The sequence below is a fragment of the Magnolia sinica genome, chromosome 1 (genome assembly GCF_029962835.1).
Source record: "Magnolia sinica isolate HGM2019 chromosome 1, MsV1, whole genome shotgun sequence".
NCBI lineage: Eukaryota > Viridiplantae > Streptophyta > Magnoliopsida > Magnoliales > Magnoliaceae > Magnolia > Magnolia sinica.
Genome location: NC_080573.1, coordinates 2743697 through 2887875, shown reverse-complemented (window position 1 = coordinate 2887875; position 144179 = coordinate 2743697). Strand labels below are relative to the sequence as shown.

The 144179-nt window shown below is 39.2% G+C and overlaps 6 protein-coding genes and 6 non-coding genes across 23 annotated transcripts in view; 1 reads left to right on the top strand and 11 right to left on the bottom strand.

Annotated features, from left to right (window-relative positions):
• LOC131236708 (external alternative NAD(P)H-ubiquinone oxidoreductase B2, mitochondrial-like) overlaps positions 1-4176 on the bottom strand; it is a 13635-nt gene extending 9459 nt beyond the window's left edge. Inside the window, exon 1 of the mRNA XM_058234082.1 lies at positions 3908-4176. Coding sequence (XP_058090065.1) covers positions 3908-3996 — 89 coding nt within the window. The 5' untranslated portion in view covers positions 3997-4176. The remainder of the gene's footprint in view (positions 1-3907) is intronic.
• A 22214-nt stretch (positions 4177-26390) lies between these two features.
• On the top strand, positions 26391-42295 carry LOC131236702 (external alternative NAD(P)H-ubiquinone oxidoreductase B1, mitochondrial-like). The gene is made up of 10 exons (XM_058234069.1): positions 26391-26535; positions 32151-32427; positions 35406-35612; positions 36145-36395; positions 37492-37711; positions 37868-37972; positions 38736-39008; positions 39550-39671; positions 41262-41381; positions 41956-42295. Exons 1-10 carry the CDS (start codon positions 26447-26449, stop codon positions 42041-42043), a joined length of 1752 nt encoding a protein of 583 aa, XP_058090052.1. The 5' UTR covers positions 26391-26446; the 3' UTR covers positions 42044-42295.
• A 3557-nt stretch (positions 42296-45852) lies between these two features.
• Positions 45853-59374, bottom strand: LOC131236674 (external alternative NAD(P)H-ubiquinone oxidoreductase B1, mitochondrial-like). Of its 6 annotated transcripts, none has more exons than XM_058233997.1 (10): positions 59224-59374; positions 55958-56234; positions 53586-53792; positions 52176-52426; positions 51288-51507; positions 51025-51129; positions 47924-48196; positions 47279-47400; positions 46747-46866; positions 45853-46130 (listed from the first exon to the last, which is right to left on the bottom strand). In XM_058233997.1, the coding sequence occupies exons 1-10, from the start codon at positions 59298-59300 to the stop codon at positions 46043-46045; spliced, it is 1740 nt and encodes a 579-aa protein (XP_058089980.1). In that variant the 5' UTR covers positions 59301-59374; the 3' UTR covers positions 45853-46042. The 6 variants fall into 6 exon arrangements, with proteins under 6 accessions (XP_058089980.1, XP_058089996.1, XP_058090005.1 ...); XM_058234013.1 differs by having other exon boundaries at positions 53637-53792; XM_058234022.1 differs by having other exon boundaries at positions 56069-56234.
• A 5367-nt stretch (positions 59375-64741) lies between these two features.
• On the bottom strand, positions 64742-73853 carry LOC131220174 (external alternative NAD(P)H-ubiquinone oxidoreductase B1, mitochondrial-like). The gene is made up of 9 exons (XM_058215164.1): positions 73545-73853; positions 72380-72586; positions 71605-71855; positions 70519-70738; positions 70254-70358; positions 68117-68389; positions 67468-67589; positions 65503-65628; positions 64742-64870 (listed from the first exon to the last, which is right to left on the bottom strand). Exons 1-9 carry the CDS (start codon positions 73851-73853, stop codon positions 64783-64785), a joined length of 1701 nt encoding a protein of 566 aa, XP_058071147.1. The 3' UTR covers positions 64742-64782.
• Positions 64750-111410, bottom strand: LOC131236695 (external alternative NAD(P)H-ubiquinone oxidoreductase B1, mitochondrial-like). Of its 2 annotated transcripts, XR_009166841.1 has the most exons (11): positions 111278-111369; positions 103296-103569; positions 99909-100115; positions 99124-99374; positions 97898-98117; positions 97633-97737; positions 95445-95717; positions 94301-94422; positions 93164-93283; positions 92410-92554; positions 64750-64870 (listed from the first exon to the last, which is right to left on the bottom strand). XR_009166841.1 is itself a non-coding variant. In XM_058234054.1 (10 exons), exons 1-10 carry the CDS (start codon positions 111352-111354, stop codon positions 92467-92469), a joined length of 1737 nt encoding a protein of 578 aa, XP_058090037.1. In that variant the 5' UTR covers positions 111355-111410; the 3' UTR covers positions 92305-92466. The 2 variants fall into 2 exon arrangements, 1 of the variants encoding a protein (XP_058090037.1); XM_058234054.1 differs by lacking the exon at positions 64750-64870 and having other exon boundaries at positions 92305-92554; positions 111278-111410.
• Positions 111411-116566: 5156 nt separating this feature from the next.
• Positions 116567-116676, bottom strand: LOC131223641 (small nucleolar RNA snoR97). The gene has a single exon (XR_009160592.1). It is a non-coding gene; the product is annotated as a small nucleolar RNA snoR97 (small nucleolar RNA).
• An 867-nt stretch (positions 116677-117543) lies between these two features.
• Positions 117544-117659, bottom strand: LOC131223536 (small nucleolar RNA Z278). Its single transcript, XR_009160521.1, has one exon. It is a non-coding gene; the product is annotated as a small nucleolar RNA Z278 (small nucleolar RNA).
• Positions 117660-121892: 4233 nt separating this feature from the next.
• On the bottom strand, positions 121893-122009 carry LOC131223530 (small nucleolar RNA Z278). Its single transcript, XR_009160519.1, has one exon. It is a non-coding gene; the product is annotated as a small nucleolar RNA Z278 (small nucleolar RNA).
• Positions 122010-122444: 435 nt separating this feature from the next.
• LOC131223526 (small nucleolar RNA Z223) lies at positions 122445-122536 on the bottom strand. The gene has a single exon (XR_009160518.1). It is a non-coding gene; the product is annotated as a small nucleolar RNA Z223 (small nucleolar RNA).
• Positions 122537-122691: 155 nt separating this feature from the next.
• Positions 122692-122776, bottom strand: LOC131223771 (small nucleolar RNA U36a). The gene has a single exon (XR_009160681.1). It is a non-coding gene; the product is annotated as a small nucleolar RNA U36a (small nucleolar RNA).
• A 251-nt stretch (positions 122777-123027) lies between these two features.
• On the bottom strand, positions 123028-123175 carry LOC131223775 (small nucleolar RNA snoR134). The gene has a single exon (XR_009160683.1). It is a non-coding gene; the product is annotated as a small nucleolar RNA snoR134 (small nucleolar RNA).
• Positions 123176-131381: 8206 nt separating this feature from the next.
• On the bottom strand, positions 131382-137220 carry LOC131236619 (uncharacterized). Of its 6 annotated transcripts, none has more exons than XM_058233948.1 (7): positions 136880-137220; positions 135932-135996; positions 135395-135424; positions 135087-135284; positions 133967-134693; positions 133157-133384; positions 131382-131730 (listed from the first exon to the last, which is right to left on the bottom strand). In XM_058233948.1, the coding sequence occupies exons 1-7, from the start codon at positions 136973-136975 to the stop codon at positions 131662-131664; spliced, it is 1413 nt and encodes a 470-aa protein (XP_058089931.1). In that variant the 5' UTR covers positions 136976-137220; the 3' UTR covers positions 131382-131661. The 6 variants fall into 6 exon arrangements, with proteins under 6 accessions (XP_058089931.1, XP_058089940.1, XP_058089912.1 ...); XM_058233957.1 differs by having other exon boundaries at positions 133967-134651; XM_058233929.1 differs by having other exon boundaries at positions 133967-134744; positions 136880-137218.
• Between the last annotated feature and the right edge of the window lie 6959 nt (positions 137221-144179).

Below are 144179 nucleotides of genomic sequence, written 5' to 3'. Positions count from 1 at the left end.
GGGATCCAATTATAAGCATTGAGAGAGAGAGAGAGAGAGAGAGAGAATACACTATAACAGATACCAAAAAAAAAACCATTTCTCACCAGAAAACTATTTCTTAATATCATCATCATCATCATCATCTAAGCCTAATCCAACTAATCGGGTCGGCTACCTAAATCCTTTTCCAACATTCCACTCTACAAAGGGCTATGACTTTTTTCTTCTCTCGCACCTACACCACACTCACTCACCACACACCCACACCCACACCACATGGGCACTCGATCCCATGCTCTCATTGTTAATATACCCCTGAGCCTGTCTACCACTGAGCCATGGAGCCGGACCCAACTTTTAGACCACAGGTCATCAAATCGTTTCTTACTACCTCCAACCAAGTCCTCTTGAGCCTTCCCCTTGCCTTTTTAGAGCCTTCAACTGGTACCAACTGATTCCTAACTGGCGAAGTTCTTCGTCTCCATTGCACATGAACAGACCATCTAAGTCTACTTTCCCTCATTGTGTTACCTTTTGTAATCAACTTGTTGATTGTATGTAATAGCGCCCGATTGTAATCAACCTATGTAATAGTCTATTACATTGCGCCTGTGGGAGTTTTATGCTCTCATTGCTGGTCCCCACTCCCCAGCCCGGATAAAGGAGAGTTGTGTCAGGTTGCCAGCTGGTGTCAAACTTATGCTAAAACTTCCAACATGAATCCAAAAAATAAAACTATTTCTTAATATAGGAAAAAAACCAAAATCAAAACATAAAACTGAATGGAAAGGGAAAATGGTGTGAAAAGACATGAGAGCAACAAGTCTATGATAAGGTTTAGTTAAATGTGCCAAATCTCCAATGCAAGTAACTAGAAACTTTGAATTGAACTAATCAACCGGTCTATAACTTCATGGGCATGGCCAGTTCAGAACCACTTCGCTTGCAATTACAGGATGCCATCCCAGAAATTTACACTGTCCAGGTCTAAGCCCCACTCATCATGACATGATTGGATTGGGAAAAGCAGTGGGTCCGTGAAGTCAAGAAATCGGAGAAATGGGGACAGGTATATTATTCAAAGGTTGTAGCGTGGCACAAATTTGGTAAGTGTATCAGCGTGCTTTTCCTATGTCACCAGAACTCAGGATATTCGGCATCTCACAACAGCAAACATTCCAAAACAAGGCAGCCAGAAAAGAAATTGGATTCCCTTGACAATAGCTGGGGTTCTTTGGATAGACAAAACTGTGTATTCCGCCGTGGCAGCTTATCGGAACAAAATACAAGGTGACTGTTATCTAATGAAACTGGGATAGTCAGGATCTCATGATAGCAAATATTCCAGAATAAAGCAGCTAGAAAAGAAATTGGATTCCCTTGACAATAGCAAGGTAACTGTTATCTAATGAAACTGGGATAGTCAGAATCTCACAATAGCAAACATTCCAGCATAAAGCAGCTAGAAAAGAAATTGGATTCCCTTGACAATAGCTGGGGTTCCCTAGATTGACAGAAAACCATGGATTTCTCTAAATAATCATTACCCTCGTCCATAGTGGTAGTTCCTTGGCACACAAGACCCCTAATTTTGGAATCCTACTTTCTACAGTAAAAATCAAAACAATCATTGGGTAATCTCATTAAAATTTCCGTTTCCGCACCTTAGATTCCTTGTATCCAAGATTCCTTGTATCCAAACATGCCATTCAAAATCATAAATGCACAGAAACGGAATATCTGATGTTCAAGATGATGATGGAACATCTCTGTTCAAAGGTTGGCCTTGAAATAGACAGACCTCTACTCGGATATAGAGATATGTTGGAGTAAGTGATTATTACTATAAAGACATGCGCGCGCGCGCACACACACACACACACACACATATATATATATCAAATACAAGGATCATCTCTTACCCAAAACAAAGTCACTATTGGGAATTGAGAAGGCCCAGATTACTCACCTAGCATTCTTCAGTCTTCATCTCAACAAGAAACAGGATCAAATGAATGTTTAGTCTCATTATGTTGAACGGTGATCCATTTCTTCCTTACCACTCAGTCAATAGTGAGAACAGACAAAGTTCCAAAAATATCAGTCGAGTATTCAAGTTATGGCATCCATGGGAAAGCTCCTCAATTTGTATCACTGTTCACACCACATACTGTATTTTTCTATCCATTCCCTTCACCACTGCATGTGTCTCAATCAACCACTAATCACTAAATCAATCAGAAGGAAATCCAAATCAAAGGAAATATAGGTTATGCAAATCGTCCAAGACCATTGATCTGAGAGGCCCCACATGGACCATGCCCTGAAAATCTCCCGGATCAAAGGATCATAAACATCCAAATCTTGGGGCCTTTTCTCAATTGAATATGGGCCATCTCCACTTTCTTTTTTCCTTCTTAACCACGTATCTCCCATCAGGAAACCATTTGGCATGGTCCATCCAAGTGGTCCAAGTGGGGACCATCAGATCAACTGCCCAGACCACAAAACTAAGGGCCAAACTTGTACAGGTGGAGGGCCGGAGGATGCCATAATGTCCACTGGTTGAGAATCATATCAACCCTCACTGTAGGAACTCGCCTAAGCAAGAAACGATTCTATTGAAAATATGATTGGGAATCCAACAGATAAGACAAAGGAAACAAAATGTGAATTCAATTGTGAATTAGCAGCTCATCAAGCACCCAACTCTATACATGCCCGGTCCATGGTTCAAGGATCCAGACCGTTGATCCAATTGGCAACACTGTGCATCAGGTATGCCGCAAAATTCTCCAACACTGGAAGATCGTGGCTCCTCAATTGTATTCTTTTCTGGTGAAAGTGGACTGTATCTGCAATTATTTTCTCAAATATCTATTCGTAAGCCACCATTTGAACAATTAGGATATTCCGACCTGGGGACTGTCTCTGCAATTATTTTCTCAAATATCTATTTGTAAGCCACCATTGAATGACTAGGATCTTCCAATCTGGAGGATTTTTGCAGCATCCCCCATCCACCATGGATCCCATCTGATTACCAGTCTGAGTCATGAGACAGGGGCCTTACACGTACCAAATAGAAAGGGTATCTCAATAACTCCTCCTATTTTAAAACCCCATGAGCAATACAGCAGCAGGGCCCAACAGATCAATGGTCTAATGCCAAACCACAAGCTCGGCACGCCCAATTGGAATCGGCATCATATGCCAATACAAAATTACATGGAAGAAATGATGATCGGGCCCACCAGATCAACGGTCAAGATCACCGACCATGGGCCCCACATGCACCTGATCAGAAACAGAACCTGGTGGCTCCTCCCTACGCTCCTCCCTACGCAGATTCCCATGACTGACATCATGGTGGGGCCCAGAATATAAACAGGAAAGATCAGCAGCAGCAGCCACCAGATCCACGGTTCAGATACAGAACTAAGTGGCATCATATAATCCATCCGGATACAATGAGAAATGATGGCCAGGCCCACAAGATCAATGGCATGGATCACCGAGCCATAGGTCTCACATGTACGTGATCGGAAACAGAGCTAGGCGGGTCCTCCCCCACAAATTCCCATTGATAAGGTTGGGGCCCACAAGATAACCGGGATAGATCAGAGGCAACACCCATCAGATCACCGGAACTGATACAGAAAAGGTGGGCCCCACATTTCCTAAGAGACTCATCACCCCATAATTCCCTTCTAGCTACTCTTGGATCCAACAAGTTTCACATTTCAAAACAAAATCAACAGAAATAATAGATAATTCGACAAAGCAAAAAAGAAAAAAAATAATTAAATAAAATCTACGACTAAATTCTTCAAGAACAGACTGCTACCCAAAGTCATAGAATTCCAACAAATAGAACTTTTTAGAACATAAAATTTCTAAAAAATGGGGGGAGGAATTAAAATACCTGACGGTGAAGAGAACGATCAACTTAGAATACGTTGGAGAGTGATGGAAAGCGCGAGTAGATCGCTCAAAGAAAGAGAAAAACCTCATTTTCGAAGGATTTTGAGATCCAGAGAGCGAGCGAGAGAGAGAGTAGATCTGAATCTGAGAGAAATGAAACAGCAAGAGAAGTTGGTTTCCGTTTTTGGTATCGAGAGAGAAAGAGAGTCCGAGAAGGTTGGGGAAATGGAAGATTCGTTTCCCAGCTTTCACTTTTCGCTGACCTGTCAACGGGGGAAGTTAGACACGCCACCCGTTTGATGACGGTGCACGTGGTGAGAGTCAAAGAGTCCTTGGGCTTTTCAGGATCGCTACTGTGCATTGGCTGATGTATAGAATTTCTATACATTCCTCTTCCTCAATTGCACGTGGCAAGCATGTGGCGATCTAGACTGTTATTTCGTGGGGTACCGTGAAATTATACATTGTTTTTTTACTTTGAATTATAGTAGTTTCCTCTTTCAGGCACTAATCGGATGATTGCTACAGTCTGATCCAATTTAATCATTTTTATTGCAGTGGATAACTTGCAACATATTAAGTGTATTCCATATCCGACCGTTCCAATAGATTAGTCCCACCATGTAGATCATTTAATTCCAAAACTTTCCCCATATAATAATCAGATGGGACATATTTATAAATTAATATTTAACCATTGGTAATAGAAAAATATAAGTGTGGTTAACTCTATGAGTTTATATGGTTGAATTTTGTCAAATATGCTCATCACGATTGGGAAAAACTATTGGACGGTTTGGATTTCGTAAGAAAATGAAAAGTTGGAAGTTATCTCCTGGGTGCACTGCAACTTACAGGACAACCGGTTGGCCTTGAGACCTCATTTTTCTTAACGTGGAATATACGTGGATCCGGGATACCTGACTGTGGGGCCACCTTGATGCGTTTTCCTTACATCTACGCCGTCCATCCGTACTGAAAGATTATTTTAGGGCATGATCCAAAAATGAAGCAGATCCAACTCTCAGGTGGACCATAGTACAGGAAACAGTAGTAATTAACCCTTAAAAACTTTACCGTGAATGTATGTGGTTTATCCACGCTGTCCATCCGTTTTTCCAGCTCATTTTCGTTGTTGAGTTCAAAATTTAAGCATATGCAGAGCTGAAGTTGACCAAAACACAGGAAATAGTGGGAATAATGATTTCCACCCTTGAAACATTGATAGGGCCAAAGTGAAGTTTATTTATCATCCAACCTGTGCATAAGATAGAAAGACATGGATGAAGGGAAAACACAAATATCAGCTTGATCCAATACTTCTTTGGCTCCCAAGAATTTTTCAACGGTAGAAATTCACTTCACACTGTTTAATGTGGTGTGGTCCACTTGAGCCTTTTATATGCTTCATTTTCTTTTATTATGCTCCAAAATCATATGGTAAAATGGATGGATGGAGTGGATAAAGTACATAAATCAAGATGGACCCCACAGAGTTTACTCAGTACGCTTCCTCCCTCAACACGTGTTTGCCACGTGTACGGAAGACGGGAAGTGCACTGGAGTTTTGCGCAGCATGCAGCGCGCTTCACGGGAGCTTCCCTTGCTTAGAAAGAAAACGCGTGCGTACCTTGCTTAGGTGTCTACCGAAGTTAGTTTCTGTTCCGTGCGGAAGAAATTGACGTTAATAAAATCCAGACCGTCCATCAGCTAGATCATCACCGTTTGGGTATTCATTCCCAAAATCAGGCTGATTTAACACTCAGGTGAGCAACTCCACAAAACTATTACCTAAAAATCTCTAAATTCAAGTGGTATGGCCCACATTAGTTTTTCAATATTGTGATTTTTGGATAATTAATTCATCATATAAACCCACGGTGGGCCCTACACAAAACTATTGGTGCATCCCATCTTAGCTTTTTCCTGGGATGTGGCCTACCTTAGTTCTGGATCGTCAAGATTTTTTGGATTCCAATGCGAGCATGAGGAAGGATCTTTGATGGACGGAGTAGATCTCATAAAAATTAGACACCCCCACATGGCTCTCGGTGCGCGAAGTACCTGGTGATTTACACTTGCGCGTCTTCGAAGAACAGAAAAACATTTTTCACGGTACTCTTTGAAATCTTATTTTTCACTCTGTACCGTCCAAATAGTGATTCCGATCATGGATAGCTAGATTTTTCAAAATGATACGTGTCAAGCACAAAGGGCCATCCGATCTTTGTGTATCTTTAAATAACTTTTATATATACTAAGGCCCACTTGATGGAAGGTACTGATTGCTAGTTTGCTACATTGACCTTGCACATGAACCATGGAGAGATTGATCGACCATATTCCGGTTATTCCGGAACTCCAATATCATGTTCTGACCATGAATCTCATGTTACATGCATGTGCACGCGGAACCGTACGGTTGGAAGATTTGATACTCTGGCAGATTGTTTCTGCAGACCCTGCATTTGGAGCTGACATTAAGCTTGTGTATGTGGCATGCAAGTGATTAAAATATAGGGTGTGGATTAGGTACTACCCTCACCTGTTCGGAGCTCCGGACCGTGGAGGCCCTGTGCCCAGTAAGGGGTAGAGCTGGGCATCGGACCGTGTCAGATCAGATTGGGCCCAATCCAACTCAGTTCGGATTCTACATGGTGTGATCCGAACTCGATCCAATCCGGAACTGAGTCCGGGTCATCTGACTCAATCCGATCCGATATAATGCTAGCCTGATCCAAACCGAGTCCGACTCGGTTACAAAAACAGAATCGGATCAAGTTGGGTACCATTCGAATCGGAAGAGAGGTATGTGTTATATCCAAACCGTCCATCCATTTGCAGAGCTTGTCTTAAGGCTTGAGCCGAAAAATATGACAGATCTAAAGATCAGTTGTACTACACTGCAAAAAATAGTGGGAGATTGATAGTTTACCATTAAAACCCTCTTTCAGATTAATATGAAATTTGTTTTTCCACTTCATTCATATATTTTTTTATTAATAGATTAGATGGAAAATAAACGTTATGGTGGGGCCCTTATAACTTTGATCTCATTTGAATTGTTCATACAACTCAGAGCTCGAGACGTGTATGCGCTCATTTTCGCACGACACATACCTACAACAGCTGGCTTACGTGGGACGCCGATTAGCTACGGGTTGAGTAGCTATAATCTCGACTGAAGTGACCTGACCAGGTTCTATGGGACCCACCATGATATATGTGTTATATCTGCACCGTCCATTCATTTGGAAATATCAATTTAGGGTAGGAACTAAAGAATGAGTCAGATCTAAAGCTCAAATGGACCCCACCACAGAAAACAGTGGAGAGAGTGATGCCCACCATTAAAATTTTCTGAGGCCCAAGAAAGTTTTCGATCAAACTAAAATTTGTGTTTTCCCTTCTTTCATGTATGTATTAACCCATGAACACGTTTTATCTCAAATAAACATCATAGTGGACCTTAAGCAGGTTTCAACGGTAGGAATTACTCTTCCCACTATTTTCTGTGGTGGGGTCTACTCCAAATTTAGATTTAACTCATTTCCTTCTCTCATGGCTTAAAATGATCTCTACAAATTGATGGACGGTGTGGATACAACACACACATCATGGTGGATCCCACAGAACCTGCTGACGTCACTTCAACAAAGAGTCCTGCTGGCTACTCAACTTGTCATCACTGTCACTCTGTTAGTACTAGCTTGCATGTGATATAAGCAAAAATTTAAATTCTATCTAGTAGAGTTGGCTTTTGATATATGGTGAATACACGTGGGCCCACCGTGAATGCATGTGGTTGATTTACACCGTTCATTTGTTTTTCGAGATCATTTTAGGGGTTGAACCCAAAATTTATGCATATCCAAAGCTCAAGTGGACCATATCATCGGAAAAAGTAGTACTGATACTATATGACCGGATCGGATCAAATCTGATCAGATCGGATCATATCGGATCGGATTCCAGATCTGATTAGTTCGGATTAACAGTGATCCGAACTCGGTCCGATAAACGGTTGGATCAGACTGACCCTACTTGAACCGCACCGATGTAGGTTGTTGGTTCGGTTCGAATCAGGTCGGATCTTATCGGATTGGGTCGGAGGTAAGATATGCCCAGCTCTAGTAAGGGGCCACCTTGATGTATTACTTTTATCAACACTGTCCATCCAATTTTCCATAAGCGGATTGGCTGGTGTACCACACACCAGTTATATAGGAGTGCAGATTAGGTACTACGCCTGCATGTGCAAGCCTCAGGACACGCTAGACATGTAGCCTTATATTAGTGGAGATCAGTTTCATCAGGAGGTGGAGGTCATATCAGGTGTTAGCCCGCATTTGTACTCAAGTCTACGAAGAACCTCAAACGTCTTTTTTTATTTTCCCGCTTTCTACTTATATCCGAGGACGGATTTCCTACTAAAGCCTGCCTTTCACAAGGAGTTCCTACCCAAGGATGTTGGGTGGAGCCCACAACCATTTTTTAAAGAAATCTACTCCGTTCGTCTGTTTTGAGATATCATTTTAGGATGAAAGACCAACTATGAGGTGAATCCAAAACTCAAGTGGGCCACACGAGAGGAAAACTTGAGGAGAGACATACCTACCGTTGAAACCTTCCTGGGCTCCACCTTGATGTTTATATGCCATCCAAACCTTTTATTAGGTCATTAACACTAGAATAAAATAGAAATACGAAAAATTTAGCCTAAAACGAATCTTTTATGACCACAAGAAGATTTCAACGGTTCTCACTGAATCCCCATTGTTTTCTCTCGTATAGCCCACTTGAGTTATGAATCCACCTCATTTTTTGCATAATATAGTAAAATGAGATCTCAAAACAGATAAATGGAGTAGAATTCCCACTAACATGGTGGTGGGCTCCACCCATAATCCTTGCGAAGAAACTTCGTGCGAAAGGCTTCGGGAGGAAATCCACTTCCCTTTCCCCGTTCAAGTAGGAAACGTCTACGCACAGGTTGAGCAGCGAGACTGTCGCTGAAGTGACATCACCAAGTTCATTTGCCCCCATGTATGTTTTGTATCCATGCCGTCCATCCATGGGGAAAGATCATTTTAGGGTAGGATCCAAAGAATGAGTCACATCCAAAGCTCGATTGGACCCCACCACAGAAATCAGTGGGGAGAGTGATGCCATTGTTAAAAAGTTCTAAAGGCCACAAACGGTTTTTTATCAAAACAGATATTTGTGTTTTCCCTTCTTTAATGTATTTGTTAACTTTTGAACAGGTTGGATTTCGACAAAACATCATGGTGGGCTTTAGGAAGGTTTCGATGATGGATATCAATCTTTCTGCTGTTTTTTGGTAATGGGTCTACTAAAGCTTTGGATCTGCCTCATTCTTTGACTAATGCCTTAAAATAATATCTCCAAATGGATGGACGTTGTGGATACAACACATACATCGTAGTTGAGTCCACAGAAGTTGGTGACGTCACTTCAATAGGCAGTCTCGCTACTCAACCTTTCCATATCGAATCCACGTCCCAAATGGATTGGCTACTCCCTCTGCCACCAGCTTTTAGCTAGCATTCATTATGTGTTTCATCCATGCCATCCATCTATTTTTCTAGATCATTTTATTGTATGAGACCCAAAATGAGGTCTATCCGAATCTCACGTGGATCACATTACAGGAAACAATGTTGAATAAATGTTGACCGTTAAAATATTTTTAGGGCCATAAAAGTTTTGGATCAAGTTGATCTTTGTTTTTAGTTTTATCTGGTTCTTTATGACCTAATCAATGTATTGGATATCAAATAAACAGTTCAGTAGGCTTTAGGAGGATTTTAATGGTGGACATCCGGCTACTATTGTTTTCCTGTGGCATGGATGATCTAGAAAAATAATTTAGAAAAATATGAGGACAGCATGGATGAAACACGCACCGACCACTGGCTAGTCGCACAGGGAGTAGCCAATCAGTTTCCTACTTAATGGGGAAAAGGGGCGGACTTCCTGCCAAAGCTTTTCATATCAAGTTTCTGTGCAAGGATAATAGGTGGGGCCCACCATCATGTTAGTAGGAATTCTACTCTTTCATCCGTTTTGAGATCACATTTTATGACATTATATTTAAAAAAAAAAGAAAAAAGATGAGGTGAATTCAAAACTCAAATGGAACGTATGAGAAAAAACAGTGGGGATTCAATGAGAACGGTTGAAATATTCTTATGGCTATAAAAGATTTGTTTCACACTAAATTTTTTATATTTCCATTTCATTCTAGTGTTAATGATATTATAAAAGAGTTTAGATGTCATATAAACATCAAGGTGGAGACCAAAAAGGTTTCAATGGTAGGTATGTCTTTCACCAAATTTTCCTCTCATGTGGCCAACCTATGTTTTAGATTCACTTCATATTTAGTCTTTTGCCATATAATAAGATCTCAAAACAGATGAACGTAATAGATTTTCAAAAAAAAAAGCTGTGGGCCCCACCGAACTTCCTGCGAAGGGCTTTCGCAACAAATCTAGGTAGAAAGCGGAAAATAGGTAGAGAGCGGAAAAAAAGAGGCCGGATGCAGGGTGGGACACACCTAGATGTTTTTGCGAAATCCACCCTGTCCATCCGTTTTGAGAGCTCATTTCACTAAATGTGACAAAAAATGAGGTGGATCCACAACTCAAGTGGGTCACACGAGATGGAAAATTGGAAAGGAAATTCCTACCATTGAAACCTTCGTGGGCTCCCTTGATGTTTATATGCCATCCAAACTGTTTATAATGTCATTAATACTGAGATGAAGTGAAAATACAGAAAAAATTGCCTTAAAAATTATTTTTATGGCCCAAAGAATGTTTCAACGAGTCACACTGAATACCCACTGTTTCCTCTCGTGTGACCCATTTAAGTATTGGATACATATAAATTTTGGTTGTAAGTCCTTAAATGAGCTCTAAAAGCGGATGAACGGGGTGGATTTCTCACAAACATCTCGGTGAGCCCCACCCTGCATCCTTGGGCGGGAACTTCCTGCGAAAGTCCCTCGCAGGAAATCCGCGTCCGGAAAAAAACGATGAGACCTTTGAGGTTTGTCGGGACCCAACCTAACCACTCTCCACGTGCACAAGCGGTACTTAATCGGCGCCCCGCTATATAGACGGTGTATCGACTTCAGCAAGTTTTGTGGGTCAAATCATGAGTTATTTGTTATATCCAAACCGTCCATCTACTGGGCGAGCTCGTCTTAAGGCTTGAGGCAAAAAATAAGACAGATCTAAAGATCAATTCGACCACACTGCAAAAAAAAGTGGGGATTAAATGTTTACCATTGAAACCCTTTTGGGTAACAAAAGTTCCGGATCAATATGAAATTTGTTTTTCCTCTTTATCTATATATTTTTAATTTTATTAATAGATTAGATTGAAAATAAACATTATGATGGGCCCCAAGAATTTTTTAACAGTGAGAATTATTATCCTTGCCTGGTATTTAGGTGTGGTCCACTTGAGCTTTTGATTTGATTATTTTTATTTATTTTTACTAATGCTCTAAAATCATGTCGAAAAATGGATGAACGATATGAATATAATAAATACATCATCGCAGATCCATGTACGTTGATCTTATTTATGCCGCTCGTACAACTCAGAGCTCTAGGCGCGTCGGCATTCATCTCAGCAAAACACGTATCTACACAAGCTAATATAGCTGGTGTGTGATAACCAATTCGCTTCCCATTTTTCCATGTCATTTTAGAATACTGTAAACCACACCACAAGAAGTAGGGATAGCTACCATTGAAGCCTTTTTATGGCCCACGTGTCATTTATTTTCCATATAACCTGTTGATACAGCCATATACACATAAATGAAGTGAAAAAGTAAATATCATATTTATCCAAAACTTCTATGATCCATAATAATTTTTCAACGGTAAGAATTTAATCCCCATTCTGTGGTCCATTAAAGCCTTGGATGTGACTTATTTTTTTATCCAGTATTCTTAAATGATATGGAAAAATAGATGAACGGTGTGGATAGAAGTCATACATCACAGTGGCCCACCTGTCCCTCAACAAGGGGGGTAGTACCGGGTCCGCCCCTAAAATTAAACTGCTGAAATTACGCTAGTATCATCGACTAAAAATGGGGTGATTTGAATGGTAAGGATGGTGAACATTACCCGAGGATAAATTTCAAAAGTACTCACACTTTTAACACACGCCCTCACACCGCAACAACATTTCACTAGGGCCCTCACACTTTTAACACACGCCCTCGCACTGCTGAAAACTACTCACACTTTTAACACACGCCCTCACACCGCAACAACATTTGAAAACTACTCTAACTAATGACCTCGTGATGAAACCTTTGAAAGTTTGGGTTCGGTCCCTGCCCAAGAGGTAGAATCTGAGGAGTTTCAACAGAGGTCTTGGGTTCGAGGCCATAGGTGGTGAAATCCTACTAGAGCGTGGGTGGGTGTGTCGTGGGTGCATGTGAAAAAAAAAAGAAGCCTTTGATAGTCTAACTCCGTGGCATTAAGGACCCATCCTCACATGCTAAGATCATTCAGCCAATTTCATTTAAGAGTCTAAAAACATTGTGGTGTGTGTAGGTGTGAGTATGTGATTGGTTAAAAATATATATTCAGAGATTAAAAACATACACCCAATTTAATTTAAGAATGTAACTTAATTACAAGTTTAATTTGATTTTTTTTTTTTCCAAACATATAACAAATATTTTATTTTCTTCACAAGGGCACTAAACCTGAAAAATACACAAGGAGACCCGCACCCTGGCTCGGACAAATTTTTTTTTTATTTAAAGCAAGAAAAATATGTGCCTGCCCACCCAACAAGCCTATCCTAGCTTTCAGCCAGGCTTGGACCTGCTAGCATGGCCGCTAGGTCAACCTTGGGCCTCACACACATGATTTGTTTAATCTCTTAGTCAAGCTTCGGTTCAAATCATTTTAGCTTCACTGAATGTTATGTTTACACATTATATCCTCCAAATATATCAGTCTAATTTTTTATTAGATAAATCATTTATTATAAGTTTACATGGTTGGTTTTTGTTATTCTAATATATATATATATATATATATGTTAGTGAGAATTATTATCAAATTCTAATTTAATTAAGATATTTAGTCATTAAGCAAGTTTTACTTGAATCAAATTTATGAAGTAATTAAGAAATTTATTTCTTATAATTGTGATGATAATAAGATTAAGAGTTAAAGAGTATTTTTATACAGAATTTTAGTTAGTACATACATAACACCTATGTAGAGTATTTGGCATCCTTTCTCTCGTAGAAAGTGGTTTTTAGTTTTACAAACTTCAGTCCTGTGCTAGCTCTTTCTCCTGTATTTTTATTGCCTCTTTTGCATGAATGCTGATTGCCTCTTACCTTGTCGACTTCGGATTGGAATGGGCAAGGAGCTTTAGGGGCTGCCATAATGTATGAGTTTTATCCAGCTTTATCCACATCGTTCATCAACTTTGTTGTATTGTCTTAGTGTATAAGCTCAAACATGCATGAGGCAGATATAAGGCTCAAGTGAACTACACCACAGGAAGTAGCAGTGTGAGAAGTTTTCAACAGTAGGAATTTAATCCTCAGTCCACTTGAGCCTTGGATCTGAGATATTTTTGGACTTACATACTAAGATGATATGGAAAAGTTGATATATAGGTGTGGATGAAACCCATACATCATGATGACCCCTCGAGAGTTCCTGCCCGTTTCCATATGGAGATGCAAGGGGTTGGACGCAAGAACTGGTCCAACTATCATAGCCAATGTCTAATAAAAGCAATGCCTCAGCGATGGTCTTATGATGACCAACACCATTTATAGGCTGAATCATGTTATTTTTTCACAAATAAATAAATAATATTAATAATAATAGTAATAGTAATAGTAATAGTGATTCACCTCCTAGGTGTAGCAATGATGCACATTCATCCTGACCATTAAAAAACTATAGTCCCATTATGGATGGGGCATGTCTAAAATCACCCAAATCAAATGATCTTAACCATCCAATTAATGGACATCAGATGCATGATTAAACATAAAATGTGAATATAGCAACAAATGAAGCACCGCTTTCACTTGCGACGAAAATATGGCTGTGTTCATGCACATATAGCGAGTAATGATTAAAAGCTGATTGAACTTACGCATCCGACTCAGCATGAAAAATGAGGTGAATTCAAGCAGCTAGAAAGCATGTAGCCCACTTGATCAACATATTGCCTGATAAAATTCAAGTTCCAAATGGCAATTTTATTGAATTTCAGGCCTGCAAATCGGGTTGGCCCCGGGTTAGCCCCGGGTCCAACCCATTTTTTTTGGGGCCTAACCTGGCTTGGCATAACCCAGCCCCTTCCCACCCCTATCAGTATTCCGTTTCTAAGAGCTTGTGCATCAAGCCAACACGCAGCCAGAGTAGCAACTCCGCCAAATTAAACTACCTAAATCATGGGACCCAGTATAGATGTGTCGTGGTCACAAAACTTCTGATTGATGGACATCCAATGGACTGTAGAAATCCAAAGCATTCAACAGTCAAGATTGAACAATCAAATGGCCATTCCACGGTCAAAATTCAACAAACGAGTTAAGCGACGGGTAACTAGCGAGAGTAGATTTGCGAGCAGTGGTCCGCTAAACCCACACGCGTGAGGTACCCTGCCACACGTATGGACTATGGCAATGTAGAACACGGGGGAGATCTACAGGTGCGCCACATTATTTAGATCTTATGATCTAAAATCTGGCCCCTTTCCAATCTTGTAGTGGACAGAACGGAGAATACAAAAACACGGCTAGAAAAAATTCTTTTCTAGCAATCTAATTATTTCGTACGCTTGGCCCACAGGAGGAATTAAATGGCCTGATCTTGAGGCAAGGTCATACGAACAGTTTGTTCCACCTGATGGAAAATTCAGACCTGGCCTATGATCTTGCATATGAATGGGAAGGGCTCCAGACGAAAATGGGCTAACTTCCAGGATGAATGGTACTCTCTCTCATTACATGGATGCAAGATCAGGACCGTCCTTCAGGTGGGCCACACCATGATTTTTTTTTTTTTTTGGGTGCCGTTTAGCTTATTCATGATAACAAATTTCATACTCACCTCAAAGCAATTTCTCCTCTGAAAAATTCTCTCATGATTTTTAGTTTTTATGTGAGATATATGCAAAAATTATCTGAAAAAATATATTTTTATTATGGGGAATGCTAACACATCTCCAACTACATGGGGAGATGTTAGCATAGTCCCCAAGCTATTAAATAATTCATGGGACAACCAATCCTGATTTGGATTGTCTATTCATTCATATAGATAGCAGCAACCCATGATGTAAAATGCTGCCAATAGGATGATCTTAAACAACCTATGAATAGCATGGAAAATGGACCATCCATATTGCAGAGAAACAAAGTAGATCCAAGCATTATCTTAAAACATTTATTTGATAAGACCCAATTTGTATTACTTATGATTCCAAAGTAGTACTTTCCTACCATAATTCTGCCCGGAGTTTTAAACTTTGTGAAGTATGATTAAATACAATAGGGGTTGTTTGGCACCGTGGATTGGAGGGAGTTTCCAATCCCTGGTTGTTTGGCAGTATAAAGTAACTGGGAGTTTCAAATCTAGGGGGTTTTCAGTCCCCTCTTTGAGGGGGTTTGTAATCCACAGTGAGAGCTTGAATTGCACCTAAAATCATTTCAATAGTTGCAGGTGCAACATGTGTGTCATTATACACTATCATTTTATTGGACACATGACCCACTAATGATGATCAACACTGTCCAAACATTGTCCAACACTGTCCAAACATTGTCTATGTAAATCAACGATTAAAAATCGTTGGTTAGTCACTCAAACATGATCTTGTGCTTGTGGCCCATTCGAGACTTGAAATTTTATTATTCTCGGGCAAGGCATATATTTCAGCGGGCTTATCACAACCATTGTATCAAAAATTACATATCTCACTAATTAGAGATATTAAAGTTGATTTAGTAATTAAATTCAAATCCCTGTAAATATAATAGGGATAGGTACTTTTGGATTAAAGTTGATTCACCTTCCAGGGTGCCAAACACACAGGAGGATTGCAAATCCAGGGCGTTTCTAATCCTGGGGTTCCAAATCCTTGGGGGTTATAAATCCATGCTCCCAAACATGCCCTAAATCTTTCAAAATATTATAGTCTCATAAAGTAGCACAGGCAGTAAAGAGTGTACAACCCCTTCCCTTTTTGTAATTGAGACTATGCATGCAACCCACTGACAGTAAAGAGTGTACAACTTCTTTTTTATGTAACCAAGGCCATTCTAACCAATCATAAATTCTCAGGCCTTGTTTTGGTTAGTGAAATACATCATTTTTGTTGTGTCTTCGCGCATAGGGAGTTCACATTAATAAATTAACCTTGTACAAATGATTAGATCATTGGGTTGGATTGAATCCTGCACCATGACTTGCCCACTGTACCACTATTGAATAGACTATCCTGATTGGTGATTGGGTGTCCCATGTGTAATTGAAAAGCTTTAGGGTCATTGCAACCATCCCTTGGTGGGTTTTTCAGCATTTTCCTTTCATTGTTCACTTTAGCTTTTTTTTTAAAAATAATTTAAATATACATTTATGTAATGAAATATTAAAATTTTTAATTAACTATCCTTTAATATCATAATAATTCTTAACTAAATCACAAAAATTTTAAAATACAGAGATTTTTTAGAATCATGGGATATCAGCTGTTAATATCATAGTCACAAATATTGTTCTGAGCCTTTTCTCAGTTTGGAATTTTTTGGAGAAATTTTCAGGTTTTGGGGGATTTCTCAAGGATTATTGATAAAATCTCACTGAAAACAAAAACTTCTAAAATATTTCCTATTAATTAATAAATAAAATTTTAAGTTCTTAAATTCAAGAGCATAATCCAATAAAAAGAACTTTAATTAAAGGTGGTGATAATTATGTGATTTTTTTTTGTTATTTTGCAATTTATCATAAGAAATTGGGTTGTCTTTCTATGTATAGCTAAAATAGTTTTATGAAATTTTAGTTTTATACTTTTAAATGAAGTATATGTTACTTTTCATGTTCTTAGATTTTGCAATTTTACAGACTTCGGAATTTTGGTTCATCATATAACAGTTTTTAAAAATATGGCTTGAGAATTCCTTTTATAGATTGATGATTAGAACCATTTTTCTACAATAAATATAGACCATCCATTCTCCTAATAGATGATTGGATGGTATTGATAGTCTGATCAAAGCAATTTTTTTAGGAACTCAAGCAATTAAAAGATCATGTGAGCTTCACTCTTGATTGAATGTGCCTTGTAAATATCACTTTGATGTGGGTCCCATAATGGGACCTATGGTTATGAACTCTCAAGAATCACTGTGATTCTAACATCAATTTAGTCTTTGTAATCGATATCGTCAACTGGGCCTACATTGAAAATCAACAGCCTGATTGAAACGATCTCGAAACCAAATTGTTGAATCCACGTGAAACTAAAGATGAATGGTTTGATTGGATTAGTATCAAAGAAGACGGTCTGAGCAGTTAAAATTGAAGATCGATTAATTGTGATAAAATTGGAGATGAATAGTTAGATATTGGAATGATATAGAAAGTCAATAGCCTGGTTAGATTGATGTTGAAAAGGAATGGTCAGTCTTAAAAGAAACTAGGTCTGATTGGACTAATATCAAAGAAGAACAGTTTGGTCACTCCAACTTAAGATCAACAATCAGATTGGATTGATATTGTATATGAACAATTTAAGTATGTTGAGACTGAAGATGAATGGTTAGATTGAGCTGAAATTGAAAATCAACAGCTTTATTGGACTGATGTTGAAGTTGAATAGGCCACACCTGAAGGAAAAGTGGAAAAAGAAATGCCTAACGTTGAAACCTTCTTGGGTCCACCTTGATGCTTATATGCCATCCAAACCATTTATAAGGTTACGGGGAATAGCCCAAAATAAAACCTACGTGGCTCTATAAATGCTTCAAATTTGCTAATTCAATCCTCCACAATTTTCTTGTGTCACTTGAGTTTTGGATCAACCTCATTTTGGTCTCACGTCCTAAAATGAGCTGGCAAAACAGATGCACTGGTTGGATTTCTCATAAAAAATTGCGGTGGGCCCAATCAGCTTCTAAGCATAGGAACTTCCTGCGATGCATGCACCCTAAGGCAGGCAATCCGCTGTCCTATGTTATGTGTTAATGGGTTGGGTCACTTGTCAGAACTTCGGATGTTGAACTTGAGACGAAACATCTGGCCGATCCAACATTCAGGTGGGCCACACCATAGGGAACAACATAAAATCATGACTAACCTATAAATTCATGTGGTATAGCCCACTCGAGTTCTATAATGAGATGAAGTTTGGTGTGTCCCTTCTTCTTGGTGTGGGACATGATGAATGGATTAGAAGGCATATAAAAATCAAGGCGGGCTCCACAAACTGGTTGAAGGTTTTCATTAACGTTTGTTCCATTCCAACCGTTCATTGTTGTGTGGCCCACTTGAGTTTTTGGATCAAGCTGAATTTGGTCCTCAGGTCTAATATTTATGAGGCAGAATTCTCTGTTAATTCCTAATGTAAAATTTCTTAACTTTGCGTCAAGCTTGTTCATGAATGAAAATGGTTAGTAAATCTAAAACATTAGCTTAATGGGGCCATAGGTGGAACATGCCCCAAAAAACTCCAAAATTCATCACTCCTAACTTTTGGATGTTGACCTGCAAATACTTGGCTGAGAAGATTCATCAGTGGTCCACATCCAATTAAAGGGCCAAAAATTGGATGAATAAGATCTTTCAATTTGAGAGATATGTAAGGCACTCTACATCCATTGTGGGGCCTTAAATTAATGATATGGATGAATAAATCATGGGCCCTCGGCCTCTTGTATTATTGTACTTGACATCATTAACATGTAGAAATTTCATGATGTTGTGGACTTGGGTTTTCACAATCTATATGATGATGATGATGATGATGATTGCTTGGTTGGGATTGACCAATGCAGTGCTATCATCAAGCACTGGCCATCCACGTTACCAGGAATGTCAAGCGGCTAGCCCGAGTCAAGTCAAGGTCAGCCCACGTCCAAGTACTGAAACTGAAATCAGTTTTCTCGACCGGGCCTGAACAACCAATTCAAAGATTGTGAAAACCCAAGTCCACAACATCATGAAATTTCTACATGTTAATGATGTCAAGGAATGCTCACCTGCTCACCTCTTTACTTTTTTTCACGGGTGCTGCATCACATGGGCAGTTTAAATTTTGGGCCCACATCATGTGTGATGAGTTCCAAAAAAGTTATTAAGAGTTGGTTGGCCATGGCAAAAGGAGAAATGCTCACCAGCACACCTTTTTACTTGAACACCCGTGCGCACCTTTACACATGTATCATGGACACAGATTATGAATGGCCCACGTGATGCGGCACGCCATGAAACCCTGTGGGCCCAACGTTCAGCCTGATACAAAACTCTGATGGGATTTGAGAACTGAATATGAAATGTGTACCTAAATAGTAGATATTTCTCAACTTATGCTGATGGCAATGACCTTAACCTCCCACACCTTACACCCTGCAATGGGGATTTAGGATTTTTATAAGTGTACATTAGGGAATTAAGACATGTATTTATATGAACTTATCACAACTATAGTGAAGTCCATTAGTATTTTCAATCCAAATATCCAACGGTTAGATTATCCAATCTATTGACCACATGTGGCCCACTTAATATTTAAGTGAACAGATCAAAATGACCTTGATGTTGATGACTACCTTAATCTCTTGCACCTTACAACCTACAATAAAATCTGAGTTTTCTATATAGGTGCATTAGGGGGGCTAAGACTTATATTTTTCTGAACTAATTACAACTACTGTAAACTCCACTAATATGATCAGTCCAAATATCCAACAATCAGATCATCCATACTATCAATCATGTGGGGCCCACCTAATAAAAATCTTCCAACCACTACATATAAAAAAACCATGTCTATTAGATTATGTACGTGAACATGCAATGTTAAAAGGAATTTTCAATGGATCACATCCAAACTCTAAAAATCCAAGGGCCAGGATCACCTTCAATTTGGAGCCATGGCCCATTCAATTGTGACCGTCTAATTGAAGAATCACCATACACGTGAGAGAAAATATTATTGTCTTCTCCTTTTGTTCTCTTATGAATCACCAACGTTCTCAATTTCTTTTGAGAGTCCTTTTAACATGTGGAGGCGACCCTACCTATTTTGTTTGGAGTGCAAATGAAAGCAAATGAATATAAAAGAGCCCCGCATTGCCCATATGCTTTCTCTCAAAACATTACATTTTGGAGAATCCAAACGTCCTAACTTTATCAAATCCAATTTCATTCAAATAAAAATCCAAACAGGCCATGTTTCTCTATCGATACAAACTGCCTGAAAGGTAGAGAGTACATGTGCAACACGTGCTACGTGCTCCTCACATCATTCATGTTTTGCCTGCGTCGTGACTAACGATTAGCAGCATTTGTTGCACCATTAGGGACCACATGCTGAGATGGTCCGATGATCATAACTGTCCATGTTCTAGATGCTAAGAAAAGGAATGTTTGAATGATTGTGGCCATCATCACCATATGTGTATCTTGAACATCCAAAAGAAAATTTTCAGTGACTCATGTTGAACAAAAAATCAAAGGTAGGGATCATTATTGAAGTGTAGCTGAACTGTGATAATACGAGAGAATATGGACCGTTCAAATAATTGTACCATCTCAACACATGGGCCCCAACAAGGCAACGCATGCTAGCGATCTTTAGTCGCAATGCACCCAAAAATAAGCACACTCACACATACACCTGTTGCACGTGCTCATGTTCGGCACATCACACTTGCTAGCGTTCATGACCTGATGCAATAGCCACAATGACAGATACCCGTCTATATTATTTGTCAGAGCATGCTGCTTGCGCCATCCATCGAATGTGGTGCGCACGTATGATATGCTGTGTGTGGCCCACCTGATGAGTGGATCTGTGGAATTCTTTCATCAGGTGTTCTTGATGAGGAAGCCAACCTTTTGGAATAGTATTGCTGTTGAAGTAACAAATAACGGTTATAGTTGAAATTAAGCTGTAGTAACTCGGGCCAATCTGGATGGTTGGTCTGAAGTGGACAGCTACCATCCGGTCAGTCAGATTCGGTAACTAAGTCATTTTGGGAAAGAAATCACTTAAATCATTTGGTCAGGTTGCTTCTCCTGTCCAGATGTAGACCCATGATGTTGATGTTTTGGGTCAGACTGGTGGTTGAACTCGGGCCAAATTGGATGGTTGCTCTGGCCATTCTCTTATGGATCTGTGGTACATGGGTGCTACAAGGGCCACCGTTCATCATCAAACACCGTAAATGTGTCACATTCAACATTTAACTTTCTTCGTTTGTCGTGTGTGTATATATATATATATGGAAAAGGTACTATGCGCTCGACCTCACAAGACCGTCGCATGAGGTAGAGTTGTGTGGGCCCCACCGTAATGCGTTTCGAACATCTACCCCATCAGTCAGATGCACCATTCCATCATGGGCCTAGGTCTCAAAAATCAAGTCAATCCGTGACTTTTGTGGGCCACACCAGATATAGAAGTGGGGAGGGGCCGTGCACCATTAAAACATTCATAATCATTTTTTGGGCCCACCGAGATGTGGTTTGCAAATCCAGCCCATCCATTATGTGTGTCCCACTTGGATGAGGGTTCAGACCAAGTTTCAGCAGCATTCAAAACTCAGGTGGGCCCCACCAAGTGCTTTTATATGTTTTTGGCATGGCTTCACATGATTTTAGATGGTATGGCCCACCTTAGTTCTGTATATGGCTGATTTTTGGCATATCCCATAATTTAGAGGGGACCCATCAAATGCACGGTGTTGATCATCGACACGTATCACGTGGGGCCCACACATCTTGACCTCACGGGAGCTATCGTGAGGTCCAGCGCATAGTACCTTTTCCCACACACACACACACACACACACACACACATATATATATATATATATATATATATATATATATATATATATATATATATATATATATATATATATATATATATAGTTCTATATTTGCTTTTCAATATTGTTAAGCACCATACATGTGCCACATATGCCATCAAACATCTTAATTATGGCTATAGTTTGAATTTAGTTCAACTTGAAATATTGTCAAGGCCATCTGATTGGGTTAGGGTTGAAAATTTTCAAACCGATTTGAAATTGGTTTGGGTTCAGGTGAAGCAAATTCAACTAATGTTAGTTTGAGTTGAAAATAATTACATGTATTTTGGTTGGGTTGGGCTGGGTTGGGTTAGTTTTGAATTGAATATAAAGGAATTCAAGTTAGGCACCTTGGATTGGAATTTAGTTTGAGTTGGGTTGATGGTTCTTATTCTTGAAGTTGGGTGGCATTTTGATTGATCATCCACTAAACTCAACCCACCCAAGTTGCACCCATAAATCATAATCTTAAGAGACGTCCATGTGCTGACACCGTATAGCCACATGTGCCATATGTATCCAAGTTATCAATGTGAAATATAACCAAATGTGCCAAAAAATTATTGCTAGTTCTGAAGTACTCTGCAAATGATATGAGAATAATTAGTCAAGAAGAGCATAACCTGAACCGCTTAGACTATGGATGAGCTAGATCGTTTGTGCAGATTAAGGGGTTTGATAGAATGTTTCCAATCATGAGAGCTCCCACCTCGTGCCTGATTATCATTGTTGGATGGAACGTGTCAGAGATCAAGCAGGTAAAACTTGTACTTAGAAAAATGGACAATTAAAAAAAATCTAATAATTCAAATTCAACGTGCATGCGTAGCTCGTTAGATGAGTGCAGTACCATAATTTTTGAGATATTACTTGTCTAGATCAATGCACACTACCAAATGAATGGCGCACATGTCTTACAGATACATCATCTAATGCGGGCCAGAACCCTCATGAGCACTGCCACTATCAAAACTGTGTTAGAGGAGGATGATACCGTGGATCAAGTAGAACTAGCACCAATATAGTTCCCTCTCACACAGAATAGGTCACGCAACTGTCTATATAAGATTAGAACTGTACACAAGTTGAACCCAGTCGAGCTTGGTCCAGCTCAGCTCAGCTCAGCTTGGCTCAACTAGTAGGCAACTCCAGCTTGAATTCGGCTCGGCTTGACTCAACTCGGTCCTCAAGCTTAACAGGCCAACTCAGCTCGGATCGGTCAACACTTGAGCCAAGTTCGAACCAAGCTTGAGCTCGATCTTCCAAGTCGAGTTCGAGTTCGAGCACACACGCATGTGTGTGTGTGTGTATATACTTTATTTAAATTTATAAATATATACAAAATATTTATATTAAGTGAACTTGATCCAAGTCAAATTGATTCGAACCGAGTGTGTTAAGTTCAAGTCAAGTTTTGAGGCGAGTTGAGTCGAGTTTGCTATAGCTTGAATTTGACTGGAAATTTTTTCAAGCTTAAAAAATCAGCTCGAGCTGAGTCAAGTCAAAAGAAATCATGAAAAAGCTTGATAAGATTTTTTTAAAAAAACTTTATTTTAATCATATAAGAGTTATCTATGAGTTTCGATAGGATTAAATTTATTTTACTATTTTTAATAATTTTTTCTATTTTAGCAAAGCTATTTATTATGAGTTGGGTTAGAATTAGAAATCGAGGACCCCTTTGCTTATATAAGGCCACCAAGTATGTTGTAGAGATTACTTAATAAGGTTAAAATTTTATTTTCATCTTGATGATTTTTTTCCCAATAGATTCAAAAGTAATTCTTAAGAAAAAAGAATGTGATTTTCTTCTTTTATCTGTGCCCTTCATATGCTATTACCGTGGAAAGCAAATGGTTCAAAAGAAGTATAAAAAGGATATCCTATCATATGATTAGTGCTCCACAGAGTAAGTCATTAGTAGTCCACATTCAATCCCATAAAATGAATAAAATTACTTATTGGATTTTTTAGAAGTTGTAAATTTTACAACATGGGCCATGTATGATATTTTGAGAATCATTTTCAAGTCTTAATTTAATTTACTTATTAAGCATGTTTTAAATAAGTAATATTAGAAACATGTTCCAGAAGAAATAATTAATTAGGAAATTGCTTATATTAAGCTTATATATTAGTAGGATTAGATAACTTTGAGTTACATGCATACAACCCTTCTATCTTTCACTCTTTTAATAAATTAATTTTTGTCCTTTTCTTCTCTCTTCTCTCTTCTATTTTCTCTTTATTATTCTCATGTTGATGCCATGCTCTTCCTTCCTACATGATGGTGGGTAGGGGTGCACATCTAACCGTCGGAACCGTGGAACCGGACCGGAACCATTGGATCGGTCCGGTTTGGTCCAGTTCTAGACAACACCGGTTCCGGTTCTGATTCTAAAAATTCGAAAACCGTTGGATACAGATCGGTTTCGGTTTAAGGCCCTGTAGAACCGAACCGAACCGAACCGTCGATCGGAACCGTAGATCCAAACTGTGACCCGTCGATCCGAACGTTTACTTTAAATTTTTAAAAAAACCCTAAATATCTAATCTCTCTACTCTCTCGCCCGACCGTTGCCGCCCCTACCTGCCCTCTCTCTCGCCGACTTCGCCCTTGCCCCTGCCTCTCTCTCTCTCTCTCTCTCTCTCTCTCTCTCTCTCTCAATCTCTCTCTCTCACCATTAGAACATGTATGTGTTATTGTTTATATTTATCCCATCTCCCTATGAGTTTTTTTAAGGGAGGTAGTAGTTTTCTTTGAAATTACTGTGTGACTCTGGGATTTGGTATGGCCCCACATTGTATGCATCTGAGCTATGGATAATGTGGGTCTCACTTGCAAGGTGACCTGGCATCGAGAATGTTAGGTGGAGATGATTTACAAACAGGACAGAAGCCAGTGGATCACGTCCTCACGATCTGGTCTATACATCAGACAAGTGCGTCTCGATTTTTAATATATTTTTATTTTTTATTTTTTAAATCTGAGCATTCATTCTCTAAATCTGGGATTTGGTATGGCCCCACATTTTTTTTAAGAAAATCACAATCTCTCCCTTTTTCCACTCTGTAACTGGTTTTAGAAGAAAACCCCATTTGGGATTTGACATCTTTTGTAGCTCTCTCCCCATACATTTGCTATCTAGGATTTTGGATGAAATGAACTGCAATAGCTATAATCTGTTGTCTGTCACAGGGGTGATGAAGAAAGATTCACGAAGTATGCAGGTGTTACTTTTCTTACTCCTGCAAATCCTACTAGCTTAGGGCTTTTGAGCTCTTCCCCAGGTGAAGATTGCACTGATTTACCACTCTAGGACCGCGGAATCGATCCGGAACCGAACTGTTTTTCATGGTCCGGTTTCGGTTTGGTTCCAGGGTACCCACGGTTTGATTCTGGTTCCAAAAATGGTAGAACCGTTAGGAACGGTTCAGTTCCGGTTTTACCCTAGAACCGGACCGAACCGACCAGTGTGCACTGCTACAGTGGGTGTCCATTTCCGTGATGGGCACAATTTGAAACACATTTGGAAACAACGCGCACGTGCCATCCAACCCGTCCATTAGATGCGCCCTGTCAATGTTAGGAATAAAACCTAAAATCCAGCCTGATTCATAACTCAGATGGGCCACACCAAAGGGAACAATTTGGATATCACCTAAGTTGACCCCCACCATGGAAACTTCTAGATGGAATATGGGGTCTACCATTTTTTTAAAATATGTGATCCAAACCAGTCATCAGGTGATCCCATCGGAAAGATGAGAAACATTGAAATGCAAGCCATTCCAAAACTTAAGTGGGCCACAACAAGTGAACATATGTTTTAGCATTGTTCTCTGTGGTCCACCTGAATCTCTGATCGGAATGATTCCTAGCACGTATGGTGAGAATGAGGAGGCACACTCGATGCACGGTTTGGATTCGACATACCCAACATGGATGGACCCCACACAGCTCAACCAGCCTTATGTGATCATTCCTCTCATGGTACAATGGTCTATGTCTGTTTCTTCAGCTTGTACAAGTAGACCCATATTTCAGTCTAGCCTTTGACATCAGGGCCCATAAAAAAGACGGTTGAGATGAAAAGAAGATATCAAAAGTAAACATGCAACGAAGAAAACGCCAAACATAGAAGTGTTATAATCTAGTATAGATATTTCCCAAGGCATCTCCAACCATTGGTCAGAACCATCACATCAACGGTTCTGATCACAAACCATGGGCCCACAAATTAGAAAATCCTATTCGTCAGCAAACTATAATTCTCCTAACTGTTTTCTATATAAATTTCCATGCAAATGCAAAGCATGAAAAGCTGAATATCTCCAGCCACTGCTCTCTCTCTCTCTCTCTCTCTCTCTCTCTCTCTCTCTCTCTCTCTCTCTACTCTGAAAATGCATGTATTTTCCTTCTTCGATCGATCTACACGTGCTTTCCAACGCTCTCCATCATTTTCCAAGCTAATCCTTCTAGGCACTATCAGGTTTATTTACTTATTTTCTGTTCTAGTTATATAAAAATCTATCTTGGTTTTCACTTCTTCAATTCATTTGAATTTTGAATAGGTTCCATTTCTTAGAATTTGTTGGTATTTCTGAAATTGAATGCTTTTCATTTGTAATTGGGAAACTGTTTCCTGTTCTCTGCTTGCTTTAAATTTTTATTTTTATTCTCTCATTGGAATTCGTTTTTAACGGCTAATTAACTCTCACCAAATAAACGATACTCTGCCATAGCACGTACTGTACGTGTAAGTTTCTATGGGGCATAGAGATTTGTGGGCCCCTGCTGTGTGTTGGACAGTCCCAACAATCACTCTCACCAGATTATCCCATTGGGCCGTTTGGATGCAAGTATAAATTGTTGTGTTCGATACATAAAAAGCCGTATGTACATATAGCATATGTTTGACACATGTGACACGTGCACTGAAGATTATGTTTTCACATGCAATGATCGTATAAAAACTTTTCTTATTGTTTAATTATTCAACCTTTTCAAAGAGATGCTTTCTTTGATTATTTCAACCTTTTAGGATAGGCTTTTCTCATTTTTGTTTTCCATGAATAAGTGTGTACTTATACAAACGACGGCCAACCACGGCCACCCACATCTTTTCTTGCATCCAAATGGCCTTTATATTTCCAATTGTGGACATCCAACTATCTTATGGCCGTTCCTTCCACCGGACATGTATTGATATCCACGATTTTGATGGGATTTATCACCCCAAGGTCATGTGATGTAAATATGTACTTTATATATTATAAATAATTTATAAATTAGTTCAACGCATAATTTATTTACACATGGATAGATTATCAGTTAAAAACCAAATAAAATTCCACATAAACAGTTTATACTTGGATGGAGTTTTAATATGAGGTACTTGCTCATGTATGGTCGTTGACTCAGAAAAGTTTCAACATGAGGTCATGGGTTCCGTTACTCAATGTAGTGAAATCTCGCAATGGGGCACCATAACGATTTCATCCCTTGGTTTTTTTTTTTTGTTTAAATTTTTAAATTTTTTTAATTATTTAGATATAAAGATTAAATGGGCCACACTATAGAAAACAATGAAGATTAATGCTCATTGTTGAAAACTTCAAGGGGCATGGAAATTTTGGATTAAGCTTATATTTGTGTTTTCTCTTCATTTAGGTCTATGTTACCTTTGTGAACAGGTTTGATGGCAAATAAAACATTGTAGTGGGCTCCGAAAGTTTTCAACGGTGGCCATTCAATCCTTGTTATCTTGTGTGTTGTAGTCTACTTAAGCTTTGGAACTGCCTTGAATTGAGCTCGCAAAACAGATGCATGACATGACTAAAAGTAGGGTTGTACATTGAGCCGAGTCGAGTTGAGGTGGGCTAAGCTTGGCTTGACTCGTCCGTGCTCTCCTTGAGCTCAAGCTTACCTTCGAGCTACCATTCAAGCTTGGCTTGTTTGTCAAACCTTTCGAGCCGAGCTCGAAGCGAGCTAGTGGATTTAGTCAATGCGAGCTTACCTCTAATTAAGTCAAGCCTACTCCCAACCCGACCCAACCTAGCACTCAACATACACCCGACTCAACCCACACCTGATTTAATTCAGCCACTCAACCCAACCTAGCCACTCAACCCAACCGACTCAACCCGCACCCGACCCAACTTCCAAATCAAATATTCAATTAATAATCTATATATATATATATATATATATATATATATATATATATATATATATATATATATATATATATATATATATATATATATATATATATAAAATTATAATATTATATAAAACCATAGATGTACCTTGTTATTGGTGATGAGAGACAGAGAGATTGTGGATATGGTTTAGGCATGGTGAATTGAGTAAAGAAGGAAAATAATATATAAGAAAGGGATGAACAAATAAGATAGAATTTAAGTTTTATATATATATATATATAACTTGAGTCAAGTTTCGAGCCGAGTTCAAGTCGAGTCGAGTTAAAATTACTATGATCGGGCTCGGCTCGTTTCAAATAATGCTTGGCTCACCTTGAGTCATTGTTCAAGCCAAGCCAAGTTGAGCTACATCGAGCCAAGCCAAGCGAGCCTTTTTGAGCTAGCTTGCTCACATACAACCCTACCTAAAATACATACACATACAACCCTACCTAAAATACATACATCACAGTGGGCCCACAGAGCTTTGGCCAGGACGCGCCACAAGCATTCCGCATCATTGGAATCGGAAGCGGATTGTGCCGTACCCCCGCATGGATGGAATCGGTCTAGGTGAGCTCTGTGGGGCCCATATTAATATATTGATTTTATCTTAGGTCGTTCATCAATTTTCTCAAATCATTCGAGGGTATTATACAAAAAAATGAGGCAGATGCAAGACACGAGTAGACCATACAGTGGGATTGAATTACTAACCATGACAACTTTTTAGGGTCACAGAAATTTTCGCTCAAGCTGAAATTTGTGTTTTCCCTTCATACATTATGTTTATTTGACCCAATGAACAGGTTGGATGGCAAATAAACACCACGGTGGGCCCTAAAAAGGTTTGAACGGTGAACTTCATTATCACCGCTGCTTCCTGTGGTACGGTGCACTTGAGCCTTATATCTGCCTCAGTTTTGAGCTAAAACGATAAAATTATCTGGAAAAAAAAGAAAAGATGAATGGCGTGGATAAAACACGTACATCATGGTGGGTCCCACGAGCCCCTGCCTGGACCGATTTGTGTCAGGCGGGGGCAGGACGCAATCTGCTTCCATTCGAATCCTAATAGCGTCGAAACTCTGAATATTCAAACGCGCGATGAGTGTTCTCTCAATCCACTAAACATTAAGCCGTTCGATTCTCTCAATCCACTGAACATTTCAAGACGAAATTGTAGCCATTGATTCGAATTTTAGGGGTTAGAACCAAAACAGAGGAGATGTCGAGTTTTCCCCTTCTTCACATCCATGAGGCTGCTGTGGAACTCTATTTTTTCTTTCTTTGTATGATTGAATCTCTTTTAAACCTCAAGAGAGGTGTGTCCTTGTCCTTAACCCCCTCTTCAATGCTTTCTGTTTGATTTTTTTTTTTTAATGAAGATTTAGATTTTTTATTTTTATTCTTTTAGTATTTTCTCTTCGTTTTTGAATCTCTGCAACGTTGGAGGATAAATTTTTGTGGGGTCCGGTGTGGTATGCGTATCGCATCCAACCGGTTAAAGACGGTTGATACAACCGTCATGCGGGCCTTAACGTGAATTTGGAGGTTCTTGGTTGGTAATTCTTTGTTTTCTATGGTGTGGCCCACCTGTTGACTGGATAGGGCTGATTTGTATGGCATCCCATCATCATGGGGGAACCTCATAGGTTGGATGGCATACACAATTATGGATGCGGATTGCCTGCGATCCCCTCAAGGAAGTTCCTACGGTTGGAAGCTAGGTGGGGCCCACCGTGATGTTTGTGAGAAATCCACTCTGTCCATCCGTTTTTCCAGCTCATCTTAGGCCCTGTGCCGAAAAATGAGGTGGATTCAAAACTCAAGTGGGCTACACGACAGGAAAAAGTGGAGAGGGAAATGCCTACCACTGAAACCTTCACTTTTTCCAATTCCATGTTTATGCACCCTCCAAACCGTTCATAAGGTCATTCCCACTGGGATGAACTGAAAACACAAAACATTAGCCGGATACAAAACTTCAGTGACCCCATGAATGTTTCAATGATGGGTGTTCAATCTATACTGTTTTCTGTCGTGTGGCTAACTTGAATTTTGGATCTGCCTCATTTTTTGTCTCATGTCTTAACATGAGCTGGCAAAACAGATGGACAGAATGGATTTTTCATAAACATCATGGTGGGCCAAACCTAGCTTCTGACCGCAGGGGTTGCAAGCAATCCACATACCTCAATTACACACAACAGTTGCATAGCTTTTATATGTTTAATAATTCTTCCATGTCTTTAAAAAAATAATAATAATTTTACAATTTTATATTTATTCTTACTATTTATCATATTTTTCTATTATTTTTAATTAAATGTCTAGAAGTACATGTAGCTTACGCTACACACTCCAGAGGGTTGAATGCTATGCTCCACGCTATTCGCCATTTAAAACACTGGCTACAGATTTGACTTTTAGGATTGCCCCGAATTTTTTTATTTTCCCTTGTTGCCTGATCTGTAGATGGGCCGAGGAATTGGAATTGGATGGTACCATGGATTTTAGTGATGGTTTTTGAGTGCGACTCACCTGGGGACCGAAATGGTATCACTCGGTCCCATATCAGTGTGGTGGCTAATTTCGTTTTGGACCGAAACATATGCGCACTATTTTTAAAACCTTGATAGTGAGGTCTCTTCCAATTTCTATAACCAAGAAGCAGATCTGAACCTCTAATCTTAGGTAATGGAGTGATTGCTTTCTCTCCTCATAATAGCTGATAATGACTGCAAACAGATACCCATGGTCATTTTCTTGAGAGAACCACATCCAAGTCGTGTGTCTTTCTCTTTTACTCTTCCTAGCAGCATGACCAAATGGTTGTTTAAATTTAATTAAAAATGACTTTCGAATGTCATTAATCTCCTTAGATGTTGGAAAACCTGGCTGTGAAGGAACAACCAGAACAACGATTTGCATTAGGTAGGTGTCATTTTAGAACTGTAATTAGATACACAACATGAAAATCAGGTGAGTCAACAAAGAAATGAATGTGTGATTGTGAAAGAAATTCTTCTACTGCATTGGTAACTAACATATTTATGCTACATTTGGGCAAAAAACATTCGGTAATTTAGATTTCAAACAAACAGGATCTTGTCGGGCCCACGGCCATCACGCAATCATTAGCTTGTCGTTTTTCGGGGAAGCTTGTAAAAAATAACTACTTGATTTTGTTTGAGCTCCCTACAGGGCCCACTGAGGTTCTTTGGAAATCTGGATTTTCAGAAGTATGCGATCTAAATGTTTCCATAAGCTATTTGCTGTATTACTTCCACACTGTCTAGTTATTCACTATTTCACTGAGAGAAGAAATAAATCAATGTTGGTTTGACATAAAGAGACTGAACATTCATTTGAATTTGATTCTTCTCATGTATTAGATGTATTTTCTTTAGCAATCTGTCATATCCATCCTTCTTTCTAAGTTCTATTTGCCACTGTTATGGTCCCAAGGGTTCAAGAGCCTAACTTTACACGTTCCATCAGTCCTGGGGCTTTTGGTGCATTGGTTAGGTTCTTAACAATTGGTATCAGAGCCAACACCATGTCCTGTGTTCGAGTCACAGAAGGGGCGACCTGTGGAAAGGGCAACCTGGACCAGCGTGAAAGCCACCATGGCATGGAAAGGAGTACCTGGATAACCAGAGTGCAGCCGCCATGCCTTGGAAAAGGGCTACCTGGAATAGAGGCCAGACCGAGTGCTGCCACAGAGTGGGCTGCTGTGGACGTCGGCTGCGGAGCGTAGTGGAATGTTATGGTCCCAACGGTTTAAGAGCCTAACTTTACACATTCCACCAGTCTTGGGGCTTTTGGCGCATTGGTTAGGTTCTTAACAGCCACCCAATACTTTCTCTTTTTTTTTGTTCTTTTTTTTTGGTTGCAGTACTGGAGGTCTTGTGGCATATTCTGAGTCAAAACCAGACAGTGGTTCAAGTAGTGGTGATTCATCTCAAGTAGAAGCCAAGAAGAAGAGGGTGGTAGTGCTTGGAACTGGATGGGCTGGCACAAGCTTCTTGAAAAATGTGGACTGTTCATTGTATGATGTTCAGGTGGTGTCGCCCCGTAATTATTTTGCATTTACACCTCTTTTGCCGAGTGTTACATGTGGTAAAGTGGAAGCACGTAGCATTGTTGAGCCTGTCCGTAACATTATCAAAAAGGTAATGACTACTAGGTTAGTCAATAAGACATTCTTTAATATCATGTAGTGAAGGAATGCTAATTTCACACTTCCAATGGGGACACACATGATAAAGGTGTGCAATATCTGGATACCTCATCTGGTAGGCCCCAGATTGTGTATGAGCATTGGCCAAAAATTAGGCCAATCCCATGATCCTAGCTGCTCCATTGGAACAGGGTTCAAAAATATCCAGTAGTAGTTTTTTCTTCCCCTTAGATTGAGCATGCAAGATTGTCTAAGCAGCCTATGTTTGGGCCATGGCCAATGTATGGTGGTCCTGCTGAATAAGTGGTGGAGATCTTGCATGTCTGCCATGTGTCTGTCCAGAAATTGTGTGCAGTGGTGTGTACAAACACACTTACCATTTGTCCTGGCAAGGATATGCTATCCATTTTTAACTTCTGCAACGCTATGTTTGCAATTGCATCTCCCCGACCTAGTCTTAGTGGAGAGAGATGCTGGCATGCCTCATTTCTCTCAATGCAGCTTTTATTCCTGCTTCTCTTTCAATCCTCATGCTCCTCCTACCACCAAAAACAGCAAGGATTCCACTCAGATCTCCTTTAGTTTAATCAATTCTTACCATCTATTGTTTATGTCATTTCCTAATATTGATATTTTAAGTTTTACAGACATGATTTAATTTCTATGTTATTAAATATAGGAACTGCTACGTTAGCAATGTCTCAATCCTGTTGGATTTTTGTGAAAATGCAACGGAATTTGAACATTTTTTTTTTTTTTTTTTTTCAAAATCTAATTTTAATTTAATCCTAGGATTTCCCGTCTTTGATAATCTCAGATTTTCTGAAGTAAAAAACCCTTGATGAATGGTTAGGATTTTCCCTGCACGAAGTGCATGCAATATATAGATTTTCTCGAATTGTTGCCAATGTTGCTCCTCTGACGCAGGAGGTCTCTCTCTGATCTATCCCAGATGAGAGAGAGAGAGAGAGAGAGAGAGAGAGAGAGAGAGAGAGAGAGGTAGGAATGAGGTAATGAGGTGATGCCACGCATCCATGCCAGGTGAACTTCATGTGTACATGTGACGGATGCAAGGAGGAAGAGTTTCCTATATCCCCTACACACGAATGGGAACCTGTAGCCTGCCTTATTCATGCATATGCAGTAGGCTGATGATCTAATCCTTGCACTGTCATGGCCATCTACCAAAGACGTGTATCCCATGTTGATCAAATAGTGAACCATCAGATTATCATAAAATGTGGTTAAAACAAAACGTCAACGGTTGAAAACCTTTATAGAGCTTTTTAAAACCCTTTTAAGTACCAAGCCCAGTGCACTTGAGGAATCCCTGATCTATTAGATATTGCAATAAAGCACATTCCTAGAAAGCCAATGGATCCTTTATTAGCACATGCAAGAATCAACGGATCTTGATGGATGCACTCAACCACACCCAATTTTGTTGGCCATGCAGTAGCCTTTTAATGCATGTCAAAGCCATACAACCAAGATCTTGACTCTTACACGTCTTTTTATTTTTTATTTATTATTTATTTTTAAGTTAAATAATTTATATTAAAGAGAAAGAAAGAAGACAACAACAAGAAGAAGAAAAAAAAAACCCTTTAGACACTTACACATCCTCAAGACTAAGGATTAATCAACTTCCCATGCATCGTTAAGTCTGATCATGGTCCAGGAAGATGGGCCCCTAGACTAATGACTTGATCTTGATCCACCAATGTAAGCATCCAAAGATCCAACAAGATCCTGTATCCATGGCACACCCACACTCCTATGTGGGGAGGGTGAATGCACAAGGAAACCAAGTCGGCCCCCGATGGTGGAGACTTTCCATCCTAATCCAAGTCAGTCCCCCTTACAGGATCACCATTCCTTTCATTATGATTTACATTGAGATCATCCCTGTCACATCCACATGACCAGATTGGGCTCACATTGGTTTTCCAAGGCATAACTCCAACACATCCCACATCAAGCCTTTGGAAAATTGCTAACATCCACATGAAGGTGGGGACATTAGCATTCCCCTTTAATGTAAATACATAGTTTAAATGATCCTGCTAAAGTCCCAACCTTCATGGGGACATTGGCACGTCCCCAAAGCTTTTAAATGTTGCATGGGATGACGTATTGCCAATTTGAACCCTTCATTATTTCTTACAACTAGGAGCAAGCCATGGTGCGAAAATCATGCCAATCGGATGATCCTAAATATCCGATCAATTGCATGGAAAATGGGCAGCAAGATTGAGTGGAGAAACAAAATAGGTCCAAGCATCATCTTGAAACATCTATTTGATAGATCCCACTTTTATTGCTTATGATTGCAAAGTCTCACTTCGGTTTGATGATTATAACTATGAGATGTGTGGCTTGTAACAATGGATGGTTGGAACAAATTGGTACCATTCAAAGGGTTAGTATCATCTGATCGTCATGATTCTTGCACCATGGCTTGCTCCCAATGGCACCAGGAATGAGCTGTTCTGATTGATGGTCAGGTGTCCCATGTGTCATTCAAAACCTCTAGGGACATTACCGTCCCCATGAAGGTGGCGACATTAGCAAAACCCTAGTTTAAATTATCTAACTTCCATATTAGATGCTTAATAGGCCCTCCTACTTCCTGAGTTTTTGAGAATCAACCCTTCATCAGATTCATGTTGCAAGTTATGGCATAATTTTGATGTTGGCTGCCAACCTGAAGCAACCTCCTCCTTTATCCAGGCTGGGGACCAACAATGAGAACATAAAACTCCCACAGCTACAGGTGCAGTGTAATAGACTATTACATAGGTTGATTACAATCAAGTGTTATCTAATAGTCTCTTACATAGGTTGATTACAATCAATGAGTTAGGATAAGGCTTGGATGATGATGATGATGACCACTTCATCTAAGAGAAGCAAATTAATTGTCTAGTTACTGAAACAACATACTACTTGTCTTTCTGATCTTGGCAGAAAAATGGAGAAATTCAGTTTTGGCAAGCCGAATGTGTCAAGATTGATGCTGCAAACAAAAGGATTCATTGTCATTCGAATGATAGCAAGATGGTGGAAGGGAAAGAAGAATTACTTGTAGACTATGACTACTTGGTGATAGCAATAGGAGCTCCGTCAAATACATTCGACACTCCCGGTGTGATGGAGAACTGTCATTTTCTGAAGGTAAACTTCCATTCGCCACCATTTTAGATGATATACTGCTCAAGTACCACCTTCTCTCTTGTTTAGAGGACTGCCATTGATATTTCAAAAAAATTTCAGTTGATGCTGTTAGTGTCTTGGGCATGTGTCGTTTAGTAAATGGTGTCAACCCTATGATTAGTGCACTTTGGTGATAGATCCAGTCTGTCCAATTACTGCACTGCCCCTTGGATGAGACAGACCAGAAATTGTGCTGATTGCATGTTCATAGCTATCCATTCCATAACCCACCTATGGATGGTCAAGAAAAAATTGGAGCAATGATCCAGGAAAGAATTCTATAGATCAAACGGTTAGAAACAACCAATCCCTACTACATTTGACCAATGCTCATTGGTGTGCATTGATTGACACATAATAACGATTCTTATCAGTTGTAGGATTGGTACCATTTAGTAATTGGATCTGTCCTCTTGCAATAAGTTGCATCTTGCATGCTTGTACAGTGCATGAAGTTCATTATTTCTTCCTGAAAATTTGCATTTTCATGCAGGAAATAGAGGATGCTCAGGAGATCCGTAGGAGTGTTATCGATTGCTTTGAAAAAGCCAGCCTTCCAAACCTCAGTGACGATGAGAGGAAGGCAGCTCTCCATTTTGTAATCGTTGGCGGAGGTCCAACTGGAGTGGAATTTGCTGCGGAGTTGCATGATTTTATGAGTGAGGACGTAGTCGAGATATATCCTACAGTTCATGATTTAGTAAAAATAACAGTTATCCAGTCAGGGGATAATATTTTGAACATGTAATTACGATATTCTCATTTCCTTTTATTTTCTTCTCTACAGAGTATTATTGCATGAAGGCTAATTGCAAGTATTTCTTTTCACATGAGTTCCATGGGCACATGTGGCCTTGGTCCAAAAAATCAGGCCTAGTAGATGATCCTAACTGCTTGTTAAAAGCAGGGTGCAAAAATGGGTGGCTGTTGTTTCCTTTCCTCAAATCAGGCACTCTGGATCATCCAACCAACCTGATTTTCAGGGATGTCCTGTATATGGCACAGGCCACCAGATGAGGATTCTGGATCTTGTACGCTTCTGCCACTTCTCTCCATATGAACTCTTGTGAAATAATGCATGCAAAATGTTGTGTGCAACCAGCATTCCTCATTATTGCTAGCACGGAGCACTTGTTCACATGAAACCTTCAGTCTCTTCAGCCTTCAAAGCTCTCTTGAATATTTTTGTTTGGCTGGCGTTGGTGATGTGTTGTATGTGATGTTAGCATTTGTCTTCCAACCTACACTATTTAAATTTTTATTTGGATACATTGTTTTGGATTTGTTTGATATCCTCATCATGAGCTGCGAGATAGCTATGGTGCCTAACGGTTTCTTATCCAAGTAAGAGATAGCTATGGTGCCTAACTGTTTCTGATCCAAGCAAGAGATAGCTATGGTGCCTAACTGTTTCTTATCCAAGTAAGAGATAGCTATGGTGCCTAACTGTTTCTTATCCAAGTAATCGTAATCATTTCTACATTTCTTAATTATAATGTTATTTTACCAATAAAATTTTTTGAGGTGTTGCCTGGACAGGAAGCTTTTTAAAGCATCATTTAAAAATCTTGATTCTAGTGGGCCCTAGACCACCTCACTGGAGAATATTAACTTCCAGAATGGCTATTTGACATGATTTTATTGTTGGAAAATCTTGAGCTGAAATTTATCTCTAGTTTTCTCATGCTAACTCTGTCTTTTTAACATATAGATGAGTCCGTTGGCATCTTTTATGCTGGCTATGTTTTTCTTTTTAGATTCTACTTGTCTATGAGAACTTTCTGATTTATTTCTTTACCTTCCAAATGTCCTCATTCCTTTAGAAGTGTTGTTTTTGCAGGTATGATAAAAGAATCAGATCGTTTGCTAAAGGGAAGTTCCAAAGAAATGGTATTGAAGTGAAAACAGGACAGCGGGTTATCAGTGTGTCTGATAAGGCCATTACCACCAAGGAAAAGGGCAATGGACAAATTTCTTCTATACCATACGCAATGGTTGTTTGGTCTACCGGTATCGGGACCCACCCTGTTGTAAGGGATTTTATGCAGCAAATTGGTCAGGTTCATTTCTCCAAACCTATGATCCTGTCTGACTACCCTGTACTATGTGCTTGCACCTTTTCTACTGTTATTTTATCGGTCAGTTATAAATTAGATGGTTTTCATAGACTGTGATATTTGTTTTAAGTTATAGTTTGCATTGACTCACGTATTCAGAATGAAAGGCGTGCTTTAGCAACTGATGAATGGCTGCGAGTCAAAGGATGTGATGGTATATATGCACTTGGTGATTGTGCGACAATACATCAACGCAAAATCATGGTATGTGTAGCTTTTTGCTGTTTGACTTGTACATTTCATGGAGTAGTTGTATTTTGTGAGGCTGGATTATATGTAATTTTCTTCTGTGAAGCTTGTTCTATGCTTTCTTCTTCTTCCATCATCTGATATAGGCCTCTGTGAAGCTTCTTTTTTTTTTTTTTTTTTGACTATTTCATTAAAACACCAGAAAGCGAATGAGGAACCAGCCATGAAAAGCATTGAAGGGCCTTTAAGGAAAACTAGTACTTTTGTACAGTTTTTCCTTTTTGATTGAAAAGATGAGAGAGGACAGTCTTTCAAAAAAAAAAAGAAGATGAGAGAGAGCATAAATGCAAAGCTAGATTTATGAAGTGATGTTTTAGGACATTAGGTACATTAGGACATTTTTAGTGTGCTGATCTATCATGACCATGTAATCCCTCAGTCCAACTTGCCTCTCCTAAGATGTTAGGCCTTTGAGTGGCTTATTTGTCACCTCCCCACCTGTACCAAAGTAATCGTGGTAATTTTAGTTCTTTGACTCTTTTGTGGGAGGTTTATCATAGATGTTGAATTAATTATGCATTAAAAAAAGAGAGAGTTACTCTCCATGATTGCATTTGATGGTGAAGGGCAATTCTGTAGATTAGGTGGATGTGAAACTACCATACCAAAGTATGCTTGCTGAAATAATTCATTTCTCACATTTCTTACTAATCTAGTATATAATCAAATATTAATGTAATCTGTTAATGTGTTTTATCTCATGTCGACATGCTTTTAGGAAGATATTTTAATGATATTTAAAGCTGCGGACAAAGACAAATCTGGCACTCTAACTGTTAAAGAATTCCAAGATGTTTTCAAAGATATTCGTATGAGGTACCCTCAACTGGAGTTTTATTTGAAAAGTAAGGATATCCGCAATGTTGTAGATCTATTGAATGATTCCAAAGGGAATGAGAGAAAAGAATCTATCGAGCTAGATATTGAAGGGTTCAAGTCAGCTCTGTCGCGTGTGGATTCACAGATGAAGAATCTTCCCGCAACTGCTCAGGTGATTTTCTGATCTACTTCTTACTGAAGTTATGGGTATAGTGAAGTAGATTTTATTTTTTTTTTATTATTTTTTTTATAAATGTTGCTTCGGGATCCCACTTGCCAGCATGGCACATGCATTGCTACATGGGGGCCATTCGTCAGAGAGACCCACCAAGCATGTTGACCTCAGCACCTCCCTAAACTAGTTGGCATTCCTGTATGGAGAAGATGACCTGTTGGAAAACGTTGACAAGGGTTCACCTTGAAATTACGAGTTGGGTCCACCCTATTAGTGAATTGGCTTGATTTTTTGGCCTGAGCTTACATGGCGGGGTTTGATTTTCTCACATATTTTTCGTGTTGGCACATCTCCCTGTGAGTAGCCTTCACATTTTCTGTTGCATCTGATAAATGTGGATGGTTATTCATAAATGGCATCTTCTGAAGAATCATCCTGTGGTATTTTCTTTTTCTTGCTTTAATCATTGTTGATAGACAAAAGAGAATCGCCGAATATGAATCTACAAAATACACTCTTGACAATCATGAAATTCCAGGTTGCTGCTCAACAAGGGGCATACCTTGCTAAGTGCTTTAATGACATGAAGAAGTGTGAAAATAATCCTGAAGGACCTCTCAGAATCAGAGAATCAGGGCGCCATCAATTTCAGCCGTTTCGGTACAAATCAAAACTCCATAAGTTTTCTATTGATAGTGCCTTTTTTTCTTATTAGTGTTTTCTTTAACTGAATTGTGAATCAAATTCCAAAGACCTAAGTCTTAGTTTAACCTATTAAAAGATGTTAATGGAAATTAATGCATAGTTTAGTTTGTTTTGCATGGCTATTATTTCATTTGTTGATATGGTCCCTTCTTAAAACTTGTTGATTGTAATCAGTTTCTTGATTGCAATCAAACTATGTAATATACTTGATTGCAGTCAACCTATGTAATGTAATAGTCTATTACATTGAGCCCGTGGGGGTAGACCTGGCCTGACCAGTTCAAAATCTGGGCCTGAACCAACTCCAGGTCCGCCTGTTGTCAGGTCTATTCCCTTTATCTATCTTTAGTTCAACCAATACATGTGCAAATGAACCACATTAGAGAGGGAGAGAGATACCTACAAAACTAGAAAAACTGAAGGAAAAGTAGAGGCATAAATCGCATTGGATGCATCAATGGTGGAGAGCAAGATCGTCTTGGTGAAACACAATGAGATGAAGGAGAAATGGACATTAATTTTAGAGGCTGTTCAATGAAGATGTGGACATCTGGATAGAACTACGAGGGGCCTTCGACCTTGGGAAGTTAGCAGGGCATGTTTATTATCATAATATTCATGTAAGGAAAGTAAAGGTAGCCTTAGCAATGATGATGAAAGGAAACCCTGCGGGGACAAATGATACCTGTGGAACTATGGAGATATTAGGCAAAATCTTTTTTTTTTTTGGGTTAACTAGCCTTTTTAAATAAATTTGGCTAGCAAGGAAAATGCCAGATGAGTAATGTGAAATTGGCCCCTGGAGTCAAAGTCTTAAGTCCAAAATAACGCCCTAATGATCAAATTGGTTGGATTTGGAACCTCTCCATTTCGACCTGGCTTTAAAAAGGGTTGGATTTGGACCGCTTGAAAATAAAGCAGACCTAAACTTGATCGAGAGCCTACTCATAAATCCTTTCAATTAAGGAAATTGAGGCATTGAAGAAAATGTAAAAACCTACCTAAAGAAAACATGTAGTTGGTTTCCTAATAGGAAGTAGAGGCACAAATGGGTCGTCTACTTAACAGATATTGGGACCCAACTAACAATAAACAGGGTTTAAATTTGAAAATGGATCCATTTAGGACTGTCAATGGGCCGGGCTCAAGCCATGCAAAATAAAAAATTGGCCTGAACAGTTAAAAATCCTGACCAAAGCCAATCTTGGGCCTAGCCTGTTGACAGCCCCAGATGCATTGATCACTAATGCCTATGGGAGTTTTGTGCTCTCATTGCCAGTCCCAATCCTGGATAAAGTTGCATCAAGTTGGTAGCTGGCATGGAACTTTTGCCACAACTTCTATCATGAATATGAAATATTGGACCTATGCTTTAATTGAGGATATGATCCATGACAGTGGAATGGAAAAATAGGAATCATGTAGCTGACCCCAATTAGTTGGGATAAAGCTAAGATGATGATTGTGATGTACTCATTTTTTGCATTTTGATAAGCTAAATAACTTCACACACTCGTGTGAGTTCCTAATGACTTTTGGTCTCAGGTACAAGCATTTTGGGCAATTTGCTCCATTGGGAGGAGAGCAAGCAGCTGCAGAACTCCCCGGAGAATGGGTTTCTATAGGTCACAGCGCCCAATGGCTTTGGTATTCTGTTTATGCAAGGTATTGTCCGTTTCTCATATATACACGTGCGTCTTTGTGGAAAGCACACAGTATGCTTGGAAATGTACATGTGCTCTGCATTCTGTTTCCATGATTGCTCAATATGTATAAAGCATATGATATTTTCTGCTCCCCGTGCTCATGTGCATGCTCATGATGCTTGTTCATGATGTCAAGCACCTGTACATGTATGATGAAAACACAGTGATTGCTCAGTATTGCTAATGTTGTTTTGGGGAGCATTCCATACGTGTGGGGCCCACTTTCAGTGATCCATCCCATCCTTCTGCTGGGCTGCAATTGATGGGCTATGCTGCAAGAAGCACCCCTCCCCTTCAGAAAATCCCATCCATCTGATTTTTTGGTTTTTTAGTATATGATATAGCCAACCCTCCACATGGAAAAAAGAATGATTTCATGGCTCCCTCACCAAAAGAATGATTTCATCACTCAAGGGTGGGCCCCACCATTTTGAAATACTGATCTGCTGAGCACTGTTTAATGTCTCATAATTGTACAGGTATGTGCATTTGTGTCATTGATCCTAATTTTGCTTACTGTTTTTCCAAATCAGCAAACAAGTTAGTTGGCGCACAAGAGCATTGGTGGTATCAGACTGGACAAGGAGATTCGTATTTGGAAGGGATTCAAGCCGCATATGAGGCAATGATAGGTTCCAGAACACATGCCCCAGCAACCATTCCTAGCATCTTTCTGTTTTCTTCTCTCTTCGTTTCTCCTCAATTCCGTTCTGGAAAATGACAGTTGTATTTTATCAATGCAGCTTCTTTGTCACAGTGGTCCCAATTCACTGTCAAGATAATCTAGTTATTATCAATTTTCCACTCAGCCAATCAATGATTCATTTGTGTGGCCCCCAAGGCCAGATAATTTGGTAGATTGATGTTCATGCATATCAGGTGTGCTGTGTTTCAGATTCTGCAGCTTAGAAACATATGGAGGTGGTCTATCTCTGTAGCCTATAGTCCAAGAATTTATCCTTTGGTACTGCTCACCTGACGAGCCGAACCCATCCATAGACAGCAAATCTTAAAAGAACATCATGTTTGCTAGAATAGGTCCTGTTGTATTGCAATACGATAGCAACAGTATAGCTATTGGATCTGTCTTCTCTAATGACCGGCGAGGGAAAAAGAAATAAATAAAAGCTCTCAGATTGAAATATTTAACCCTTTGATTTTTCAAATGTCAAGGAGAACGTCTGTGTACAAGGGGAAAGAGTCAAACGATTAGAGGCTTATCTTCAAATGTAAATGTTTTTATTTTTAACACCCCATCATATCATGTCAGGATTTTAGCCTTTGAATATGGGTCATCTTGCAATGATGCAAACCATGTATATGACGAGTCTTACTTTGCATGGTGGAAAGATAACAAATAAAAAGCTCTCAGTGGGATTAATTCAACCCTTCGATAATCTGGCTCTTTTGTTTTGAACATTGAACGATCACCATAAATTTTGTACTATTAATATTCAATCTGAGAGTTCTTTTGGGCATCCTCCATTCAAGGGACAACTTATCAGATAAACGGTTTGTCACTAGAGAAGGTCCAAATCCAATGGCTATAAAGTCCCGACGTACACTTGGGGATGTATTGGAGCAAGCCTTTTTCCCGAATTGGAGTGTGTTAAGGTGAGGGTATACTATATTGGATGATCCTGCAGACTACCATATTTTTTAATAATAAAAATAGGAATTTTTAATGCAAAATTCCTTGAGGTATTGGATTTTACCAAATAGTGCCTCAAGTAATCGATAGTGCCCTCTTACAATAAATCGTGCCTCAAAGTAACCGATATTCCCTGCCGGTGACATTACCTACTGCCCTCTTTCCTTTTTCTATACAACAAAGTGGAAAATCAGAAGTTGTGGGGCCCACTTGCATATATCTCACATCCAATCTATTCAACATATACACACAGACATTATTAAAAATATAACAGATTTAATTATGAAATAAGTTAATCCATAAAAAATAATGTACACCATTCAAAATATTTCGATTCAAGCGCAGCCTATCTAATAATCTGATTGAACACTAATTCCCACACTTTCATGAAAATAAGGTTTATCAACCACATTTTTTTGGAGAAAATTATGTTCTATTTTCAAATCATATGTTAGCAATATATATATAATCGCAATGCCTAATATTAGAGACAATAGCAGTGGGAGAAATGAATTTGATATAGAGAACCTGGTAGGACTAGGGAAAGCTAGGCACTTTTATTTTTTTATTTAATTTCGGTGATAGCGGATTATGTACATCCATAGCTCAAGTGGTAGACTGAGTGAGAGATACCTAGTTTCAACGCTGAGGTCTTGGTATTGATACCTACTGGGGGTGGCTAACAGTGAAATGTGAACTGACAGTGGGGTGTACTAACAAGCCAACAAAAAAAAATGTGCAGCCCAGGTCTCATCAAGTGTCCCACTTTAATCTATGTATTCTATATCCATGCCATCCATCCGTTCGGCCATATCATTTTAGGGTATAGTGCAAAAATGAAAAAACTCTCAGGTGGACCATACCATAGGAAGCAGTGGTGAATAACAATTAAAAACTTTTTGTGAGACATAATAGTTTTGGATCAAGCTAATATTTGGATGGCAAATAAACACTACGGAAACATTACGGTGGGCCCTAACAAGTTTTTAATGATGGGGCATTCATTCACCGTTGCTTCCCATATGGTCCACTTGAGATTTGGATATGCTTCATTTTTGTAATCATACCCTAAAATGATATGGGAAAACGTATGGACGGCGTGGTTGTAGAATACATACATCAAAGTGGGCCCAAAGGTAAGAGCTGCACGATATTGGGCGAGGCTGGAGCCGCACCTAATTCGCTCACTATTTCGTTATTTCAGTTGCACAGGGCAGTGACCCTTCCAGTTCCAGGTTGTACTGGTCAGTGCTGGAAAAGATCTGTGGGTCCTACCATGATGTATATGTTTTATCCACACCCTCCATCCATTTTGCCTGCTCATTTGAGGGCATTAGTACAAAAACAAAGCCTATCCAAAACTCAGGTTGCCATCAAACTTGTTGATTAGATCACACAGACATCATCACGTTGTCCCAAAGATAAATATCAACAATTTCGAGTTGTTAGTTTTCTTTCAATCCTTTCAATCACTGTCTCAAAAGTGTTTTACCAGCTTTCCAATACATAAAGGAAGCCTGAGATACGTCATAGAGAATGACCCCAATTTGCACTAAAAAATGGATGCCAACTGGCGTAAATCATCCCTGTTCGCATGAATGCCCAACATTTCTGATTTGGAGACGTTGATTTTTAGATCCGATACTGCCTCAAAACATGATTTTCCGAAGATTGTCACAAAATAGCAATGTGTCATCCGCATACTAAAGGTGACTAATGAGGGGGCCACAAGCTGAGGGCTTGAAGCCCATAAAGAGACCATTGTCTATGCGTTTTTTAAGCATTGTGCTAAGGGCTTCACCAACAAGACAAACAGATATGGGGATAGAGGATCTCCATGCCAAAAACTCCTAGAGGCTGAAAACAAAGACTTTGGACCATAACCGAACTCTCGAAACTCTAAAAATAGAAAAACAAATTTTACTAAAAATAGCAAGTTATAACTTAAAACTCTAATTTATCCCCTAAAACGATTAAAATTTCCAACGCTATTTAGGGAACAACAAACAGCTCATTGATCACTTTTCTACAATATATTATACGTCTATAACAGATAACCAGTCGTAAAGTAAGCGCTGTCTGAAGCTATGGTGCACATTTAGGATGTTTTTACCCAATTGGGGCCCCTCTGGTCCAAATTTGTGTGATCCTGGCCAACAATTCAGTTGTCCTCTAGCAATCCAACATCAAATACTATATGCAATACAGTTTTATATATGACCTCATATTGCAGTTTATATATGAAATGACGAATGTTATTGTTATAGACCATGTGTGCTTAATGTTATACTAAATAAATAAAGATATAAATCTCTATATTATAAATATAAATTCTCATTAACTCAATCAATAGAGAGAACAGAGAACACTAACTCAGGTCGCCAAAAATAGCGATTTGGATCGCAAATGACCCATACTCCGGAATGCTCGATCCAAAATGTAAAATGTGAGGGGTTTCACGTTTTAGGTAACATTGGTCTAGATTGGCCTGGATATATGCCATGTGCACGATGGCTGGCACACCACAACTTAAAAGTGGTCATGAGTTTTTACCAGAGTCTTGTCCAATATTCCTTCCCAAACCTAATTTCAAAACTAAACCAAACACTTGCATGATGAGTTCCACTAGAGACCTTATCACTGGCCATTCTACATAAGAAGCAAGATCCAGCTGCTTTGACTTCCAAGGAGGTGACCTGATCAAATGGGGCCATCTTTCCATATCACCCTCTGATATAGGTGGGACACTGAAGAGGTTTAAGAATAGCAAGTTTGGCTGTTGGTTTCCAATCCAGGACCAGTGACAATTAAATTGATATGAACAATGAAGCTGCATGGTTAATATAGAACATCCATTTTCTACAATGGAATTAAGGAGAAACAAAGAGAGAAGAAAACAGAAACATACACACAAGACAAGGATGCTAGGAACGGTTGCTGAGGCATGTGTTCTGGAATCTATTACTGTGTCATATGCGGCTTGAATCCCTTCCAAATATGAATCTCCTCGTCCAGTCTGATACCACCAATGCTCTTGTGCGCCAACTAACTTGTTTGCTGAATTGGAAAAACAGTAACCAAAATTAGGATCAAATGATACCCAAATGCACATACCTTTACATGTATGAGACATTAAACAGTGCTCAGCAGGTCAGTATTACAAAATGGTGGGGGCCACCCTCGAGTGATGAAATCATTCTTTTGGCGAGGGAGCCATGGATGTGTGATCAACCAATAACAACCTCAATTGGACAATCCTAGTGGACTTTTTCCCATGTCGAGAGTTGGCTATATCATATATTTAACTATCCATTTCCAGGCCAAACAAATCAGATGAATGGGATTTTCTGAAGGGGAGGGGTGCTTCTTGCAGCATAACCCATCAAATGGGACCCGTCAAAGGATGGGATGGATCAATGGAAGTGGGCCCCACCTGTATGGAATGTTTTCGCCAAAATAATATTAGCAGTACTTGAGAGCAATCACCGTATTTTCCTCATATATGTGCAAGTGCTTGATATCATGAACAAGCATCACGAGTAAGCAAAGCAGACAAAACCATATGCTTATACACATTGAACAATCAGGGAAACAGAATGCAGAGCACGTGTATTTGTAAGCATACCGTGTGCATTCCACAAAGACACACGTAGCCATGAGAAACAGGCAATACCTGGCATAAACGGAATACCAAAGCCATTGGGTGCTGTGACCAATAGAAACCCAGTCTCCAGGGAGTTCTGCAGCTGCTTGCTCTCCTCCCAATGGAGCAAATTGCCCAAAATGCTTGTACCTGAGACCAAAAATCGTGAGGAACTCACATTAGTTTTTGAAGTTATTTAGCTTATGAAAATGCAAAAGACGAAGAAGAAGAAGAAGAAGAAGGCATAAGCACAATGTGATAGGCTATTGCATAGGTTGATTACAATCAAGCACGATTTAATAGTATATTACATGGGACCATAGATTAATAACAATAAACAAATTTATTACAATCAATGAGTTTTGAAAATGGGCCATATGAACAAATGAAATAATAGCCAAGCAACAATAAATTAAACCATGCATTAATTTCCATAAACATGTTTTAATAGGGAAAACTATGACCTAGATCTTCAGAATTTGATTCACAATTCTATTAAAGCAAACACCTTAATAAGGAAGAGGCATAATCAATAGAAAACTTATGGAAGTTTGATTTGTACCGAAACGGCTGAAATTGGTGGCGACCTGATTCTCTAAACCTGAGAGGACCTTCAGGATTATCTTCACAATCCTTCATGTGGTTAAAGCACCTAGCAAGGTACACACCTTGTTGAGAAGCAACCTGGAATTTCATGATTGTCAGAGAGTGTATTTTGTATATTCAAATTTGGTGATTCTCTCCTTGCTTCTTTTCTATCAACAATGATAGAGCAAGGAAAACAAAATGACATGAGATGGTTCTTTAGAATATGCCATTTAAGAAACTACCATTCCACATTTATCAGATGCAGCAGAAAAGGTGAAGGCTACTCGCAAGGACACATGCCAACATGGAACATATGTTATAGAATCAAACCCCACCATGCATGTTCTCTGGCCAAAAATCAAGACAATCCACTAATTGGGTAGACCTCACTTGTAATTTCAAGGTAAACCGTTGGTCAATATTTTCTAACTGTCCATTTTCCCCATACAGGAATGCCTACCAGTTTAGTGAGACCAAGAAACATGCTTGGTGAGTCTTATCTGACTAATGGCCCTCACATGGCAATACATGTGACATGCTGGCAAGTCTAATCCGGAAGCACATATTAAAAAAATAAAAATAAATCATAACTTCAATAAGAAGTTTATCAGAAAATCACCTGAGCAGTTGCAGGAAGATTCTTCATCTGTGAATCCACATGAGAAAGAGCTGACTTGAACCCTTCAATATCTAACTCAATAGATTCTTTTCTCTCATCCCCTTTGGAATCATTCAACAGATCCACAACATCATTCATATGCCTACTTTTCAAATAATGCTCCACTTGAGGGTACCTCACAATAATATCATCAATAACATCTTGGAATTCTTTAACAGTTAGAGTGCCAGATTTGTCCTCGTCCGCAACATTAAATATCGCTGAAATATCTTCCTAAAAGCATGTCGGCAAGAGATGAAACACATTAACAGTTTACATTAATATGTGATTATATGTTAGATTAGTAAGAAATGTGAGAAAATGAATTGATTCCAGCAAGTATAATTTGGCATGTTTCACATCCACCTATCTACAGAATTGCTCCTCACTGTCAAATGCAATCATGGAAAGTAATGCTTTTCTTTAAATGCATATTTAATTCAACGTCTATGAAAAACCCCCTATAAAAGAGTCAAAGAACTAGAATTACCACGATTACTTTGTATGGGAGGGGAAGTCACAGATAAGCCACTTCAAGGTCTACCTTCTTACGAGAGGCAAGTTGGACTGAGGAATTGTAGTGCCATGATGGATCAGGACACGTAGAGTGTCCTAATGTGTCCGATGCCCTAAAAATCCCTCTATAAATCTACATTATGCATTTATGCCCTCCCTCATCTTGTCAATCAAGAAGGAAAAACTGCACAAAGTTTGTAAGTGGAACAATGTTCCCTCTTTAGAGAAGGGCCAGCTCAACTCACCTGCTTAGATTTCTGAACAGTAGACAACAAAAGGGTAGTCTTCCTAAAAGGCCATTCACCCTGATTGGGATTGGCCCAGCATTTCAGCCAAAACAATCTGCTCACATTGTGGACAGAGAAGAAAATTGGAATCACATTAGGTGGGCTTCCAGTTTCCCTTCATTTCCAGCTCCAAATCTGCAATTTGGCCAGAACACTTTTTCCACTGCAAATTAGGAAGATTTGAGGTGGGTCCTAAAGCAAGTAAGCATGGACTGCTTAGTATCAGGAGGAAAGGACTAGCCCATATATATACTGCCTCACGTCCAGCACAACATGTGTGCAAGAATCAAGATCCAAGCCATCCATTAGGTAGACCAACAGTTATACATGCTCTGGTCCCACAAATGAGGCTAACCCACTCATCCAGTAGAGTACAGAGTAGAGCAAATGGCTGTATAAAAATAGATGACCATTTTGTCTCATACACTGTGCCCTACCTGATGAGTAGATTGGCCTGGGCATCCACAAGGTTTTGTTCACACGATGGGCATCTTGGACATTCACAGACTTGCCAGTTTTGCACATGTGATTGCATTAGAGGGGCTGGATCTACAGACATGGAATTAGCAGACCTTTACAATTTCATAAAATTTGGATGCCACAACTAAGGACTTAAATGTGATATCGCCTTCTATGTTCATGTACATTCTAGCTTGCCCATATGCGAGTATATGACAAGGTTTTGATGCAATTTTTGCATCAGATGATATTAATAGGCCTTTACTTTGTTTGATTGGCGGCTTGGCACTGTAACTTGATGATAGGGTCACATTTCATGGTGGTTCCTGTTTTACTTTCTGGTGTTTTTAATGAAATCATCATTGATGAGGACATCCGAGCACCATATCAGAGGAGGGCTGAGCCAATCTCCTTATGGTTAGATGGCCATTACATGGGGTCCACTGGGCCCAATTCACATTCCTAGCTACGTTGAAGACCCAAGGTGCATGTTCATGCATCTTTGAAGACCCTACACTGGGAACATGCACGTGGGTTGCATATAGGAGCTTGATAGACACATCAGACCATTGGATCATCATCATCAGACATCTTGATCGTGGACTCCCATGAGCCATGAAATAATTTAGTTGTTTAGATTGTTTACATGCTTCATTATTTTTGGTATACCTTATATTTTTGTTGAGATTAGGGAGTTAGGAACAACTTTTAATTTATTAAACGTCTTTATGTTGAGAATCTTATTTGAGAGCGTCTTTTTGTAAAAGGTCTTTTCTGAGACTATAAAAGAGAAAGATGGGTGTGTGAAGCCTTAATGCCATTATTTTGAAAAAAAAAATGCTGTGTTTTCTTTTCTTAATGTGATTTGAAGAATACTTCATGTGATTCAGAGCTTGGGTGTGGTGTGGTTCCATTCCTCATTCAATGGAGGTGCAAAGCCTCCATCTATCATCTTCCTTCTCACTTCCTTTCTATTCAAAAGAGGTATTTTTCCAAACAAATCATCTTTTTTCTTCCCTTTCTATCCAAGACCATCTAAATCATATTTTTCTTCAACTTCTCATCATCCAACTTCAACCCCAACCAAAATTAACCATTGAGGACCCAAAAAGCCTAGCCAACGACCTACACGTATCAGCCCCTAGGCTAACCGCATGGACAACCGCTCAATCATTTGATTTCCCTTACTGCCCCCATAAAAACCCCTTGATTTCCCATCCATAACCCTACCCTAAATCCTAGATCCACAATTTCCTATTTTCCCCAATTTCTAAAAACCTTATTTCTAAAATTCCCAATTCCCATGAACCTTAGTTTTCTAGTTTTCAGATTTTCCCATTCCTAACCCTAATCATAAAACCTACAAATCTGTCTCTTGAGTGTGGAACGTGCCTATGCTAAATTAGAAGTTCTATTCTTCCATTGGGCCTAGTTTTAATTGATTTATGCGATTCCTTAGCATGCGGGCATGTTGTGATTTAGGTTAAATCAGATTTTATTGTCTATCGTTTACTCTTAATTACTTGGTGGATTAGCATCTTTTGTTAATTGAATTACTTTATGGACTCTTTCATAATCTCCATGTTGCATGCTAGCATTAAATCATGTGTCCTGCATCAATCATATTTCCCAGAGAGAGAGAGATGTCATGATAGAACAACTTGAAAGAGAGAGATACACATATCATGATAGGACAACACGAAAGCACAGTATGAGCTTCACAGAAGAACACAGTTACATATAGTCCAGCCTCATGAAATGTACAAATCAAACAGGAAAAAAAAAAGAAGCTACATATACCATGACTTTGCGTTGATGTATTGTCCCACAATCACCGAGCGCATATATGCCATCACATCCTTCGACTCGCAGCCATTCATCAGTTGCTAAAGCACGCCTATTATTCTGCATATTTGAATCAATGAAAACTGTAACTTAAAACAAACATCAAAGCCTATGAAAGACACCTAATTTATATCTGACTGATAAATGACAGTAGAAAAGGTGCAAAAACATGGTAAAACAAGGTAGTCGGACAGGATCATAGGTCTAGAGCAATGAACCTGACCAATTTGCTGCATAAAATCCATTACAACAGGGCGGATCCTGATACCCGTAGACCAAATAACCATGCCATATGGTACAGAAGAAATCTGTCCATTTGCCTTTGCCTTGGTGGTAATAGCCTTATCAGACACACTGATAACCCGTTGTCCTATTTTCACATCAATACCATCCCTTTGGAACTTCTGTTCGGCAAATGAACTGATTCTTTCATCAAACCTGCAAAAACAACACTTCTAAAAGAATGAGGACATTTTGAAAGATAAAGAAATAAATCAAAAGTGCTAATAGACAAGTAGACTCAAAAAAGAAAAACATGGCCAGCATAAAAGATGCAAATGGACTCATCTTCAGGGGGGAAAAACAGATTTACGATGAGGAAACTCGAGATAAATTGCAACTAAAGATTTTCTGACTATAAATTATGTCAAATTGCCACTGCAGAAAAGTTATCAGCGAGGTGGTATGGGCCCCACTAGAATCAAGATTTTTAAATGATGCTATAAAAAGCTTCCTGTCCAGACAACACCTCAAAAAGTTTTATTGCTAAAATAACATTAAAATTAGGAAATTTAAGGAAGAAATGATTATGATTACTTGGAAAAGAAACAGTCAGGAATTATAGTTGTCTCTCAATTCATGATAAGGATGCCAAACAAATTTAAAACAAAGTGTCCACATAAAATTTAAATAGTGTAGGTTGGAAGACAAATGCTCGCATCACGAACAAAACATCACTACAGCAGCAGAAAAACACCAATATTCAAGAGAAACTTTGAAGGCTGATGAGGCTGAAGGTTGTGTGTGAAAGAAATACTTGCAATTAGCCTTTGTGCAATAATAATCTATAAAGAAGAACAGAAAAGGATATGAGAATATGTAATTACATGTTCAAAATATGATCCCCTGACTGAATGACTGTTATTTTTACTAAATCTTTAACTGTGGGATATATCTCGACCAAGTCCTCGCAGAAAAAATCATGCAACTCCGCAGCAAATTCCACTCCAGTCGGACCTCCGCCAACGATTACAAAATGGAGAGCAGTCTTCCTCTCATCCTCACTGAGGTTTGGAAGGCTGGCTCTTTCAAAGCAATCAATAACACTCCTACGGATCTTCTGAGCATCCTCTATTTCCTGCACGAAAATGCACATTTTTGGGAGAAATAATGAATATAAGGATGCAAGATGCAACTCATTGCTAGAGGCTAAATCCATTTACTAAATGGTACAAATCCTACAACTAATAGGAATGGTGAATGTGTCAATCAATGCACATCAATGGGCAATGGTCAAACGTAGTAGGGATTGGTCGTTTCTAAACATTCGATCTATAGATTTTATTTATTTATTTATTTTTATTTTTTTTGAGAGGTAACAAAAAAAAAAAAAATTAGATAGCAAACAACTGCAAGAACTGTACAGCTGGGGACCGAAACCAGCCCCCCAAAAATACATGCAAACAATTTCCAACCAAAACAGCCCCGAATTTACAAAATATATATATATATATATATATATAAATATATATATATATATATATATATATATATATATATATATATATATATATATATATATATATATATATATATATAAATACAAACAATATCCCCATCCAAGCATGAAGCCCAATCAATCGCTAAACCCCTTGCACGCATCTTGACCCAACCCACAGCATGACTCCCGTTCCTAAAACACCTTCCATTCCTTTCCTCCCAAATCACCCAAAGACCTGCCAATAAGCATAGCCTCCATATACATTTCCTCTTCTTTCCAACCTCCACCCCATGCCACTTATCAGATGGGAGCCAGTAGAGATCGGAGTGGTCCAAGAGACACTGAACTTGGAGATAAATAAAAAAAATAAAAATTCCAAACTCTAGAAGCAACAGGGCAGTGAAGAAAGAGGTCATTGACTGTCTCCAAATCAGCCATGCACATGACGCAGATATTTGGAAGCATCATTCCCCATTTATAGATTATTTTTTTTCCTTGAATCACTGCTCCAAATTTTTCTTCACCATCCATAGATGGGGTATGGAATGGATAATTATGAAACTTGCTATCAGCGCAATCTGTCTCATCCAGGGGGTAGTGCAGCAATTGGACAGACTGGATATATAACCAAAGTGCAATAATCATAGTGTTGACACCATTTACTAAATGATACATGTCCAAGATATTAATGACATCAATTGAAGAATTTTGGAATATCAATGGCAGTCCTATAAACAAGAGAGAAGATGGTACTTGAGCAATATATCATCTAAAAAGCCAGTGAATGGATGTTTACCTTCAGAAAATGGCAGTGCTCCATCACACCAGGAGTGTTGAATGTATTTACCTGAGCTCCTATTGCTATCACCAAGTAGTCGTAGTCTACAAGAAATTCTTCTTTCCCTTTCACAATCGTGCTATCATTAGAACGGCAATGAACCCGTTTGTTTGCAGCATCAATCTTGATACATTCTGCTTCCCAAAACTGAATTTCTCCATTTTTCTGCCAAGTTCAGAAAGACAAGTAGCATGTTGTTTCAGTAACTAGTTAATTTGCTTCTCTTAGTTGAGGGTCATCGTCGTCGTCATCATCATCATCTAAGCCATATCTCAACCTATGTAATAGACTAACTAGATAGCGATTGATTGTAAACTACCTATGGAACAGTTAATTACATTGTGACTGTGGGAGTTCTATGCTCTCATTTCCAGTCCCCAGCCTGGATATAGGAAAGGTTCTGTCAAGTCGGCAGCCAGCATCAAACCTATGCCACAACTTCCCAACATGAATCTGATGAAGCAGTTATTTAATTTAATTTATTTTTTTTATTTTAAAAAAAAAAACTCAGGAAGTAGGAGGGCCTATGAAGCATCTAATATGGAAATAAATTAGATAATTTAAACTTGGGTTTTGCTAATGTCCCCACCTTCATGGTGACATTAACGTCCCCAAAGGTTTTGAATGACACGTGGAATGCCCAATCATCAATCAGCATAGTCCATTCATAGTTCCATTGGGAGCAAACCATGGTGCAAGAATCATGCCAATCAGATGATCCTATCCCTTCGAATGGGACCAGTTTGCTAAACCGCCCATTGTTTACAAGACGTAGATCACATGGTTAGAATCATTAAACCGAAGTGCTACTTTGGAATCATAAGCAATGCAAAGTGGGACCTATCAAATAGATTTTTCAAGATGACGATTGGACCTATTTTGTTTCTCCGCTCAATCTTGGCTGTCCACTTTCCATGCAATTGATTAGATGTTTAGGACCCATCTGATTGACGTGATTTTTGCTCCATGGCTTACTCCTAGTTGCATGAATGAATGAAGGATTCAAATTGGTAATACGTCATCCCATGTCATGTGTCATTTAAAAGCTTTGGGAATGTTGCCAACATCCCCATGAAGGTTAGGTTGTTAGCAAAACCCTTTAAACTATGTATTTATATTTAAGGGGAATGCTAATGCCCCGACCTTCATGTGGATTTAGCAATTTTGCAAACGCTTTTAAGTGATGTGGGATGGCTAATCATCGCTGTAGACAGTCCATTCATTTCCTACCATATTGGCAATCCATAATGCAAAAAACACACTAACTGGATGATGCTACCCATCCAATCAATACTGTGGATAATGACATTCAAGATTGAGTAGAGGAACAAAATAGGTCCACTAATCATCTTGAAGTATCTACTCAATGGATCCCACCTTGATGTTGGAATGTTAGAGTCCCTTGACATATATTGATGCACCATCCTCTAACGGCTCGAGCTTTTAGAGAAAGAGGTTGCTTGACACTTGATCACTTACAATTCCTAAGAATCATATTCATTAGATGCTATTAACCATCTAATCTAATGTTCGTGAAAAAAACAGATAGTAATGACAAACTGGCCAGCAATCGAAAGGCTAGGATCATCCCATCAGCATGATTTTTGCACAGTGGCCAACCTTACTGGAATAGAATGAAAAGGCGGTCTAGATCAATGATTGACTGTGCCATGTCATTTAAAAGCTTTAGGGACATTGCCAATGCAAAAGTTCTTACATTTAATAATGTAGAAATTAAATTTAGTAATCGTGTTTGTAAAGCTTAGAATATCAAGATTAGGAAATGGCAAAGACAATAGATAGTAAGAATTGATTGAGCTAAAGGAGATCTCCTTGCTGTTATTGGCGGTGGTAGGCAATGTTTTAAATATCGATGATATTGGCCGATATATCTTGTATCCCACTTGTGCAATATGAAACTCACAAGTAATACTGATATATATCCCAAATGTTCGATTTGGTGAGCATTTTCAATTTTCGATCCCGTTTGTTGTTCAATTATGTCAAGTCAATGTCAAATAGCTATAAATCCGTTGGTTCTTCATGTTTTGCATGAAAAATCATGGAGTTGGAGCTTTGATTTCAATATTTATTGGTTCTTCATTTTCTCTTCTTCTTTTTTTTTCCTTAGAAAATTTCCTTCAATTAGCTGTCAATTGAGGTTGGCCTGATTTTTTGCCAATGCCCATACACAATCAGGAACCTGCCGGATGAGGTATCCAGATATTGCACACATCTATCATGTGTGTACCCATTGGAAGTGTGAAATTAGCATTCCTTCACTACAAGATATTAAAAAATGTCTTATTGACTAACCCAGCAGTCATTACCTTTCTAATAATGTTACGGATAGGCTCAACAACGCTACGTGCTTCCACAGTACCACATGTAACACTCGGCAAAAGTGGCGTAAATGCAAAATAATTAAGGGGTGACACCACCTGAACATCATACAAGGAACAGTCCAGATTTTTAAAGAAGCTTGTGCCAGCCCATCCGGTTCCAAGCACCACCACCCTCTTCTTCTTGGCTTCTACTTGAGAAGAATCAACACTACTTGAACCACCATATGGTTTTGACTCGGAATATGCCACAAGACCTCCAGTACTACAATAAATAAAAATGTTTTGGGAGACCATTAGAACTTAGAAGGATGAATATGATAGATTGCTAAAGAATATACATCGTATGCGTGATAAGAATCAAATTCAAAAGAATGTTCATCTCTTTACGTTAAACCAAGATCTACTTCTTTCTTCTCTCAGTGAAATAGTGAATGACTAGACAGTGTGGAAGTAGCACGGGAAATAGTGAATGACTAGACAGTGTGGAAGTAGCACGGGAAATAGCTTATGGCTACATTTGGACCACAAACTTCTGTAAATCCAGATTTTCAAAGAACCACTCTTTCTTCTCTCAGTGAAATAGAGAATGACTAGACAGTGTGGAAGTAGCAAGGCAAATAGCTTATGGCGACAATTGGACTGCAAGCTTCTGTAAATCCAGATCTTCAAAGAACCACAATTTTGTGGGCCATGCAGGGAACTCACACAAAATCTAGTTGCTTCTTGGTCTTGTGAAGAGTCCCAACTTCTTTATTTTTTAGGAGCTTCCCCACAATATGACAAACCTATGCTTTCCTGATGGGCGTGGACAAGATCCTATTTGTTTGAAATCTGAATTACTCAATGTTTTTTGTCCAAATGTAGCCTAAATATGTTAGTTATAAATGCAGTAGAAGAATTTCTTAGACAATCACACCTTATTTCTTTGTTGATTCACCTGATTTTGAGTTTATGTATCTAATTACAATATTCTAAGAAGACACGTATCTGACATAAATTGTTATGGTTGTTCCTTCACTGCTAGCCATTCTAAACTCCCAGGAACTTCAACATCTAATGAGATTAATTACATTCAAAAGCCTCTTTTTTTTTCAAGTTGTACCCGAAATGTAAACAACAATTTGGTTATGCCGATAGGAATAGTAAAAGAGAAAGGACGGCACATGACTTGGGTGTGGTTCGCACAAGAAAATGACCATCAGTATCTGTTTGTATCCCCAATCAGCTGTGATGGGGAGAGAAAAGTAATCACTCCATTTTCCAAAGATTGGAGGTTTAGATCTACTTCTTGGTTATAGAGATTGGACGAGACCTCACTATCATGGTTTAAAAAATAATACAAATATATATGTGTGTGTGTGTGACCACACAGGGTGTCCCCACCCCTTCTTGGGGTGAGACTATCCCCTGCGGATGCATGCAATCACCCGCAACCACGTGCATTGGGTGATGCCAAGGAGGGGAGTTGAACCCATGCCTGTAGGGAGCAAACCCATGGTGCTGGCCAAAATACTACGAATATCTGTTTCAGTCCAAAAACAAAATTAGCCACCAAACCGATATGGGAGCCAATCATATCGATTTTAGTCCATAAGCAAGTTGCACTCAGAAACCACTAAAATCCATAGTGTTATCCAATTTGAATTCCTCAGCCCCTCTATAAATCAAGCAGTAAGGAAAAAAAAAAAAAACAAAAACAAAAAACAAATTATTCGGGCAATCCTGATAGTCTGATCTGTAGGAGAGTAGAGTGCGTGCATGTGTTTTCCTTTATGGGTATGTGTATATGCTTTGGTGTTCCCTCCAGACACCATTTTTTTACGTCAATTAGGGTTATAAAATATCATTAAGGTGTGAGAGGAGAAGAATTCTCTACATCGCTTTTCCTCCAAGACTTCTCTTTTGCTGTCCTTCCCCTCTTCTTTTCTCTAACGATGTAATTGATTACATGGTATGGGAGCAAGGTTGATTGATCTCCAACCTTCATCTCCATTTACATGATCAATGGACATCAAATGGATGATTGAAAGAAGAATGGTAAACACTCCAAACTTATTACAGTGAACATCCATTAATTGAACAGTTGGACTGTTCAATCAGTATGATTTTGGCTTGTATGCCTAGTATGTCAAGACGGAGGAAAGTAGACTTAGATGGTTTGGTCATGTGCAACAAAGACCAAGAACTGCACCAGTTAGGAGTGAGTCCATACAAGTTGAAGGCTCTAAAAGGCAAGGGGAAGACCCAAATGGTTGTGGATGGAGGTAGTAAGTAAACACTTGATGGACTATGGCCTAACTGACGTTATGGTCCTTGATAGAGTGGAGTGGCGGAAAAGAACTCATGTACCTGACGCCAATTAGCTGGGATAAGGCTTAGATGATGATGATGATGATGATGCCAAATCCACAGTGGGGCCTGCAATTTGTATGGTGTGGATTAACATGCATGGATACTGCATTATGGTAAGGATGGTATTATAAATGGTGACACCATTACAACAGTACAGTGCAACCCCTAATGCAATACGGGCCCGTAAAACTTGTTCTGAAAAAAAAAAAAAAAAAGGCCTGTAAGGGCTGTAACAGGCCAATATAGGCCCAAGAGATTTTCTTCCTTTAATAAAAATTTTGACCATTACAGGGCTGTAATAGCCGTTGTGGCCCATATCATAACAACCATACACAATTGCCATTATTGAATACCTTGATGGTGGGTCTCCATGGATGTACGTTTTCATCAAACACTAAACATCAATCCAATATCCTTTCTTCAGACAGATTGTTTGATCAGTGTGATTCAAGGAAAACTTCCCCATCTGTCCTTGGATCGCAAACCTACAATCATCTAATCAGCGTGATTTTCAGTGGGGCCCACAATTGGTATGATCTGCATTGACTTCCACGTCCACCTTGTACAATGGCAGAGTACAATCCAATTCGTACAAATTAATAATGATGGCAGCATGAAAATTGAAACATGCAGAATTAGGCAGAAAAGATTCAGATACATTGAAACGCCAAACCAATCTGAGCTTTAGAGAGAGAGAGAGAGCACAATAGCACCGTAAAAGTAGCCCCAACAAATTATAAGAGTTTGATTTTGGAAATATCAGGATACTATGAGATGGAGCTTCAAGAAGAGATGGAAAGCTACTAAAATTTCAAATGAATCGAAACCGAAGACGGATTTTTATATATGTTAGAACAGAATTTTTAAAAAATAAAAATAAAATAAAATTAATTAATTACCTGACAGCGAAGACAAGGGTTATCTTAGAGAATCGGAAAGCGCGTGTAGAACGATCGAAGAAGGAAAAGATACGCATTTTCGTATACGAGAGAGAGTGTGCGAGTGAGAGAGAGTTACGTTGAGTGTCTGTGGGTTGCTACGGATATTTATGACAGCCCACAGGAAGCGGATTGGCTGGTGTACCTGACACGAGCTATATCGCTGCTGTATTGACGTCACAAGTGACGTGGGTCTGATCATGAGGCATGTGTTATATCCAAACCGTACATCCATTTGGCAAGCTCCTCTTAAAACTTGAGACGAAAAATAAGACAGATCTAATTTTCAAGTGCACTACACTGTAAAAGCAGTAAGGGATTGAACCTCTACCATCGAAATCCTTTTTCAGGTCAGAAATTTTGGATAAATATTATAGTGGGCCTTACAAATTTTTTTACCCTGAAAATCGATACCTGCGCGGCTATCTATGGTGTGGTGTGGTGTGGTCGATGATCTTTGAATATGATTATTTTTTTAATAATGCTCTAAAATGATCTCTAAAAAATAGGTGAACGGTGTAAATATAATAAATACGACCCATGTAACTTTGATCCCTTTAAACCGTTCGTACAACCTGGAGCTTGAGGAGCGTCGGTGGTCTTCTTCGCACGAGACGTACCTACAGCTGCTATGTAGCTGGTGTGTTTGGTACACCAGCCAATCCGCTTCCTTCATGACACGCTCGCTCATACGGAAGCCGATTTCCTGGTCTACCGCACACTACCGACTTAGCTGTTGGGTTGACATAAGTAAGTTATGTGGGTCCCATCATGAGGTATGTGTTATATCCAAACCATCCTTCTAATTTTTGAGCTCGTCGTAAGGCTTTTAACAGAAAAATAAGATAGATCCAAATATTGAGTGGACCACACTGAAAAAATCTGTGAGGGATTGAACGTGTACCATTGAAATTATTTTGGGGGTCACATAAGTTTTGGATCGATATGCTATTATTGTTTCCTCTTTATCATGGTCCATGTGAACTTATTAACAGATGGAAAATAAATGTTATGGTGGGCCCTATGAATGCTTTAACAGTAAGAATCATTATCCCACTTCTATTTGTGGTGTGGTACACTTAAGCCTTGGATATGAATCATTTTTTGAATCATGCCCTAAAATGATCTCAAAAAATTGATTAACGGAGTGGATATAATAAATACATCATTTTGGAGCCATGTAACTTTGATCTCCTTTTAACCGTTCGTACAACTCGGAGGTCGAGGAGCGGCGGCGCTCGTCTTCGACGGACACGTATACAAATTAAATAGATCTGTGGTGTGTGGTACACCAGCCAACCCGCTTCCTCCATTCATGCTGTAAATTCAAATTCGGTCGTCAGCTCATTTTAGGACAACAGCTGAGACATGAGTAAGATCCAAGACTCAACTGGGCCACACTAGAGATGGAAACGGACGCGGATTGTGTCCTACCCCCACCCGGATGGTAATCCGTCTGGGCAGGGCTACATGGAGCCCAAAGTGTTGTAAGTGTTTTATCCACCCCGTTAATCGTTTTTCTTGTATCATTTTAAGGTATGATGCAAAATATTAGACAGGTACAAGTCTTAAGTGGACCACAAAGTGGGGATTGAACGTCCACCGTTAAAAAGTTTGTGGAAGCAAGATCAGGCTCATATTTGTGTTTTCACTTCATCCACGTCTACATGACCTTATTAATTAGTTGGATGGTAAAAAATCATTACAGTGGCCCTCATAAAGGTTTCAGCAGTGGGTGTCATTATCACTGCAGGTTCCTTTGGTGTGGTCCACTGGAGCTAGGGACCTGCCTCGTTCTTTGGGTCATAAGCAATTAACGGCGTAGATAAAATACTTACATCACTTTGGGCGCCACAGAGCCCTGCCCGAATGGATTAGCGTCCAGGCGGGGTAGGACGCAATCCGCATCCAGATGGAAACAGCCATTGTTGATTCTCAAGAGAAACCTAATCCAATACTTTTGAAAGGTATGCCAATATTTATTGCGGTGTGGATTACTTGGGTCTTGGATCTCTCTCAAATTTCGTTTATGTTGTAAAATAATATGAAGAAACAGATGGACGGAGTGGATTGCGTAGTGAGTAACTCACTACGCTTAGCATACTGAGTAAACTCTGTGAGGTCCACCTTGATTTATTTATTTTATCCACTCTGTACATCCATTTTACCAGATAATTTTAGGGCTTGAGCCCAAAAATAAGGCATATCCAATGTTCACATGGACCACACTATGGGTACCGGACCTAGAAAGGTTGCGACTGTGGAAATCATTATCCCCACTGTTTCCCGTGGTATGAACCACTTGATCTTTGGATATACTTCAATTTTGGGATCGACCACTTAAATTAGATTGAAAAACGGGTAGACGGCGTGGATAGACTACATACATTCAAGGTGGGCCCAACTGAGTTTACTCAGTACATAAGAGTTTAACTCAGTACGCGATCCAATTTCTTCAAATCCAGGGGTTCCAAATCCTCGCTCTCACACACGCCCCTTGAATTTTGGGCGCATGCCTTAAAATGAGCCGGAAAAATGAATGGAAGGTGTGGGTGAGACACATGCATCACGGCGGCACCGCAGATTTTACTCAGTACGCTATGTCCTACCAAGTTACTCAGTACGCAATCTGCTTCCTTCAACGGTGGGAACTCAATCTCCACTGCTTCTATGGCCCCACAATGATTTCAATAGTCGTAGATGTCAGGTTTCAAAAGTCGGTAAGATGAGATCATCAGATGGGGTTACAAGTATACGTTCAATTTCAACCATTGGTCCATTTCTCTCAGCCGTTCATTTTGCCAAGTAGATGTATACTCCATCTAACGATCTTACGCGCGTATTTTCACTGCAGGAATGGTACCTATGGGAGCGGATTAGCTGTTACCCGGGTAACACCTCGGTGGGTGTTACCCTACCCGTGTGGGGCCCGCATTATGTATTTTTTGTATATCCATACAGTCCATTCGTTTTTCAGACGCGATCCCAAACCTTAGGAAGATCCAAATCTCAGGTGGACCATAACACTAAAAACTGTGATGAATGACCATTAAAAGCTTTTTGTGGGCCATAACAGTTTTGTATAAACCTTATATTTGTATTTCCCTTCATCCGATTTTCTTGACATTATCAAAAGGTTGGATTGCAAATAAACATTACCAAAATAACTCAATTATATTAAAAATGCCTTCGCATTCCCTTTTAATGTCCAAAAGCTAGTTACAATATATATCGTGGAGATGGTCTGGGAAGAACCGCCAAAGAAAACACGGGGCTTTTGATCGTGCCAACACGCAGCATGTTTAGAAAAAGAGAAATTAACTATTGTAGATGCCACCTTTTATCCAGCGTCTTTTATGAAGAGTCCAAAACTTAACTTCCCAACTTAGACGTTGCACACGTACGGACAGAGCATTTGCGGAGGAAAATACCCCTGCTTACGCTACCTATGGCTACGGTTATAATTCGTAGCCATAGGTCTACAGAAACGAAATTTCAGTTTGAAAGGCAGGGGGATTTTCGTCCTCAACTAGTCTGTCCGTACGTGAAAGGTATAAACTGGGAACGTAAGTTTGGGATGGCTCAGAAAAGCTGCTGGGCAAAAGGTGGCATCTACAGTGGTCAATTTCTCTTAGAAAATCAGTACCATGCATTCAGGTAATAGTTCCAGCCATTACTAAAGTATTTTACATTGTGGTATCTCATCCGGCATGCACGATGATATAGACCAGTTGTGATAAGGTTCACCAAATCAATTGCCTCATTATGAACCGAGCAATAACCAAAAATCACATTGATTGGGCAGTCTTAATCATCTAAGTTGAATCTGCACCATTGACCATTTTACACACACACACACACTTTCCATCTAAAATTGTCTAGATCATGGGTCACTTTAGTACGTGGTATAGGAATGGGCAAGGTCATGTGCATCATTTGCACATTCTAATACCAATGCAGCGAGTGCACGGATAAAGAGGAGATCATCATCGGGTGCACAGATAAAGGGAAGAGACTATCGTCCGCTTCTCAAGAGTAGCCCCTGAATCTATAAGTAACGAGAAAATCTCTAAAAACGAGAAAATAAGTTGATATCATTAAGTAAAAGTGTTGCATACAACGTATCTGATGGCCTTATATAAGTTTAAAAAAACCCACTCAAAATAAGACACTTTTCCAAAATTGTAATAAGTTATCCAATCATACCAAAAAGCATAAAAAAGCCAAAAATTTATATATATATATATATAACAGAAATTACTAAAAATAGCAAGTTATAACTTAAAACTTCATTTTGACTTGAAATATGCTAAGCTGTTTAGTGGGCAACAAACTCTGGGTTGTTGGCTAGTGTGTACAGCTTGTTGATAGCTTTCTTACGGTATACTATTCGTGCAAAATGGATAATTGGTCATAAAGTCATAGCCTTCAGAAGCTATAGTGCGTACTTAGGTCATTTCTACCCAATCAGGGCCCCTCTGACCCAAATTTGTGCAATCCTAACCATCCATTGAGTTATCCTCTACCCAAATTTGATATACAATATAGTTTTATAAAAGAAATCATATTGTTATAGACCCCGCATATTTAGTGTTATACTATAACTAAATAAATAAAGAGATAAATCTCTACATTGTAAATATAAATTTGCATTAACTTGATCAATGGTAAGAACAAAGCACTAATTTAGGTTGATAAATATAGCGATCTGAGTTGCAAGTGACCCATAATCCAGAATGCTCGATGTGGAATGTAAAACAAGGGGGTTTCACTTTTTAAGATGCATTGGTCAAGATTGGCATGGATATATGACATGTGTACTGTGGGTGGCATACCACAACTTAAAAAAGAGGTCATGAGCTTTCACCAGTCTTGTCCAATCAGCCATCCCAAATTTAACTCAAATTCAAAACTGACACAGGGATGAACGTGATGAGGATAACTACTCCGAATCCGGCATAGCTGGGTTGGTTGGCTAAAGTAGCTCGTTCTACCCCAAAATCATATATTTTACGTCAGATAACTCATTCCGGATTGCGAGATATGCCCGATCTAAGGTCCGACGGTCCGGATCACTTCTGTCGTCGACTGGGCCTTTTCTGATCCATCTTGGCCATGAAACTGTCCGCGACCTGCTCTACATCAAAAACTAAACCAAACACTCATATGATGAGTTCCACTAGGGAATCTATCACTTGCCATTCTACATAAGATGCAAGATCCACCTGCTTTGACTTCTGAGGAGGTGACCTGATGAAGTGGGGCCATGTTTTCATATCACCATCTGATATGGGTGGGACACTGATGAGGTTTAAGAATGGTGAGTTTGACTGTTTGTTTCCAACACCAGACCAGGTGACATAATTAAAAATCAAATGAACAATGAAGCTGCATTGATAATATAGAACTGTCATTTTCCAGAATGGAATTAATGAGAAACAGAGAAGAAAAAACAGAAACATACACACAAGACAAGGATGAATGGTTGCTGGGGCATGAAATCTGGAACCTATTACCCCATCATATGCGGCTTGAATCCCTTCCAAATACGGATCTCCTCGTCCAGTCTGATACCACCAATGCTCTTGTGCGCCAACTAACTTGTTTGCTGAATTGGAAAAACAGTAAGCAAAATTAGGATCAGTGACTCCCAAATGCACATACCTTACATGTATGAGACATAAAACGGTGATCAGCAGCAGGTCGGTATTTCAAAATGGTGGGGCCCACCCTTGGGTGATGGTGATGAAATCATTCTTTTGGAGAGGGAGCCATGGATGTGTGATCAACCAATAACAACCTCAATTGGACAATCCTAGTGGACTTTTTTCCATGTCAAGAGTTTTTGGCTATATCATATATTTACTATCCATTTTCAAACCAAAAAATCCAATGAACATGATTTTCTGAAGGGGAAGGGTGCTTCGTGCAGCGCAATCCATCAATTGGGGCCCATCGGAAGGATGTAATGGATCACTGAATGTGGGTCCCACCTGTATGGAATGTTCGCCAAATTCACCAAAACAAGATTAGCAGGACTTGAGAGCAATCCCAAGTTCTTCCTCGTACACGTACAAGTGCTTGATATCATGAACAAGCGTCATGAGCAAGAGCAGCAGAAAAAACCATATGCCTATACGCATTGAACAATCAGGGAAACATAATGCAGAGCACACGCGCATTTGCAAGCATACTGTGTGCATTCCACAAAGATGCGTAGCTATGAGAAACAGACAATACCTTGCATAAACGGAATACCAAAGCCATTGGGTGCTGCGACCAATAGAAATCCAGTCTCCAGGGAGTGCGAGTTCTGCAGCTGTTTGCTCTCCTCCCAATGGAGCAAACTGCCCAAAATGCTTGTACCTAAGACCAAAAATCGTCAGGAACCCACAAAAGAATATGTGAAGTTATTTAGCTTATGCAAATGCACAAAATGAGTACATGAAGCTATTGACTGTTAGTTTACTTATCCCATGGGGGAAAGAACATTTATGTCTCATAGTTAGATGTGGAATTCTTGAATTTATGAAAAATAACCATTGCAAAAGCATTTGCCCTTTACAGATGCTTTCACTAATCAAGAACAAAAGTTGGGGGGCAGAAGAGATGGTTAGGCTCAATTGCAGTGTTGGGCATGATTGTGTTGGCACATGAGGGGTGTCAGATTTTCAGTGCCCTCATGTGCAGCAATTACGGTCAGCTCAAGGAACATCTTTGGCAAACAGCATACCATAATAGGTAAGGGCTTTATGCAGATTCCTAATGAAGATATATTGCTAATAAGAATGCATATCTCACCACAAACCCTTCTCACTTTTGTAGCAATGGTATGAGAAATATTCAAACTAGAATAAATCAGTAAAATATAAAACGACACACCAGTTTAGACAAATGCAAAAGCAGTAATCCCAGTTGATGAAGTTGTCTTCTTGTTGGATGAGGCACAGACTCAGTGGTGCTCTTTGAGATAGTTCAAGCCCCTCAATAGATTTTCTCCAATGCAGTCTGTTTGCAGCGCGCCATCTCCAGGATACAATTGCCCAATGTACAGTCTTGACAGTGTGCACACATTATGTAAAACCCAACATCAAAACCACCAACCCACTTTCTTCACACGTCCAGAGAGAAAAAAAACAGGAGAATTTTCGGAGAGGAGATTTTCTGAAGATGTGTAAAACCTAAGATATGAAACCCTTTTCACAGAGAGAGAGAGAGAGAGAGAGAGAGCTTATCCAACTACAACATGCATATACACCATGTGTACGGAGAGACGGCGTACGGAGAGATAGTTCATGCATGTGGAGTCACGTCCCACATGCGGAGACACGTCAAGAAAGTGGGCCACATCCACACCCGGCTATAACTGGTTTCCACGCCAGTTTTCCCACTGGGCCGTCATTGGGCGTGCACGTGGGCCAATGCATAGTAATACACCAATTCAAAACACTAAGGTGAAGAAAGCTTTATAAACCCTCCACAACCCTTCTTCTTATCCGACACGGGATTAAACTTTTGCACAATAAAGATGAAAGACCACTTTTCCAAAAAGTTTTTTTTTTTTTTTTTCTTTTGTTGTTCTTTATTTCTTTTGAAATACCCCAACAGAAACACCCTCATCCATGTCCTTAACAATGCCAATATGCCTTCTTGGGTACACGATTCTTATTCATAACCTACCACATTACCTCCTAGGATACCCATATGCTTTCTCCAGTTTTGGAACTGGTCGGGCCATGTATACCAGGCCAAGCCTATTCAAAATACGATTGTGCCTGGCCAAGCCAGTTCACTGCTCGCCTTAAAAAGGGACCATATCATCATCATCATGATGCTGGAAGTTATGGCATAAGTTTGTCTGACGTAACTCTCCCACTTTATCCCACCTGGGGACCGGCAATGAGACCATAAAACTCCCACAGGCACAACGTAAAAGACAATTACATATGTTGATTACAATCAAGTGTTATCTAATAGTATATTACATAGGTTGATTAAAGAAGTTGGTTGCAATCAATGAGTTTTGAAAAGGGGCCATATGAACAAGTGAAACAACAGACAAGCAAAAACAAAATAAAGTATGCATTAATTTCCATAAATATTTTTTAATATGATTCAGAATTTGATTCACAATTCAATCAAAGCAAACACCCTAATAAGTAAGAAGCATAATCAATAGAAAAGTTATGGAAGTTTGATTTGTACCGAAATGGCTGAAATTGATGGCGACCTAATTCTCTGAACTTGAGAGGACCTTCAGGATTATCTTCAGAGGCCTTCATGTGGTTAAAGCACCTAGCAAGGTATGCACCTTGTTGAGCAGCAACCTAGTATTTCGTGATTGTTAGAGAGTTTATTTTGTATATTCATATTCAGTGAATCTCTCATCTCTTCTTCTTTATCAACAATGAAAATGCAAGGAAAAGAAAATGCCAAGAGATGGTTCTTCAAAAGATGCCATTTATGAATAACTAACATTCCACATTTATCAGATGCAACAGAAAATGTGAAGGCTACTCACAGGGACACATGCCAACACAGAACATACATGAGAGAATAAAATCCCACCATGTTCTCTGGCCAAAAAATAAAGCCAATCCACTAATTTGGTGGACCTCACTTGTTATTTCAAGGTGAACTGCTGCTCAACAATTTCTAACCATCCATCTTCTCCATACAGGAATGCCAACCAGTTTAGTGAGGCCAAGAAACACTCTTGGTGGGTCTATCTGATGGATGGCCCTCACAAAGAAATACATGTGACATGACGACAAGTCTTATCCGGAAGCAACAAATAAAAAAAAGCTTCGTCACTAAACCCATCACTTCAATAAGAAGTTGATCAGAAAATCACCTGAGCAGTTGCAGGAAGATTCTTCGTCTGTAAATCCACACGAGACAGAGCTGACTTGAACCCTTCAATATCTAACTCAATAGATTTTTTTCTCTCATTTCCTTTGGAATCATTCAACAGATCAACAACATTGCGCATTCGCTTATTTTTCAAATACTGCTCCACTTGAGGGTACCTCACACAAATATCTTCGATAACATCTCGGAATTCTTTAACAGTTAGAGTGCCGGATTTGTCCTTGTCCGCAACATTAAATATCTCAGAAATATCTTCCTAAAAGCATGTCAGCATGAGATGAAACACATTAACAGATTACATTAATATGTGATAATATGCTAGATTAGTAAGAAATGTGAGAAAATGAATTCATCTCAGCAAGTATAATTTGGTATGGTAATTTCACATCCATCTACAGAATCACTCTCCACCATCAAATGCAATCATCGGGAGTATCTCTTTTTCTTTAAATGAATATTTAATTCAACGCCTATGATCTCTCAAAAAAAAATTCAACATCAATGAAACCCCCAACCTCCCAACAAAAGAGTCAGAACATCTTGTAGTAGTGCTTTGAAATGATTTTCAGAAGACCCTCTGGTTGTTCAAGGACCCAGTCGAAGTCTTCTTTAGTGTCAAGGTAATAGCTATGAAAAGAACTAGAATTAACACAATTACTTTGTATGGGAGAGGAAGTCACAGAAAAGCCACTTCAAGAAGGCCTACCTCCCTACGAGAGGCAAGTTGGACTGAGGAATTGTTGTGACATGATGGATGAAGACACAAGGAGTGTCCTAATGTGCCCATGTCCTGAAATATCCCTCCATAAATCTAGCTTTGCATTTGTGCCCTCCCTCATCTTGTAGATTAAAAAGGAAAAACAGCACCAAGTTTGTATGTGGAACAATGTTCCCCTCTTTGGGGAAGAGCCAATCTCAATGCGTCAGGTAAGTTTTCTGCATAGTAGGCAACAAAAGCGCTAGTCTTCCTCAAGGGCCATTCACCCTGATTGGGATTGGCCCAGCATTTCAGACAAACCAATCTGTTCACATTGTGGACAGAGCAGAAAATTGGAATCACATTAGGTGGGCATCTGGTTTCCCCTCGTTTCCTGCTCCAAATGCAAGAGGGAGAAGAATGCACACAAGTATTTCTTATCCCACCTGCAATTTGGGCAGAACACGTATATTCCACTGCAAATTAGGAAGATTTGGGACGGGTCCTAAAGCGAGTGAGCAGAGACTGCTCTAGTATCAGTCTTATTTCTATAGCCCATATATATATATATATATATATATATATATATATATATATATATATATATATATATATATATATATATATATATATATATATATATATATATATATATTGCCTCATGTCCAGCACAGCACACGTGTGCAAGAATCAAGATCCAAGCCATCCATTAGGTAGACCAACAGTTACATGCCCTGGTCCCACAAATGAGGCTAACCCACTCATCCTGGAGCACGGAGTAGAGCAAATGGGCAGATAAAAAATATTTGATGACCATTTTGTTTCAAACACTGTGCTCTACCTGATGACTAGATTGGCCTGTTTTCTCAACCAGGGCATCTACAAGGGTGGGCTCACGCAATTGACATCTGGGACATTGCACAGACTTGCCAGATTTGCATATATGGTTGCATTAGATGGGATCTAGAAATGTGGAATTAGCAGACCTCTACAATTTCCATAAAATTGGAAGCCACTACCAAGGACATAAATGTCATATAGCCTTTTATGTTCGTGCACATTCTAGCTTGTCTGGATGCGAGTATATGACAAGTTTTGATACAACTGTTGCACCAGATGATGATAACAGGCCTTTTCTTTGTTTTGATGGCGCTGTAAATTGATAATAGGATCATGTTTCATAGCTGGTTCCTGTTTTGCTTTCTGGTGTTTTAATGAAATATCATCATTCCAAAAATAATAACTAATAAATAAATAAGAAGAAGATAACAGTCCAGTTCTCAAAAGCCTATATCAGATGATAGAACAACAAGAAAGCATAGCACAAGTTTCACAGAAGAACACAATTACACATTATCCAGCCTCACGATATACAACTGCTCCATGAAATTGTATAAATCAAACAGTAAAATGCCACACATACCATAATTTTGCGTTGATGTATTGTCCCACAATCACCAAGCGCATATATTCCATCACATCCTTCAATTTGCAGCCACTCATCGGTTGCTATAGCACGCGTATTATTCTGCATAGGTGAATCAATGCAAACTATAACTTAAAACAAACATCACAGCCTACTGAAGACACCTAATTTCTATCTGACTGATAAAAATGAAGTAGAAAAGGTGCAAAAGCATAGGTACAACAGGGTAGTCAGATAGGATCATAGGTCTAGAGCAATGAACCTGACCAATTTGCTGCATAAAATCCATTAAAACAGGGCGGATCCCAATACCCGTAGACCAAACCACCATTCCATATGGTAAAGAAGAAACCTTTCCATCCGCCTTTGCCTTGGTGGTAATGGCTTTATCAGACACACTGATTACCCGTTGTCCTGTTTTCACTTCAGTACCATCTCTTTGGAACTTCTGTTCAGCAAACAAACTGATTCTTTCATCAAACCTGCAAAAAACAACACTTCTAAAAGAATAAGGACATTTTGGAAGGTGAAGAAATAAATCAGAAAGTGTTAATTGACAGGTAGACTCAAAAAAGAAAGGAAAAACATAGCCCCTGTAAAAGATGCAAATGGAGTAATGGACTCATCTTTGGGGGGGGGGGGGGGGGGGGGGGGGGGGTGGTTTGTTGCTAAAATCACGTTAAAATTAAGAAATGTAAAGGCGAAAATGATTACAACTTGGAAAAGAAATAGTCAGGGATTATAGTGGTCTCTCAGCTCATGATGAGAATGTCAGACAAACCTAAAACAATGTATCCGAATAAAAATTTAACAACTGTAGGTTGGAAGACAAATGCTAACATCACCTACAGTAGCAAAACAAAAATATTCAAGAGAACTTGGAAGGCCAAAGAGGGTGAAGGTTCCATGTGAACAAGTGTTTTGTACTTCGCAGTTTGCTAGGGGGAGCTATTCAGATTTCTGAGCTTGTTAACAATAACAAGGAATGCTGATTGCACACAATTGCATGTATTATTGCACGAGAGTTTATATGGGGAGAAGTGGCAGACACGTACAAGATCCAGACTCCTCATCTGGCGGCCTGCACCATATACAGGACATCCCGGAGAATCAGGTTGGTTGGATGATCCGGAGCGCTTGATTTGAGGACAGGAAATGACAGCTGCCCATTTGTGCACCCCCCCTCTTTCAAGCAGTTTGGCCTTTTTTTTTTCTCTTTTTTTTTTTTCTAATAACCAAGGCCATGTGTGCCCATGGAACTTGTGTGGAAGGAAACACTTGCAATTAGCCTACGTGCAATAATAATCTAAAAAGAAGAACAGAAAAGGATATGAGAATATGTAATTACATGTTCAAAATATGATCCGCTGACTGGATAACTGTTATCTTTACTAAATCTTTAACTGTGGGATATATCTCAACTAAGTCCTCACAGACAAAATCATGCAACTCTGCAGCAAATTCCACTCCAGTTGGACCTCCGCCAACAATTACAAAATGGAGAGCAGTCTTCCTCTCATCCTCAGTTAGGTTTGGAAGGCTGGCTCTTTCAAAGCAATCGATAACACTCCTACGGATCTTCTGGGCATCCACTATTTCCTGCATGAAAATGCACATTTTTGGGAAGAAATAATGAACTTCATGCACTGTACAATGATGCAAGATGCAATTATTGCTAGCGGCCAGATCCATTTACTAAATGGTACCAAACCTACAACTGATAAGAATGGTGAATGTGTCAATCAATGCACATCAATGGGCATTGGTCAAATGTAGTAGGGATTGACCGTTCTAACCATTCGATCTATATAATTTTTTTTCATGAATCATTGCTCCAAATTTTCCTTGACCATCCATAGATGGGGTATGGAATGGATAGTTATGAACTTGCAATCAGCACAATTTTGGTCTGTCTCATCCAAGGGGTAGCGCAGTAATTGGATAGACTGGATCTATCACCACAGTGCACTAATCATAGTGTTGACACCATTTACTAAATGATACATGTCCAAGATATTAACGGCATCAATTGAAGAATTTTCAGAATATCAATGGCAGTCATATAGAGAGAAGATGGTACTTAAGCACTATATCATCTAAAAAGCCAGTGAATGGAAGTTTACCTTCAGAAAATGGCAGTGCTCCATCACACCAGGAGTGTTGAATGTATTTGCCCGAGCTCCTATTGCTATCACCAAGTAGTCATAGTCTACAACAAATTCGTCTTTCCCTTTCAAAATCATGCTATTATTAGAACGGCAATGAACCCGTTTGTTGGCAGCATCAATCTTGACACATTTGGCTTCCCAAAACTGAATATCTCCATTTTTCTGCCAAGTTCAGAAAGAGAAGTGATATGTTGTTTCAGTAACTAGACTATTAATTTGCTTGTCTTAGATGAGGGGTCATCATCATCATAATCATCACCATCTAAGCCTTATCTCAACTCATTGATTGTAATCAACTTATGTAATAGATTAACTAGATAGCAGTTGATTGTAAACAACCTATGGAACAGTCTATTATTACATTGTGCCTGTGGGAGTTCTATGCTCCCATGGTTGGTCCCCAGACTGGATAAAGGAGAGGTTGTGTCAGGTTGGCAGCCAGCATCAGACTTATGCCACAACTTCCCAACACGAATCTGAAGAACCATTGATTCTCAAAAAAAACTGAGGAAGCAGGAGGGCGTATGAAACATCTAATGTGGAAATAAATTAGATGATTTAAACTAGGGTTTTGCTAATGTCCCCACATTCATGGTGACATTAACGCCCCCTAAGGTTTTGAATGACGCGTGGGATCCCCAATCATCATTCAGGATGGTTCATTCATAGTGCCATTGGGAGCAAGCCATGGTGCAAAAATCATGCCAATCAGACGATCCTAACCCTTCAAATGGGACCACTTTGCTAAACCACCCATTGTTTACATGCCATAGATCACATGGTTAGAATCATCAAACCGAAGTGCTACTTTGGAATCATAAGTAATACAAAGTGGGATCTATCAAATTGATGTTTCAAGATGATGATTGGACTTTGTTTCTCCGCTCAATCTTGGCCGTCATTTTCCATGCAATTGATCGGATGTTTAGGACCATCTGATTGGTTTGATTTTTGCATCATGTCTTGCTCGTGGTTGTATGAATGAATGAAGAATTCAAAATAGTAATACACCATCCCATGTGCCATTTAAAAGCTAATTTCACATTGGAAGTGTGAAATTAGTATTCCTTCTCTACAAGATATTAAAGAATGTCTTACTGACCGACCCAGCAGTCATTACCTTTTTTAGAATGTTACGGATAGGCTCAACAATGCTACGCGCTTCCATTGTACCACATGTAACACTCGGCAAAAGAGGAGTAAATGCAAAATAATTAAGGGGTGACACCACCTGTACGTCATACAATGAACAGTCCAGATCTTTCAAGAAGCTTGTGCCAGCCCATCCGGTTCCAAGCACTACCACCCTTTTCTTCTTAGCTTCTACTTGAGAAGAATCAACACTACTTAAACCATTGTATGGTTTTGACTCAGAATATGCCACAAGACCTCCAGCACTGCAATAAATAAAAATGTATTGGGTCACCATTAGAAGGATCGATATGATAGATTACTAAAGAAAATACATTTGAGCGTCCCCACAATATGATGTAGAGAGGGTTGCAGACAGTTACATGGCCAAGATGGATCAGAAAAGGCCTGGTCGACGACAGAAGTGATCCGGACCGTCGGACCTTAAATCAGGCGTATCTCGCAATCCGGAATGAGTTATCGGACATAAAATATATGATTTTGGGGTAGAACGAGCTACTTTAGCCAACCAACCCTGCTATGCTGGGTTGCGCAAGCCGGATTTGCGAAATACCCCTGGATCGATGGTCATTTCCCTATTTTAATTTCGTTTTTACTATAAATAGTAAGTTTAGTTTGATTATAACTCTTCATCCGTCGGGCTTTAGGAGTTGCGCCCAACGTGAAAAGAGCTTAGAATAATTAGGAGAACGGTTTGGTGAAGCCAAATAGGACACTTGCTATTTTTGGCCGAAAAAATCACGACCATCTATAAATAGTAATTTACTATTTATAGTAAGTTGCAAATTCTAGGAGTTTTAGTTGTAGTTTGATTCTGATTTCTTTAGCATTGCTTGATACCCCTATTTAAAGGGTTGAGAACTCATTTTTATTCATTCATCAATCAATTTCGAATTTTATAGAATTTATTTTCTATTTTGCTTGCTTTCTTTCTCGTGGATTCGAGAAGTCTCTGTGAGGAGTCCAGAGAAGTTCTGTGGATTCGGAACAGTTATTCCCTTAAGGAAGACGGTGCTCGACCTCACGTCCTCCCCTGCATCACAATACGACAAGCCTATGCTTTCCTGATGGGCGTGGACCCCATAAGATCCTGTTTGTTTGAAATCCGAATTACTCAAATGTTTTAGGTTAAAATGTAGACTAAATATGTTAGTTAGAAATGAAATAGAAGAATTTTATTCACAATCACACCTTATTTCTTTGCTGACTCACCTGATTTTCAGGTTATGTATGTAATTACAATTCTAAAAAGACACCTATCTGACATAAATTGTTGTTCTGGTTGTTCCTTCACTGCTAACCATTTGAAACTCTCAGGTACTACAACATCTAATGAGATTAATTACATTCAAAAAAAAAAATTCTTTTCTTTTTTTAAGTCGTACCTGAAATGTAAACAACAATTTGGTTATGCCAATCGGAAGAGTAAAAAAGAAAGGAAAGCACATGACTTGGGTGTGGTTCACACAAGAAAATGACCATGGGAATCTATTTGTAGCCCCAATCAGCTGTTATGAGGAGAGAAGCAATAACTCCACTTCCTAAGATTAGAGGTTTAGATCAACTTCTTGGTTATAGCAATTGGAAGAGACCTCACTATCATGGTTTAAAAAATAGTATGAACATCTGTTTCAGTCCAAAACCAAAAAAAAAAAAGAAGCCACCACACCGATATGGGACCAAGTTGTATCAGTTTTAGTCCCCAGGCGAGTTGCACTCAGAAACCACTACTTAAATCCATGGTACTATCCAATTTCAATTCCTCAGCCTGTCTATAGATCAGGCAATAAGAAATAGCAAATTCTTCAGGCAATCCTAACAGTCTGAGCTGTAGCTACTTAAATCTATGGTACTATCCAATTTCAATTCCTCAGCCTGTCTATAGATCAGGCAATAAGAAATAGCAAATTATTCGGGCAATCCTAACAGTCTGAGCTGTAGCCTGTAGGGGAGTAGAGAGTGTGCATGTGTTTCCCTTTATGGGGGTGTATGTATGCTTCGATGTTTCCTCTAGAAACCATTCTTTATGTCCATTAGGGTTATAAAATATCATTAAGGTATGAGAGGAGAGGAATTCTCTACATAACCTTTTCCTCCAAGACTTTCTCTTTTGTTGTCCTTCTCCACTTCTTTTCTCCAACCATGTAATTGATTACATGGTCCTTCATCTTCATTTATGTGATCAATGGGCATCAAATGGATGGTTGAAAGAAGAATGGTAAACACTCCAAACTTAACACAATGAACATCCATTAATCGAACAGTTCGACTGTTCAATCAATGTGATTTTTGGGTAGTATGCCTAGTAGGTCAAGAAGAGGGAAAGTAGACTTAGATGATTTGGTCATGTGCGATGGAGACCAAGAATTGTGCCAGTTAGAAGGAGTGAGTCCGTACAAGTTGAAGGCTCTAAAAGGGCATGGTGAATGCCCAAAAGGTTGTAGGTGGTGGTAGTAAGTAACCATTTGATGAACTATGGCCTAACTAGAGTTATGGCCCTTGATAGAGTGGAACGGCGGATAAGGATTCATGCAGCCGATCCAATGTACTCCGTAATGTTAACAGTGTTCGTAATAGCCACCACCATTACCTTTACGATATAGGCTATAATGGCAGTTACGGCCTCCATAATTAGAGCTGGACATGTATGACCCGATCCGACCAGATCCGACCCGATTCGAACCGAACCAACGGCCTGGATCTATGCGGTAGGGTCAGTCTGATCCGACCATTCACCGGACCGAGTTCGGTTTAATGTCAATCCGAACCAATACGATCTGGAATCCGATCCGATTGGATCCGATCTGATCAGATCCTGTCATATAGTACAAAGTTAAAATAGATTGAGAAATAAAGGGCTGAGGTAGGGCTTCTACTCTACCACTCATTTTTCTCGTGTGCCTTAGAAAATTTTAATGGTGGGCGTCACTCTCTCCACTGTTTTCTGTGGTGGGGTCCATTTGAGCTTTAGATCTGACTCATTCGTTAGCTCCTGCCCTAAATTGATATCTCCAAATGAATGGACTATGCGGATACAACACATATATCATGGCGGGTCCCACAGAACTTGGTCACGTCACTTCAGTAGGGAGTCTAGCTAGTACATGAGCATGTACGGTATATTCATGCAAAACCCTCCTTTTAAAACTGGATGTAGATGATCATTACTGATACTCGGGTAGGGAGTGAGGCTTGATACGCAGACGCTTCGAAAACTCACACGTGGAATGCATTAACTCATTCTAAACCAAATTGTCGATCCTATTGTTGTAAAGTTACAATCCCAACATTAGATTGCTTGAACAATCCTAACCCTTGATTTGTTGTGGACATATGCTTGTGGAAATAAGACCATTGGATATTTTATTTTTTAACCGTCCAATAAATGTCCACCAATCCAATAGTTAGATAATCAAATCCACTAGGTTGGAAGTTGGAACCATCATGAGGTTCATCTGTTGCAGAAACCAACCCTATTGGCTCCTTAGGTGGACCACACATGAGAACAATGTGTAGCCATTGATAAATAGAAAATGTAAATGTGGTCCACCTAATGAGTCGATATGGAATATTTACATATTAGGCGATCATCATGTTGGTGCCAACCTATTGGATGGTTTGGATGTTGTACAAACATGAAAGGTTGGAAGTTATATACTAGCTGTACCTTAACTTACAGTCCAACCTGTTGGACTTAAGACCTGCTCTATATATATCAGTCAACCTGTCAGTAGCTAATCCGCGTCTCGCACGCAACAAGTGACAGGTTGTTGCCTGCTGTAGATACGTGTCGTGCAAAGACGAGCGCGTACGCGCCTCGAGCTCCGAGTTGTACGAACAGCTCAAATGAGATCAAAGTTACATAGGCCCCACCATAACGTTTATTTTCCATCTAATCTGTTAATAATATTAAAAATACATGGATGAAGTGGAAAAACAAATTTCATATTGATCCGAAACTTTTGTGATCTGAAAAAGGGTTTCAATGGTAAATGATCAATCCCCCACTATTTTTTTGCAGTGTGGTCCAACCAATCTTTAGATCTGTCTTATTTTTCGGCTCAAGCCTTAAGACAAGCTCTCCAAATGGATGGATGGTTTGGATATAACACATACCTCATAGTTTGACCCAAAGAACTTGCTGACGTCGATACACCACCACCCGCCAATCCGCTTCCGGTTTGTATCACCCACTTCTCTCTTCCGATCCGAACGGTACTCAACCCGATCCGATTCGGTTTTCCTGACCGAGACAGACTCGGTTCGGGTCAGGCTAGCAGTGCATCGGATCGGATCGAGTCAGATGATCCGGCCCCGGTCCCGGATCGGATCGAGTTCGGGTCAGGTCATGTAGAATCCGAACCGAGTCGAGTTGGACCCAATCCGATCCGACTCAATCTGATGCCCAGCTCTATCCATAATGGTTGTTACGGTCTCTCTTTTTTTATTAAAATAAAAACCCAAAAAACCTGTATCGGCCCTGTCATGGACTATTACGGGGCCTATAATGGCCTTTACAGGTTATTTTTTCTATAACAACTGTTACAGCCTTTGCAACCCCATATCATATAACGGTTGCTGCCACTACCTTTACATAACGGCCCTATAATGGCCGTTATGGCACACCATGAGCTGACCCCAATTAGTTGGGATAAGGCATACCCAATCCAGTGGAGCCCACAATTTGTATGGCGTGGATTGACATAAATGTGTACCACATATATGGTGAGCAAGGTATTAAAAAAGGGTTATGTAACAGCCGTTATAAAAGAATAACAATGCAATCTGTTATGCAATATGGGGCCGTTACACTTGTTCTGAAAAAATAATAAAAATAATAATGATTATAAAGATTTAAAAAAAAAAAAAAGAAAGAACGAAAGAAAAGAAATAATGGCATGTAATGGGGCCAATACATTTTCTTCCTTTAATAAATTTTTTTACCATTATCCTTCAAAAAAAAAAAAAAAAGAGAGGGACCATTAGAGGGCTCTAACAGCCATTATGGCCCATATCGTGACAACCATACACCATCACCATCACAGAATACCTTGATGGTGGGTCTCCATGGATTTATGTTGATCAGTCACTAACCATCAATCCGATATCCTTTGTTCAGACAGCTAGGATCGTTTGATCAGTGTGATTCAAGGAAAACTCCCCCATCTGCCGTTGGATCCACCATTTCAACGCTCTATGTTGACATACATAAGGAGGATGCAAAAACAATATTAGGCAGTATAGCACCAATCTCTGCCCTTCGGTCGAAAACCTACGATCACCTAATGAATGTGATTTTCAGTGTGGCCCACAATTTCAGTAGTATGGAAAGACATATATCTGTTCCACATAAACAGTGGGCATCCACAGATATACATTGATCACAAACCAACCATCCATCCAGTATCCTCTGATCCGACCGTTAGAATCGTCTGATCAGTGTAACTCAAGGGGCATTCCCCAATCTGCAGTCAGATCCACCGTATGAAAACTCTAGATCGATGTATGTACAGCGTACATAGAACAACATTGGACACTTGAAGCTCCAATCCTCTGTCCTTGGATTGAAAACCCACAAACAGGGCCCACAATTGGGATGATCTGCATTGACTTTCACGTCCACCTTGTACTATGGCAGAGTACAATCCAATTCGTACAAATTAATAATAATGGCAGCATGAAAATTGAAACATGCAGAATTAGCCAGAAAAGATCCAGCTACATTGAAATACCAAAGCAATCTGAGCTTTATATATATATATATATATATATATATAGAGAGAGAGAGAGAGAGAGAGAGAGAGAGAGAGAGAGAGAGAGCAGCAGCAGCAGCAGCAGCAGCAATAGCACAGTAAAAGTAACCGCAACAAATTAAAAGAGTTTGATTTTGGAAATATCAGAATGCTATGAAATAGAAGCTACAATAAGAGATGGAAAGCTACTAAAATTTCAAATGAATCGAAATCGAAGATGGATTTTATATACGTTAGAACAGAAAAAAAAAAATCAAAAATTACCTGATAGCTAAGACAAGGGTGAGCTTAGAGAATTGGAAAGCACGTGTAGATCGATCGAAGAAGGAAAAGAAATGCATTTTCAGATATGAATGAGAGAGAGAGTGAGCTCTGTTTCCAGTCCGTTTGTCCGTTGGTTGGAAAGAGAACTGTGTTTCATGTCCGTTGGTTGCTGCAAATATTTATTACACGCCCGCCCAGACACGGATTGGCTACTGACAGGTTGAGTAGCTAGACTCGCTACTGATGTGACGTCACGAACTTATGTGGGCCCACTATGATGTATGTGTTGTATCCACACCGTCCATCCATTTGGAGATATCATTTTATGATATGAGAAAAAGAATTAGGCAGATCCAAAGCTTTAGTAGACCCCACCATAGAAAAAAGTGGGGAGAGTGATTCCCACTGTTGAAACATTCCTAAGGCCCACCATGATGTTTATTTGAAATCCAAACTGTTCACAAGTTAACTGTTCACAAGTTAACACAGACACGAAACATGGTAAAAAACAAGTATCAACTTGATCGAAAACTTATATGGTCCTTAGAAGTTTTTAATGGTGAGCGTCACTCTCCCCACTGTTTTCTGTTTTGCGGTCCATTGGACATTTTTATTTTTCTAGTTCTTTTCACATTAGCCTAAAATGATATCTAAAAATGGATGGACGGTGTGGATATAACAAATACATCATCATGGGGCCCACAGAACTTGGTCACGTCACTTCAGTAGCGAGACCGCCTCCCGCCCAGACGCCACTTTGCGTGTTACACGGGGTTATACAGTAACCTCCGTAATCCAAGTTCCGTGCGGCCCACTGATGTTCGTGTCACATCCAGTCCGTACATTAGTTCATCAGTTCATCAACCGAGACAAGAGTAAGATCCAAGACTCAAGTGGGCTACACTGGGGATGGAAACAGCCATTGTTGATTCTTACCTGGATGAAGAGAAAACACAAATATAAGCTAATCCAATACTTTTGAAGGTTACGAAAATCTTCCTTTTGGTGTGTATTAATCAGGTTTTTTATATGAATCAAATTTCGTCATACGTACTAAAATTATCTGATGAAAAAGATGAACAGAGTGGATATAACAAAAACAGGCCCAAGATTGCCTTTAATCCCTGTTACAAGCTCAGTCGAATTCCGAACGCCGATAGTCATGGAAATTTCATATTTTGGGAAAGAATACGGATCCTCTGTTTGCGTACGCCGATAGTCATGGAAATTTTATATTTTGGGAAAGAATACGGATTCTCTGTTTGCGTCTCGCAGCAAAACTATGGTTGTCCAAATCTAATTGGACGGTGTGATTGCATTGAGCAATGCATTGCTGACTGAGATGACTGAGATGGACCGATCACTGTTCAGCGAAGGAGGAAAAAAGCAGGAAAGTCGTGGTAATAGCGGACAGAGGATCCGGACTCAGAAGGAAAAATGTTCCCAAAAAAGGTTGGACGCGAATCTGACGTTCAACGCGGAAACGGATTGGCTACTCCCCCTGACACTAGCCCCGTGGCTGGTGGTCGGTTCTCTGTGGGCCCCACAATGATGCATGTGTTTCATCCATTCTGTTCATCCATTTTTACAGATGATTTTAGGGCTTAATACCAAAAATGAGAGAGGTATAAATCTCAGGTGGATCACACCATGTGAAAACAATATTTATTGGATATCCACCATTAAAATCCTCCTAAGGCCTACAGTACTGTTTATTTGACATCCAATCTGTTGATTCGGTCATACAGGCCCAGATGAAGGGAAAAAACAAAAATCAGCTTGATCCAAAACTTTTATGGCCCCCAAAATGTTTTTAATGGTCAAAACTCATTCAACACTGTTTCCTGCAATGTGGTCCACTTGAGATTGGGATATATCTCATTTTAGGTCGGCATGGATGAAACAAATACATCATTTTGAGGCCCACATATCACCGACCATCAGCCATTGGCTCGTGTCAGGTGAGTAGCCAATCCGTTTCCGTACAACGCTTTCTTTCCCACTGATGGTTCTACATCTGATCTGTAAAAGTGGTGGAGGGAATAATTAATGGCTTGATGGGATGAAAATAGGGATAATATACTCAACAGGTGGGCCATACCTTAACACAAGGGCTTTCATTGGTTTCGATGGTATAGACCTTGTGATGGGTGATCATCATAATTTTTTCTCTTTTTTTTCCTCGAGAGATATATAGGGCTATTCTCACCCTTTTTACGGTTCGGATTTTCTATAAATTGACAATTAAGTAGGAAATGAAGCAGTTGTACGTGAAAGTTCAGCACTTCACAGACAACTCTGCATATCAACGCTTCTCTGAGAAATTATTGGATACAGATAAAGCAGCTGTATGAAAACTGATTCTACGTCCTTTTATTCCTGCCCACATGTCTAGTATGTGTAAGATCCAACCCGTGAAAATTGTGAACCACTCTATTTTTATCAAAATTGATGAAAATCAAGCTGATCCATTCATTTTATGGGCCACACCAGTAAACTGAATCATACCATTGGATGTCATATGATCTTGATGTTTATCCCAATAGAATCGTCCATCCTTCTATTGGGTGATCATTCATAGTGTGGCCCACATTTTTCACCGATTGGATATGCTAAGTATATTAGTATTAATAGAAAAATAATAATAATAAGTAATAACGATAATCGATGTATCTTACGCTAGGATACAGCTGAATTTCTCCCACTTTCTGGGACGATTTGCAGGTAAGAACCGACGTAGTGAAGAGTTAAATCGCGGCACACGTAACAGCGTGAGATTCATGGAAACGGATTGGCTACTCCCCCTGCCACCAGCCCCGTGGCTGATGGTTGGTACCATGTGGGAACTGCCATGATGTATGTATTTCATCCATTCCATTCATCCATTTTTACAGATCATTTTAGGGCTTCGTACAAAAAATTAGAGGGATATAATTCTCAGTTGGATCACACCACATGAAAACAATATTTATTGGATATCCACCATTAAAATCCTCCTAAGGCCTACGTTAATTTTTATTTGACATCCAATCTGTTGATTCGGTCATACAGACCCAGATGAAGGGAAAAAACAAAAATCAGCTTGATCCAAAACTTTTATGGCCCCCAAAAGGTTTTTAATGGACGACACTCATTCAACACTTTTTCCTGTAATGTGGTCCACTTGGGATTTGGATATACCTCGTTTTTTGTCCCATACGATAAAATGCTCTGGAAAAATGGATGGACAGCATGGATGAAATACATACATTATGGCGAGGCCCACAGAGCACCGACCACCAGCCATTGGCTGGTGGCAGAGGGAGTAGCCAATCCGTTTCCGAGATTCATGTGAACTATCTAGACAGAAGCGGATTGCGTGGTGTATCACACCCCACCGACCTCGATGGTGTGCGTACGTAGCTCACGAAGACCAGTGCATCTGTTACACGGAGCGAACGATTGAAATGAATCAAAGTTCCGCGGTCCCCACAATGGAAATAAAAATATCCACGCTATCCATCCATTTGGCAAGATCATTTTAGAGGGTGATCTCAAAAATGAGTCATATCCAATGATCAAGTGAACCACATCACAAATAGAAGTGGAACAATGATTTCAAGGGTTAAAAACATTTATAAGGCCCACTGTGATATTTAGTTTCCATCCAATCTGTTCATAAGGTCACACAGACCTGTGGATGAAGGAAAAAGATATCATATTGATCCAGAACTTCTATCTGTGATCCTAAAGAAGCTATCATTCGTAGATGTCCGATCCCCCTTCTTTCCGAGCTTTGTATATATCTTATTTTTGGACGCGGGTTTCTGTGAAAGCCGTTGGCAGGAAGTTTGAAACTTAGGCAGGGCTCATTATGTTGTGTGTGAGAAATCTTTATGAGTGAGCAGTACTAAAGGAAAATATGGTTATGGAAATTTTTAGTGTGTGAGAAATCTTTATGAGTGAGCAGTGCTAAAGGAAAATATGGTTATGGAAATTTTTACTGTTGAAACCTTTCTTGGTTCAATAGTGATGTTTAAATGCCATTCATATCATTAACAACGTCATTCCTATTAGGATGAACTGAAAAAAAAAAAAATAGCATGAATCAAAACTTCTATAGCCCCACAAATATTTCAACTGTGAACATTTAATTATCACATTTTCGGCTCACTTGAGCTTTGGATATAGTTCATTTTTTGTAACATATCTTAAAATGAACTCACAAAATGGATGGACAGGGAGGATTTCTCACAAATATTACAGTAAACCCTACCTAATTTCCCAGCACAGGAACTTCTTGCGAAAGGCTTTAGCAGGATATACGCCTCCCTTTGTTTCTTTTAAATTCATGCCTTAAAACGATGGAAACGAATTGGCTACTCCCCTGCCACCGGCCATTGGTTGATGGTTGGTGCTCAGTGAGCCCCTCAATGACGTATGTGTTTCATCCATGCCATCCATTTTTTTTTCTCAATCATGAGACCAAAAATGAGATATATGCCCATCTCAAGTGGAGAATGAGTTACTCAGTACGCAATCCGCGTCCCCATAAAAGTTTTGGATCAAGTTGATAGTTGTTTTTTTCTTTCACCTGGTTCTGTATGACCTAATCAACATATTGGATGTCAAATAAACAGTACAGTGGGCCCTAGGAGCATTTAAATGGTGGATATCCAATCACTATTGTTTTCCTGTGGTGTGGTCCACCGGAGGTTTATATCCCTCTCATTTTTGGGATAAAGCCTTAAAATTATCTGTAAAAATGGATGAATGGAATGGATGAAATACATACAGCATGATGGGGTCCACAGAGCACCGAACACCACTGAGGTCCCTGGTGTGTGGGCCACGAGGAAATCCACTTCCATACGTCTGTTTGGATAAATAGGCTCCGTTCGTACGAAACCGGCGTGAAGCCCGAGAGCGGATTAGCTGAGACCCCGGCCTCACCCGCGACGGTGGGGCCCACCTTGATATATGTATTACGTATCAACACCGTTCATCCATTTTCTAGATAATTTTAGGACATTATTCCAAAAATGAAGTAGATCTAATTATTAGGTAAACCATACCATAAAAATTAGTAGTAATTGACTATTAATAAGCTAAAAGTTTTGAATCAAGCAGATATTTATTTTTTCATTTCATACAGGCTTATGACTTTTATTAACAGATTAGATGGTAAATAAACATTACATAAATATTAAAATGCACTTAAAAGATTTTAACAGTAGGACAATTAATCCCCACTGTTTCTTATGATATGGTCCACCTTATAATTAGATCTACTTCATTTTTGGAATAATGCCTAATCTGGGAAAAAAAAAAAAAAAAGATAAACGGCTGATCTGGAAAAAAAAAAAGGATAAACGGCATTGATACATAATACATACATCTAGGTGGGCCCATGGTACGGTCTTGGCTTGAGTGAGGCCGGGGTCTCACCTAATCCGCTCTCATGAAGCTTAATCCTTGGCACCGGGTTCCCTGGTGACCCCTCCAGTACCGGCTTGATCCAAAAAAATGAGAGGGATACAAATCTCAGGTGGACCACACCACGCGAAAGCAATAATGATTGGATATCCACCATTAAAATCCTATTAAGTTCCACTGTACTTTTTATTTGATATCTAATTTGTTGATTAGGTCATCCAAGCCCATATGAAGGGAACAAGCAAAAATCAGCTTAATTCAAAACTTTTATAACCCCAGAAGGTTTTTAATGGTGGATGCTCATTCAACACTATTTCCTTTAGTCCACTTGAGATGGGGATATAACTCATTTTTGGTTTAATATCATAAAATGATCTGAAAAAATAAATGGACGGCATGGATGAAACACATACGTCATGGTGGAGCCCACAGAGCATCGTGTGGAGGGAGAGTAGCCAATCCGTTTCCCATTCACGCACTACACATATTTTAGGGTATGATTTAAAAATAGGCATATCCAAAGCTCAGGTGAAGCACATTCCAGGAAGCACCCGAAATAATGATACCTACCGTTAAAACATTCCTAAGGCCTGCTGCAATGTTTATCTACAATCTAACCACTTCGTAATAGCTCTATAGATTTAGACAAAAAAAGAAAAGAACAAACATTAGCTTGATTCAAAGCTTTTGTAGCCTGCATCAACAATAGATATTCAATCCATGTGGTTTCCTATGATATAGCCTTTTGCTTCTTTTTTTTTTTTTCTTTTTTATAACACACACCTGGCACACACATACCTACGCACGCTCTAGTGGGATTTCACCACATATGGGAATACTTCGTGTTGAAACTCCTCAGAGTTTACCACTGAGGTAAGGACTCAAACCCTCCTATGATATAGTCTAATTGAGCATTAGATTTATCTCTGTTTTTGGCCTTTATTTGGATGAGCATAAGATCTACTTCAATTTTTTATGATGCACGAAAATGATGGATGAACAATGTGGATAAAACACAAACATCCTGGTAGGGCCTGAGCTTCCATCAGTAGCAACCAATATAGAGTTGGATACTGAAGTGGGTATTACCAAATCCCAATTCAGCTATTGAGCTCATTTAGCACCATCCATTTGTAATAAAGGGTGTATTCGGATTGGCAGTTATAGCTAAGTTCTAATGTAATGAATTTGGATCCTCAGCTTGCCATAAATAACGGATTCTTGTTTGTTGCAATTTGATTGAGTTATTAATGATGAGGTTGACCAATCCAGAGGCAGGAAAACATGAATTTGTTGTTTGTGGAAAGCAAAAGATCCCAACACGCAGTGCAAACAACTTTTCTCATTATGATTAAGACTTTTAGTTCGGTGACTTGAAAATTTACAGCTGCCACTAAATACGGGTTTCGTTGGGATACTTCAGGGCCCTGAACCGCTGATAGTGTTTGGCTAGGGACCCCAACACCAGCCAGCTGTCTGATGTCACGGTTTTCTGGGCTACACCATAATGTACGTGTTTTATCTTTGCTGTAGCTATGCTTTTTTAAGCTTATTTTAGGGCATGAGCCTAAAAATGAGACACATTCAAATTTTAAGTGGACCACCTTACAAGAAACATTGGGGATTCAACACTTATAGTTGAAAACTCGTTGGGGCCAAAGAAATATTGGATCAGGTTAATAAGTTGGATGGCAAATAAACATTGCATTGGGCCTTAAGAAATTTTTAATGTTGAACCTTCTATCAACATTATTTTCTTATGGCATGGTCCACTTGGGAATTAAATTTGGTTCAGTTTTTAGATCATGCCATAAAATGAGCCAGCGGGTTGCTTCAGTTTTTAGATCATGCCATAAAATGAGCTAGGATAATATCTTCCGTTTGGATACGAGTCACACATGCATGAGCTGTACACTTTCGGGGAGTAGTCAAATCGACATTAGTGAACATAGCAAATCTACATCAGAGACGTGTATCACGTGATGTGAAACCGGAGTGGATTACGTGTTATCTGGGTAAGGGCCCACCTTGATCATTTGTTGTATGTTCACACGGTTCATCCGTTTCTCCCTCAATATGAAGTCTCAAAAATTAAACAAATCCAAATCTCAGGTGGACCACACCGCAGAAAACAGTGGTGATTGAGTGTCTCGCCGTTAAAAATTCCAAAGGGCCCATCATAAAGTTTCTGTGATGTTTATTTGACATCCAACTTGTTAATAATGTCAAGAAGACTGGGATGAAGGGAAATTACAAAGATCAGCATGATCCAAAACTTTTGTGGCCCACAAAAGGTTTTAATGGTCATTCATCACTATTTTTAGTGGTATGGTCCACTAGATATTTTTATCTTCTTAAGTTTTAGAATCATGTCCTAAAATGAGATGGAAAAACAGATGGACAGAAAGGACATGCAAAAAAAAAAAAACATCGAATTGGCCCCACACGGTTAGGGTAATACCCCGGGTAAAAGTTGCGGCATTGTTTGGTCCTACATTACCGAGTCACTCGTTTCATTTAACTGAGTCAACAGCCGGATGATTTCTTGGTGAGAGGATGACTTGTTACCATGCAACACTTTGGTGACCGTTAGTTTTTCGGTTCCCTGCTCATCTAGCTAGTATGATGCAGGGATGAACGTGGTAAGGTCGATCACCATTTTCCTTAAGGATAACTACTGCAAATCAGAGCTTCTCTAGACTCCTTACAAAGACTTTTCAAATCCCCGAGAAAAAAGAGAGTAAGAAAATATAAATAAATTCTAATAAATTTAAAATATAATTGATTAATGAAATAAACGAGTTCACAACTCTTTAAATAGGGATACCAAGTGAAGAGTTATAATCAAACTAATTATAGTAAAAATGGAATTTAATTGTCGATCCGATGGAATCTCGTATGGCAGGTTGGCTGGCTAAAGTAGCTTATCCTAACCCAAAATCATATATGGTACATCGAGTAACTCATTCCGGTTTGCAAGGTATACCTGTTTTAAGGTTCTGTCTTCTGACAGTCTTGATGACTTCTATCTCTGATCGGACCTTCTCTGATCCATCTTTGACATGAAGGTGTCCATGAACCGCTCTACATCACAGTACGAATGACCTTATAAATGGTATAAATGGCATATAATCATCACCCAAGGGAGATTTCAATGATAGACATCTCCCTAACTACTTCTCGTTGTGCAAACTCCTTGAGTTTTAAATTTGGCTCCCATGCCTTAACATGATTTGGAAAGATTGATGAACTCAGTGGATTTCTTACAAACATCTTAATAGACCCTATTGCAACCTAATTTTGGCCTAGCCGATTAAGGAAAGGACATATGTCGTTGTAGATAAATTTAGCATGATCTTTAAGGAGACTTGGAGATGTGGTTGAGAGGATCGATTGAGTAAAAAGTGGTCGAGTAGGAAATGTGTGGATAGTAGTCAAGCGAGCGACCAACAAAAATCATATAGCTGATGTGTGGTTGAAAGGTGAGTGACAAAGCTTAGCCAAGTGGAAGAAAAACATTCCAAAAGGAAGAGATGTAACAAGAAAAGGGCCTAGATAAGAGAAGGATAAAGAGAGAAGCTCTTCAACTAATGCAACCCAAAGTAACAAAAGAATTATCTAGAAGAATAAGCCGCATAACAGAAGTATATAAATAGATAAAGGATTGGTAGGAGTGGAAGCCAATCACACACCAATCAAACCAAACCGACCAATTTACTTTATCTTAGTTATCATAGGAGTAGCGATAATCCAGTAATGATAATTCAGTTCTTAGTTGTAATCCAATTCTATGCTCATATCTTATACTTGTTCCTTATTCAATATCAAGTTGTTTTTTCAAGAAATGCCCATATCATTTTGTTCTCTCTTAGTGAATGGATGTGAGTATTTCTTTTTGTTTGATTGTACTTATATTTTAAAAAGTCATTTCTTGTGAAAGACAAAGCGCAATCCATGTTTGGAAAAAGAACCCCACGCTCCGATAATCGCTAGATCATTACAAAATTTTGTGAGTGGCTAAGTAAATAACCAATTTTCTTAGAATCTAGTTATATACATTCACAACGAACATATTTACTTATTTCAACACTTGGGTGAATGCTAATTCATTTTGAATCAAGCTGCTTAATTGATTCTGACATGCCCACCCACACACGTGATATAAAACAATTAAAGAAAGTGCCAACAGAACCAACTAACTTTCTTGGTCGGAAGTTCCCGTGAAAAGCTCTCCTACAAAGCGGATGGCCAATAGCCTTGGCAGAGAGATATTCCTGTGTCCAAGGATGTGGGGCCACAAAGATGTCCATGATAAATCCACTTCATTAATCTGTTTTGCAAAGACAACAGCAGGACATGACTCTAAAAATCAGGCACATCTAAAATTAATGTGAGCCATTCCACACGAAACCATGGGATTAATGACTTGGGGCATAGGAGTTTTGTATCAGATGATATTGGTGCCTATAGTTTATCTGAGTGGTAATAACCGTATGAACGGTTTGGATGGCATATAAACATCATGGTCAGCTCCAGTAAAGTTTCAACGGTGGGCATCTTCCGTTCCCATTGTTACATTTGGTGTGGCCCACCCGAGTTTTCGATGTGCATGACTTTTGGAGTCCTGTCATATTGTAGTCTTGCAAAACAGATGGACAGAGTAGACTTGTCACAGACATTTCTGTGGGCCCACATAGGGGGTCACAGGCAATACGCTTCCCCATTTTAGGAAGTGGATTGTGCCCTAAGTAACTCAGTAGGCTAGAGTCGGTGGGGCCACTGTGATTTATATATATTATCCACTCGGACAATCTCTTTTATTAGATAATTTTAGCTCATAAGCCCAAAAATTGAAGCATATCCAAAGCTCAAGTGGACCACACCATAGGAAAAGATGTGAATTGAATGACTACCGTTGAAAATTTCTTAAGGGCCACAGAAGTTTTAGATCAAGCTGATATTTGTGTTTTCCCTTCATCTATGACTGTGTGATCTTATGAACAGATTGGATGACAAATAAACATTATTGTGGGCCCTAGAAAGGTTTCAACGGTGAACATCGTTATTCTCATTGATCCCATGGTGTTGATTTCAGTGCCATGCGTATAGGTATTAGTTCAGCCATTACTGTAGATTTTTTCATTGTAGTATCTCATCAACCATAGATGATGATATAGACCAATTATGGTAAGGTTCACATAATCAAAGGCCTCTTTGTGAACCAAGAAATAATCAAAATTCACATTAATTATGCAGTCTTAATCATCTAAGTTTTCTTAGTTCAATCTACACCATTGACCATTATATGCAAGCATTCAAGCCACCAACTGGACAGTTAAAATTGTCTAATCATCACGATTTTCAGGCTACTTTCCATCTAAAATCGTTTAGATCAAGCTTACTTGGATTTAGCGTTTTACATATTGACGATTATGGCCAATATATCCCATAATATATCTTGTATTCCACTTATGCGACGAGAAACACACAAGTAGTGAGATATATCCCACATGTTCGATCCGGTGAGCATTTTCAATTTTTGATCTTTTTTTTTTTAATCATGTTAAATCAGTGTCAAATTGTTACAAATATATGATTTTTCATGTTTTGCATGAAAAATCATGGATTTGGAACTTCGATTTCAAGATTTGGAAGACACAAGCTGAGTTACAAAACATTGAAAAAAAAAAAAATCAAATTTTCTTAATTTCTTGCAAATTGGTTATAATATGTGTCCAAACATAAAATCAGACACGAATGTGACCTGATGTAGTGATTCTTCTTTTGCTTTTGAATTTATTGCCTGTGTTTCCACACATCTTCTTACATTTATAAATTATATGAAAAGACTTTGAATATACTAACATCAATTTAGTTAGACAACACATAGAATATGACCCCATGCAAACAAAACCTATTCGTGCATTTGTTTGTTCTGATGTTTTGATTTACAAGTGTGTATGCAAGCATACCTGGATTGTGGGTCACTTTGGTATATATGTGGTACGGGAATGGGCATGCGGCATGCTACTTCCTCCAATATGTGGTATGCTAGGGGTAAAGTCATGTGCATTTCTCTAATACTAATGTAGTGGGTGCATGGATAAAAAAGAGATCATTGTCTACTTCTCGAGGGTAGTCCTTAAATCTATAAGGAAAGAGAAATTTTCTAAAAATGAGAAATAAAATTTTATATTATTAAATGTAAGTGCTGTATATAACGTATTTGATGAATTACATAAGCAAAAGAATCCTTAGATCCTAATTTGACTCAAAATAGGAGACTTTTCCAAACTAATAAAAATTAACAAAAATAGTAATAAGACATTTAATCCTACCAAAACTCATAAACAACTCTTAGATGACTAAAACAAAGACTTTGGACCATAACCAAGCTCTCGGAACCCTAACATTAGAAATAAAAAAGAAGTTGCAAAAGATAGAAAGTTATAACTTAAAAGTCTAATTTGATTCGAAATTTGCAAAGCCGTTTGGTGGGCAACAAATCTCAAATTGTTGGCCAGGGTGTACACCTCATTGATAGCTTTCCTACGGTATATTATTTGTGCAAAACAGATAACCAGTTGTTATAGGCATTGGAAGCTATAGTGTGTTTAGGCCCTTTTTACCCAATCGAGGTCCTCTGGCCCGTATTTGTGCAATCCTGGCCACCTATTCATGAGTTATCCATAACCCATCCTATATCAAATACTATATGCAATATAGTTTTATATATGAACTCATATTGTTATATATGAAATGACAAATGTTATTGTAATGGAACCCACATATTTGGTGTTATACTATAACTAAATAAATAAAGATACAAATCTCTACATTGTAAATGTAAATTTGCATTAAATTAAATAATAGTAAGAACAAAGAGCACTAATTCAGGTTGTTAAAAACAGCGATCTTGGTTGCAAGTCACCCATAATCCGGAATGCTCGATCTGGAATGAAAAACATGGGGTGTTTCACTTTCTAGGTAGCGTTGGTCTAGATTGGCATGGATATAGGCCATGTGTACTGTAGGTGGCGCACCACAACTTAAAAAGTGGTCATGAGCTTTCACCAGTCTTGTCGAATCTATATTCCCAAATTTAACTCAAATTCAAAACTAAACCCCAGCCATTCCACGTAAGAAGCAAGATCCACCTGCTTTGATTTCTAAGGAGGCCACGTGATCAAGTGGGGCCATCTTTTCATATCACCATCTGATATGGGTGGGACACTGATGAGGTTTAAGAATAGCAAGTTTGGCTGTTGGTTACCATCACCAGACCAGATGACATAATTAAAAATCATATGGACAATGAAACTGCATTGATAATATAGAACAGTCATTTTACAGAACCAAATTAAGAATGAGAAACAAAGAGAGAAGAAAACAGAAACATACAAGACAAGGATGCTAGGAATGGTTGATGGGGTATGTGTTCTGGAACCTATTACCGCCTCATATGCGGCTTGAATCCCTTCCAAATATGAATCTCCTCGTCCAATCTGATACCACCAATGATCTTGTGCGCCAACTAACTTGTTTGCTGAATTGGAAAAACAGTAAGCAAAATTAGGATCAATGACGCACAAATGCACATACCTGTACATGTATGAGATATTAAACAGTGCTCAACAGATCGGTATTTCAAAATGGTGGGGCCCACCCATGAGTGATGGAATCATTATTTTGGCTAGGGAGCCATGGATTTGTGATCAACTAATAACAACCTCAATTGGACAATCCTAGTGGGCTTTTTCCATGTCGAGAGTTGGCTATATCATATATTTAGCTATCCATTTTCAAACCAAAAAAATCAGATGAATGGGATTTTCTGAAGGGGAGGGGTGCTTCTTGCAGCATAACCCATCAAATGGGACCCGTCAAAGGATGGGATGGATCAATGGAAGTGGGCCCCACCTGTATGGAATGTTTTCGCCAAATAGTAGAAGGACTTGAGAGCAATCGCTATATTTTCCTCATACACGTACAAGTGCTTGATATGATGAACAAGTATCATGAGCAAAAGAAGCAAAAAAAAACCATATGCTTATACGCATTGAACAATCAGGGAAATGGAATGTAGAGCACATGTACATTTGCAAGGGTACTGTGTGCATTCTGCAAAGAGACAGTTATGAGAAACAGACGATACCTCGCATAAACAGAATACCAAAGCCATTGGGTGCTGTGACCGATAGAAATCCTGTCTCCGGGGAGTTCTAAAGCTGCCTGCTCTCCTCCCAATGGAACAAATTTCCAAAAATGCTTGTACCTGACACCAAAAATCATTAGGAACTCACATAAGAGTGTGCGTAGTTATTTAGCTTAAGAAAATGCAAAAAATGAGTACATAAAGCAGTTTTATGTTATTTACTTTTCCTGTGAGGGACATTCATGGGCATTTATATCTCATAGTCAGATGTGGAATTCTTGAATTTATGAAAAAGAACAACTGCAAAAGCATTTGACCTTCAAAGATGCTTTCACTAATCAAGAACAAAAGTTGGGGGCTAAAAGAGACAGGCTCAATTGTAATGTTGAGCATGATTATGTTGACAAGTGAGGAGTGTTGGATTAACATATATCAGTAGGCTCCTTGTTATTCTCTGAATCTAAGTACAGTTTAAAGTGTGGCGGCTTTGCTTACTTGCAGGGATATGGTTCATTTGGTTGGAAAGGAACAATCCGTGCTTCCGGAATTGGGTGGGGTGATTTTCGAAGTTGTTTCATAGGGATAAATAAAATGGAATGGAATGGGCAATGGCATCAAAGGTTGTCAACTATTCTCCTTTTCAGAGGTGTTTCAAGTAAATGTTTACCTATTTGGGAATGGATCATCCAGTAGTTAAGGTTGTTTCGGACCTAAAGGGGTCAAAGGTTAGGGTCACCAAGGCACCTCGATTTATTTGTTTCTTCACTCCTTGATGCTCCAAGTCTTCATGTGTCTTCGGTCTTCAGCTTCCAAGGGCTCAACCAACTTACTAATACATTGACACATGTGATTGACAAACAAGTGCACTTACATCAAGCGTTGTCTAATATTATATTATATAGGTTGATTACAATAAACAATTTGGTTACAATCAATTAGTTTTGAAAAGGGGTCATCTGAACAAATGAAATAATAGCCAAGCAAAAAAAAAGTATGCATTAATTTCCATAAACATTTTTTAATATGGAAAACTAAGACCCCAATCTTTAGAATTTGATGCACAATTCAATTAAAGTAAGCACCATAATAAGGACGAGGCATGATTAACAGAAAAATTATTGGAAGTTTGATTTGTACCGAAACGGCTGAAATTGATGGCGACCTGATTCTCTAAACCTAAGAGGACCTTCGGCATTATCTTCAGAGTCCTTCATGTGGTTAAAGCACCTAGCAAGGTATGCACCTTGTTGAGCAGCAACCTGGAATTTCATGATTGTCAGAGAGTTTATTTTTTATATTCATATTCAGTGATTCTCCTCTCTTCTTTTCTATCAACAATGATAAAGCAAGGGAAAGAAAATGCCACGATATGGTTCTTCAGAAGAGGCCATTAATAACTAACATTCCACATTTATTAGATGCAACAGAAAATGTGAAGGCTACTCACAGGGACACATGCCAACATGAAACATATGTGAGAGAATCAAACCCCACCACATATGTTCTCTGGCCAAAAAATAAGCCAATCCACTAAGTGCCTGTTTGGAATGCGTGATTAGGTAGTATTGAATTGCATTAGGTGAAATTAACACCATTATTACACAATAATTATGTCTAGAAATACCATGGAATTTTGACCGTTCAATCCCACATTTGGGATCAAATTCTTCCTACAGGAAAAACACTGTATTAAGTGAAACTAGTGTTTGGTGGACCATGGAATTGTAATCAACTGACCAGATTTTACAAATGATGTCAGTCACCTATATGCATATTCAACTCGAGTATCATGTGTAAAGGGTGCATATGGATGGACGGTGTGAATAAAACACATGCATCAACATAGGGTCTACAAATGCAATGGATTTTGGATTCCATAAAAAATCCCATTGTTATCTCCTGCTGGGATTGGATGATATGATCCCCGAAATAATCCAATCCTTCCGATTAATTCCAAACACAGGATGAAATTTACATTAGACCAAATGCAATTCCATACCACCTAATCCCATGTTCCAAACAGGCCCTAATTGGGTGGTCGTCACTTGTAATTTCAGGGTGAACCGCTAGTCAACATTTTCTAACTGTCCATTTTCTCCATACAGGAATGCCGACTAATTTAGCGAGCCCAAGAAACATGCTTGGTGGGTCCATTTGACTAATGACCCTCACATAGCAATACATGTGACATGCTGGCAAGTCTCATCTGGAAGCAACATATAAAAAAAAAAACTTCCTCACTAAATCCATAACTTCAATAAGAAGTTGATCAGAAAATCACCTGAGCAGTTGGAGGAAGATTCTTCATCTTTGAATCCACATGAGACAGAGCTGACCTGAACCCTTCAATATCTACCTCGATAGATTCTTTGCTCTCATTCCCTTTCGAATCATTCAACAGATCTAAAACATTGCGCATATGCTTCCTTTTCAAATAATGCTCCACTTGAGGGTACCTCACAAGAATATCGTCTATTACACCTTGGAATTCTTTAACAGTTAGGGTGCCAGATTTGTCTTTGTCCGCAACATTAAATATTGCTGAAATATCTTCCTAAAAGCATGTCGGCATGAGATGAAACACGTTAATATGTGATTAGTATGCTAGATTAGGAAGATATGTGAGAAAATGAATTGATTGCAGAAAGTATAATTTGGTATGGAAATTTCACAACCACCTATGTACAGAATTGCTCTTCACCATCAAATGCAATCATGGAGAGTATCTCCTTTCTACAGAATTGCTCTTCACCATCAAATGCAATCATGGAGAGTATCTCCTTTGAATTAAATAGGAACACTCAAAGAACTAGAATACCATGATTACTTTGTATGGGAGGGGAAGTCACAGATAAGCCACTAAAAGAAGGTCAAGAAAGTCTAGCTCCTTACAAGAGGCAAGTTGCGCTGAGAAGCTATAGTGTCAAGATGGATCCGGACACGTAGATTGTCCTAATGTGCCTGATGTCCTAAAACATCCCTCCATATATCTAGCTTTGCATTTATGCCTCTCTCATCTTGTCAATCAAAAAGGAAAAACTGCACAAAGTTTGTGAGTGGAACAATGTTCCCCCGTTAGGGAAGGGCCAAGCTCAACTTGTCTGCTTTGTTTTCTGAACAGTAGGCAACAAAAGCACTTGTCTACCTCAAGGGCCATTCATCCTGATTGGCATTGGCTCAGAATTTCAACCAAATTAATCTGTTCACATTGTGGACAGAATAAAATTGGAATCACATTAGGTGGGCTTCTGGTTTCCCCTCATTTCCAGCTCCAAATGCAAGTGGGAGAAAAACGAACACAAGGTGTTCTTATCCCGCTTGCAATTTGGGTAGAACACATCTATTCCACTGCAAATTAGTAAAATTTGAAACGGATCATAAGCAAGTCAGCACGGACTGCTTTAGTATCAGGAGGAAAGGACTAGCCCACCCACACACACGCACACACATATATATAGCCCAAGGTATTCCATAATGGTAACGGCAGCCGTAATGGCCATCACTGTTACCTTTACGATACAGGCTATAACGGCTGTTATGGTCTCTTTTTTATTGAAAAAAAAATCTAAAAAACATGTGTTGGCCCCATAATGGACTGTTATGGAGCCGGTACAACCTTTATGAGGGGTGTAACGGGCCATTACAGGGGCTGTAATGGCCGTTATAGATAATTTTTTTCCATGACGGCTCTTATGAACCCATAACTTGTAACGGTTGCCACCATTACCTTTACGGCCCCGTAACGGCCATTACCGCACACAATAATACTGCCTCATGTCTAGCTCAGCACATGTGTGCAAGAATCAAGATTCAAGCCATCCATTATGTAGACCAACCGTTTACACGGCCTGGTCCCACAAATGAGGTTAACCCACTCAGCCGATGAGCACAAAGTAGAGCAAATGGGCGGATAAAAATAGATGACCAGTTTGTCTTATATACTGTGCCCTACCTGATGAGTAGATTGGCCTGATTTTTAAACCAGGGCATCTACAAGGTTTGGCTCACACGATGGACATCTTGGACATACAAAGATTTGCCAGTTTTGCACATGTGGTAGCATTAGAGGGGCTGGGATCTACAGACGTGGAATTAGCATTTTATGTTTATGTACATTATAGCTTGTCTGGATGCGAGTCTATGACAAGCTTTTGATGCAATTGTTGCGTCAGATGATGATAACAGGCCTTTTCTTTGTTTTGTTGATGCTGTAAATTGATGATAGGGTCGCGTTTCGCGGCCGTTTCTGTTTCTCTTTCTAGCGTTTTAATGAAATCATCATCTTTCCCACAAATAAATAATAAACAAATAAAAAGATAACAGTCCAGTTCTTAAAAGCCTATAACAGATTATAGAAAAACAAGATAGCACAGTGCAGGCTTCACAGAAGAATGTGCATATAATCCAGCCTCATGAAATACAACTGCTCCATTGAGTGTACAAATCAAACAGCAAAAAGCTACACATACCATGATTTTGCGTTGATGTATTGTCGCACAATCACCAAGCGCATATATACCATCACATCCTTTGACTCGCAGCCATTCATCAGTTGTTAAAGCACGCTTATGTTTCTGCATATGTGAATCAATGCAAACTATAACTTAAAACAAATATGACAGCCTATGAAAGACACCAAATTAGTATCTGATTGATAAAATGACAGTAGCGAAAGTGCAAAAACATAGATACAGCAAGGTAGTTGGACAGGATCATAGGACTAGAGCAACGAACCTGACCAATGTCCTGCATAAAATCCATTAAAACAGGGCGGATCCGGATACCCGTGGACCAAACAATCATTCCGTATGGCATAGAATATATCTGCCCATTCACCTTTGCCCTGGTGGTAATGGCCTTATCAGACACACTTATAACCCGTTGTCCTGTTTGCACTTCAATACCATCTCTTTGGAACTTCCGTTCAGCAAACAAACTGATTCTTTCATCATACCTGCAAAAATAACACTTCTAAAAGAATGAGGACATTTTGGAAGGTAAAGAAATAAATAAGAAAGTGCTAATAGACAAGTAGATGCAAAAAAGAAAAACATAGCCAGCATAAAAGATGCAAATGGACTCACCTTTAGGGGGGGGGGGGAAGATTTACTATGAGGAAACTAGAGATAAATTTTGACTTAAGATTTTCTAATGACAAATAATGTGAAATTGCCATTGTGGAAGTTATCATTTTGCAGTGAGGTCATGTGGGCCCCACTAGAATCAAGATTTTTAAATGCTGCTTTAAAAGGGTTCCTGTCCAGACAACACCTCAAAAAGTTTTATTGCTAAAATAACATTAAAATTAAGAAATGTAGAGGAAATGAATACGATTGCTTGGATAAGAAACAGTCAGGCATTATAGTTGTCTCTCAGCTCATGATGAGGACATCAAACAAATCTAAAACAATGCATCGAAATAAAAATTTACATAGTGTAGGTTAGAAGACAAATGCTAACATCACGTACAGCAGCAAAACAAAAATATTCAAGAGAACTTTGAAGGTCAAAGAGGCTGAAGGTTCTATGTAACAAGTGTTTCGTGTTTCACGGTTTGCTACTGGGAGCTACCCAGATTTCTGAGCATGTTAACAATAATGAGGAATGCTGATCACACAACCTTTTGCATATATTATTGCACAAGAGTTGATATGGGGAGAAGTGGCGGAAGCATACAAGATCCAGACTCCTCATCTGGTGGCCCACACCATACAAAGGACATCCCTGAGAATCAGGTTGGTTGGATGATCCAGAGTGATTGATTTGAGGAAAAGAAATGACACTCGCCCATTTGCGCACCCTGCTTTTATCAAGCAGTTAGGATCATCCATTAGGCCTGATTTTTTTGGACCAAGACCAAATGTGCCCATGGAATTCATGTGGAAAGAAATACTTGCAATTAGCTTTTGTGCAATAACAATCTGTAAAGAACAGAAAAGGATATGAGAATATGTAATTACGTGTTCAAGATATGATCCCCTGACTGGATAACTGTTATTTTTACTAAATTTTGAACTGTGGGATACATCTTGACCAAGTCCTCACAAACGAAATCATGCAACTCCGCAGCAAATTCCACTCCAGTCGGACCTCCGCCAACAATTATAAAATGGAGAGCTGTCTTCCTCTCTTCCTCACTGAGGTTTGGAAGGCTGGCTCTTTCAAAGCAATCAATAACACTCCTACGGATCTTCTGAGCATCCTCTATATCCTGCATGAAAATGCACATTGTCGAGAAGAAAATGAAGAACTTCATGCACTGTATAAGGATGCAAGATGCAACTTATTGCTAGAGGCCAGATCTATTTACTAAATGGTAGCAACCCTACAAATGATAAGGATGGTGAATGTGTCAATCAATGCACATCAAATGGGCATTGGTCAAATGCAGTAGGGATTAGCTGTTTCTAACCATTCGATCTATAGATTTTTTTTTCCTTGAAACATTGCTTCAAATTTTTCTTGGCCATCAATAGATGGGGTATTGAATGGATAGTTATGAACTTGAAATCAGCACAATTTCTGGTCTGCTGCATCCAAGGGATGGTGCAGTAATTGAACAGACTGGATCTTAACCAAAGTGCACCAATCACAGTTTTGACACCATTTACTAAATGATACATGTCCAAGATATTAATGGCATCATATAAAGAAATTTCAGAATATCAATGGCAGTCCTATAAACAAGAGAGAAGATGGTACTTGAGCAGTATATCATTTGAAAAGGCGATGAATAGAACTTTACCTTCAGAAAATGGCAGTGCTCCTTCACACCAGGAATGTTCAATGTACTTGCCAGAGCTCCTATTGCTATCACCAAGTAGTCATAGTCTAAAAGAAATTCTTCTTTCCCTTCCACAATTATTCTATCATTAGAACGGCAATGAACTCTTTTGTTTGCAGCATCAATCTTGACACATTCGGCTTCCCAAAACTGAATTTCTCCATTTTTCTGCAAGTTCAGAAGGACAAGTAGTATGCTCTTTCAGTAACTAGACTATTAATTTGCTTCTCTTAGGGCCTGTTTGGTTTTCCAATTACAACGGTAAATGGCTGTAAATGGGTAATGATTATTTACTTTTGTAATTGTGTGGTGACATCACTTAGATGTGACTGCAATGATAATTTTGCTACATTGATTGTTTCACCCAGAAATCACTGTAAAAATGGTAGTTGTATAGTGTGAAAATATAATAATCACAATTTACTTTACCTAGTTCCTTTATATGTGTATTTGACTCTCGATTTATGAGTCATAAACTCATAATTCCTATTTAAACAAACACTTGGAAATGATAATGATGGCTCATTTACTTTGCATTTCATAGGAAATTGGAAAACCAAACAGGCCCTTAGATGAACGGGTCATCATCATCATTAAGCCGTATCCCAACTTGTTGTTTTTAATCAACCTATGACCAACTAGATAGCACTTGACTGTAATCAACCTATGTAACAGTCTATTACATTGCACCCGTGGGAGTTTATGTTGTTATTGCCGGTCCCCAGCCTGGATAAAGGAGGTGGTTGAGTCAGATTGGTAGCCAACATCAAACTTATGCCATAACTTCCCAACATGAATATGAAGAAGCAGCGATTCTCAAAAACTCAGGAAGTTGGTGATGTGGGAGCATCTTGGTGTGATTCCAATGATGCATTGTATTTCCACATTGGGGTGGGGTGGTCAACGAGGTGAGGTCTGTGAGATGCAGAATGGCCACGGGGTGTGGCCCACTGTGGGACCGTGCGATTCGGTGACCCATGCGAAGTGGGGGTTGCCCACGGGGAGATCTCGCTTGGGTTTGCTTGGGAGGGCCTACATATAAGGATAAACTGGTTCTTCCCCATCAGTTCTGGAGCTTTTGGTGCATTGGTCGATTGTTCGCTATCAGTAGGAGGGCCTATGAAGCATCTAATATGGAAGTAAATTAGATAATTTAAACTAGGGTTATGCTAGTGTACCCACCTTCATGGGAATGTCAATGTTCCCAAAGGTTTTGAATGACACGTGGGATGCCCAATCATCAATCGGTATGGTTCATTCATAATTCCATTGGAAGCAAGCCATGGTGAAAGAATCATGCCGATCAGATGATCCTAACCTTCGAATGGAACCAATTTGCTAAACTGTCCATTGTTTACAAACCATAGATCACATGGTTATAATCATCAAACCGAAGTGCTACTTTGTTATCATAAGCAATACAAAATGGGATATATCAAGTAGATGTTTCAAGATGATGATTGGACCTATTTTGTTTCTCCACTCAATTTTGGCCGTCCATTTTCTATGCAACTGATCGGATGTTTAGGATCATTTAATTGGTGTAATTTTGCATCACACGATGGCTTGCTCATAGTTATATGAATGAATGAAGGGTTCAAATTGGTAATACGTCATCCCATGCATCATCTAAAAGCTTTGGGGACGTTGACATTTTCTCCATGAAGGTTGGAACATTAGCAAATCCCTTTTAAGTGATTTGGGATGGCCAATCATCAATGCAGACAGTCCATTCATTTCCTACCACCATTGGCAATCCATAATGCAAAAATCACAACAATTGGATGATGCTACCCATCCAATCAATACTATGGATAATGACATTCAAGATTGAGTAGAGAAACAAAATAGGTCCACATAATCTTGAAGTATCTACTTAATAGAGCCCACCTTGATCACTTACGATTCCTAAGGTGCCATTTGATAAACTGAAAAATAAGATCTGAAAATTAAGAGTTGATTTGTAATTTTGAAATAATTTTAGTCATCAGTGAAAAGAAATATTAATGCATCACTACTTTCAGCATTAAGTGAAGGGAGGGGAGCTGAAAAAAGTCCCATATTTTCTTTGAAAAATAATTTAAGTACTTAATAATCTAGATTTTCTAAATGATCCAAGTCGTATAAGTGCTAAAAATAAACGATGAGTGCTGAAAAGAAGTTTTATCAAAAGGCACTTGAGAATCATATTGGTTAGATACTGATTTGATAGAACATGGGAATTAATCCCTTTATTCCATAGCCCAGGCCCCACATCCCATGGGTTAGGACCTCAGCCAAACCCCCCTCGTGGGCCTCACATTACACGGGTTCTGCCTCACACAGGCCGCCCACCTCAAGTGTGCCCCTGCATCCCACAGACAACTTCACTCGAGCCCAGTGTGAAAATGCCCCTGCATTACATCTTTTTTGCAATTTTTTTCATTCCTAAATATATAAATATGTCTATTTTATCATCTCCACAAGTTTCGTTGAAAAACCCCCACCGTTTTCCCAATGTTTCCACAATGTTTCACTCAGTCAGTGATACATTTCCGGGTATCCGCGTAACATCAGCAATATCGATACATTTTTCAATATCACCAGCCAGCAATACTCGTAACAAATAACGATATTGATACTATGAACACGTACCACTAATAGGTGGATCCCACGGGTTTTTCTTTCTAAATCCCTCTTTCAGTTTTCTTTGGATGATTTTTTTAAAAAAATAATAATAATTCAAAGAGGATTAAGATATGTGAGAGAGATGGTATGTGATAGGGATAAGCCCGCTCTCATCCAAACTCCTTCCACATCCTTCCCGATCCCTCCCTCTATAAAAAGGAAGGCATTCTTTCATTAAAACCATCCCAAAACAGGATTGTTCCCAGAGAGAAAATGTATAGTAATTATAACCATTTGTCCATCAAGCCCACCTCTAGAGAATCTAAGCCATTAATCATAATCCGGGGGCCATGCTAACTATAGAATTAGAGAGGTGATAAGATCCTTGCGACTCCCATTAGTTGTTAAGCAGACCACTGGACATAGACGTTCATCTTCGGATTTGTGCAAAGGTCCCATTATCGTTTATATCAAGCCAACCATCAAGATCTCAATCACTTATTCAGCAGGACACACCAATATGGGCCATGGCCCAAACATAGGCTGCTTGGACAATCTTGCATGCTAGACATCAGCAAACAAAACTACCACTGGATATTTTTGAGCCATGTTCCAATGGAGCAGTTAGGATCATGAGATTGGCCTAATTTTCAGCCAATGCCCCATTGGAAGTGTGAAATTAGCATTCCTCCATTACAAGATACTAAAGAATGTCTTATTGACTAACCTAGTAGTCATTACCTTTTTTATAATGTTACGGATAGGCTCAACAATGCTACGCGCTTCCACTGTACCACATGTAACACTCGGCAAAAGAGGCGTAAATGCAAAATAATTAAGGGGCGACACCACCTGAATGTCATACAATGAGCTGTCCAGATTTTTCAAGAAGGTTGTGCCAGCCCATCCGGTTCCAAGCACTACCACCCTCTTCTTCTTGGGTTCCACTTGAGACAAATCAACACTAGTATCGCTGTATAGTTTTGACTCGGAATATGCCACAAGACCTCCAGTACTGCAATAGGTTTTTTTTTTTTTTTAAAAAAAAAACATTGTAAACTTAGAAAGGAGGATGGATATGATAGATTGCTAAGGAAAATACATCTTATGCATGATAACAATCAAATTCAAATGAATGTTCAATCTCTTTATGTCAAACCAACATCTACTTCTTTCTTCTCTCAGTGAAATACTGAATAACTAGACAGTGTGGAAGTAAAACAGCAAATAGCTTATGGCTACATTTGGATCACAAACTTCTGAAAGTCCAGAGTTTCAAAGAACTGCAATTTTGCGGCCCATGCAGAGAGCCCACACAAAATCAAGTAGTTGTTTCTGGGTTTTGGAGAGAGTCTTGACTTCTTTATTTTTTAGGAGCTACCCCATAAAATTACAAGCCAATGTTTGCATGTAGGCATGGGCCCCACAAGATCCTATTTGCTTGAAATCTGAGTTACTGAATATGTTTTGTCCAAATGTAGCCTAGATATGTTAGTTGCGAATGCAGTAGAATAATTTGTTTCACCATCACACCTTATTTCTTTGTTGACTCACCTGATTTTCAGGTTGTGTATCTAATTACAATTCTAAAAAGACACCTATCTAACATAAATTGTTTTTCTGGTTGTTCCATCACAGCTAACCATTCAAACTCCCAGGTATTTCAACATCTAATGAGGTAAATTACATTCAAAAGTCATTTTTTATTTAAAATTGTACCTGAAATGTAAACAACTTGGTTTTTCCAATAGGAAGAGTAAAAGAGAAAGGACGGCGCAAGACTTGGGTGTGGTTCTCTCAAGAAAATGACCTTTGGTATCTTTTTCTAGCCCCTTATCAGCTGTTATCAGGAGAGAAGAAATCACTCCATTTCCTAAGATTAGAGGTTTAGATCTACTTCTTGGTAATAGTGATTGGAGGAGACATCATCGTTGTTTAAAAAATAGTATGAATGTCTACTTCCCTCCAAAATCAAATTAGCCACCACACCAATATATGACGGAGTTGAACCAATTTCAGTCCCCAGGTGTTGCTCTCAGAAACCACTACTTAAATCCATCGTACTATCTAATTTGAATTCCTCGATGCCTCTATAGATCAGACAATCAGAAAAAAAAAACAAATTATTCGGGCAATCCAAATAGTCCGATCTGTAGGAAAGTAGAGTGTGTGCATGTGTTTTCCTTTGTGGGTATGTGTATATGCTTTGTTGTTCCCTCCAGAAACCATTTTTTTACGTCGATTAGAGTTATAAAATATCAGTTGTGAGAGGAGGAGAATTCTCTACACACCAAGACCTCTTTTGTTGTCCTTCCTGCTTCTTTTCTCCAACCATGTAATTGATTACATGGTATGAGAGTAAGGTTAATTGATCTCCAACCTTCATCTTCATTTACATGATCAATGGGCACCAAATGGACAGTTGAAAGAAGAATGTCAACAGTTCAAGTTTATAGCAGCAAACATCCATCAATCCAACAGTTGGACCATTCAATCAGTGTGATTTTTGGACTGTATGCCCAATAGGTCAAGATGAGGGAAAGTAAACTTCAATGGTTTTGCTCATGTACAAAGGAGACCAAGAACTGGGCTGGTTAGAAGGAGCAAGTTTGTATAAGTCGAAGGCTCCAAAAGGGCAAGGGGAAGACCCAAAAGGATGTGGGTAGAGGTAATGTTGTTAAAATCTTATGATTTATGATAAACGATATACGATTTGAGTCGAATCTTAAGCAAAAATGATTTGAATGCCACCTTGAATCCCTTTTTATATGAATCCTACTATTCTATGATTTGAATCCTAAGATTTACAATTCAAATCCTGATTTACGATTTAAATTACACTTTTTTCTTCTATTTTATGCTTCACTTGGCTTTCATTTTATGTTTTTTAATTGGTGAGGGCTTTAAGAATTGTTCAAAAAAAGTAAATTATTTTATTTATTCTTTACAAGAGATTAAATTATATATACCCTTCAACGTTAAATCACAAAGCTTTTTCAAGACTTCTTAATTAGTCAAAATACCAAATTGATGTATGACTTATCTGAAATGTTGTATAGATGGTTACAATCATGTTGACTTATATGCATTGAGGAATAATGTTTAGAAACCAAAATATCTTTTTTTCGTCGGTCTACCGCATCCAATGCCGCTTTCCCAACGTTGTTCTACATTAATGAAAGGTACCAAGAACATACATTATCAAAGGGTTTGAGTACCCATAGGTGGTGAAATTCCATTAGCGTGAGTGCATGTGCGTGTGTAAAAAAAAAAAAAAAACATACATTATCAAAGGATCCTTGTATTATTTTTAAGGGAAATTTATTGAAAGACAAAAATAAATAAATAAAGGAAAGATAAGAATCCTTTAACACTACCATGACATGACATGGTATTACTTGGTGCATATTGATGGCAGAAGGATGATTGATGAGTTTTACTTTATTTTTTTCTGAGTTATATTTTTTTCAAAATTTTTTAGTGAAAATTGTAAAAAAAATCTTAAGAATTACACTTTGATATGATTCAACTCTGTTTACGATTTGCAGTAGGATAACGATTTTGATAACATTGGGCGGAGGTAGTAGCTAAACACTTGCTGACCTGGCCTAATTGAAGTTTGGCCTTTGATAGAGTGGAATGGCAGAAAAGGACTTAAGTATTCAATTAGTTGGGATAAGGCTTAGATGATGATGACGATGCCCAATCCACGGTGGGGCCCACAACTTGTTCAGTGTGGATTGGCATACATGTGTACTGCACAAATAATGAGCATGAACACAAATTGTATAGAGCCCACCATGGTGTTTGTGAGAAATCCACCGTCCATCCATTTTTCCAGCACATTTGTGGCGGATCCACAACTCAAGTTTTGCCACATGAGAGGAGGGATTGAACGACCACCATTGAAACAGTCTTCAGGCCACAGAAGTTTTGTATCAGGCTAAGCTTTTTGTGTTTTCATTTCAACCCAGTGGGAATGACCTTATAAATAGTTTAGATGGCATATATAACATCAAGGTGGACCTAGCAAGGTTTCAACGGTAGTCATTTCTTTCCCACATTTTCCTCTCGTTTGGCCCACTTGAGTTTTGCATCAATTTCATATTTGGTCCCATCTTCTAAAATGAGTTAGTAAAACGGATGGATGGGGTGGATTTCTTACAAACATCACCGTAGGCCCCACCTAGCTTCCAGGCAATCCGCATCTAGTGGGAAACGGATTGGCTACTCCCCCTGCCACCGGCCCCGTGGCTGATGGTCGGTGCTCTGTGGGCCCCACCATGATGTATGTGTTTCATCCATTCCGTTCATCCATTTTTACAGATCATTTTAGATCGTAATACCAAAAATGAGAGGGATATAATATCAGGTGGACCACACCACAGGAAAACAATAGTAATTGGATATCCACCATTAAAATCCTCCTAAGGCCCACTGTACTGTTTATTTGACATCCAATCTGTTGATTAGGTCATTCCGGCCCAGATGAAGGGAAAAAAACAAAGATCAGCTTGCTCCAAAACTTTTATGGCCCCCAAAGGTTTTTAATGGTCGATGCTCATTCAACACTGTTTCCTGTAATGTGGTCCACTTGAGATTGAGATATATCTCATTTTTGGTCTGATAGCATAAAATGATCTGGAAAAAGAGATTGACGGAATGAATGAAATACTTACATCATGATGGGGCCCACAGAGCACTGACCACCAGCCATTGGCTGGTGGCAGGGGGAGTAGCCAATCCGTTTCCCATCCAGTGAGCATGCTTTAAAAAGGTACACGCAACGGCCGTTAGTAACGGTAACGACTGAGACCCATTTCGACATACGGGCCAACAACGTTTCACAACGGGCCAGGTGTCCAAACCCAGCCCGCATTGTTCAACAACATAGGCTCGAGTCCGACTGGATTGTTTCTCAAATCGGAACATCGGGAGAGACGCAGACGTGTTTAATAGGGCTGTCAGCGGGTCGGGCCTGGGGTTGGTCTTGGTTTCGGTCCGGGCCGTCGGGACGGCCTGAGTCAAAATTCTGATTTTACAGCCTGAGCCCGGCCCATTGACACCCCTACTGTTTATTGCTCGCTGCCGCAAGGGTAATCAGGGCGTGTGGTTGGTTCGGTTGTTCGCGAGAATGGCGTTAGATTCGAGGCCGAAAATCCAACGGTTTTGCCGGAGGTGATCGGAGGAGCTTGTAAGATGAGAGAGATGGATGCGTGGGTTGGACTGTGGAAGACGCGTGGACGTGGGTTCGGAGACGGGAGAGAGTAGCAAGTAACCGTACGCGGTTTGGCTAGTGACGGTCGCTGCCCTGTGGGCCCCATCATGATGTATGGGTTTTATCCACACTGTCCATCCATTTTTTTCAGATCATTTTAGGACTTGATGCCAAAAATTAGACATATCTAAATCCCAAGTGGACCACACCATAGAAAAAAAGTAGCTATTGAATGTCCACCATTAAAAACCTCCTAGGCCCACTGTAACGTTTTTTTGACATCCAACCTGCAGGTCTATACAGGCCTTGACGAAAAGGGAAAAAGAAATATCAGCTTGATCCAAAACTTTTGCGACCCAACCGGATGTTTGGAATGACCGATGTTCAATCAACACCATCCGATGTGATCCAATTGACATTTGAATCAATCTCATTTTTTAGATCATATTATAAAATGATCTAAAAATGATTAGACACGTGGATAAAACACATATATCATGGTAGGGTTTACAGAGCACCACCGGCCGATTGGCCAATGACATGGTCACTAGCCAACCTACATCCCAAGCAACCTAGGTGCTGGCCGGCTGTGATGTTTATGTGAAATCCACCTGGACCACTGGGTGAATCACCTTGTTTTAATCCAGTGCCTAAATATCATCCCATAATACTGTTAGTGTAATGACCCGACCAACATTGTATAATATTGTCCGCTTTGAGTTTCACTGAACCTGGGCGGTTTTATACTCAAGTTTTCTCTAAAAGGCCTCGTACAAGGAAGGTACTAACCACACATATAACCACCATTATTTCGGACAGCGCTTCCAATGTGGGACAAGTTTAACCCCACTGCGTACACAGTAGCCTGTCAACCACTAGTAGCTCGCCCAGGTTCTTAGGCCCTACCCACATCAGCGTCTTCCAACGTGTGCCCGCCCACATGTGCAACATTTGCGACCCCACCGGATGTTTGGAATGACCGGCGTTCAATCAACACTATCCGATGTGATCCAATTGAGATTTGAATCAATCTCATTTTTTTAGATCATATTATAAAATGATCTAAAAATGATTAGTCAACTTGGATAAAACACATATATCGAACGGTGGAGTTTTTCCTCCAAAGATGCTATGTGATTTTCCCTTCACAGGAAAAAACTTTTCAATATATCAACGTAATCAAACAAAAGTAAAAGAAATTACAGTCGGTCATTAAGAACAATAATAAGAATGTTTCTTTTAAAAGACCGGCTTGTCTTGTATGAGCATAAACTTACGTTATAATTAAGAAATTGTTGCTATCAAATTATCGTATAGATAAATTGAGCTAAGATAAATTGACAGATTAAATTTGTTTATTGGATTTAGTTACTTATATTTTTTTCTCTGTTAATTTTTTTAACCATTTATATATTTCTTTTGTAGTTATTCTTCAAACATTTTTCTTTTTTATTGGACAGTTATAGCAATTGTGGCGTTGCCATTTAAATCCTTCTTTAATTACGTTTTTCATTTTGAATGTTCTATCTTCTTTAGGACAAGCTCTATCCTTCTTATTTATAACTTACTCTTCGACTGCTTTTTACGTTTGAATGTCTTGGCCGTACTGCTTTATTGATCACTTGATAACATGCATTATTAAATCGATGCCAACTATGACTCCAAAAAAGGCACTCCAAATACCTTAAAAAAAATTTTCATAAACATCTCATCTCTTATGTAATGTCACATGTTGCTTTCTTATTAGCTTTTCCCCTGACAGTCAAAAATAAAGTATAACATATTCACATACCACAAAGTTGGAAACAACATATAAGCCAATCATCACACTCTAAATTGTTTCTCTGATTTTCACCCACCTAAATCAAGCATGTTCTTGAGTTTAGGGAACCATGCTTAAATGTTTGTTTGGCACCTAATGGTTGGAGTAGATTTCATATAATCATCAAGATAGGTCACGTAAAAATTAAGAGTGAACATCTATCATCATTGTATCCCCAAGTATGAATAACATGAATAATAGGTCAATCTGATTTTTTAACCCTTTGTCTAATGTTAAATTACACATCTAACAGTAGCAGTTGATTTCAAATCAACATCACGGGGGCTTTCCCATTTTATGGAGGCCCACCCTTAATATTTGATGGGCCCACCATGATGTCTATTTGAAAGCCACTCCTGCAATTATAATCCCACGTTCTCCCCTTGTGATTCATGTGGGGGAATAGTCGAGAGAGAGATTCATCTTTTTTTCTTACGTGGCCAACTATGATGACTATATGAAATCCACTCAAACCATTAAATATCACACCAAAATTCAAGTATTGAGCTGAGAAATCAGACCATAAGTGATTCATACGGAACGCAATAAGAGAAACTATTTAGAGGGTGAGTGTTGTTCCATTGTTTCCAATTGTGTGATACACATGAATCATGGACGGTGTTGACATTTTAGCCCTGGGTGTAAAATGTGGTTAAGCACCTAGTAATGGGTGCGGGATTCACATAAACATTACAAAGGGCCCACTCAAGCCAGAGATCACTAGTCATTGTAAATTGTTGGTTTTAAGCCAGAGCCCAGCCATTGGCCCCATATATACTTTAGCCAGAGGCTCACAAGAAGTGGGTCAGGCTCGAAAACCTGATGGACCAGCCGCCAGCCCATTGACAGCCCAATCCGTAATGGGCCTGTAAGCATCAATACATTTTCTTCCTTTAATATAAATTTTGACCGTTACAGAGATCGTTACAGGCCCATTTGATCAATTGTGATTTAAAGATAACTCCCCCATCTACAGTCCAGCCCACCATTTGAACGCTCTAGAATGACATACATGCAGAGGATGAAAACAATATTAGGCTATTAGGCAGTTAAGTGCCAATTCACTGCCCTTCCATCATAAACCTACGATCACCAATTGAGCGTGATTTTCAGTGTGGCCCACAATTTTGGTAGCTTGGATAGATATACATATGTGTTCTACATATATAGTGGGCATCCATGGATATACATTGATCGAATACCAACCATCCATCCGATATCCTCTGATCAGACGGTGGAGATGACCTGATCAGTGTGATTCAAGGGGCATTCCCCCATCTGCACTTGGATCCACGGTTTGAACGCTCTAGATTGACGTATGCACGGAGGATGTACAACAACATTAGACACTTAAAGCTCCTATCCTCTGTCCTTGGATCGAAAACCTACTATCACCTAATCAGCTTGATCTTCTGTGGGGCCCGCAAGTGGAATGATCTGCATTGACTTCCACGTCCACTATCTATTATGGCAGAGTATAATCAAATTCGTACAAATTAACAATGATGACATAAAAATTGAAACATACTATATATATATATCAGAATGCTGTGAAATGGAAGCTACAAGAAGAGATGGAATGGAAATTGGCTTCTAAAATTTCAAATGAATCGAAACCGAAGATGGATTTTTATGTACGTTAGGATAGAAATTTAAATAAAAACGAAAGATTAAAAAAATTACTTGACAGCGAAGAGAAGGGTAAGCTTAGAGAATTGAAAAGCGCGTGTAGATCGATCGAAGAAGGAAAAGAAACGCATTTTCAGATATGAATGAGAGAGAGAGAGAGAGAACTCCGTTTACTGTCCGTTGGTTGCTACGAATATTTATGCCGCCCGACCGCACGCAACCGTACGCAACTTTGCGTGTAACCGGGGTTATGTAACCGGAAGCGGCCTGTGACCCCGGGCACATCGAAATACCTGTGCCCGGGGCGGTGTGGGGCCCACAGAGATTTCCACGACAAATCCACTTCGTCCATATGTTTTAAAAGACCATAATTGGATAGGATTTTAAAAATCATGCAGATCAAAAGGTCATGTGAGCCACATTAGTGAAACAGTGGGAACAGAAACATCCACCGTTGAAATCTAGCTGACTATGATGTTCATATCCCATCCAAACCGTTCATATGGTTATTACCACTCACATAAACTGTAGGAAAAATATCATACTGATACAAAACTGTCACCCCAGGCGTTCAATCCCCAACGTTTCGTCTGATATAGCCCACATGAGTTTTGGATCTTCCTGATTTGTAGAATCCTCGTGACCTTTTAAAATGGATGGACGGAGTGGATTTATCACAGACATCTCTCCGAGCCCCATACAACTCATAGGCAATCCGCTTCCTATGTAACCCCCGTAAACACAAGCTCCGTATGCCTACTGATGTTTTTGTTACATCCACTCCGTACATTCGTTCTACACCATACAGACGCGAGTAAAATCCAAAAATCAAGTACGCCACGTTGGGGATGGAAATAGCCATTGTTAATTCTCACATGCAGGAAGAGAAAACATAAATGTACGCGTGATTGTCCGGGTATGTCAGGGTTTGTTCAACTTAATGATATTCACTGAATTGGTTGACACCCGCTGGGATGAAAAGATTGGTGAATGGATATGAACCAGAGTTCTCTCAAGTAGATCACCAATTGCTTGATTTGATGCTCACCGTATTTAAGTAATTTGAGCACGGAGAGGGGTTAGCCATCACAAATAAGTTCTTTTTACCTTGTACTAATGATAACGGAATCATAGTTTTAAGAACATTTTATTTTATACGTATATCATGTGGTATTTCTCAATCACGATAGAAGATTTGCACGTGATAGAATAAACACTACCATAAATACAATCAATATTTATTAATGTATTGGCCTTGTTGCAACTTTCGTGCTTTTATAATATAATCGAAGTGTAAAAATAAGATAAATACCTAATGCCCTTGTTGGAACAAACGACTGATATTTAATCTTTTAATATGACGGGGGTATAAATAGTTGAATTAGAACTCAAATGGACATGAGAATTTGATAACTTAAGATTACAAATATTGAATCTACTCCTAAAATAAACATTCTTCAGTGAGAGTTGCTGGGCAATAGTAAACTAAAATAGAAAAAGTAAAATATGTATGAATGTAAAGTAAACATGCAGATAAATGTACTCGTCTGGCCTCAAACTCTTCTTCTTATCTTCATTTTATAGCTTTCTCAAGGCGTTGAAAGCCCATCATTGGGCTTAAAGGTCATTTGGAATGCTTCATGCGTACTTTCTGAATATGCAACATTTTCCTCTACAAACCACCGTTCACTTTAAAAAGAAAGTACTCCAGACTTGTTAGCTTCTCAAATCTTCTTTCCATAGCGGATCCTCCACAAAGATGATCATGGCCCATTAAAGATTTGGCCTGGTGCCCCCAAAGCTCCCATGATGAAGGCAATTAGACCAAGGTCCAAGAAATTCAAGGGTTGATCAGTTTTGAACATGGTTATTCGACATCTCCCGATGGCTCACCTCATCAACTTCAAGGTGTTGGTCGATTCAGATCAAATATCTCCTTCATTTAATCACCTAGAACGATGATGGCTTGGAGTGTTTGAGTAATTTGACCCCTGATATTGATATATCATTTGGATAGATCAGATTTTCCATTCTCTTGATTCTGATCATCGTGTAAAATGAAACTTAATATATTTTCAACTGTCTTTTTATAATTCAAGTATGGGACTATATCTAAGTTGGTTTGTATGCTGAATATACCTCTCGGTCTTCATGATCTTCCATATCATTGTTGGTTCTCCAAATGTCTCTAGAAAATTTTTTCATTTTAAAAGGATTAGTAAAGGCGATCTCGCGGATGATATCATATCTAGTTGTAATATAAGATATACTTGTCCAGCGGGTCTTTTATAGTCATGCCTAGCACGTCCTTCATTTAATGGGCACACTAATCATAATCATATGGCACATGATATTTCGTCCCCATAAAGGGCTTGATAAAAGTCTCTACCATTACAATAATGACCAAACATGAGTGCAAGTATAATTCTGACTGTGCCAAACATATAATGTCTCCACATGACATATTTTCATTGGTGGGCACCCAAAATGGGTATAAATAGTTATACCAACGTTTTTTCTAGTGTGGATTGCTTTAGTTCTGCATCTCAATCCTACTCCATGCCCTGTCTTAAAATAATGCGATGAAACAGATGAACAGAGTAGATATAACACATTTTATCTTTTGGGAAAGCAGCTAGTCCTGCAAATTTTATCTTTCAAAAAAATCTTCACATAAAAGGTTTTATGCCAATCTCATGTATGATACGAATCTCATGTACAATACCATTGCATGTCCCAGTGATTTTGATATTCTACCCATATGAAACAATGGCAAGGAAAGATACCTCGTTTCAACACTGAGGTCTTGGCATCAATTCCCCAATGGGGGTGGCTAACAGTGAAGTGTGATGTGACTGATACTAACAAGCTAACAATAAGCTAACAATAAAAAAGGTCGACGTACCTGACGCAAAGATACAGCCGAATTTCTCCCACAAACAAAACTTGAAGAGTTGAATCACGACACACGTAATCGTGCGAGATACGTGTGAACTATCCAAAAAGTCTGTTTGGATTAAAGAGGTCCATTCGTACCAAATCGAAGCTCAATCCTCACTTGACAGACCCATGCCCTCTCGGCAACTCAGAAATGGCCGAATTAGTCCAAGTATTTCCATTAATTCTTAATATTGGATGAAATTTATAACCCACCGAATACAATTCAATACCACCTAATCCTAATGTTGGAAAAAATAAAAAAAAACAAATGATTTGTGAATCTTTATGCATGGCGGGTTAGAATTAAAATTTTATGAAATTCAAAATTTGAATTGGACAAGGTGAGATTGAAACCCTATAAAAAAACATTTGGTATATTAAATTTTAGCTAAGAAAGGATATCATTTTTAATATCTAAAATAATATGCATGTGTAATATGTTAAATAATGATTGTAATACGCCCATTAAAAGCTATGCGTTATCTAAAATAAGAAAATTCTAAACTTTTGATGGCTTATAATAATGGCCCATTAATTTTATAGTTCAAGCAGAATCCCATGTGTCAAAAAAACTAATTTAATAGTTGAAACCTACTATGAAGATGTCGTGGCCTATAAATCATGCCAATCCATATGACGGCTGAAAGTGTATGTTTTCGTTTGCAATGCGATAATAATTTATAGGTGGAACGTAGATATACTCAAGCGGATTAGCTGTAACACGGGTGTTACTACAATTGTGTGGGACCCACCTTGAAGTAGTACATACACACCATCCTTCTTTTACCTAAAAACCTTAAAAAGATCCAAATCTCAGGTGGACCATAACACTAGAAACAGAGATGAATAATCATTAAAAAAAAAATTTAGAGGCCCACAAGTTTTGGATGAAGCTGATCTTTGTATTTTCTCTTCATCTGGGTCTTCTTGACATTATCAAGAGGCTGGTTGGGAAATAAACATTACGAAATCCATACAATGGCGCTTTGGAATTTTTTAATGGTGAGACACTCAATCACCACCGTTTCCTATGGTGTCGTCCACCTGAGATTTGGATCTAAAAGGTACTAAAAGGTACGAGGCATTCATAACCCACCCCAAGAAGCTTATAGAGGACCGTTGAATCATCCACTGTTTCCCATGGTGTGGAACAGTTAAAATAAAGGAGCAGATCTGAGGGGCAACATGATAAAACACACATCATAATGGGGCCTATATCACCCAATAAATAAACACACCAACACTGGGGATGGTGTTGGGAACACGACATGCTCAGCGTCCTTATAAAGGATATGTTCCTAAGTACTGACAAATGCAAGCCCAAGTGATGGGCTACATTGATTATTTTTCCATGATACAAAGTTGCATAAATGTTACATTAAACAATGTACAATTGATGAAATTTTCAGTTCGAGTAGACAAATGCACCCACTAAATGCAAAAATTTTATAGAGTTGAGAGATCCACTTCCCTCAACTTTATATAACCCACTCGACCACAAGTCTAAAAATTATAGAAGGTAAGATTATTTCATCAATCATGGATGAGATACATTAAGAATACTTTCCAACCTAAACATCCATGACCTAGACATTATCCATAACAGAAATGGACAATGGTCTACTGCAGGCACCTGGACAATTTATTCGCTGCAACAAAATCAATATCAGAATTGTATTGTAAAAATCAGCAATGCCATCTGAAGTTTAAAATCTATGGATCTTTGTAGTACAAGGATACCTTGCATCTGAAGAAAAAGTGGCATCAAGAAAGATGAAAAACAAAGAGGGCTTTGGACTAGATAATTTTGGTTAAAAAAGGAACAGGACAAATTATGAGAAAATCATTATTCATTACTGCAAAAGAAAAGGATGTCCACATGAACTTTTAGAGAGAAGCTTTTTGATAGGGTGGGTGTTGGGAAAGGAAGGGGCATTCGGAGAATGTATTGACATTATTAAATATATTTATTGGGGGCAGCTATAAATGTTGCTAATTCAATGTCCTGAAATGAGATCGGGTTACATTTTATCTGTTTTGGGGACATTTGACACTTTCTTTCTAATTCAAATAGAACAGTTGAACATTTCATCTTCAACAATTCAATTCATATTTAGATTGTTGAATAAGCACGTTTTTGGTTTATGATGCATCTAAATAAAAATCAGCCATAGAACTAGTTTTGATTGAATTAATTAGCCATAGGAAACCAATTTCAAATCCCCAAAAAATCAAGTGAATAGGATAGCGAACAAGTAGTTTCGCATGGCCGGAAACTAATTATTAACATGGGGCCACATGAGAGCCTAAATTTCAGGGCACACTTGGTGGGACTCACCAAATTGAAGGTTGGGTATTAAGTAAGAAAACAAAAATCAAGAATTGGAATTGGATGTTTAAAATATATTTACTGCTGTTATTTAACTCCAGTCTCTTAGATAAGTAATAGAGAAGAAGCTGATGACAGCATCATATTTCTACGAGTTTTTCAGCCTCCATACCCACCTTCATTATAGGGCAGGAGGATAGTTAAAACTCATATAAAACTATGAAAGTGATTCCTCATTTCTGCCCCCAGGAGGACACAGTTAAAACTCATATAAAATTATAAGTCATTCCTCATTCAGGGCGCAATAACTGGTGAAATTTACTAGAACCAAATAAAAAAATAAAGAAAGAATTACACATTTTAAATACATTTCAATCGATTATGGATTGCAAACTTGCATTCCACACCAAAACAGAGAGACATGTAAATAAGTGTATATGACTGAATCAATTGGTCAAAAGAATACCATTACCTAAATCCAATAAACAAATGTACAAGGGCATACTAAATTCAACAGTTGAAAATGAACAATACACACACACACACACACACACACACACACACACACACATACAAATTCGATTTTCAGTATAAGATTAGTCATAATTAGAATTGTTTCAACAATTTGATTTTGGGTACTGACATATGCGATTAGTTTTTGAAATGAGCTAAAACTTTTGTTACCAAAAGAAAGTTACTAGCATTCTGATACAGAAGAACATCCATTTTGGTTATATGTGAAGCAGAATGAATACCTTCCAGACAACTATAAAGAGAGCTTTGGCAAAGCATTGTATCAATTTACAAATAAAAAGTGTTGTTCAACTCCAGGCGGATAGACATGCAATTGAGAAGAAACTGATAAAACATCACATTTCTACTTTGATATGGGGCAGTAGGATAGTTAAACCCTTAAAATTCTGCAATTTTCATCAAACAAAAAAATTAGTTCTAATGACCACACAACAACAAGAAATTTAGTTCAATACATTGAATTAATGCATTTCAAATAACACATTAAAAGGAAATAAAAGCAATGAATAATTTCATAGCCTCAGCTAGATCCATTAAAATCATTTGCAATGTAGGTCCTCCAAGTAGGTTCTCCCTGTAATCAGGGACATGGATTCATTACACCTCAAAAAATATGGATGTATCATCATAGGCATTGCTAAATATAAAAATATATCGTAAAAACTAAATTGATCAAACAGTCCTTACATCTAGTAAGGTTAAAAGCAAAATATACAAAACACAATATAATAATCTGTATCACGATTTAGTTAACAATCATTATGTAATAGAGATCTATATCTCCAACACAAAATGTAAGACCCCATCCATTCCATACTTTTTTTTAATGCCTATGTCCATGATGATCGACACCCTTGGCCAGACCGGAACACCAAGGCCTTGAAACCTATTTCATATCAACCACTCTATCGCTACGGTCGCGGAGGTACCACCCATCTGTATGACGCTCCGTTAGTGAGATACGCCGCGAAGAATCGTTGGTATATCATGTGTGCATGGCACCATATATTTCATTTCACACATGTGCACAACACATGCTATGCACACATCCACGATGCCATACGTGGGTGAAAGAATCTCTACCCATGTGTGTGATATCACACACTCATACCACCCCTCTGTCATGTGTATCCAAAGTCAACCTTTCTCCATACAACACCTTATGCATGATGTCATCATGTCATGCCACCCCATATCTCATTTAATCCACCATTAAGTTCTCATCATGCATTACTTACCATAATCCTTGCCTAAACTAATCAAAATCACTTTAGCAAATTCTCTACAAATATCCCTTCAATCCTCAACATTTTTACCATTTTCCTACCATAAGAGAGATAAAAATAGAGGAGTGATCTTGCTGGGCCATTAAGCCCATCCCTTCCATCTATCTCAACCATCTATCTAGTCCATCAAGGTGAGTACACCCTCCCCACTCATTCTTCATTGTGTTTATGGATGAAGAAGATGATGCTCTAATGTTAGAGATGGTGTGGATGACGAAGATAATATGATTGATGGTGAAGATAATTATAATGATGATTATGATATGATTAATGGTGCGTATGTATAGGAGAAAATATACAAAACTAAATTGTTATAGACTTCATGTGGAAGCCATTCATAGTGGCCCCCACTAGAATATTTGTATGCCATCCAAACCGTCAGTTGGCCAAGCTCACACACACACCCATGCACACACGTGCACACACACACATAAAAAAAAAAGAGAGAGAGAGAGAGAGAGAGAGAGAAGGGAGAGACGTTGCTACCAGCGTCCCAGCCCCTTATAAAAGGGGACGATGTGTACAATACACAGATCAAGGTGGGTCATGTGACCTTATGAACTGATTGGATGGCTAACAAATATTCCAATGGGGCCCACTATTAATACTATTAATGGGTCCCACACAACTTTCAAATTGTGTTATTATTAATGTTCTTAAGCTATCTACACCATTGGATGGCTCATCATCTTCACTTGGGGGTCCACTCTTTTCTGGGTTTACACCTACACTACATGAGAAAGAAAAGGAAACAAGAGAAGAGAAATGTGAGAGAGTGTACTCACCTTATTAAGATAGATGGTTGAAATGGATAGAAGGGATGGAATTGATGGCCCACCAAGATCACTCATCTCTCTCTCTCTCTCTCTCTCTCTCTCTCTCTATTTCTCTTATGGTAGGAAAATAGTGAAAATGTTAAGGATTGAAGGAAAATTTGTAAAGAATTAGCTAAAATTGTGTTTAGGTTAAATTAATATGGTTATGATTAGCTTAAGCAAGGATTATGGCAAGTAATGCATGATTAAGACTTAATGGTAGATTAAATGAGACATACGGTAGCATGGCATGATGACATCATGCCAAAGGTATTGTATAGAGAAGGGTTGACTTTGGATAACAGAGAGATGGTATGAGTGTGTGACATCACACACGTGGGTAGAGATTCTCTCACCCATGTGTGGCATCGTGCATGCATGCATAGCATGTGTTGAACACATGTGGAATAGAATATATGGCATCATGCGCACATAATACACCAACGATTCTTCGCGGCGTATCTCACTAACGGAGCGGCATACAGATGCATAAGTGGTATGAAATAGGTTCTGAGGCCTTGGCGTTCCGGTTAGTTGGGTGTGCACTATAGACGGTCAATCCAGGTCTGGCCAAGGGCGTCGATCATCATGCACATAAGCATAAAAACCTAATCCTAGGGGTGATTGAATCTGGACGAAATGGACGGGGTCTTACACAAAATGAATTCATGTTACCAAGGGGTTGATTGAATCTGTAAATGATTAAAGTTGTAAATGATTTAGAGCAAGTCGTGTTTGGCTTTAAGAGGCCGTTTAGATGCCTATAACTAAAAAATGTAACAAACTAGATGTAAGTTATAGATGATGTTTGAGGGAGAAAAGTTACAGGTGACTCTCTCATCCTAAACTTGCTTACGGGAAAAGGATCCAAAAATCTCACTGGGAGAAAGGTCATTTTTCATGGTCCATTGTGGACCTTGAAGGCACTTGAATGGTTGATGGGAGGTACGTTTACATGTATTGAAGCCAGTAAAAGGCTTTCTCCCTTACTCTCCCTCTCTCATACAGCTCCAAAAGTGATATGCCTTAAAACCCTCTATTGTCAGTTTGTAGCCACACGGCTACTCGTCGATGCTCTATGGAGCAAACCATCTTCTGTGTGTTTTATTCATGCCGTCCATCCATTTTTCCAAATCATTTTAGGGCTTAATCCCAAGAATGAAGCAGATCTAAACTTTAGGTGGACTACACAGGAAAATTGTAGTAATTGAATGTCCATCATTAAAAACCTCCTAGGGCCGAGACCGTGACCTGGGTGAAGGGGAAAAAAACAAATCAATTTGATCCAAAACTTTTGTGGCACCAAAAGTTTTTAATGGTGAGCATTCAATCAACACTATTTCATGTGATGTGGACCACTTGAGATTTGGATCTACCTTATTTTTGGGCTATGCCATAAAATGATCTTAAAAATGGATGAACGGGATAAAACACATACAATATGGTGGAGCCAATGGAGCACCCAAACTAGGCACCTAGCTAACTGCAACGTCAAAAGCAAAACCACATCTGCTACTTGGTGGTTCTCTATGGGCCCCATCATAATTTGTGTTTATCTATGCCATCCATCTATTTCAGATTATTATTTTAGGGTATCATCCCAAAATGAGGAAGATCCAACTCTCAAGTGAACAACACAACAGGAAACAGTGGTGATATAATGCTTACCAATAAAAACTTTCTAGCGGACACTCTCTTGTTTATTTCCCATCCAACCTATTAATTTGGTCACATAGACCTGGATGAAGGGAAAACACAATTAAAAGATGATTTTTATTGAGGTATTTTGCATATGTAGGCCCACTTTTATGGCCCAACAAATGATTAGTTAGCCTTAAAATTGGCCGATCTATTCATTTAGATGTTATCAATGATATGCATATATTTATTTAAGCTTTTTTATGTGTAAATTTGATTTTTTTTTAAACGATTCCCTACTGAAAACTCTGGTTAGTGTGAATATACGTGTTACCCAAACACAGAAACTAAATTACCTGTAAGCAATTTACAGCTTGCATCCAAACATAATAATCTGCAACTTACTTGCACCTGTAAGTTAACACAGAAACTAAATTACCTGTAAGCAAGAAACAGCTTGCATCCAAACATAATAATTTGTAACTTACTTGCACCTGTAAGTTACATATAACTTGCTTACAAAATAAAAAACTTACAGGCATCCAAACACAGCCTAAGCTGTAAATGATTGTCTGTGTTTGGATAGCCTGTAAATGAGTCCTAGCCTAAGCTGTAACTGATTGTTTGTGTTTGGATAGCATGTAAATGAGTCCAATACATGGAGAGCTAATCTTTCCATTTATACCCATTAAGCTGTAAATGGAGAGCCATTCTTTCCATTTATTGCCACTAGGCTGTATTAGAATTTAAGATCTCCAATACATGAATAGTACCAACTACCAGGGGATATACTAATTTTTAGGCTTCTACCAAACAAAGAAATTACCTTTCTCCAAGCAATTTGGGTATCTGGGGTCTGCTTTTAGTTTCATGATCAATCAGCTCCACGGTTCCTATGAAATATCATTTGAGATCATGTCTAAGCTTTAAACATAATTGATAAATCAATTGAGATTATCTTAATTGATTTGTCAAGGGCGATAGTCAAAACAAGGAAGTCCTTGAACTAATGGATTTTTACCTTGCAAATAAGATTTTATAAGATCTTTTACTAGCTTGATTGACTCAAGAAACAAGGAGCTGAAATAAATTGTCATATGAACTAGAATACAAAGTGATAAGCTAATGCCTCAGCAGATCCGGTAATCTCATATGAATGTAGCAGTTTCAAGTAGGTTCTCCCTGTAAAGACAGGGGCTTGAAACTAACTACACCTCAGAAAACATGGATTAATCATCATCAGCAACGCCACAGATAACTCATTCATAACTAGATAAGACAGTGTTATGGCCAAGAGATTCTATTGTAACACAAAGGTTCTAAATTTGTACAGGTGGGACCCATTGTTCAGTGATCCAAACCATTGGTTTTATGGACCCCATCAGGCCATCCACAAGGAGTATCGAGTTATTTGTTCAAATGCACTGTATAATTTCTCAGAACAAGCATTGCATACAACATCAGAATAAAATGTAGAAATAATGATATGAAACCCAATACATACAAGCAATCAAAACCACAAATTTTTACTTACTAATGAAAGATGATGATTTGAAAAACAATGAATAACGGAAAAGGATTAAAATTTCAAAACTCCATTTTCCAAAACCATGATCCATCATTTCCAAACAAGAAATCAAGATTACAAAACAATACAAATGAAGAATCCAAAACAGAGTAAATGGCTCAGATATAAAACAGCCTTTTCAATCAAGAATTTTCTGAAGCAGAACTGGCATTAAGCTGTATGTTTAAATCATCACCGCCGATTGACAAACTCAGTTCAAATCAACCCAGTTTAAAAAATAAAATCATTTCAACATTAAAAATAGATGGAATTTTCTTTTTTTGTCCATGAAAAAAAAAAAATCATTTTTAGATTTTTTTTTTTTTTAACATATTCTAATATTGATAGAATAAGATTGTTGGCTCATATCAAGAAATTCAACCATTTACCCTTTCATCTTCAAAGATACTTCTCAGAAGCGCGGATAATATTTAATCATTGCCAACATCATGAAAAAGTGATTAATCTAAACCGTTCAATTAGTGCATATATAATGATAAAATTTACTTGTGGCGGGAGATTTTAGAGGCATAGCCATGGAAAAAGACCAAAATGCCCCCACGTGTAACCCCGCTGGAGCTTGGTATATGCCTCCATGACTAAGCTCTTTGAGCATCAAAACCTCAAAAGGCTAAAGGTGAGGAGAGGCAATTACAAATACAAAATGATCGGACAGAAAAAGAAATCAGGGATTGAAATCTAGCCGTTGCTTTGACACAGATCAGCCGTTGAAGAGAAACACAGAGCTGGCCTGCAACACTGAACGGCGCATGGCTTTCGCACGTGCATTGGGGCTTCCATCTTCATACGAGTTATCAGAGAAGCCCGGGGTGCAGCGTGCAAGCGGAAAGAAACCCTAAACAAACACAGACACATACGCAGAGAGAGAGAGAGAGAGAGAGAGAGAGAGAAGGGGGGGAGGGGCGAGCATACGAGGGAAGAGATGCTTAGGGTGTGTATATATGGTGACGGAGTGCTTAGGGTTAGGGTTTATAACGTGTCTATAATGTGTTCGAAATTACATAAATACCCTTTAAGACGGTTGCTTTGCGGTGGGTTAGGTAGGGTTGGGTTGGCCCGAGTCGAGTCGAACCCAAGCCCGGAAAAAGGGGTGCGCCTGCGCCAGCCGGATATTGCGGTGCGCCTACTATCAACCAAGCACCACGTTCGAGCACGTACATGAGATCCAAGCCGTCCATCAGATGCACAAGGGACGCGGATTAAGTACTACCTCTGCCTATCCCAGCTCGGAACAGGCTGGGGCTCTGACGGGTCCACCGTGATTGATGGGTTTATCAACACCGTCCATTCATTTTCCCATATAATTTGAGGATATAAATCTTAAAATGAGGCAGATCTAAGGCTCAAGTGGATCACACCACAGGGAACAGCGGTGATTAGAACGTCCATCATTGAAATTTTTTTAAGGCCCACCTTCAAGTTTATTTGTCATCCAACGGGTTAATAATTAGGGCTAAAAGTTGGACGGATTCAACCTGACCGGTTCCTGACCGGCCCAACATTGGGTTGGGCTTGGGCAGGATGTATTAGGTTTGGTCTTGGGATTGGACCATACAAACACTAACCCGATAAAAGTTGGATTGGGCTCAGGTTGCCCGACCCAACCCGAACCCAATCAATATATAAGTTCCTTATAAATTAATTATAATTGAGTATGGATCATTTGTGTTGAAGGCATGGGAAATTCCACTGCCGTCAGGTTTCATTGGTCCATGTTATTTTCGATGACTCAAGGTAACAAGTTACGCTGGATTTCTTTCTCCCAAATAGATTGCTTGATACACAATACAAATTTTAAAGGAGTAGTTGTCCTATATATTAGCTTGTTCATCATATATAATCAATAAAATTATAGGTAAAAAAAAAAAAAAAAGACTTGTATTGAAAATATAATAGACTAATGTAATAATGAAAATATTAGCATATATCTACCCAACCAACCCGACCAACCTGACTGAGCCCGCTTGGGTTGGGCTTCGGTTGAGAATTTCCACCTTGAGGTTGGGTTAGGGTTGAGGTATAGGAATCTTGGGTTAGGCTAGGGTTGAGCACCAACCCACCTGACTTTCAACTCTATTAATAATGTCACATTGACATGGATGAGGGCAAAACACAGATATGAGCTTCATCCAAAACTTTAACAACTCTCAAGGAGTTTTTAATGGTAGGCCTTGAACCCCCACTGTGCAGTCCACTTAAGCCTTGTGTCTACCTCATTATAAAGCTTATATCCTAAAATAATATGTTGAAATGGATGAATGGTGTCGATAAGCCCATGCATCATGGTGGGCTGGGCCCCTCGAAGCCCCAGCCTCTTCCCAGCTCCAAATAGGCAGGGGTAGTACCTAATCAGGGTCCCCAAATTCGGGCGGTCCAGCACCCGAATGGGCTTCACCATTAGAGGTGGGCATCGGACCGAGTCGGATCGGATTGGGTCCAACTAGATCCGATCAAAAATCTACGTGAGCTGATCTGAACTCGATCCGATCCGGGACTGAGTCCGGGACACCTGACCTAAACCGATCTGATGCAAGGTTGGCTTGACCCGAACCGAGTCCGACTCGGTCAGGAAAATCGAGTCGGATCGGGTTAGGTACGATTCTGATCGACTTAGATTTGTGGGTCAAACTATGATGTATGTGTTATATCCAAACCGTTCATCCATTTGTAGAGTTCGTCTTAAGGCTTGAGTCGAAAAATAAGATAGATCTAAAGATCAGTTGGCCTACACTGCAAAAAACAATGGGGATTGAACGTTTACCATTGAAATCTTTTTGAAGATCATAGAAGTTTCAGATTAATATGAAATTTGTTTTTCCTCTTTATCCATGTATTTTTAACCTCAATAACAAATTAGATAGAAAATAAACGTGATGGTGGGCCCTACAATTTTTTTAACTGTGAAAATCATTATTCTTGCTGCTCTTTGTGGTATGGTCGGTTGATCTTTGGATATGATTTTTTCTTTTTTTTTGATAATGCTCCAAATTGATCTCCAAATTGGATGAACGTTGTGGATATAATAAATACATAACTGTGGGGCCTATGTAACTTTGATCTCACTTGAGCCGTTTGTAAACTCGGAGCTCGAGGCCTCTCACTGCTCGTCCATGCACGACACGTATATGCCTCTGACAGCCTACTGACGTGCTGGGCACGAAATGAATGTGAGCTGAGGATTAGATCCAAGGAGGTTGTGTTGGTGTCACCAAGTTCTGTGGGCCCCACTATGATGTATGTGTTATATCCACACCGTTCATCCATTTTTAGATATCATTTCATGGTATGAACCAAAGAATGAGGTAAATAAAAGTTTGTAGTAGACCACACTAAAGAAAACATTGGGGAGAGTAATTTCCACCGTTGAAACTATCCTACAGTTCATCATAATGTTTATTTGAAATCCAACCTATTAAAAAGTTTTAATAAAAACATGAAATATGGAAAACACAAATATCAGCTTAATCTAAAACTTTCGTGGCCCTTATAAATTTTCAATGGTGGGCTTCACTGTCCCACTGTTTTCTGTGCTGGGTCCACTAGAGCTTTGGATTTAACTTTTTCTTTGGATATTGCCTTAAAATGATCTCTCCAAATGAGCTGAAGGTGTGGATATAAAACATACATCATGGTGGGCCCCATGGAACTTGTTGTCGTAACTTCAGTAGCTAATCTGGCTACTCAGCCTGCCTGGGAATTGGATTGTGTACTAAGTTACTCGGTACGTTAAGGGGTACTGAGTTGACGTGGAAAGAGGATATTGGCTATACCATGTGGGGCCCAATCCCTCCTCCAAACGGTGACAGAAACGCAGTTACCCCTATTTTCTCTCTTTCTCTCTCTTCCGTGAAAGGAGATAGAATCATAAATGCCCATCCCTCTCCGGTGGAAGAAAAAAAAAACCACCATTGATCGTCTCTGCCTCCTCTTGATCGGCATCTCTGTTTCTCTAAGTCTCTACATTAGTGAGAAAAAAAAACGTGACGGAGCTTGATTCACTCTCTGATGTAGAGTGGGTCGCGGACAGTTTCATGGCCAAGATGGATCAGAAAAGGCCCGATCGACGACAGAAGTGATCCGGACCATCGGACCTTAGATCGGGCGTATCTTGCAATCCGGGATGAGTTATCTGACGTAAAATATATGATTTTGGGGTAGAACGAGCTACTTTAGCCAACCAACCCTACTACGCCGGGTTGCGCAGCCCGGAATTGCGAAAAACCCCTTGATCGATGGTCGTTTCCCTGTTTTAATTTCGTTTTTACTATAAATAGTAAGTTTTAGTTTGATTATAACTCTTCATCCGTCGGGCTTTAAGAGTTGCGCCCAACGTGAAAAGAGCTTAGAATAATTAGGAGAACAGTTTGGTGAAGCAAAATAGGACACTTATTATTTTTGGCCGAAAAACTTGCGCACTAGTAGACATCACGACCGTTTATAAATAGTAAGTTTACTATTTATAGTAAGTCGCGGATTCTAGGAGTTTGAGTTGTAATTTGATTCTAATTTCTTTCTCATTGCTTGGTACCCTTATCTAAAGGTTGTGAACTCGTTTTTAAGAATTCACCAATCAATTTTGAATTTATTAGAATTTATTTCTATTTTCTGTTATCTTTCCTCGTGGATTCGAGAAGTCTTCGTGAGGAATCCAGAGAAGTTCCGTGGATTCGGAATAGTTATCCTCTTGAGGAAGATGGTGCTCGACCTCACGTCCTCCCCTGCGTCACTCTCGCTCTCTATGCCCTCTCTCTCTCTCTCTCTCTTTCTCTATCTAAGAAAAACCCACGCCTCCCATCTCTAACGCCATCTCCGCTCCAACTGGACCAAGGGCAGCCATTACAATAATAGCTTTTTCTGAACAAAAACACTGAAAGCAACAGAAATTTGTTAAGAAACACAGAGATGCAAGCACGATTTTAACCAAAACTACATGGATCTACACTCTGGATCTCCTAGTTGGAGAAAGTGCAGGAAATCCACAAGAAGACCCGAGTTTGTTGTCCTTGGGCCTCTTCACAGCACATGTTCTGATTCTCATGATCAAAACCATCGATCCATTGGGCCACACTCTCGCCAGTCCATGCTTTAAAAAAATTGCATTGGTTGTGGACCACACCATGGCCCGCAAACAAGCGGCTAAAAAAAAGGCCAGCAGCTAACACTCCCACGCCAAAGTTCACTAACCAGACAGTTAGGTTCGTCTGATCTTTGCAACTTTTTTGCACAGTGGGCCATCAGCCAAGATGCGCATTTTCACGAACGGTTGCCGATCATCAAGGGTGGAGCTGCGTACACTAGAAACACGAGGACTAGAATTTTAGATAATACGTCGGAGTACTGTACCGGTCCTCATCTTATTTAAAAATGAACCAAAACGAAATCCAGTCACCTGATTTTCGTGAAAAGCAACCGCAAGAATCAAAGAAAACGCAAAATCTGTACAGATCGGGAACGAGAAGAAAAAAAAATGATAATTCGTGGGGTACTGAGTTACTCACGAAAGGTCTACAGGAGAGAGACGTTGGCCATTTTTTTTTCTTTTTCTTTTTTTTCTTCTTCTTCTTTGCCGGAGAGGAAGCGGATTCCATACTTGGAAACTCACCATGCTTAACGTGCTAAGTAAATTCTATAATGTTCATCATAATTTATGTATCTTATTCACTCCGTTCATCTATTTTACCATATAATTTAAATGCTTAAGCCAAAAAATTAATCATATATATAGTTCAAATGGACCACACCACAGGAAACAGTGTGAATTGAATGTCTACCGTTGTAAAAAATTTTGGGCCATGGAAGTTTTAGATAAGTTTATATTTGTGTTTTCCCTTCATCTATGTCTTTATGATATTATGAACAGGTTGGATGACAAAAAAAAAATCACTATAGGGCTTAGCGGGGCCTAGCAAGGTTTCAACGGTGGAAATCATTACTCATAATGTTTCCTGTGGTATGATTCACTTGATCTTTGGATATGCTTAAATTTTGAGCTCAACATTTTAAATTTGCTGTAAAAATGGATGTACGGTGTGGATAGATCACATACATTCAAGGTGGGCCCAACTAAGTTTACACGGTATGATAAGAAACCACCGCGCAATCCGATTTCCACCGGAGAGGGATGAGCATTTACGATTCTATTTCCTTTCACGGAAGAGAGAGAAAGAGAGAGAATGCGGGTAACGGCGTTTCTGTCGCCGTTTGGAGGAGAGATCGGGCCCCACATCGTATAGCCAATATCCTCTTTCCACGTCAACTCAGTACCCCTTAAGGTACTGAGTAACTCAGTACACAATCCGATTCCGCCTGCCTGACGCCTATCAGTGACATGCTGTGCACGCAAGTGGTTAACGTGCACAGCACGTCTCTTAGGAAACTATGTTGGGGCCATCGTGAATGCATGTGGTTTATCCAAGCCGTCCATTCGTTTTTTCAAATCATTTTAGTAGTTTAACCCAAAATTGATGCATATCCAAAGCTCCAGTGGACCATACCACAAGAAAAAGTAGAAGTATTGATTTCCACCATTGAATCACTTTAGATCGGATTGGATTGGTCCAGATCAGATCCATTCAGTTTGAATCTCGGTTCGGATCGGTCCGAATTCACCATAATCCGGCCTCGATCCGATGAACGGTCAAATCTGACTAATCCAAGTCAAACCGCACTGATCCAAGCCTTCGGTTCGGATCGGGTCGGATCGGATCCACCGGATCGAACCAGAAATGCCCAGCTCTCACTATCATGAAGGGCTTCACATGTAAATGCATTGTAAATAGATAATAATTATTCTCTTAAGTAATTACTACATCATTCCCAATGCACACGATGACCTCTCCCACTGCAAAATGAATGTGGGCCCCACTATGATGTATGTTGCTTATCTATACCGTTCATATGTTATGTGACGCATGGATGAACGTAATGAGGATAACTACTCCGAATCCACGGAGCTTCTCTGGATTCCTCATAGAGACTTCTCGAATCCACGAGGAAAGAAAGCAGAAAATAAAAATAAATTCTAATAAATTTGAAATTGATTAATTGATCCATAAAAACGAGTTCACATCTCTTTAAATAGGAGTACCAAGCAATGGGAAAGAAATCAGAATCAAATTACAACTAAAACTCCTAGAATCCGCGACTTACTATAAATAGTAAACTTACTATTTATAGACGGTCGTGATGTCTACTAGTGCACAAGGTTTTCAGCCAAAAATATTAAGTGTCCTATTTGACTTCACCAAACCATTCTCCTAATTATTCTAAGCTCTTTTCACGTTGGGCGCAACTCCTAAAGCCCGACGGATGAAGAGTTATAAACAAACTAAAACTTATTATTTATAGTAAAAATGAAATTAAAAACAGGGAAACGACTGTCGATCAAGGGGTTTTTCACAAATCCGGGCCGCGCAACCGGGCGTAGCGGGGTTGGTTGGCTAAAGTAGCTTGTTCTACCCCAAAATCATATATTTTACGTCAGGTAACTCATTCCGGATTGCAAGATACACCCGATCTAAGGTCCGACAGTCCGGATCACTTCTGTCGTCGACCGGGCCTTTTCTGATCCATCTTGGCCACGAAACTATCCGCGACCCGCTCGACATCATTATGCTAGATTGGGTGCATGTATGCGTTCCCATGCATATCTTCTACTATTGTGTCAGGCTGGTTGGGTCATCTGACCTAGCCCAGGTGGGTTGGGTTCAGTATGGTTTAACCCAAGGCAACCCATTAGGGGTGGCAAAACTTGACCTAGATCTTCAACCTAACCTGAACTTGGCCTAGGAAGTTAAAAGGGGTGGGTGGACCCATTTTTTTAATATGAGTGAGATTTTGGTTTGTTTTGTTAATTGAGAATTAAATGGGCTGGGTTTAGGATTTATAGGCCAGATCCAATACGATCATGAATATATTTTGGATGTTATACCCTGTTACTTTTGTATACTGCATGTGATGGATGACACTCAACTACCAATTTCAATTATATTAATGACTGTAAACTTAGATATAATGATTAAATTTAAATTATAATAAGAGTTTGAATTTATAAGAATTAATAGTTCTTGGAATGTAGGTTGATAAATTAACCACACACAAAATGGCATTATTTTTATTTTTTAATTAAATGAATTGGTGAGTTGGGTTTAGGTTGTGACCCATTTAGATGGACCCATTCTCATCATGACCTAAATTCAACTCGAACCAAATCCAATCCGACCAGACCATTTGCCACCTTAGAACTGATTAAACCTAAATGGGCCAGATTTTGTAGTTTGAGCTCAACCTACTATACATTTAGCACGAACCTGCCTCACAAATAGGTCACGGCGGTTCGGAGTTGTACTGTGGGCCGACCCAGCCCATTGCCACCCTATTTCTTAAGTGGTTCTCATCGTGAGAGTCTGAGGACTTCGAACCTCAGCCATTTTAGTCGACGGTCACTTCATTTCAGGACGGTCCTCGATTTGCAATCTGGTAAGTGCAGGTCTAACCTGATGGCCTGGAGGTTGGCTGAACCAACTACCAGCACATTACCAATCCTTTCAGGCTCTACCGAAGCTGTTCTTCGATAACTTCCTTTCCAACAAATCCCCTTGGCAGCAGTTCTTAATTTATAGTGATTATTCATCAATCCACATCAAAGGCGAGTTACACGACTAGGAAAATCTAACCTAGTGGTCTAATGATTGATCAAGTACTACACCTGGACCAGGGCCCATTTTACCAACTGAACCCAAAGTGATCATGGTGCAGGTGGTGCACTAGGATCAATCATCTGCCACTAGGTGAAGTTTTCCCAGCTGAGAGGTGTCGGGCTCGGCAATTAGCATAGCTAAGAAACAATATAAAAAAATGATAGGAAGAATACAAACAATGCATAACAAACATTGCCAAGAAGCTAAGATATGAATCATTGAATTCTATGCCGTTGGATCGTGACCAGTATTAATGGGAGCCAAAAAAATTCCAAAAATGCCTTGTTTGGATGCGTTATTTGATAAACTTGTAATAATTGGTCCTGGAGTGTACAAAATGACAAAAATTGCATTTAAATTCCTTAGTATTTCACAATGAGTAGCTCTTAAATTTCAGTTAAATCCCTTTCAAGTTTGACTCACAACTACCAAACTACTCAAAGTAAGACACTTGCAATATGACCATTTCCCGCTTGAAAATGATCATTACAATTCAAATCAGCAGTGCATCCAAACACCACAAAGCATCAGAAATCAAGACCATGTATATGCACTGCCAAAAACAAAAAACAAAAAAAATGGAACCATGTACATGTTGAGCTGTCAAACCTATCGGAAGGGCATTCTCGACGTTGCATTTGTTGGTTTCTTTCCTTGAGCTCTCCCGTTGGCTTTTATCTGTTGAGAAAGAAGCTGATTATATAAATAATTACAGGAATAGATGATGTAAATAACAATCAGTTATGCAACCTGCAAGCACCAAAACACTGCACAAAAGCAATGCAACATGACACACATCCAATCATATCATGTGAGTAGGACATCTGAGCCCCCACCTAATGAAGATCAGGATGGTCCAACGGGACACCATCATGCATGGAAACAATGGACGGTCTGGTTCAATAAAGACTTGTGGCTGATCCATGATTGTACCTGATGGACCAGCCTGATTTCTTGCATCAGGTGATCTTCATGGTGGGGCCCACCTTTTGGATGGAGCAGTGTCCTACACACATGGCGTGTTAGCATGTGAGAGAGGTGTGCATTCAACAGCTACTAACAATGTGATGAAGAGCTTGTGATGCACCACATGGAATCTGAATTTGACTGGGGAGTGTGGACTCAACCAAACACTCGTGGAAGTAATTGGGTTTTTTCAATTTTCAGCCAAAAATGGTTTGAAATGAAAGAAACACCATATTAAGGCTGTGCTTGGATGTGCAATTGAATGGAATAACAGTAACTTGTTGAATCAAGTGGAAATGACCAAGTCATAAGTACCTTCTTATTCTTGTAGGGTGACTATGAGTTAAGAATGTAAGTGGAAATTGAGGGCAGTTAGGAACACTAGAAAATGTCAAACTATGATTTTTGGTCATTTTCCTCTTTATTGCACTAATAAAAGTTTCATATTCAATTCAATTGCATATTGGAACACAACCTGAAGGACAAATGAAACACAGATTGTAGCATTACTTGCTATGTTTTACTGAAACACGCATAGCAATACTTGAACGTATCTAACACCCGCACAACATACTAAGTTCACACATTTCATTAAAAAAGACCAAGACTGCATGAAGATTTGTGGGGGGGCCAATTGAACATTTTAAAAATCTTATTTTGAAATATGGTCCCACTGCCCAAAGATCAGTGGGTGAGCCAATTGAACATTTTAAAAATCTTATTTTGAAACATGGGTTGTAAGTCCCATCTGCCTTGTCTGGATGGTGGGAAATTGGTGGGCACTGACATTCCACATAGTTTTACAACTCACATAAGACAACCACAAATGTCACACAAATCAGATTCATGGCTATACAAGTTAAGAGAGCTCGAAATTCGTTCCAATTCACAAAAACTTGAAAAATATAATTCAGCTTGAAAATCTTATAATTGGGTTCCACCAACCAAAGTTTTTCCCATGACAAGAAATAAATAGAAGCTCCACTCATCACATAGGCCTTTATCCCACAAAATTGGGGTTGGATTTTAAATGGTAGATTGTAAAAGTTCTATGATTGGCTGCCTGCCATCCACCAACCTTCCCAAAGAAAATAGTATTTAATAAGAAGCTAAGAAATTGAAGATACCATATCCATACCTTTACATCAGTTAATCTGTCACCGTCCTTTACGTGTATCTCTTGCTTTGAAGCTTTCTGATTCCGACTCATATTTGTTGCAGCATTTTCTTTGCCAACTCCCACCACTCTACTGAATTTGCTAGGAGCAGTGATCTGCTTAGATTTTGTAGCCAGTTTTTCCTTTGGCAGATCTGCAGCATTGCGTGACCACAAAGGTTTTCTAGGCCCAGATGAATGGAGAACCTGCTACATACAGAAAATGCATGCATGCATCATATGATGATTCCACACCTATGAACTCTATGTAGAGGAATTATATGATCTTGAGCTTCAGCAAATGTATAATTTTCTGCCACCTCATATTCCATACCTGTGGGGTCCATGGTTCAGCATTCCAGACTGTTTATCTTGATGGATGGGGAAAGACAGCCATATCGGAGGATGGTTCAGCAACCCCTTGTCCTTGGCCCTTCTCTCCTTTTTACCAACTTAACATGGAGAGTTGATGTATCTTTTCTGAACCATCTATTCATAGGCTGTTGATGTTGATGGACCCCACTGGGAAAGTGGAAAACCACACCCATATACGAGGATCCCAACCATTTGTACCGCAGCCTTTTAATTTCCATTTTAACATGAACAATTGATGTATTTTTCCTTTACCATTTATTTTTAGGCCACCAATCAAAAGGGATTCAGGATCTCTGGGCTCATCACATCAAAGGTCTAGATGACTGAACAGTGGGCCCCATATATAAGAAAATCTGGTATTAGCCAATCGTACATTTGCTACTGGTGATGTTTCAATGAGAATTTACAGCTTCAAACCTTTGCTTTTGCCTCTTTGTAGACGGGCTCAGCAGCAGGCACTCTCTCTCCCCATTTCAAATTCGAATTTGATCCCCTGTCTGGAACATGACACTTGGATGTCTTCCATACATATGAAACTTTGCTGTTGTTGGGTCGTACATCATTTTTATCTTTCCTACTCTCTGGGGTTCCCTCCTCATTCACTGCAAGATTGACGCTCTCGATATTGCAGCCGGGGTTGAAAGAGGACCCCACACTTGACTTGCTTGTTGTAGAAGATTTACGTTGTTTTGGTAGTCCTCCTTCCTTGACCTCTACCCTCGACGCATGTCTTGTAACACAATTCTTTGTAAGACTGATCCTCATGGATGACAGTAACCGACTTGTGTAGCCAACCATATGATTAGACGACTCAGGGATTGATGTTTGCTGATTGCTGTCGCCTGTGGTGCTTGCATTCGAATTTGAAGTGCTTTTCAGATCTCCAAAACTGCCTTTGGATCTTATGCTAGGGGACTTTGATGTTATGGTGCTGGTTGATTTACATTCAGATGTCAAACTTGCTTTTGGATTGGAATAGCTTTTCAGATTTCCAGAGCTTTTTGTTCTTATGCTAGGGGACTTCAATGTTGTGGTGATGGTTGATTTGCATTCAGATGTCAAATTTTCTTTTGGATTGGAAGAGCTCTTTGGATTTCCAGAGCTGGTAGAGGGTCTTATGTTAGAGTACTTCGATGTGATCGTGCTGGTCAAATTACTATGTACAACATCAGATGAATCCTTTCCATCCAAGATCCTGATAGAATGAGATTTTTCTTAGAAAATATAGCCATACCACCATCAGAAAATGATTAAATTTCAATCTAGATGTTCATTGGATGGTCCTCTTCTAAAATGGCCATGGCTGGAAATCAGGTAGTCTGGTAATTAGGTGGGCCACACATTTAGAGAAGAAGTGGATGGTAATGGATGGTAAATGACTGACCGGACTACCTGATTTTTTAGGTCATGGCACATAAACTATGAATTTCACCTTTTGAACAGCCAACATCTACACATGGGCTGGGCACTTTAACCAGTGTCATGCCATAGCACGTCTCTTTTGAGTTATGAGGGATTGGCGAGATGAAAAAACTACCTGATTGGATGTTGTTTACTTGTTGAAGCAATGTGTTCAACGTCTTCCCATTTCCTGCTCCTATAATGCTTGCCTCTCGATTTTGAGACTGAGTCCGGAAGCTTGGGAGAAAGCTGGAGTAATTCAGGGGACTTCATTTTCCTTTTGCTCAAAAGAGAGAATGATAAGATTAAATGGTGAGATGGGCGCTGATGGAACCTGGAAAAAAAAGACATGGGTAATTAACAAGTCTAAGAAAAAATAAATTACACGACCTATAGAATTATAATTTAAACTCCTTCAAACCGAGAAGGATATTAGATGCTTACGGGTGCTCCATTCGGAACCAAGCATTGTCACTGCAATATCACATAAACAGTATAATGGGTGTCACAAAATGAAATATTATCACATCAATGAAAATGAATCCAGGATTCAAATAATGAGGAATTATAGGGTCCAGCTTACCAGCAAGCATACAGTTTGCTGACATGCAAGATTCCGTACATTACAGACCACAGTTCCGTGATCCGAACCGTTGACATGAGTGATGGGGGATGCCCTGAATAATCTGCTTAGATTGGAAGATCCTAACATTTGAACATTGGAATATTTCATTGACAGTAAGCAGTTCCTGGAATTTCTCATTAGCTGTCCATTAGTGGGTCATTGATCGAAGAGTTAGGATTAGAATATTTTTTTAGGATTCCCATCCAAGAAAGGGCCAATCTAGTCAACCGTATGGATCACATAACCATGATGCCAAATGTATAGAATCCTGCACGTTAGCAGATTGTACATTTGATGATGACAAGGACCTGCACTCCTCTTAATTCACACCAAAAACCAGAATTCTCAAAACTCACATGTCTTTGTACAGGAACTGATCTTCTGAAGTGAAATCCACCCACATGGGGGCTTCCATTTCTTCCTAAAAAGGATTCAGGAGAAAAAAGTACCCTCAGCATCGTCAATAAGAAATAGCTGCTGGAATTACATTCGTTCCATTCATGAAAAGAATCCATAAAACCCAAATCTATTAAAGAGGAGCCAAAGCAAATAAGGGGGGAAAATGGCACCAAAATCCTCTATTTTCTATGCATGAAAAATCCATAAAAACCACAATATATTAAGAACGATGTAAGCCAAAACTCAGAAAAGTATGGCACTAAATCCCGAATATCATGAAAATCCCCAATCCTATCAAGAACAATTAAATCCTGAAATTACAAAAGAGGCAGATTCCCCAGTGTGCAAATCCTTACAAGAAAAAGTTCAATCCTAGAAAGAAAGAAAAAAAAAAAGACAAATTAAAGAAAAAAGAAATTTTCTTGTCAAATGAACTGTAAAAAATACACTATCAAAGTAAATATCAATGAGAAAAAAGAAAAAAGAAACACACCCAAAATACAAAGAAGGTTGACATATAAAACCAGTGAAAATCCAGTCCTGCTTTCAAATTATATCCAAATTCAAAACAGAGATCAATGAAAAAAAAAATCTAAAGAAAGAAATAAAAAGAATATCTATAAATCGAAATGCATTCACATCCCAACCCCTTAGGAAGAAAAGGTAAAACCTAAATACTAGAATCCAAGAAAAACTACATCAAAACCCCAAAATCAAAGAAAAGGAAAAATGGTGTTTTACCAGAAAACCCTAGTGATCGGAAAACCCAGAAATACTCATAAAAACAGCCCAAATGCATAGAAATCCAAACCATCAAGGAAACAAGATAAAGCCCAAATACCAGAATCCAAGAAAAACTACATCAAAACCCTAAAAATCAATGAAAGGGGGAAATGGGTTTTTACCAAAAAAGCCCAATGATCGACGGGTTCAACACTTTTCCTTTGAATCCCTCCTCCACTAACAACAGAGATATCGGCATTCCGCTTCTTCAAAACCATTTTCCCTTCTTCTTCTCCTTTTCCTATCCGTCTCTCTCAAGAGATTTGGAATCAAATTATCAGAACTCAAAAGAAAAAGAGCTGTAACAGCATTTCTATCAGATTGGAATTTTTGAGGGAAGAGATTTCCATTGAAGACCTGAAAATGTTGAATTTCTACTGAAAGAAGAGTTTGGGGATAAACAACGAGGGTAAGGGGCATCTGTGTAAATGCGAGAGTCTTTTGACCGTTGCATAATTCAGAATTCGAATTTACGGATGGACATCTGGGGCCAACACGGGCCGAGCTTTGCAAGTATGTCAAACACAGGCTCCCTACACGTGTCAAAGTGAAGTTTATTGCATGATCCCGACTGTTCATCTGGTTGGATCTCTTACAAATGTGCTGTCTGCCGAAACCCAGGACGGTCCATTTTCAGGTGGTCAACACTTCGATGGAAAAGTCGATGAAATGCTAACGCACGGTCCACGTTCATCGTTCACCCATGTGTTGCTCTCCTAACCAGTAGACATTATTTTTGGGTAAATTTCTGTGTGGGCCACCTGATGAACAGAGCAGATTTGTAGAGTACTTATTTCAGCGTAGGGTAATTTAATTGTGTCACGTGCATTTGCAAGATATGGCCACATCTATAAAAGTTTGGAAAATAAATGTTCTTCAATTCTTTCATTTGGATCTGCCTGGTTTTTAGCTTATGTGGGAAAATAAATGGATAAAATAAATGGACAAGGTGGATTTTTCACTTCAGTGTTGCTTTAATTAGAAGTTCAATCCACCTCCTTTGAAAGCCTTTGCGGCCTGTTTGGACGCGCTGATTAGGTGGGAGTGGGTTGTATTAGGGTAGATTGCACGCCTTCCAATGTCAAGGGTGAGTATGACAGTGGATTACATGCAATTCCACTGGATTGCTATATCCATCGGCCCACCTCTGCCATGTTTGGATGGGCGGACGGGATTGGATTAGATATCCATTGGCCTATCTCTGCCATGTTTGGACAGGCGGACGGGATTGGATTACAAAAGCATAGTGCGTACTTGGACAGTCGGACGGCCTGCAACCAGCCCCGTGTCTGGTGGTCGGTGATATGTGGGACCGACCCGTGTCTAGTGGTCGGTGATATGTGGGGCCCACCATATGTATGTGGTTCATCCATTCCAATCCATTTTTAAAGATTATTTAACGGCCTGACACAAAAATTGAAGGGGATATATATCTCCAGTGGACCATGCTAGACGAAAACAATAGCGATTGGATATCCACCATGGAAATCATCCTACGGCCCACTGTACTATTTATTTGACATCCAATGTGTTAAGTAGGTCATACACTGACAGATGAATGGAAAAAAAATAAATAAAGTATCAGCTTCATCCAAAACTCGAAAGGCCCCAAAACATTTTTAATTGGTCGATGCTCATTCAACACTGTTTTGTGTAATGTGCTCCAACTGAATATGATATATACATCTTTTTTGGTCTCATACCACAAAATCATCTGTAAAAATAGATGGTCGGCATGGATGAAAAACATAAGTTATGTTGGGGCCCATAGGTCACCGACCAGTAGCCATTGGCTGGTCCGGGGGGGTAGCTAATCCGCGTTGTCTCAAAAATAGGCGCGATTTATCTTAAGTGGACCACACCATATTAAGATATAGACCCATCAGCGCCTTTAATACCTAGCTTATTCAATGAATATCACTATCAACATTGAACATTGCCGTGTATCCGCATGGACCACATCACGTGACAGTGGTGTGATACATATAGATCCCAACAGATGTATGACATGCGAAAATAGAGATATATGAATACATGAAAAGTGCAACGACATGTCAAAACATAGGTTGTACGGGGAAATGAGAGGAAAAGAAACAAGTGACATATTACAGATACATACAGTCATCCGTGTTAGGCTAGAATTTGAAAATAACAAGGAAAGCAAGAAAAATGACACAAAGACCAATTAGAAAGGCACAGAATATCTCTCTGTCTGATGGGGGAAGATCGTAAGTCGACACGGCCCTAGAAACCATGGCCGGTGTCACCTGTGCCGCCTGTACCGTCTGTCGGATGGATGATAACAAATAATGGTGGATGTGATGATCATCAGAAAATGCAGTAAACTAAACCGTATGAGAATCCGTGTGAGGTCTCGATGATGCGCAAGCCTTACCAGAGTTATCATCCCAGAATGCAACTGCCTCTTTCCAGTTCCTGAATGCGCGGTGTATCGCTCCACTATATCCTTCCACCTCCAACCTCGTGTCGTTCCAACACATGTATATTTCAGGCCTACGTCCCACCAAGACAACGTAATACTTCTCATTTCCCATCTGCAGTAACATGGACGTAATTGACACTAGATAGTGTCTTGGAATAGAAATTCGCAATCGAAGTTTACATCAGTATTGTCCTATCGAATAGCATCGTAAAGTACAAGAAGACTAGGAAATGAAAAAGCTATACCGTTGTCAGTACATACCCTTCCAAGCTAGCAGATTGTATGGTCTTATTTGTCTTAAGAAAATAAACTTACCAATCATAATTCATGTGGAAGCATATAATTGATGTTAACTACAGAAAAGTTGTCGCACCAGCACAAGTCATATTTGTATATACTACGGATATACCACCATGTTTGTCAGTCCAGAAAAATAAATACTCAAAAACAAAAAATCCAAACACCAAATCAAGTAAATTAAAGTTATTACATGCCAACACCTAACAAGAAAGGAACATAACCAAAGATATTAAATTCTCAGATGGATCCGACACCTTGATCCCCAAAGTGGTCATGAAGAGTTTTTTTCAACCAGTCAATACGGCGCTCAGGTCACAGACTCACAAAGAACGACGCCAGTTTCTAGCAAAATCAATATTATCAAACACTTTTCAATGTTAAGAAAACTGTACCGACACATAAATCAGTTTCTAGCTAGAAATTTTAGAAAGAAATAGCACCGTCTATACATTTAAAGGCTCATGGTTCTGTGATCACAACCATTGATATGAAGTAAAAGTCATAAATGCCCATTGCAAGCCCATTACTATTATTTGGTAAACCCAAACAGGCCCTTATTAATGTCTTCCCAAACCACCAGCTAACCAGATCACATACATGTTTTCTGTGTGTGTGTGTGGATAATGTGATTGATACCTGAACTCTTAGCACTGGATCCTTTCCTATAATAAACAAAAACATAACAAATAAAAATAAGAAGCTATAACAAATAAAAACATAAGAAATATAAATAAGAACCTATAACAAATAAAAACATAACAAATCAAAATAAGAACCTTTAACAAATCAAAACATAAGAAATAAAAATAAGAACATACATGACATTACAGAAGCAAACACATTCGAAACGCATAGATCACAAACGCATTAAAACAAAAAATAGTAACTAGAAAACCCAAAATCATATACAGTATGGAAGAAACAGAAATAGGTAAGTAGGAAAGAAGCCCAGCCAATGGTTAGGTCTCAATGGAGAAAAAGACCCAACTGGTGGCAAGATCATAACTGAAAGTTGATCAGTTTTCACAAAAAAAAAAAAAAATCAGTTTTCATATTACAGATAGCATGGTATATATAGAGTCGAAGACATGCACTTGTGGTGAAGCATGATTCAGAGCATTTTTTTGTATAACATCAAGATAGCATTGCTAATCAAACACACATTTGTGAAGAATCCACACATTTCATCCACACATGGCAAACGTCTATAGCCAATTTCATCGCTTAAATATCTAATATGAACCACAATCCATATTAACTCATTATTCAATTGTGTGACATATAGAATAAGGAATGAAACATCCAACCACTTTAATATGTCCATGGTTTGCCCAAACAAAAAACCCTCACTGCTCCAATCCACAAACATTTGAATCGAAATAGTACCTGTGAGCTACAAACTAGTATGTATTAACTGAAGACCATTGTTGGCTAAAAATGGGCCAGAGTAACTCTTTAGTCCAGGTAGAGACCAAGTGATGAGGAATCAAACTCAAACCTAGCTGGGCTGGCCTATGATCTGAACGCCCCACTACAATGGTAAGTACAGATAACTGTACATGCCTCTAAGTAGATGTTGGGGCCACTTTTAGACGCCCATCAGTATAGTCAGATAGCAATGCCCAAAAAATTTTGAGACTCAAGTCTATCAAAGATGAACTGAGAAGGTGTTACAGGTATTCAAAGGGGCAGAGATCTAGCCGTAGAGATGATGGAGCAGACTGTAAAGGACATTGTAGTGGGGACCCAACCAATTTTTTTTTAAAAAAAGAAAAAAAATGCACTCCAAATCTGACGAGAGGAACACAACAACATGGACCACCCCACAGAGTTATGTAAGAAAGATTGGAGAAGAGAGAATAAATACAGGACAGATTGGACGGACGAAGAAGAAATCCTACTGCACATGTATATCAGACCTGGTTTAGAACCCATCGCAGCTAGCCGAACAGGCGAACTCCAAATCGGAGGGTCTATTTCGTTGGAAACCATAAATATGCACTAGATGCATAGAAACCCTTTATGGTGGCTTCCAATGCTATAGAAATCATCAATATCTGGAACATGCAAGACATATGCACAAATCAGAACAACGTCTCATGCAGATCGTGAGTGGAAGAAGACCTACCTCAGGATGAGCAGACCCTCAGCTCACGATGGCAATCGAACGATGAAGACGGCCATTACGACCCTCAGGCGGTTGTTATAAACCCCTTTTTGCCCCAAAACGGAAACCAACCACAACCTCTCTCATGCCAAATCAGAAGCATGGAAACTCCCAATCCATCCGTCTGTTGTACGCTGGACTACAGACGTGCTAGGGATGGGATGGAGCATGGTATAGGGATGAGGTGAGAACGAAGTATGCGGGATTCGCAATCCACCGGATCGTCCTTCGAATCTAGAGACCACTCCCATCCGTCAGTAATACCGCGCCGCCCAAACAGAAGTCGAGGAGGACGGGGTGGGATTTCAATACCTTATCCCACCTACTCCACTCTACTCCCATCTAATCCCCGCGTCCAAACAGGCCCTTAAGGGCCCATTTGGCCTGGTGGATTGGAAGGGATTAAATACTATTAGGATGGATGGCATGGATTTCAAGGTAATGATGGTGTTGTCAATGGATTGTCTTAAGATCCATGGGATTGCTATATCCCGGGATTGCTATATCTAGTTTGTTTGGCACTCCCGGCCAATCCCAGGATTAAACCTTCTCATCTCTTCTAATCCCTCGAACCAACTAGTCCCAAGCAAAGTTGAATGGATTACGGTGGATTGGATGGGATTTAAAGGTAATGATGGTGTTGTCAGTGGATTGTCTTAAGATCCATGGGATTGCTATATCCCGGGATCAGGTCACGCATGCCTGGCCAATCCCGGGATTTAACTTCCAATCCCTTCCAATACCATCCAATCCCTTCCAATCCGCCTGGCCAAAGGGGCCCTAAGTTGATAACGTACTCAATTAACATAACATAAGCTAGCCCAATCAAATCCCACCATGTTAGATCTTTAGGGCCTGTTTGGCCAGACGATCCCGTGGGATTAGGAGGGATGGGATGGATTTTAAGGTAATGATGATGGTGTCAGTGGATTGGTTTAAGATCCATGGGATTACTATATCCCGGGACAAGTTTACCGTGTCCGTCTGGCACGCCCGACATATCCTGGGATTTTACCTTCCAATCACTTCCAATCTGTCCAACCAAACATGCCCCTGGCATGATTGAACCGGAATAGGAGGGATGGGATCAATTTTAAGGTAATGAAGGTGATGCCAGTGGATTGGTTTAAGATCCATGGGTTTGCTATATCCCCGGACAAGTTCATCAGGTCTGTTTGGCTCGGTTGGCATGTCCCGGGATTTTACCATCCCATCCCTCCTAATCCCTCTTAATCTGCCCGGCCAAAGAAGCCCTAGTCTGTTGGGTGATGCCTGTGCTTGCTTTTGTCTGACACACTCACAAGCTCATTTGTGAAGGGCCAAGAATGTTAGAAAAGCCCAATCAAGGCATTCAATTAGTCTATTATCACTGCCAGTTTATGTTAGGACGTGATCCTGAAACTTAAGTAGATCAAAAACTCCAGTTAGCCCCAGCATAGGAGACATTGGGATGGGCAAGCTCACAAATAAAACTATCTTCGAGCCCAAGTTCCGAACCAAGGCAACCTTATTAAACCAAGGCAACCTTATTAAACAGGTTAGATGGCGTATAACCATCACAACACGCTTTAGGAATGTTTCAATGATAGTCATCCACATTGTTATTGTTTCATATCTTGTGTTCTGGATCCACTTTATTTTTAAGCTAACATCTCAACATGAATTGGTTCATATCTTTTCAATCCATTGTTGTATAAAGTTAAAAATCACAGTGATTGGAAAATCCACCCATCCATTTGCTATGAATTTACCCATTGAATGTGGACTGATCATAGCCGGATGGCTATCATGGTCCAAGTTTCCTTGATTTTTGAAATGAAGCCTATCCAAATGGTGTAAAAAAGATCGTGATAATAACCATGCACCAGCATCACATGCACAGTGGAGATGTTTTGGTAGCATTACTTCAAGACCTTATGAAGTTGTGACTAGGGACCCATTTTGATTAGGGGTGGCAATGGGTCCGGTGACTCTCGACCCAAACTGGACCCTCACCCAATTACCTTACCTTTTGGCACGACTCGGGCACATGTCCAACCCATCTAATTATAATGAGGCTCAACCACCTTAGCCCATTCCCTCACAACCCAAATGAGGTTTTAGAATGAAATATGGGGCCAATCAGTAGATAAACACACACACACACACACACACACACACACACACGCAAACACCTATCAGCAGTTCGTCATCCCGAACTTGCTTAACAAGTCCGAAGCATATCTTATCTGACACAAGAAGATCTATCGGCACTTATCTTCTATCATTTTGTTTTGGGTTTTGGGCTGCATTGGGTGCAGTTAGCTGGTCCAGCCCATTAATAACCTATATTGGAGGGTTCAGGTGGAGTAGAACCTTGAGTGAATGGAGCACATTTTGTATTTGGTGCCGGACCCACTACCCATTTAGCATGGTCTGAACCTGCATCATAAGCTGGCGGAGCTAGTTGACCCACGCGCCACCCAGTCCATTGATAACCTAACTGGCCGGGTTGGGTAGAGTTGAATCCAGA

Bases quoted from the DNA above. Each gene is read 5' to 3' on its own strand.
- LOC131236702 (XM_058234069.1), top strand. From the start codon at position 26,447: ATGCATGTATTTTCCTTCTTCGATCGATCTACACGTGCTTTCCAACGC. The intron at 36,396-37,491 runs GTAATTACGATA...TTGTTTTTGCAG, and splicing joins GGGGATAATATTTTGAACAT to GTATGATAAAAGAATCAGAT. The intron at 41,382-41,955 runs GTATTGTCCGTT...TTTCCAAATCAG, and splicing joins TGGTATTCTGTTTATGCAAG to CAAACAAGTTAGTTGGCGCA.
- LOC131236674 (XM_058233997.1), bottom strand. From the start codon at position 59,300: ATGCGTATCTTTTCCTTCTTCGATCGTTCTACACGCGCTTTCCGATTC. The intron at 47,401-47,923 runs GTGATTTTCTGA...ATGAAATTCCAG, and splicing joins ATCTTCCTGCAACTGCTCAG to GTTGCTTCTCAACAAGGTGT. The intron at 46,131-46,746 runs GTATTGCCTGTT...TTTCCAATTCAG, and splicing joins TGGTATTCCGTTTATGCCAG to CAAACAAGTTAGTTGGCGCA.
- LOC131220174 (XM_058215164.1), bottom strand. From the start codon at position 73,853: ATGGTGACCCAATACATTTTTATTTATTGCAGTGCTGGAGGTCTTGTG. The intron at 68,390-70,253 runs GTATGTGTGGCA...ACATGCTTTTAG, and splicing joins TACATCAACGCAAAATTATG to GAAGATATTTCTGAGATATT. The intron at 65,629-67,467 runs GTACAAATCAAA...TTTTGGTCTTAG, and splicing joins CATCAATTTCAGCCATTTCG to GTACAAGCATTTTGGGCAGT.
- LOC131236695 (XM_058234054.1), bottom strand. From the start codon at position 111,354: ATGCGTTTCTTTTCCTTCTTCGATCGATCTACACGCGCTTTTCAATTC. The intron at 98,118-99,123 runs GTAATTACATAT...TTATTTTTGCAG, and splicing joins GGGGATCATATCTTGAACAC to GTATGATGAAAGAATCAGTT. The intron at 92,555-93,163 runs GTATCGTCTGTT...TTTCCAATTCAG, and splicing joins TGGTATTCTGTTTATGCGAG to CAAACAAGTTAGTTGGCGCA.
- LOC131236619 (XM_058233929.1), bottom strand. From the start codon at position 136,975: ATGGTTTTGAAGAAGCGGAATGCCGATATCTCTGTTGTTAGTGGAGGA. The intron at 135,285-135,394 runs GTAAGCATCTAA...TTTTTTTTCCAG, and splicing joins TGGTTCCGAATGGAGCACCC to GTTCCATCAGCGCCCATCTC. The intron at 133,385-133,966 runs GTTTGAAGCTGT...TTCTGTATGTAG, and splicing joins ACAAAGAGGCAAAAGCAAAG to CAGGTTCTCCATTCATCTGG.